Source organism: Balaenoptera musculus, chromosome 11 (assembly GCF_009873245.2).
Source record: "Balaenoptera musculus isolate JJ_BM4_2016_0621 chromosome 11, mBalMus1.pri.v3, whole genome shotgun sequence".
Classification (NCBI taxonomy): domain Eukaryota; kingdom Metazoa; phylum Chordata; class Mammalia; order Artiodactyla; family Balaenopteridae; genus Balaenoptera; species Balaenoptera musculus.
Window position 1 is genome coordinate 10948056 of NC_045795.1, and position 144179 is coordinate 11092234.

The window sequence follows — 144179 nt, forward strand, 5'->3', positions numbered from 1 at the left end:
GGTTCAACGGACATACAGATGAAGCCAAGAGATGTACATTAAACTTCATTGTATTAGTCTCTCTACTTTGAAGTGTTTTTTTTTAGTATTTTCACAATAAAATGTCTTTTAAAAGGAAATAAAACTGAAAAGGTGAAAAAGAATGCCTTAAACATAAAGTATAGATGAGGAGAAATAAAATGTCCAAATAAATCCATAAAATTAATTGCTGTGAAAATCAGAAGATATTACATAGAAAAAATAAATGAGTAAAGTGTCAGTGATATTTTTTTAACCAGAAAGCAATTGAGCAGGGGGGACAGAAAAAAATTGTTCTAATCTTAGAAGTCTTTTTTATGTCAGTCAGCAGAGCATGAGTAACAAAATGAATTGGGGATAATTTGAAAGAAATTCTTACAAGATAGGGCAATAAATATGAACTTGTTTCACCAAGCCTGGGAAAGAAGAGATACAGAATTGAAATATGCTGATGGAAGCATATGCTCTATTCAAGACAGACAGGCCTGTTAGAGGAAGAGACTGACTAGAGTCTATGCCAAGAAGCAGACATCTTTGTGGAAATCCATGGACCTGTGGATGGATGTGAGCTGAAGAGCCAAGAGATAAGGGTACGAAACTAAAAGGGATATTGTTGTGGTACAGGTAGGTCAGTGCTTCTTAAACCTGGCCAATCATCAGCATTGTTTAGGGGACCTTCAAAATGCAATTTCTTCTTATGATTTCTATTAAGTCATAAATTCGGGGGTTGGATCCTAAAATTTGTATTTTTACCACTCTCCAAGCAGTTCTGAGGATCAGTTAGGTTTGTGAATTTCTAATATACAGACTGGGCCAGTGGGCCAAATAAATAAAAAGTGTAATATGTTCCCAACACATTTTTTTTAAATGACTGCGAGCATGATTTGGTAATGAAGGGGGATTTCAACTCTGTAAACATCTGCTAAAAGCCTCATCTGGCCCAAAGCAGAGGAGCCTAAAACTTGCCTTGCTGTTTCCAAAAAGATCAAGCACACAAATGGAGAAATTACTGTCCTAGGTTGAATTCTGACCTACTAGGATAAAGTAGTGTTTATCAAGGAGGTTGAAAAAGGAGTCTTAGGGCAAAGGTCACTGAGTTCACAGACTGTGAACCAACAGACATGAAGACAGCATGATTCCCAGATAAGATTCATAGGTAAAGAAAAGCAAACTTCCGAGGCATGAGGGAGGAAGGTCCATTGCATTCAAAATGTTTCAGAAATTTCTCAAACATTCAAATCTCACAACACAGATACAGGTAAGGCCAATGATAAAGAGAAAAAGAAAATCTAAAACAAATAACAAAAACCAGCACACAAAACCAGAAACAAACAAAACTAATATGCCACTCCATTATACTTCCAACTTTGGCTGTCCACTGGGGGACTTCAAAAAAAAATACAAATGCTTCTATCACTCCCTGAGGTTTTGATTCCATTTGTGTAGGGTGAGAAATCCGCATAAGTCATTTTTTTAATCTCCCCAAGTGACCCCAATATTCACTTACAGTTGCAAAACACTGCTCTGGAAGCTCAGATTTTAAAGGACAGGATGGGAAGAAGGACACAAACTTAAGAAGCATGTGAGAAAGTGACACAGACAGCATTTTACCATAATGAACTCAGGCTGACAAACAAGCAAAAAGGCAAAAGCAAAAACGAAATACCTTTCAGCTCTATTTGGGACTAGTTGGAGATCAGGGACAGGATAGGCATGCTGTTTGGGAAGAAGTCAAAAGATCTTAGAAGGCTGGAAATGAGTAAATATCCTTCCAATTTTCTAAAATGGGTAGAAAATGGATTCTGTAAACTATGGATGATTGAGCTTGATATGGATCTCAGACAAGATTCCAGAATGTATTACTAAAGCGATGTTATAATAGGCACCCAAATGACAAAGAAGTGATTATAGGACCCAGCATGGGTTCACAAGAACACATCCTGTTAGTCCGGCCCATTTCCATCCCTCAGTAGGGGGGTTGCCAGATAAAGGCAATGTTCACACATTTCCATCCAGGCATCTGGACTATAGCAAAACACTTGGTGATGTCTCTAATGATATACTTGTGCTTAACACAGAGAAATGGGTCGGATGCTAGAACATTTTAGTGGGTTATTAACTGTTCAGAAATCGTATCCAAAGAATACTCATTAATGGATTGATGTCAAACCTAGTGAGGGCTTCCTAGTGTCCTGGTGATCTGTCAGAGAAATAGTTCACAGCCCTGTGTATGCCTCAATATTTTTGATGGGTCAGAGTAATAAGCAAAATCTAAAGATAATTAGATTTAATAAGGTTAATAGTCTGGGACTTGAGTCCTAAAATCTTACAGTCCATGTAGAGGAGAAATTCAATATAAAGTCAGCTGACATTTTTTAAGAGCCTTGAGAGCTTTAGTCAACAATTAATCCAATACCAGTTAAAGGCAATGTGGCTGCTATTATAGTGAAAGTGACCAACTCTGACTCTAATAAAAGTAAAGAATCCATAACAAAGGGCAGCACTTTCATCCTGTACTGCGTGCTGCTCAGATCATGCTTGGAATTTTGCATTCATTTCTGGGTTCCGCATTTTAAAAGTGAAGTATACAATCTGAAATATGTTTCAGGGAGAACCCCAGCAAGGTGAAGGAACGTAAAACCAAGCTATACAAAGAACAAATGACGGAACCGTCTTGCTTATTAAGAGAAGACATAAGGGGATAAGATGCCTGTCTTCAGATAATTCGAAGACTGTCTTAGGGAAAAGAAATTAAACTTATCTTGTGTGTTCCAAAGTGCTTAAACTAGAACCAAGTACCTGGAAGCTTTGAAAAGGCGGAAAGACTTTCCACGTGTAGAACCAAACATGAGCAATAAGCTATCTGAGAATAAAAACAGTGCCCTCAGGAAGCTGAGTTCTCCATCACTGATCATGTTAGGGCAGAAGCTGGGTGCTCACTACAAGGGATGTTGCACAGGAAAATCAGGCATCAGATAAAAGTGGATGACCTTGGAGGACATTTAGATCCTGGTATGTCACGGCACTAAGAATATAGAATAGACTTGTACAGCACATTAGCACACTCTGTCCCTGGGGGAAGATGGGAGGTGTTTCTAGCTACAGTGAGGGTGAGGGCAGAGTCTTACCATCTCCTTGGATAGGGAACTGATCATCCATTGATTGGTACCCTCTCTACCCAGCAATCCAAAATGGGACAGTCCATTGCCCACCAGGTGATTTTGGAGTAGGAGCAACCCCTTTCCCAATTCCACCATGCCAGTGTGGCCCAAACCAAATACATATTGAAAACCAATGGAGATTTAAGTTGATCTTTTACCAAAGGGTTCAAGTGAGTATCCCAGAGTTGGGGCAGGGCGGTGATGGGGACCTGCACCTTGACTGAGCTACTCTCGCTCTTACACCAAACGGTGGAACAAACGCTCACTCTCTCGGCCTTCTCAGAGAGCCTATGTGGACATCGTCTCCTTCCCAACATCTCCTGTCTCCTCTGGTCTTCCTCAGGTTCTCCCACTGTGTGCTCTTGAAGCCCTTCTCCCCAGATTAACTGCAGATTAAGCCACTGCACCCTCAGATTAACAGAGCCCTGTCTCTTCTTGCAGATTGAAGATTCTGCTGCCTCAGGCTTTGGGTGGGTGTCAGTAGAATCTTCCTTTGAGAGCTCAGGTGTCTGCTGGCTCACTGGGTGAAAAGAAGCATGAAAGAAGTGGAAGCAGGAGCTCTTAAGGGGACACATGGTAGGGGATGAAGAGTTGACTTTACCTATACCTTGATTTCTCTCCGCCAGCTGAACTCTGGCCATTATCCCTGGAAGGTCCATGAAGAAAATACATCTTCCACTGCAATAATCAAATTATCTCCTAAAGCCCACGAATTCCAATGTAGGAGTGCATACATCTACAGACATGCCTCTGACTCATTCCTTGATAAATAATGGCTCTCGCCGTATTATTTTTCGTTATTATTCATTTGCCTCTCTTCTGGCAGGGTCTTTAAAAACCATAATCTCCCACTGTATTCACCATGTCTTTTATTTTCTGTATTCTGAGGCTATAATATTGGGGGACTTGCTGACCATGGAGGCTCTGCTCCTTTCAGGATTAGCCAGTTCCTAGAGATAGTAAACAACTCAGGGCAAGCACACTTTTCAAATGCAAACCAACCAATCCAGAGTCCAGACCCCCGACCACATCCTTTATTGGGCTCTCACACTCTGGTCCACTATTCATCTACCTTAATTATCCCAGCGCCAGGTCCCAGACAACTAGGGACAGCCCTTATGCCCCAGAACCCATCTGCTTACCTACTTTGCTCACTCTTCCCTGAGAAAACCACTATAAAGTCTATGCCTACGTTTCTTCCCATTCCTTCGGCTTCCTGACTGACCCTGGTGGTTTCCCACATGGCCCTGCAGGCACACTGTGCCTCTCGTTTCTAAGGAACTGTGAATATAAACTTTTTCCTTCAAGACAGTTATTTCCATATCTCTGTGTCTTACTAAATCTGGTTAAAACGAATCCTGGATACCCTTAAAACAACCAACTTAGCTCCCTGATTCCTCTTTACCCTTCTCTAGTCTTAGTCTCTGTACAGCAGCCAGAGGGAATTTCCTAAAATATGTACCAGAGCTCATCACTCCCCAAACCCCTCAGTCACACCTGGAATAAAATCCAAACTCCTTCCATGCCCACCCACACTACAAGTTCTGGACCCTGCCTGCAGCTCCAGGTCCTCTGACTGAAGCCCCTCGTGGTCTCTGCTCACTCACTCAGCTCCAGCCATGCTGGCCTTCAGCATGCCATGCCCTCAGGGCCTTTGCACTTGCTAATCTCTCTCACCCAGATCATCGCGTGACTTGCTTCCTCACTCTCAACTGGATCTGTCCAGGTTTCAGACCTCCCACACCCACCGCATCTAAACAGTTTCCTGTATCTATTTTTCTCTACCAATTATTCTGCTTTCTTTTTCTTCATTGATCCAGCATCTGAAACCATATATTTATCTGTTACTTCTTTCTGGTCTTCCCCTCTAGAATGTAACCTCCATCAGGGCAGGCATCTTGTCTGTCTTGTTCATTCTCAGTGCCTGGAACTGTGTCTGGCTCTACAAACATTCTGTTGAACAAATGAGCCCAAGTTGAACCCTGATTGCAGGGCCTTTGAGGCAGAGCACGGAGGTTACTTTTCCTACCCACCCCACGCCAAGCTATCCCACCCCTCCCAGCTTGTGAAAATGTAAGAGATTGATTAGCTGTGTTTGGCGTCATCAAATCCAGGAAAACGGCACTTGCTTTTCCTGATATTCCCAGGCCTCTGGGTGTCATGGACAGAACACCTTGGCTAATTTAAACAGGGTCCAGCTGTAGGTTTTATTTGAGGGAGAGTGTTCTCCAGGTATCTTGGTAATGAAACTGGGCTTTCTTCAGAGGTAAGTTAACCTTTGACTGCCCACTGGTTCTTTGTTCCAGGTGGGGAATTCCTCTCCAGGCTGCCTGCTGCTTGTTAGAACAGCCCCAGAACACACAGCGGTGGGGTGAGTGGGGTGAGTCATTAAACCATCTGTCCGGAGTTCTAGATTAGGAAAAATCATAAAGCCTAGAAGGAGAATGATAGTGAAGTAATGGCCGGGTAAAGCCTGCGGATTCTTGGTATATTTAATTTATCCAGATTATCCCCTAGCCCCCTACTACCACAGAAGTGGGCATGGCTGCACATTTATTAAATGACGCTGAACTTCATGTTCTGTGCTAAAACATTACTCCCCCATTCGCCACCCAAACGTTCATATTGAATGGTTAGAGCATCCAGCCTATAATGGCCAAGTCTGAGCCCCAGGAAGGAGAAGTTATAGTTAAGAAATATTCATCCTGAGAAGTTATTATAAACCTGGGGTAATTCTTTAAGGCATGCAGACATGAAAATAAATTGTAACTGTGCATTATAATTATATTGCTAATTATAGCTTGTATTTGCATTGAAAGGAGAAAACCAGCAAATGAGAGTAATGATTACAGATGATGACAATGATGATGACAGACCCTCATCTGACACTCTCTGTGTTGCTGGCACTGTTCCAAGGGCTTTACATAGAACAGCTTAACCCTCACAACAGCCCTGTGAAGTAAGTACAGTACCCCCATTTTACAAATGAGGAAACTGAGGCAGAGAGTGGTTAAGTCACTTGCTTGTGGTCACACAGCTAATTAGTGGTAGACTTTGTACTTAGATCCAGGCAGTCTCTTGACCACTATGGTACACACTGCCTCTCCCAAGCTCCTGGGGACACATCCCTAACCTTGGGAAGGGAACACCAGACTTGGCTCAACTACACATTGCGGGAGAAGTTGATCCTCAGAGGCAGGGTCACTGGTTCATTCTTTCATTCATTTCAACTAGTATTTCTTGAGCAACGCGTGCAGGCTCTAGGAGAAGGGCCTTGGAGTAGTCCAGGGTGGGCAGATCTCTTACACCTTTGCTCTTTTCTGCAGTCTATATCTTCTCTCCTTTTATACCCCCAGCAAATCCTTCCACAAAAGAAAAGAGGCCCCGCCGGTCAGATAAGAAGATACCGGAGTGAAAAGCAATGCATTGGATTCCCCACTCTTCTGGCCTCTCCCCGCAGACCCAACTCCACTCCGATGACAAATCCCAGGGCTGTGCTGAGGCATGACCGCTCACTTCTCTTCCCAACTCTGTGTTCAGTGACATCACAGCAGTGCCTTGAAATCAGCCACTGGGGGAGTATTTGCACCGTGAAATCAGCAGATTCTACAAATCAAGGTGTGTGTGTGTGTGTGTGTGTGTGTGTGTGTGTGTGTGTGTGTGTGTGTGTGTGTGTGTGTGTGTGTAGCGGCTTACCAGCCCACCACTCCACACACCACCAGCTGCCTCTCCAAGAGACAGAATGACGAGCCTCAAGCCCTTCCCCTCTTTCCAGTAACTGCATTCAGGAGAAGGCACTTGTCTTCCCCCGTGATTCCCTCCAGAGCCATTATCATCTGTCCAGCAGAACTTTCATTATGAACATTTTCACTCCGAAGAGGCACCAAACCGCCAGAGTCATCCCACTCACAACTTCCTCTGGTCACGTCATGCACAGACCCAGCATTTCTTTACATCTGCTGGCTCCTTCCCCAAATTCCCAGCTCCCAGCTCCCAGGCCCTTTCATCCCTCTCAGCCCTGTTGGATTCTCTACTCCTGGTGTCAGAGTTAGAGTTAGACCTGCATTCGAATCTCAGCTTCATCACTGTAGATCCATTTTGGCCTCAGTTTCATCATCTGTAAAATGGGGATCATAGTAAGGCTCAAGCTCATAGACTTGGTTTGAGGAATAAACTTGTAAAGGTGCACAGAGCACCCAGCAGTCCCCAGCATGAAAGCAGAGGCAGCTATTGTTACACACTCTCTCACAGGCAACTCTGGACACTAACTCTCATGGGCTGCTGCCCCACCCAGGGGTCGTACAGACCGGGCACGTGTGCCACCCACTTCCCACTCCCTGGATGTGCTCACATCGCTCCCTTATTCTGGAAGGCCTTTCCCTATCTGTTGAAGTCCTACACGTCCTTCAAAACCCTACCCAATGCCTCTGCTGTAGGAAATCTTTGCTGCTCCTCCTACTTGCATTAAACTTTGACTTCTTGGCTCTACAGGAGGCCACTGGCTGACTCAGGTGGCAGCCTCACCTTTCCCCACCCAGTCTTCTTCACTTTGCCTGAAAGGCTGATGGAACTCCACTCCTTTGGGCTAAGGGGCACAAAAGCATTGTTCAAAATGTAACTGTGTTCTGGGAGGGAGCCGCATTTTCCCACGCTTGTGCATTGTCTGGTATTCCTCAGCACCGACTAATTTCCTAGCCTCAGGGGATCATAGTGCTGGAAGGGCTCCTAGAGGTCTCGGGCTGACCTGCATGTTTCACAGATGAAGAAACTTTGAGGCTTAGCAAGCCACTTAGCCCACGTCACACAGCTGGACTTAGAACCAGGATGCCGTGACTCCCCGCCTGATGTTCTGGCCATCCTGCCAGGCTCCTGGAAGATCAGGACAAAGCCCAACGGAGGTAGGTTGAGGGACAACGGTCTGAGCATGGAGGGTTTCCAAAGAAGGCTTGTGGGGCCTCCAGGAGGGCAGGACAGCCAGGGCAACATGAGGCCATGGGTCTAAGGGAGGGGAGAGAATCAGGCAAAGGGCTCGAAAGAGTTTCTGAAGCCAAAGTCCTGGAGAGCAATTATCTACCTGCCTCAAACTGTGGTCCATATTTTTGCAAGCTCCCTACCCACAACCTTGGCCAGGCCACAAATGGTCACGTGCAGAAGGCATCAGAGCCCGTCAACACTCTTATTATTTAGGATGTGGGCTTTTTCCATTTCTTAATGGCTGCATGGGTTCCTGTCCTTGGAAGAATCCTGAAGTCTAAAATAGCCACCACCAACTCGCCACCTCTCCTGGGTCTCTGTTCCTTTACTCTGCTGTATGTTCCTCAGCTTCAATGTGCTTCTCACTACTTGTAATTTTTATTCATTCATTCATTCATTTTCTTATGTACCAGCTGCTCCTCCATTAGAAGAAAAGCTTGAGGATTAGGACTTCATCTTTTCCTAGTATGTACTAGGTGCTCAGTAAACACTGGTTGAATGAATGAATAAGAGTCCTAGCCATACCATATTGTTAGATATTGCTTCTTCGTACTTGCTTGGGAGCTTCATTCTGCTGTTCTTTTTCTTTCTTCTTAAGATTGATGCTTGGCTCAATCATTTTGATCCTGCTTTTCTAATGCAAGCATTAACTTAAGTACTGGTTTAGCTGCATTCCCAAGTTTTGATTTATAATATGCTAATTATTCAGTCCCAAGTATTTTCAAATTTTCATTAGGATTTCTTTTTTGAACTGTAAGTTATTTGGAAGCCTGTGTACGTTATGTGTACGTGTTTACTATCCATATGAATGGGGTTTTTCTACATTTTATTTAACATATTATTTCTAACTTAATTTATTTGTGGCTTGAGACTGCAATATGGGTGAGCACAATCTTCTGAAATCCAGTTTTATGGCCCAGAACTTGAGCAATCTGCATTACTATTTCATATGTTTTGGAAAAAAATGAATTTTCTCCTGCAGTTGCCATGCTCTATGTAGGTCCATTTGATCAAGGTCGCTAATTGTGGTGATCAAATCTTCTGCATACATCCCTTCTTCTGGATGGGTTATTATTTATTTCCTTTTCTATTCTACTTTTAGTCTCTAGCTGTTTGAAAGCTAAAGGCTTTGGTCTATTCTTTAGTATTTACTTTTCCTTTTACATAAGATAAAGGACCTCATATCTCTTTAACTGTGGTCAAGGCTCTCCCATCTTACATGCTGTTGTTCTGTAAATATTAGCTTCCCTAGCCTAGATTTCCTCACAAACTAGACATTATTTTATAGTTTTAAACAGTCTTTATTTAAACGCACCTGCATCTTTGCTCATCATTCTTACTTGTATCTCAGAACTTTCACCTTGAATGATTTTCCTTCTTCCTAAAATAATCTTTCAGAATTTTCTTTGGTGGCAGTCTTTCCATGGTAAACTCCATCAGATATGGTTTGTCTGTAAATGTCTTTATTTTAGCCTCATTCTTAAACGGTAGTTTTGCGGTGAAGTATTATAAATTGACTAGTTTTCTCTAAGCACATTGAAGATACAGATCCTTTGTCCAGCAATTTCCACCAACGCTGATGAGAATCAGCTATCAGTCTAATGCCAATCCTTTGTAGACGATCTGGCTTTTCTCACTGGCTGCTTTGTAAAAACCTTCTTTTTTCCCTTTGGTATTCTGCAGTTTGCCTATGGGGGGTCATGGTATATATTTCTTTTGATTTATCTTGCTTAGATTTAGGGGCTTCCTAGAATAAATATTGGAGTCTTTCAATAATTCTGGAAAACTCTCAGCCATGATCTCTTTGGATATTGTCTCTTCCCCATTTTAATTATCTCCTCTGGAACACTGATTACGCAGAGGTTAAACCTATGATGTCCAAAATAATAGTCACTAATCACAGGTGGCTATTTAGGACATTTCCATCAACGGAGAAAATTCTACTGGACAGCATGGCAGAGATCATCATTCTATTCTTGTTTTCTCTTAACCTTCCCTTCATATTTTCCAAATCTTTGTCTCACAGGACCACAGACTGAATGATTTGTTTAGATTAATCTCCTGGTTCACAATTTCTCCATTTCTTGAGTCTGCTTTATCATTTTTTAAATTCCAACTATTATATACATATATTTGTATCTAGACTATAATATATATCATAAATACTATATAAATGCTAAAATAATAATAAACATACCTAGTGGTGATTCTAACACAAGATTTCTTCAAGTTACATTTGGGTGTGTGTAAAATTTTTTTCAGCCCACAAATGTAGTGTGAGCCCAGACTGAAAACTCACATGAGGGATGGCTTCTGGTTACAGGTTCTCATGGGGAACCTGGGACCTAGGTCCTCTACCCAGCGCCTAGGGTTGTGACAGACAAGTTTTCTAGCTGTCCATTTCTGTGTGGTAGAGTTTATTTCCCATTAATCTAACAGTGACTGTAAAATCTTGCTCTCAGCTTACCACGGAGGCGGAAGACTTGGCGGGTTGACAGTGTTTTTCTATGATATTCCTCACTTTGAGAAAGCCCTAGATTTTACTTCCTTCCCCCACCCTGTGAGGCCATCAAAGCTAACCCTCAGACCTCAGGGCATCAAGTTTGGCAGTTAGTCCTGGAGAGATTTGGTACTCATCTATTTTCTAATGTCATTTCTTTTACTTTGTTTAAAACTCTATAACCTGAGGAAAATCATCAGACAAACCCAAGTTGAAGGGCATTCTACAATATACCTGACCAGCACTCTTCAAAATGGTCAAGGTCATGATAGACAAGGGAAGACCAAGAAACTTTCCGGACCAGAGGAGACGAATATGATGTGACAACCCATGCACTGTGGTACCTGGGCTGGATTCTGGAATGGAAAAAAACTGGCGAACTTTGTATAAAGTCTGGAGTTTACTAACATACAAATGTTATTAACTTAGTTTTGACAAATGCAGCATAATGTAAGAGGATAACCTCAGGGAAAACTGACACTGCAACTCTGTATTATCTTTCCAACTTCTCTATAAATCTAAAATTATTCCAAAATAAAAAGTTTATTTAAAAAAAAAAAAAAAAAAAAGTTTATTTAAAAAGAAAACTGATGATTTCTTACCATCATTCCAGCTCAGTAGTGCCCTTTAAAAGTGTGTCTTTTTTAAATCAATGTTTTAGTCGTTTCATTTGGGAGCGAAGGGCATCTGCCATACCTACCACACTACGGGAAACAAAGCCCCTCGGGGAAGACTAGATCAGAATCACAATAACCAAATGAGGCTGTTTTAATAAATGCCATGTTATGGAAGTGGGGGCAGGGTGTGCTGAAGTAACCAGGACCCAGAGGGGAAGAGATATTTGAGAGAACACAAACGGTAGCAATTATAGAAAAGTAAGATCCGCTCACATTTATCCCTCAACAAAAACAGTTACTCACCAAACCTGCTCCATGTACATAAAAATGACATGAGGCAAAACATATCAATACTTTTCTTGAATAGAGTTTGTTAAGGATTGAATTGTGTCCCCCCCCAAAAAAATTTATATGCTGAATTCCTCACCCCCAGTACCTCAGAATGTGACTGTATTTGGAGACAAAGTCTTTACAGACCCTGTCAAGTTAAAGGTAAGGTCATTAGGCTGGGTCCTAATCCAATATGACTGGTATCCTTATAAAAGGGAAAATTTGGACACGAACACATGCACATCATGTAAAGATGATGGTAGAAATCAGGGCGATGCATTTACAAGCCAAGGAACGCCAACCCGCCGGACGCTAGAAGAGAGGCGTGGAGTGGATCCTTCCTCACAGTCCTCAGAAGGAACCAGCCCTTTCCACATCTTGACTTCAGACTTCCAGCCTATAGAAGTGCAAGACTGTAAGTTTCTGTTGTTTAAGCCACCCAACCTGCGGTTCTTTGTCATGTCAGCCCTAACAAACTAAAGCTCTGTGTAACGTCTTCTAGGAGAGACAGCCCACCGGGGTCTGCTCTGTGGAGCTAGCTCAGACCACATGTTCTTTAACAGTCTGGAGGGACCTCGAGGGGGTAAGAGGGTTCACTGGCATCTTCTGCAAAATTCCCAGAATTGGGCAATGTCCTCTTCTATTAATATTTCAGTTTCACAGAGGGGTCCTAGAATACCATCAATTCTTCTCCTTCAAAGTGCTCTCCTGAAAAAGCATGATGCTCTTATTGACACTGCGCTTAAAAAATGTTCTGAAGTAAATCTACAGAGCACTCTGGCTATTCACATCCGGAAACTGGTTAACCAATAAGGATATAAAGACACAGAGAGATGCTTTGGCAAGATGGCAGAACCATTTGTGCCAGAGATTAGAATAGAATCAATGCTCCATTGCAGAGCATGGTCAAGGGCCTGGATAACCTCCAACAACTGACTCTGTCAGTCCCTGGGGTAACGGGCCGGTGGGCGGGGTCTTCAGACCAGGAAGCCCCTATCGTCCCTTCCAGTCCAACAAAGCCCAGTTTGAGTCTGTCAAAGTCAAAAAGAAAAACAAGATATGGGTTACCCCAAAATTCACCTAGCAAGGACCCAAAATCATGCAGAGTAATAGAGACTTGCTAACAGAGAGCAAATGGAATATGTCCAGAACCAGACTCAACTTTCCTAAAGAAATAAGATAGATCTTTTCTCTATTGTCAGGTATGTGTGTTCCTTCCACTTCTTTTAGCAACTCTCCTCCCTCCTACCCCACCCCATCCATGCTATAATATTAGATGCAAAAGGGATGCAGATGCTCCAGAGAGCCCTGAACTAAAAAGCTTCAGGTGGGGGAAGGGTATAATTAAAGCATTATCACACACCGTTCACCAAGAATTCATGTCAACACCATATGTCATAGGGCTGCCCAGCACACACGCACCCTCCTCTGGACTCTGAGCTCTGGCACCACCTCTCCTCCAGCTGAGCTTTCCCCAGGCCACACATGAGACCCTTTCAGCACAGAATGAATGTAAAGGAAAGCACATTGGTTGTGGCCCTCCCAACACCCCTTGACCCCATTCCTTCTTCCTCTTCCACAGTGCTGATGTCAGAGCAGCCTCCAAACCAGCGCTGTCCAAGAGGGAGACAACACAAGCTACAAGGACAGACAGCAAAGAGAATTTTAAACTTAGTAGCCCCTTTAAAAAGGTGAAAAGAAATAGGTGAAGTCAATTTTAATGATGTGTTCTTTTTAATTCAATATATCAAAAATATCATTTCAACACGTAACCAATATAAAAAGTTATTAATGGGATATTTACCTTTTTTTGGTAAAGTCTTCAAATTTTGGTGTGTATTTTACACTTAGAGCACATTCAATTTGGACTACCCAGATTTCAAGAACGGAATGTGTTCTTGTGTCTAGTGGCTACCATATTGGACAGCACTGGTCTAAGAGTTTCAAGTGATCTGTTATAGCTTCAAGTCTTGAGAAGGTGTGTGATTTTAGAGGACAGATGTTTCCTCTTATATTTTTTCAGTGGGGTCCATGAAAGTGCCAATAAATTCTTTTTTCCAATAAATTCTTACTGAGCCCAATTCCCTGTCTCTATATAGCCAGTTGTCTGCCTGAAAGGACCACCTTCCCCTTTCCCTTTCCCTATATGCCTCAAGGACACCTATTTTTTTCTTCTTTGGTTCAAAAGTTTCTTCAGTGAACCAAAGTTGAAACAAATGTGGCCTATTTGAATGTTCATGGAAGGTTTGCTTTTCTCACTGTTATCGTATATAGTACAGTGCACTGCATCTGCTTGAGAACATTTATCTCCCTTAAGAGACAGAATTACTTTAAAAAGAGGGGACGTGCCTTATTTCTGTGTACCCCATACTTAACACAGGACCCCTCACAAGGTTGCTCTTAACATGGTAGCCTGCTACCCTGGGAGTGGATGGTCTGAGAAAGAAAGAAAATGAGGGCAAGCATCCAAGACAAGAGCCATGGTGTCTTTCAGAACCTGACCTTGGAAGTGACACACCATCATGTCTGCCATATTCTCTTGGTCACACAGATCAGCCCTGGCCCAGTGTGGGAGGAGACTACACAAGGTGTGAGCACCTGGAGGTGGGGATCCTTGAGGGCCATCGTGAAGGATGGCGAGCAATGCAAGGTACCACCGCTGGACAGCGGAAACCCTGAATTCAGGCCTCGATGGCACGGAAGTCGCTGACCTCAAGAACCGCTGCGACTCGCGAAGTCCAGCCCTTCCCATTCTCTCTACACGTGCTCTCCTGTCACGCTGACTCTGCAGCTCAGTGTCTGTGCTGTTCAATCATTTCTTGCCTGCTTCAGCATGACCTCACACGAGTCCATCTCAGTAAGCCAGCCCCAAAGTCTGGTGAGTCAGCAACCTCAACCAACGGTGTGTGAGTGGACCTTGCTATGGAGAAATACAGTTCCATGTACTGTGATGAATGGATTCCTTTGTCAGGGTTTTCTCAAATTTTTGAAGATTTGGAAGAAATTTTGAAAGTGGAACCTATAACATCAAGGCTTTCTGTAGTTGAAAGCAATTAACCACACAGCAGTTGTAAACAAACGTAAAGAAAACAGCTGTTTCACAAGTTGAAAAAATACTGTAATTTATCTCAATGAAGGCAACAAGATTAGGTAATAACAGTATTAATAACATAAGTTCAAATGTTATCTGTTTTAAATTTTAATATGTTTGTATGGACCTAACAGACTTGGTAGGCAAACGTTGTGTGAATTTCCTGAAAGTTGAAAGCAAAACAGTTTTGCCACCCTATTGATAAATAAAAAAGAGTAAACAGGCATAATATCCACACAAAAGTGTACCACAGTGAACCTTCAAATGTAAATGATTAAATACACTAAAATAATGAGGTGTCTGGGGCCTCTGGGTCCCACAGGTACATACTGTGGACACTACTGGTTTGCCCTCCCTATTTAAAAAAAATGTTTGACCATGGGTTGTAATATTTATGTATGTATGTGAAACATGCATGCCAAAAAAAAATGTTAAGCATGAGATTAAAGAATAGATAGAAAATCCATTTTTTAAATTTCCATATCACTGTGTGAAGCTCACATTGCCTTAGATAAAATTATCCTGCACACAGGCAAGTTGGACTTGCCCCCCATATCTAATCTAACCGTAGACATCTATGCAGGAACTCAGTGGAGGAAAAAGTGGATTGAACTCTAATATCCCCTGGGTTTCTAGAATATAGAAGCATGTCTGGTGAACAGTAGCAGTCCCGGATGGAGGCCAGGTGGAAAGAGAGAGCAGTGGGTCTTGGAGAGGGTACTCATACTAAAGGGCTAGAATGTTAGACAGGAGGCTGGGTGCTGGGGTAGAGGTGGAAGTGTGAGTTGATGGAGACAATTACATCAGCTCCAGGCAAATTTACTGTGAACCTCCTGCTGATACAATGTAGAGCTGGGGGAGGGAGGATTCTCTCTCTTACCATGGAGACATCGTCTGGCCGGATTGACAAAGGTCTCCTGAGAGCGGGTGGAGGTCTCTGCTTGATGGGCCCCCCATCCCCACAGGTCTGTGAGGGCTTGAGCGGGAAAGTCAAAGCTAAGCCACACCAAGTTAAGAGGTAAGTCGTAACACAGAAAGGTCTGAGACCCTTCAGTCCCAAGTGTCCCAACATTGGAACTTGTCTCTCACCTCCCAAGGGTGGTGATGTTGTGGCTAAGGGATGTGCCCAAGTTTCTCTGCCTTTGGGAGCAGGGGGGCCTGTTTTCACCACCAATGGTACCTCTAGCCGCACCAGCAGTGGGAGAAATATTCTAACTTCAGAGTGACCACCTAATGGAGACTTCCAGCTCAAGACTCTTGTGTGGGCCTGGTTTGGTCAGTAACGGATTCATAAATGACCAGAACTGATTTCTGGACACATGTGAACACCCCCTAGGGATTCTTAGAAAAACACTGAGAAAAGAATCCTGGAAGCAATTCATTTTTCTGCAGCCAGGAAGGGTACATTTATAACCCTGGTTTCACTTATATGAGCAGGCGAGTAAGACTGAGAGGTTCCTGTTAAGCACCAAGACTGTCCTGCTAGAGCCACCAGATGAAGTCTGCGGACAGTGCTGTGAAAATGAAGCAACCAATTCTGCCCACCTCACCAGATACACCCCGCCACCTGCTAGAATAAATAACGTAATGGCAGCTAGTACAGTAGCTTTCATTTTAGAACAGTACAAAAACATCTGTAGGGAAAATAAACAATCCCGTGCCTTTGGCGAAACAGTTGGACCAAGTAAGTATGGAAACCAAGTAATCAAGCTGCCTGCTTGGAGGCGCCGACACACCCATTCTTCCCCTCTCCCTGCCAGAACCTCACTGAAAGGCAGGCAAGAAATAAAAGTGGCTCACACCCACATGGCCAAAGAGACCTGGAGAGGAGATGACGGTGCAAAATTGATGTCAACAAAAACTGAGAGCTGAAAGGTAGATTGCAGCTGACTTTGAAGCCCAGGAAGAGCCGAAACTTAAACCTGCAGCAGAGAGAGCCACAAAAACTGTTTTCCCCTAAAGAATCTTGGAAAAACGCAGCTGTTTGAGTTACAGGCCCCTCAGAAGGCAAGGAAAATAGGAGGACTAGTTGGAAGACATTGTGAGTGGCGCCAAGATCCCCAGATTCTGTCCGTGACTTCATGCAGTCAGATGACTGTCCCCCTCCCCACCCTCCCACTGCCTCCAAAGACTGCAAGTTTAGAGAGGTTCAGAGAGACAGACTTTGGACTCTGAACAGGTGAGGGCAGACGGAGAGCCTTACTGCAAAAAGGAAATGTAGGTGAACGTTTACACCTTGAACAGTGAGGTCCCCAACTTTTTCTCCACCTTGGTGGGTAGAAGATTGGCAGCCAAGGCAGAAGATTAGAGTTGAGCTGTCCAATATGGTAGCCACTAGTCAAAATAAGTGGTAGCTACCTAAGTTTAAATGAAGTCAAATTAAACAAAATTAAAAATTCACTTTTTCAGCCATACTAGCCACACTGCTAGTACTGAATAGCCACATGTGACTAAAGGCTACCATATTGGACAGTGCTGATACTGAACGTTTCCACCACCACACAAGCTGGATGGCACTGGATTAGAAGATCCCTCTCTGTGGAAACTGACCAGGCTGAGAGAAAAGACCTACAGAGACTGACATTCGTTGATCACCCAGAGAGAAACACAACAGTTAACAAGCTCCACTCATGTAAACAGAGCTTTCTATCAGAAACTTGGTGACTCATCCTTAAACATAGATGGCAAATATGAATGACCAAAAATTTGAGGAAAGTCCTAACCATGAGAGACAAAAGGAGATTAATATAGTATGTTGCATCCATGAAAGAAAAATAGAAAAGTATAAAAATATGATAGGCAAATAAAAAATGAAATGGGTTTGATGGTAAAGTCTCTTAGAGTGCCAAACAAAAAAGAGTTAAAAAACAAGAGGGAAAACTTGGGATAATTAACATATCTGTCCATGAGATTCATCTTTCAATTGGAAGGATTTCCAGCAAAAGAGAACTGGGAAAAAAGGGGGAGGAAGAAAATTACCAAAGAAATAATAAAATGAAATTCTCAGAACTTTCCAGATTGAAAGGGGCCGCTGAGTGTCTAGCACTATGGATAAGACAAAATAAACATATACCAAAGCACATCATGACATTCTGAAAACTGGAGATAAAGAGAAGTCTTCCAAGTCTTCCCGAGAGCAAAAGCAAGTCCCATACAAAGGATCAGGTATCAGGATCACACTAGTGTCATCAAAAGTGATACTGAGAGCTGGAAGACAGAACGACACCTCTAAAGTGCTAAGAAAAAATGACTTTCAACCTCAAATTCTATACCCAAGGGTGAGAGTAGAATAAAGACATTTTCAAACTTGCAGTGCATCAAAAATTTACTTCTTATGTCGGTCAGTGCGGAAAACAGAGGGCTCACTCGGAATGGGGAGAATTCACTGTTTACAAATATACGGTCGGGGTTAAAGGAATCCAGCCAGGAACGGTGAGGTACCCTGAGGCCAGCCAGAGCAGGGAGCTGTTACAAACAGCTGACTGCCACCTGACTGAAGCCGTGGCCACCACCAACTCACAGCTCAAAAAGAAGTGAGCTGGAGAACAAACACCCCTACTTCCTTTTCCTCGCACTCAACTTCTGTATCTCCCATTGACCAAAATCAACTGGAAGCCGGAAGGCAAAGAGACTACTGAGGCAGTCTCCATACATGCCAGCCTCCCAGGGCACAGAGAAGTGGGAGAGTGCTCTGGAGTGACAATTGGAGAACTTCCCTCTATGTACTCTTGCTCAAGAGGCCACTGAAAGATGTGATTCAGTAACACAGGAGAGTAAATCAGAGAAGAAAAAGACACAGGATCCTAGAAACAGAGACTCTAAAACCAAAAAGGGGTGGAGGGGGGTCCCAGGACAATAGCGAAGAAAGTCTCAGAAAACATCTATGCAGCATCCCCAAAGAGCAAAATTCCAAACTGGAGAAGACAGAGTGCTCTTGAGGAGTGGTGCTAAGAAAAGAAAGATGAAGACTAGTTTGCACATTTAGGGCTTAGGAGAAGATCATCAGCTTTATCAGACAGTTAGGAATGAACTAATGACAGATACTTTTAAAAAAATAAGCGAGTGGGGAAAAAAGGCAATTATTAGCTCCAAAGAAAATTTAAAAGTTGTATAGAAAGGAAATGTAATTATGATTCACTACAACATACATTATAGTACAATGTAGTGAGCAATATTTACATAGCTGTGGTAGGCAGAGTAATGGCCACCAAAGATGTTCACATCCTAATCCTTAGAACCTGTGAATGAAAGGGACTTGCAGGCGTGATCCAGTTAACCTTGAGATGTGTAGATTATCTTGAAGGATCCAGCTGGGCCCAATGTAATCACACATGGGAGAGGGAGGCAGAAGGGTCAGAGTCAGAGGAGATATGATGATGAAAGTAGAGGTCAGAGTGATACAATATGAGAAAAACTCAATCTGCCATTGCTGGCTTTGAAGATGGAAAAGGGCTCCAAGCTGAGGACTGCGGGCAGCTTACAAAGCTGAAAGAGGTGAGAAACATATTCTTCCCTATAGCCTCCAGAAGGAATGCCACCCTGCCAGCACCTTCAATTTAGCCCAGGAGGACCCATTCCAGACTTCTGACCTCCTGAACTGCAAGATAATATATTTCTGCTGTGGTAAGCCACTAGGTGTGTGATAATTTGTTACAGCAGCAATACACAACTACTACAGTAGCCATAGAAATTTAATCAAATATTATTTAGTTAAAAAATTGTGAAGAATCTGTAGTAGTTTTAAAATATGTCCACAAATTCTTGGACAGCCCTCTTCTCAGAAAGGCCCAATTGTCTTCCTTTTGTGATTCACTTCTAATGAACAGAAGGTACTAGAAGCGATGGTATGTGACTTCTGAGGCGAGGTCACAAAAGACATTGGAGTTTCTGCTTACACTTTCTTGGATCACTCACGCTTGGGGAAGCCACTTGTGTCCTGAGGACCTTCAAAGAACCTGTAGAAAGGTCCAGATGGGGAAGAACTGAGGCCTCTGTCCAACAACCAACATTAACTGGCAATCCATGAGAGGGAACTTGAAATCAGATCCTTCAGCTCCAGTGAAACCTTCAGCTTACTACAACTTTATGAGGGACCTTGGGTCAGAACCCCCAAGTTCCGGACCCACAAAAACTGTGAGATAATAAATGTTTATCATATTATGGCACTAACTTCTACAGTAATTTGTCATACAGTAGTAGATATCAGATACATAATTCAATTAGGAGGATAAGAGGAGGAAAAGAGTGTGTGTGTGTGTGTCCGTGTGTGTGTGTGTTGATGTATGGTGAATGCAGAGCGAGAAGCTATACAATTAACTTTTAAAGAAGAGACTCACTAGTAGCATAGAAAACTGAAAATCAGAAAATAGAGGCATACACATATTACTTAAAATACAGAAGAAACATCTGAAAGAGTGGAATGTGTTTGCCTCAAGGCATCAGGAGTTGAGAGTGCAGGGTGGGGTTGAGTCTAATCACAACAGTAAGTGTTATATTTGAATTTTAACCTATATACATACCATACTTTTTATAAAATAAAAATTTTTTAAAGCAACTTCCACGGACCTCCCCGCAGGATCTGGTGTCACCTTGCTTGGAGAGAAGTATGCTCCCAGCTCTTTGATTCAGTAAGAAGAGTATTAAGAGGGAGTATTCTGAGATGAGGGTCCCAGGATCCTAGGTGGAAAGACTCCAGGAGAAGACAATCAGAGCTGGATGACCCAACCAAAACAGGTCATAAGGTTCATGAGATCCACAGCAGCATGGAGACTAATCTGGAGCTAGAAATAAAGACTAGGGCCCTCATGTGGAAAAGAAGGCCAGGAGATGTCAGATCAAGCATCAGAATCCTTCCAGGACCCTGGGGAAGATGTTGATACTAATGAAGCCAAACTAGACCAATTTAAAAGATGGGCTATCTTAAGGAGAAGGGCATTGGAGAAATGCTTAACTGGTTTTACATATGCTTATTGGACATCTTATGTAACTAGTGACAAATCCACAAAGTGGCTCTTGTAGTATTGCATTAATACATTATCATCTGTGCAGCAGAGGATGTTAATGCACTTCCTGCACTGAAGACTCTGTGCTGAGTGGATTACTTTAGGCAATTCACCTTCAAATTATAATAGTTGCCATCAACATCATCATCATCATTATTATTATTCCATTTACTATTGTCTTGATATCATTTTATAGGGGACATGTATTTTAAATTGTTGAAATAAGTCTTGGAATTCATTGCTAAAGGCCCAGAAGCACTGTCTTCTGAATCAATGCCAGATTCCCATAAAATGAATCACCAGCACCGTTAAGATTTTTAGTGTCTTATATGTGCGATCCTCCATGATTGCCAAAATGATGATCATCATTATCATAATCTGCTCTAAATCGTGTATCTTTCCAGAGCAGCTTCTGCCATGAGAAGTTCATGGTGGTCTGCTGGGAAGAGTTCCTATAACCCTCTGCCCCATATCATGAAGGAATTGCTTAGCTGGAAAAAGAGTGTAACAATACTGAGGTTTTGGAGACATTGCTTCCGTTGGGTGGCCTCATCATTCACAACTGCGTGAGGAAGTGCAGACAAGAGAACGGGGAAAAGGCCACCCATACTGAAGGGAAAGTGAATCTTGGGGTGGATATTCCTTATTTGCTTCACACGGCTCTTGGCTTTCACTTGACATGCTTTTAGTCTCTGGTCATACTTTAGTCATTTTCCCCTCTCTCTTGCCTCATTAAATGCTGCTTTTCCCAACCCATGTGTGATGCTTTGGCCTCTAACCTTGCCTCTCAGATCTGGTTGCCCCTTTCCCCACTCCCCTGACCCTACTTTCTCCTTTCTTGCCTCTTCCCAGCTGTGCCTCTCTGCTTTTCTGGCACCAAATCATCACAGTACATGGAACTATGTAAATACAATAGCATTTGGAGGTCCTCTTCCTGCACCTCCACCTCCATCTCCATGTCTCCTTCAACCCCAGGAATTCTTTATTTCATTACTCAAGCCAGCATAACCTAGTATGCCATTTCCAAGCAGACATTCCTCCCAGCCAGGCTGGCTCAACCCACTAGCCTACTCCTGTATCTGCTAACATCTACTAGATGATTTTTAAATACAAAAATACATCTCCCTAAAGGCCCTTGGTTCATAATAAGGATAAAAGTGTTAATTTATTACCAGAGAATTAGGCACCTTTCAACAGTAAAGCCCCAAGTCAAACCAGAAACTATTTCTACATTGCTGTGTAGGCAACAAGGTCTGGGCAATAAACCCATCAACAATCAGGGAGACAGAAGAGCAGGAGGACGGTTCTCACCCTTGACGGGGCCTTATGTGAGTTTAGGAAAAGACCCAGAGAGGCAACAGTCAGTTACACCAGGCATCGTAACTCACTCTAAAGGTCTTCAGAAAAGTCATACACCTACTGGAAACCAAGAGACAGGCTGCATATTCAGGATGGGAACGAATCATGGGAAGGAAATAATCCCTGTAATGTGGCTAAAGGAGGGATTAGAAGACAGAGGGAAGATTCGGTGAGTCCACCTTCAGAAGAGGACAAAACACCTCTGAGGCTTCCACCCGTGATCCCAGAGGGAGTTTAAAATTATATACAAGGGGGGCTTCCCTGGTGGCGCAGTCATTGAGAGTCTGCCTGCCAATGCAGGGGACATGGGTTCGAGCCCTGGTCTGGGAAGATCCCACATGCCGTGGAGCAACTAAGCCCGTGCGCCACAACTACTCAGTCTGCGCTCTAGAGCCTGTGCTCCGCAACAAGAGAGGCCGCGATAGTGAGAGGCCCGCGCACCGCGATGAAGAGTGGCCCCCACTTGCCGCAACTAGAGAAAGCCCTCGCACAGAAACGAAGACCCAACACAGCCAAAAATAAATAAATAAATAAATAATAATTTAAAAAAAATTATATACAAGGGATCAAGACAATAAGAACTTCGAAAGGTGCTGAACTATTTACTGCTTCTCCATCTTTGTCATTTTTCAGATGCTGTTTTCCCTTTGTAAAAAGCCTTAAAAACAAAAAGCCCTTTTGTGTTTGTCTTTGGAAGGTATTAAGGAAACAGACTCCAAAGGACAGTGGCAGCTTCTGAGGGAGAAGGAAGTGGCTTGATTTCCTGGAGCCTCAGCAGAGGGGGTAAAAGGAGACCATGGGGAGCTGGGTGGGATCTTAGGAGAAACCCCAGAGCTGCAGTAGAAAATACACTGTGGAGCTCCACCAAAACTGGTGACACAATGTGTGGTTCTACAACATACCTTACGCCACAGCACGAATGACACCACTTCCCGCTTGGGTCTTACTGCTCCTCTGATGAGCACTGCTTTTGGCTGGGAGATTGTCTGAAGCCAGCTGGTGGCATAAAAATGCTGCAAGGCCCACAGTCCCCCACGCCTCCCAGCTGTTGACTGTATTCCTCCAGGACTGTTATAAAACCATCAAAATGCACCTTGAACCTAAGGCTGGGAGTGGTCTGTCCAGGGCCAGGACGAAATCCTCATCTTCAGGGAAAACTCACTCAGCTCATTAAGTGTCTCGCTTCACAACAGGCTCTAAAACTACAAAGGGGCGTTAGAGATTTTTTTTAAAAATTTATTTATTATTTATTTTTGGCTGTGTTGGGTCTTCGTTTCTGTGCAAGGGCTTTCTCTAGTTGCGGCGAGTGGGGGCCACTCTTCATGGCGTGTGCGGGCCTCTCACTATCGCGGCCTCTCTTGTTGCGGAGCACAGGCTTCAGACGCGCAGGCTCAGTAGCTGTGGCTCACGGGCCCAGTTGCTCCGCGGCATGTGGGATTTTCCCAGACCAGGGCTCGAACCCGTGTCCCCTGCATCAGCAGGCAGATTCTCAACCACTGCGCCACCAGGGAAGCCCTAGAGATTTTTGTAATATAGAAGAGAGACTATTCTAATGGGACAGCTGCATGGTGTAAGCGTTAGGAGCACTGGTTTGGGAGCCAGTCGGCCAGTGTTCAAATCACAACTCTGTCACTTACTGACAATGATTTTTGATTAATCATCTACCTTCTCTGTGACCCAACTGCTCATCCATATAATGGAGACAGGATGAGTACCTCCCTCATGGGGTAGTTTTCTCAGGACGAGGTGCACCTTGATCTGAGCCTAAAGGAAACGCAGACCACGTATAAGTGAAGAGACATACAGGAGCACACCATGCAAAGGTTCGGGCAAAGGCACAGTCGAGTCTGAGGCAGGAGACTGACAGACCCCATGTGGCCTCTTGTGACTTTTGTGACCCTCCATGCTTCCACAGGAAGCACAGGTTGTGGAAATTATATACATGCCTCTAAGGCTGGGCTGGTCCTTCTCCCAGGACACAGTGTGGCTCACCAACAAAAGAGGGAAACTCTTATACAGAAGAATGATGAACAGGTGGCCATCTTTGTCCTTGGGTCCCATCTTCTTTCACAGAGTGCTCACTGAATACCCTTGGGAGATGGCAGAGCACAGGACCACTCAAGGAGACGGTCCTCGTTCAAAGCCTGCTGTGTCACAGATTTAACTTCACACCCTGAGTGTCAGTTTCCTGAGAGGCCAACATGATTTGGCTACAAAACCATGCAGACCCAAGCCAGCTGTTTGCAGCTCCTCAAACAAACTCCACCATCTCCCGCCACTTTGCCTTGGGGAATGCTGTAGTGGAGGTGGAATTTGGGGATCCAGGTCCAAGGATGTCACTGTGTGAGATTTACTACGTTACAGTGCTGAGCATGTCACAGATGGCCAACACATACATAACGACGCATCAGAGCTATGTCTCTGAAACCTGGGCGCGAGACTCATACATGCACAGAACTCAAATCTGCACCAGCAAACTGCTGGCCAGTTTTCCAAAGGACCAGAAACTGCTCCCAACATCTCAAGGAGAGGCTGATAATTGTACACAGAAGCTCCTGCTCTCACACGCACAATTACCCGGTTTTCACATGCAAATATCCATCTGCACATGGTTTCTTTGGTAAATGCCAACTTCAGAGGTGCAATCCAGGTGCCCAAATTTGAGAACTTGGCATAGAGAGGAGCACACAAGCTTCGAGTCAGTGATGGCCTGGGATCATCATTATAATTAGTTCCAACGGATGCGTCTGTCGTTCAGTAACAATGGTGGATGATTCGGTCTCGCTGCCTCATCTCGTTGCCTCCTTCCCCCCCTCACCCCTTTTATAAGAAAAGCCAGCCACGTCTTGCTTAACAGTCCTCCCACCCCCATCCACACTCCCGCCTTTTAAAATGAAAAGCCCAGATGTGGGTGACCCATCTGTAGTGTGTGTCACGTTTTTAGCATCTTCTTTATTTAGAGCTGGGAGAAAGAGACTCATTAGAGAGGAAGTCCACAATGAAATTAGGAAACATTTGATCAGACCATTGTCCCAACACAATACGTGCAATGAGGGAAATGCTGGAGTTGGCTGCGAACCCTAAATGTGTTTCAGTCTCAGTGGCTTTCTCATCCTGTGCTGACCAGAATGGGGAGCTCGACAGCTCCCTGGGCAGAATCCAAGCTTCTGGAAGTGGGGAGCACCATTAGGGCAGGCAAATTCTCTCTCTCCTTAAGAGACTTTGCATTTTTATTTATTTTTTTATTTTTGGCTGTGTTGGGTCTTCGTTTCTGTGTGAGGGCTCTCTCCAGTTGCAGCGAGCGGGGGCCACTCTTCATCGGGGTGCGCGGGCCTTTCACTGTTGCGGCCTCTCTTGTTGTGGAGCACAGGCTCCAGACGCGCAGGCTCAGTAGTTGTGGCTCACGGGCCTAGTTGCTCCGCGGCATGTGGGATCTTCCCAGACCAGGAATCGAACCCATGTCCCCTGCATTGGCAGGCGGATTCTTTAACCACTGCGCCACCAGGGAAGCCCCCAGACTTTGCATTTTTAGAAGAGCTTTAGATTCACAGGAAAAGGGAGAGGCAGGTACACAGGTTTCCCATCTATTCCCCGCCCCACACATGCATAGCTCCCTCCCCATTACCAACATTCCCCACCAGGGTGGGACATGTGTTACAGCTGATGAACCTGCACTGACACATCACTATCACCATGGTTTACACTACAGTTCACTCGTGGTGTTGTCCAGTCCCTGGATTTAGACAAAGTATGATGATGTGTATCCACCACTATAGTATGATACAAAGTATTTTCACTGCCCTAAAAATCCTCTGTGCTCTGCCTATTCATGTCTTCTTCCCCCAACCCCTGGCAACCACTGATCTTTTTACAGTCTCCATAGCTATGCCTTTTCCAGAATGTCATATAGTTGGAATCATACAGTATGGTACCTTCTCAGATTGGCTTCTTTCGCTCAGTAATGTGTATAAAGTTTCCTTCATGTCTTTTCGTGGCTTGATAGCTCATTTCTTTTTAGCACTGGATAATTCCATTGTCTGGATGGACTACAGTTTATTTAGCAAATTCTTTTTTCCCTGTGGCCTCACTCTGCCGTGGAAGTTGGGGCATCTACTGCTATGGCAGTTAGGACACCCTTGGCCTTCACCAGTCTCAGTCCTTCCCTGTGGCCTCAGCGGAGGCATCTACAGGGACCCAGTGGTGAGGACTAACTCATCCCAAAGCATCTAGCCTTTCCCTCAGCTTCTTGGCATTTAAAGGGCAGAGGTTTGCTGCTGGGGACCTTATGTCAAGGGCTCAATACATGAAAACCGCTCTCGAACTCCAATTCCATTTCTGGTATCTCAACTCACTTATTAAGCAAAGCAGAAGGTCAGAAATATACAGACTCCAAAACAGATGCATTGATGACACCTTTCAAGCTCTGGGTAAACCACTTTTCTACAAGGATGTCCAGTCACATCCCCAAATACTTAATCTGCACTGCGTCAAAATCAGACTAATTCTACATAAGGAGAAATTAAACCACAAAGAAATGGACCCTAGAGCCCTGAGTTAAGACTGAAAAGACTTGATTTCAAAAAATGAAAATGGGCTCTAGCCCTGACTCAGTCACTAGCTATCGATCATCAGGACCTTTAACCTCACGTCTGACAGAGTTCAGACTAGTTGTCTTAACTTAGAAGATTGTTGTGAAAGTACAATATAAAGACAGTTATTAAAGCAATCAGGAGGATTAAAACATCATATTCAAGTGTTTGGTTTTATACTAACAGACCACACAGTAAATTCTCTGCCATTTGTGGGATTAGAATTCATCTCCTACCTGCTAAATCCATTGCTTCTTCATCTAAGTGACATACGAGATTTGCCATTCTCAAAAGACATGGAAAATCCATTTCTTGGTCCAAGTTACAGAGCACAACATTTAGCACTGAATATAGGAACTTGAATAGAAACAATTGACTAAATAACTCAATCCATGCCAGCACTGAATGATACAAGCTTAGCATCTGGCACATAGTAGGCACTCAATATATACACTTGCTGAATCAATTAATTAATGAAAAATATGTAGAGAAAAATCCTACTGAAAACAAAGGCAAATTTATTCAACAAATACTTGTATCAGTGAATACCTAATGTGTACATGCCTTTGTTGTTTAGCTAATGTGTAAGTTGAATCAGAACTCCTTTATCCATAAGTCAGTTCTCCATCAACTTTCTCTGTGTAGAACTTTGGCGAGCACCACCAACCATCACTTGGAAGAGAAGGGATTAAACAGAGAAGCATATAGAAAACAGTGAGAAGTGACAATGGACAATATAGCAACCAAAATGAGGTGGCAGGAAATTTGGAAACAAACTTACAAAAATTATGAGTTTGGGGTAAATATTCCCATACATCTCCATAAACCTTGGAGGCATCGTCGTATTGATTTCTTTGAAGACATTGTAGTGTACAAGTCCAAGTTTCTTTCATTATTGCATTAATCAAGATAACGCTGAAACTAACTTCACCCTTTCTTAATAACTCACCATGTGTTATTTAAAAGGTGGAAATATCTGTGGTATATTTTAATGGAGCCTTATCTTAAACACAGAGGATGCATGAGGGGTGGTTAATCATAAAAGCTTCTTTATTTTTATTTTCCACTATTCCTTTAAACCGGTTCTATGGGATAATGATTTCACTGTTCCTGGATGAAACTTCAGGAAATCTCCATGACTTTTCTGGTTTTCTTAGGCAAAGTCTTATAGTCAGGAGACAGGTACCAGTTTCTTAGGGAAAGTCTTATGGTCAGGAGACAGGTACCAGTTTCTTAGGCAAAGTCTTATAGTCAGGAGATAGGTACCAGTTCCTTGTGCTTTCTGCCTGCAGAGGATGCTTATCAACCCTAAGCAGTCCCACGGAAGCTCTTCCATGGTTTGCGCACACAGGTTGCCTTATTCTAAAATCCCCCTTATAAGATCAGTAGGAACTTAACCACAGCCTGGGTGAGGGGGTTCTGGAAGACAGGCATAGAAGTTGTGAATAAGTTTCCAGACATTTTCTTTCCACATTTTTATCTCAGTGCTCTGTCACACACCTCGCTTTGCTATCCGATATCTATGATATCTTTTGCCTCAGTCCAAACTTCCAAATTAACATTGGATTACATTAGAAACTTTTCACATTGAATAATATACATTGGGGAAGGGAGTTAAATCTTTAATAAGATAGCCACTTGACACACAGAATTACTCATTCACCAAGGGGTGTAGGTAGTTTTTGTTTTTTTGGGTTTTTTTGCTATATTTGGAAACATCTGGATTTTTAATGAAATGTTTCCAATTTAAATCCAGATGTTTGAGATCATGTAAGTAGCCAAAAGTTGGAAAAGTAAATTACAGGATAGCAAAAGAGCCTTGTTTTTGCTATCATTATTTAGATGTGATCTGACCGCATATGGAATTATATATCTGAAAATCTGGATCCAAATCTAGATTTGGACACTGAATTTTTCTATACCTGGAAGAAGCTACTTATGCCTCTGAACTCAATTTCTCCATAACCAATAAAGAGATTTATGTACTGTGTTCTGAGAAGCCAATAATGTAAGTAGCTAACCCTATTGTGAAAAACTTATATTTTGTTTGGAATACGAACAATAAAAATGCAGTTTATGCCAAAGAATTTGTGTTGGTTTTACAACATGTCCACAAATTTCTTTCATATGCCTCACTTCAAAAAGTGGAGTGTAATTCTCCTTCCCTTAAGTGTAAGCTGTAATTAACAACTGACTTTTCATCAGTAGAATGTGGAAGAAGTGACAGTGTATGGCCTCCAAGATTAGGACATGAAAGGCAGTGTGGCTTTTTCCTTTCTCTCTGATCACTCCCCCTGGGAGAAACCAGCTGCCATGTCACGAGGACACGGAAGCAGTCCATGGAGAGGTCCACATGGTGAGAAACTGCAGCCTCCTGCTAACAGCCATTAGGAGAGTCAGTGGACCCTCCAGCCCCAGTCAAGCCTTCAGATGATAGAAACCCTGGCTGGCAGTGTGACAGCAACCCTATAAGAGACTCCAAGCCAGAACCACCAGCTTATCCACTCTCATATACCTGACCTGCAGAAACTGTAGCTTTAACCCACTAAGTTTTAGAGGAATTTATTGTGCAAAAATAGAGAAATAATACAAAATTGATCAGATTTTCTATTCTGTCTATTATGAGAATCAACAATACTCAAGAAACCAGTGATTTAAAAACAAACACAAATCTTACTTTGAATAGAAAAAAATATCATTTCCAGATTTTTATCATTGAAGTTCTACTTAAGAAACAGTTCTTGAATCTGGTCCATTTAAACCACTAGCTCACTGAAGGTACTGTGTATATGCAACAAATTCACATGATAACTAAAATTGTTTTTAAATTCATGGTAAAAGCACAGATATTCACTACTCTAAACTGTGCTATGTACAAGGCTGACACTAAAAAACTTCTTAACAATGCACCAAAGGCTACTTCTAGATGTTCTAGATGTTTCTTGTATTGGCTGCTTTTAAAAGGGCATCAATTTGCTTTTTATTTGTTTAGGAACTTGTTTTTTAAAAGGAAAGCATAAACATGTTTATTATAAAGATAAACCTTACCTTTTGTGAGAATAAGATCAAAGAAGTTACATTTAGGATACTAAATATGCTTATGCATCATAGATGATCAGGATGCCACATACCTGCAGGGAGTTTATAGTTGCATGTACTTATCTCATTTAATCTTCTCAACAACCCAGGAGAGCAGGCATTATTTTCTCATTTTGCACATGTGATGGTGCAAAAACTATTAATGTGAGAATCCTCTAGGACGTACCTCCTCTTCCAGACCACCAAAGGTAATCCTCTATGTCTAAGCCCAATTTCTCCTTTCCTTTCCCCTCCTAAAGATGTAGCATCCTTTCTGGAAAGAGGCAGATGTTGCAGTGCTGGGGATAGGCACGTGGGGGTGAAAGAAAGCCTCAGCAGCTACAATTAGGAGGATGGAAGAGAGGTTCCTGGAGAGGAAGATGTTAAGGAGAGAGAGAGAGAGAGACACTGGAGCAGCTGTGGGGTGTGAGGGGAGAGGGATATTTTAATGTATTTTATGGACAGTGTATTTGGAGCTCCTTTAACTTCATCTGAGAAATGTGAGAAATTAATAGAATTTGTTTTAATTGCGTTCGCCTGTTGAACTGTGCTTTTTCAATACATCACTTTAAAACTCCTGGGTTTTAAGGTGGCACACTGGAGAAAGTTCAGGTGCAGAGAGTATAAATGACCTTCTCAAGAATCCAGATCTTCTAATTAAATCAAGTGTTCTTCCCACTTTATCACTTGGCCTCCTCATTCATTCATTCATGCGACAAATAGCAACTGCTCACATAATAAACTCCAGGCGCTATCTTAGGCCTTCAGGAAATAACTTGGCTTGAAGCTGCAAAAACAGTCATTTTGAAAGTCAGCAAAAGAGTTAGAGACCTAAATTCAGTCACCTTTGGGTCTGATTGTTCCCATGTTTGGAATAAACAACCTGTGTGGACTCCTTAATTACCCAAATGCAAAGCAAACACCCATCCATTATTCAGCACTAAAGCTGTGAAATGACAGTAATACCATGTTTTAGAATGAGAACAAAAGCCTTCTCTAATTGTAAATTTTTACCTCTGGTTGAGCCAAAGCTTTTGTTGATTTTTTTCTTTTGTGGTCGTTCTTTTCATTTTTTCTTTTAGAGATTGAATGGCAAGAATATGCCTTTTCTCTATATGGAGCTGCTGTACCCTGTGCCAGTGAATCTTTGTTTCTCTTGAGGAGAGAAGGATGTTTAGGCATGATCCTAACTTTAGGATAAAAGAAGGAGGACTGTGAAAAGGGCTCTTTGTGGTTCAGGCTGTACTGGGATGTGAGTGTCCTGCACACTGTGTTATTTAAGACCAGATAAAACACCTTGGGAAATCCATCAGGGTTAGAATACAGTGTTCCAATGTGCCAGCCCTATTGGGTGTATTCCAACTGCCTTAGAATATATAACAGCAGCTTGGGAAGGAGCCCCAAGCCAGGCTGAAGAGGAAAACAATGTACAGTTCTCTGTCTTCTTATTCAAGTTCCCCACATTCCACTTGAGGACTTCCTCTCTCTTGACGCTCTCTCCTCTCTTGGCTTCTAAAATACCACTCTTTTTTGGTTCTCCTCCCACGTCACTGGACGGTCTTCTGCAAACTTCTTTTCTGGCCCTCATCCTCCACCCAAGTTCAAATACATCAGGACTTGGTTGCAGATCTTTCTTTTTTCCATAGCTGCACTCTCTCCCTCTGCAAACTCATCCAGTATTGGGGCTTTAACTACCGTCTATATTTTGATCTCTCCTAAATTTATATCTCTAACCCTTACCTTTTCCTTAGACTCAAAACTTACATATCCACTGCCTTCCCAACATGGTCACTTGGATACCTAATAGGCATCTCAAATTGGAGGTCTAAAAAAAACCCTTGATTTGGCCCCAAACCTATTCCTTCACCAATATCCCCCTTCTAAGGAAATGATGCCTTTACCCACTCATTAGCTCAATTAAAACTGGGAGTCAAATTGAATTCTTCTCTTTTCTCCTGCATCCATAACTGATCAGAAAGTTGCATCAGGTTTTATCTCCAGTACACACCTACCCCTCTCCATCTGTACTTCCACTGCCACGGTACCAGTCTATTGCAATAGTCCCCTACCAGTGTCTCCACTTGACACATTGCTGAACTATTCCACTAGTCTTTTCAGCAGTCAGAGTAATCTTTTAAATAAAATGTATCAGGTTATGACCCTCTTTTAGTAACATCTCCCTCTGCGTTTGCTCTAAAAAGCAAACTCCTTGCCATGTCTACAAGCCTCTCCATGATCTAGTCCCACCTGACTCTCCAAATTAATTTCCATTTCATACCACTCTCCCACTCATTTCTGCCATAATATCCTCCATTTAGGGGAAGGAAAGCCTCGCCGCCGCACTGCCCCCCAAGCTAGAATAGTGGTAACAGCACTGTCCCAAGGGGAATGAATGGTCCTGGCCTGTCGGGAGACGACAGCCAGAACTCAGTGAAGATCTTGATGAAGGGGAGACAGAGGCAGCACCACAGCCTCATCTCAACTGAGTGCCATGAGCGTGGGACACCATGAGATGCTCTGAAAACACTGGAGAGACCAGGAACATGAGAAGGTGGGGCAAGGCTGCCACCAATCAGACAGGACTCTGACTCACTGTAATCTACAGGATTAACAGAAAGGTGACCCCACCACTTGGTGACAAGCACTTAAGACATTCAGTTTTTGCACCAATGAATCAGATAGAGCCTCTGCCCTCCAGGACTCTTCAGCCTAGTAGGAAAGACAGACAGGTAAACAAATAATTGCAATACAGTGTGAGAAGTGCTCTCACAGGAAGAGATGCTAGTAAGAAGGATGGCACAAAGGCAGCAGTGGGTAATACTCGCTCCAGTGTGGCACTAAGCAGACATAGCGATCAGAGGATTATTCTCCTGTGGCTTGAGTTATGGCCCCTTTGGGCTTTTCCAGAGAAAATTTCCAAATGATCAGATTTTAGATTTCAATATTTTCAGGAAAAAAAAGATCAGTACTATGTTTACAGAAACAAAGGAGACCATCTTTATTAGATGATGCTCTTGATTTAAAAGTGCCACTGAAAAATAGGAGTTTGCAATTTTTACAGAGGAGAATAAAACCCATGTAAGTTGAGCTATGGTTTTTGTGTACATTTTTAGTGCCATGCCAACTTTATTAATATTATTTCCTTTTGGGAGAAGTATGTTTTTCATTACAATCCCTGAAAACTAGGGATCCAGCAAAGGGAGCAGTGGAGGTACCTTAATAACTGTAGTACAAACGCTGTCATTTCGAGAGTGGCGGGAAGGCAGGCACAGATCAACAGACAACTGTTCCACAAACCAAGAGATGCCCGCAAAGCCTTTGCTTTTCCTCCACCCCTCTGTGGTCCAAACGACACATTTGATTCTTATGCCAGTTTTCCCCTTTTGGAAAAGTTAAAAAGGAAATCTCATCCTGAGTATCTATGGCTTTTCCCCCTCTTGGGATCAAAACACTATCAGAGAGATAAACCATGATGTTTTTCCTAACACCATCGGACAGCAGTTTCTAGACTCGCCTCCATTTCCCCACCTGCCCCATCCCAAAGCTGTCATAGTGGAGTAGCCTTCCCAATATACAGTATCATTTCAATACACCAACCATTCACTAATGATAAGGAGCATGATTAGATTAGTTTTCTGGAGGCAGGAATCAATATCCTGGCATATGTGAACCCAATTAGCCATTGCTAATTAGAGCTCTCAGACATTAATCAAATACCACGTATGGGGCTAATCAACCAATGTGAGAAGCAAAAAAAAAAAAAAAAAAGAGAAAAAAATCTATCGTCTCCCCTTGAATTCTCCAACCTGTTCACCTTGAAATCAGACCCAGAGACAGAAAGCCTTGCAGAAGGTCTGCATGAACTAGGCTGGGAGGCTGTGCTATTTCACGGGTTCCTGAGTCTCCTGGAGAGTGAGGTGGATGTGACGTCATCAGGATCCTTCTCACACAGACACAGGCTCCATCCTGCAGCCTGGACACACTTCTCATTGACTCCACGGCAGTTAAGGATGTGTGCCAGGTGCAGGCTAGACCCAGAGAGGCAGACCAATACTCCTAGGCCTGAATGATAAATAAAACTAAATGCTTGCTAACTAATAGATTATTCATGAAATAGCCCAATTGCCATCATGCTACGTACTTGTACTCATACAATAATTCTTGTGTGTTTAAATAATGAATGTTAGGTTTGTGTTTAGTAACACAAATTGCTGATTAATCCGTATTCAAATCAAACTGCTTTATATGAACTCTTTGAAATACTGTACTAGATCAGCTTGTCTACCTCAATTTAGGAATAGTTTCTATAATGCTAATTCTAAGGCATGCAATTGAGCCCTTTAATTTGACAAAATCTTACTGGATACACCAGGCTTGAATAAAGATTCTGCTGACAATGCTGGGCAAATCCAGATGTGATTTAAGATTTGTGGAAAATATTAAAAATATTTCCAGCAACTATGCCCTTAATTCCTGACTCTTTAATGCTTCCAAATGTTACCTTGCAAAAAGCTACTTATTGCCCAACAAGCTCTTTCAATCTCATCACAATCTCCTTTAAAAAGACATTTTGCTAAAAAGCCACAACATGTGTGCATGCTATCATTATATTATTATTTTTTTTTTTTTAGAAATAGAAAGTCAGTTTTAAATAAACTCAAATCCCAAAAGGTTTACTTGAGATTTGAAATTCACAACCTATAAGAATTGAACAGTTTTTAGGCTCTAAGAAAGCATGTTTTTCCAACCATTCTTAACATTGTCAGTTTCAGACTTAAGTAGTGAGATGGAAATGGAATTCCTAGAACGTAATTATAGGGCAAACTGAACAGCACTGGAGGAAGAAACAGTATAAAATAGTAAAAATAAGCATGGAATCAAATCTTGCTTGAATCCTAATTCACAACACATTAGTTGTGTGGCCTGGACAATTATTTAATGTCCCTGAGCTTCCCGAGGACAGTAAGGTCCAAGGTTATAGTGTGGTTCTGAAGGTGATCTGAAGTGATACACGTGAGGGCTTGAGACAAGTCTTGCTGGAGTTAGACTCTCCATAAGTGCTAGTTCCCACGGCCTCTTCCCTTAATTCTGGTTCTATGGGACATAATGTTCTGGAAAGTAAGAACTGCATCTGTATCTTCAGTGCCTGGCACTATGGTGGCACATATTTGACTTAATAAATCATTATTGAGCCAAAATGAACTGCCAGAAAAGCCACCAAAAGATATTTGGGGGACAATGTAAATGTTTCTTTACCCTCCTTCCCAAAAGTCAATATTGGACAGAATCTCTAAGGCAGTAATTTCCAGAAATCAGGGGAAACCTTCCAGAAGAGCCAAAGCAAATCCCTCCTGCAATTTCCAGTAGTGAAAAGTGTGGTTATTAAAAAACAAAACAAAACCAAAAAACTCTCCCTTTTACTTCTCTGGCCCCTTTCTCTTGTAATTTTGGGGATATTCATGCATGGAAAATGTCAGGCAGGGCATGCAATGCAATTATGATAGGTATCCAAAATATTGATTTTATGAGCTATAAAATATGAGTCTAGGTAGATGGTTAGTGAAAACACAAAAATAGAGTATGGTGCATAGATATCGGAGAAAGGGCAAAGCTTAAACGAGGGACATTATTAATATCTGATGTGATTCTTAAGATAAATACATCAAGTGGGAAATACCACAATTCGATTCCTTGAGTTTGGATCGGGGATACACCATGGGCTTCCAATGAATTCAAGTGTTGAGAGGATAAATAAAATTTTGGGGTACCTACAATGTGCCTCAGCCACCAAGAGAAAGGCAGTGCACTCATAAGCAGGGCCAGCAGTAAAATGTCAGACACTTACTGAAGGGACCGGCCTTAGAACAGGGGCATGGAATATAACCAAGAGCATGTCTTTCTAATTAAAAATCATATTTTCATTTCTTAAAGTAAGCAAATTCAGTGTGATGTAATTTTTTAAGTTGACTCCTAACATTTATATTGTCCACATGTTGTGATGGTGGCGATTAAAATTTGAAAAACTTTACAGAAGTTAGGAATGTGTTACTTTATCACATGTTGACTATTTAACATATTATTTAGCATTTTCTCATATCCCACCAAATCTCACTGTGACACTTTTTTGCAGGAAAACTGGGAAAAAAGATGGCCCACCAAAGAGATCTCTCCTGCCAAGTTCTACATTACTGTTGGTCTCAGATGAACTGTCACTGTTTTTTTTAACAATGATTCTTAATTTAGTCAATCATAAGTCTTTATTTATAACCAAAGAATATCTAAATTGAAGAGTTGGCATCATCTCTTTCTCTGTGTTTAGGAATTAAATCTCTACCATTTGGAATCAAATTCTTAATTCCAAAAATATGGGGAGTCTCCAGATGAGCGAAGGCCTCGCCCAGGGACCGTAGAGGGGGATAGAAATTCAACCAAGTCACACGCAGAGCATCTGGCAGCTAAGCCTTTGCTGCAGTGGTTGTTCAGTCTTTATTCAAATGGATATGGGCTCTGCAAGCCACTTTGTGTTCTAGAAGAAAAACAGCAGATGCTGATGCACAAGGAGAAAGGGCTGAATTTTTCCTTAAAATTCTGAGCCTCTGAATTCATGGTTTCATCCCCAAACCCCTTCTCCAGGGCCACCCCTGCCAGAACTCTATTCATTAGACTCCATCACTCCAAGTCAGTTCAAATACACAACCCAAATTTCCTGTAATGAGGGGCTTCTGAGACACAAACACTGCACAGCTGCGCTGAGTCTCAGGTTATCATATTATGTTGGCATAACTTTAAATATTAAACAATCTTCCCAGCCTCTGGTTATTGTCACTCACTATGGTAGACGTACGTCATATTATCTGCCCCACATTGTTTCTCGTTTCTGACAAGAGCACCCCCTTTTCCTGTAGGTAATTATTCTTTCGCCACTCCATATAGTGCCGGGGTATCTGGGAGAGAATGGCTTCCCCAGCACAACCAGCAGAGACCTTCCCTAGATTTTATAAGTGGACCCTGAGAGAAGAAAATCTTGTTCTTTGAGTGCCATTCATTGTGGCTTCGAAAGCCCGGAGCTCTCTCTGCAGACTTACCCACCCCACAACCAACCCTTGGCCATTTGAAGGTCAACCCAAAAGATAAGTAGAGAGATAGGATGACAACATCTAAATCCTTGGAGCCAGGCGGGCCGGAGGCCAGCTCAACCTCTAAACTTCCAAGTTACACCAGCCGTTATAAGACCTTTGGTAACAGCGTCCTTTCTACAACACGTCCATTTTTTAGTCCACAGATCCCACTTTTAGGATCCTCAGTTGTTACTCAACACTTCTCCAACCCACCAGGCTGGGTTGAAAACTTTCTTCCCATGCACCTAAATACAGAACATTGGTCTTTTCTTCTTTTGGTTACATATCCAGCCCATTTTATTTCATGATGGAGTGTTTCTCACCAATTTAGCTGCTATCCTTGGGGATCTGTCCCCCTGGAAAGTTTTAGTGAAACTTTCTTCCCATTAAGGCATTGGGTTCTCGCTTCACTTCCCTGATATAACTGTCTCTAATTATACTCTCTAGATTCTCCCTTCCACTACTTACTCTGCTGTTCTTATTTTCTTTCTTCCTTTGCTGTCTTTTCTTTAATGTCTCCCTAAAGCAGGGGTTCTTAACAAGGTCCATACACTATCCATCAATGGGCTTCCAGGGATTTCTCAAAGTCTCTTGAAATTATATGCAAGTTTTACATGAATATGCACATATACACGTGTTATCGATTGCTGTGTAACAAATTACCCCATAATTTAACAGCTTAAAACAACAAGCACTTATTACCTCACAGTTTCTGTGGGTCAGAAATCCAGATGTAGCTTAGCTGGGTCCCTCTGCCCCTCGCAACGCAGCAGTCAAGGTGTCAGTCTGGGATCTGAAGACCCTGAAAAAGGAAAATACACTTCTAAGCTCACTCATGATTGCCGACAGGATTGAGTTCCTCATGGTTTGTAAGCTGGGGACCTACCAATTCCTTCCCACAGGGGCAGCTCACAACGTGGCAGCTGGCTTCCCTCAGAACCAGATGAAGAGAATAACAGAGGGCGAGCAAGACAGATGTCACAGTCTTTTGTGATCTAATCTCACTAGTGACATCCCATGTCTTGTGCTGTATTCTATTGATTAGAGGCAAGTTGCTAGGTAAAGCTCATCCTCAAGAGGAGGCGGTTACACAATGATGTGAAAGTCAGGAGGTGGGGATCACTGGAGGCCATCTTAGAGACTCCTGCCGTAATATACTGTGGCAAGGAAGATAATCCATATCTTTCATCATATTTTTTACTTCTGAATCAACATTTGTATTCTCTCTTTATTTCTGTCTCAACCATCAGTTTTACCCAAAGTCGTCTACATTTTCACAGAGTCACTAGAAATCATCTCTCTGAAACATGCTGGACTTAGCCCCCCTTTCACAACAGTCGTTATACCCCCTTTTCTTAAATTTTTATGATGCAAATAATCTATGTTGTCACCCATCCCCATCACACACACGCGCACACACATACACACTGTAGTCCAAGGTCACTTGCTGAGCAGTGGAGTGTTTTGATCACACAGGACAAGAACCCTATCTTGTAGAACACTGGTTCTTATACTCAGACTCTTTTACACTCTTAAAAATTACACTCTTAAAAATTATCAGGGCCCCAAAGAGCTTTTGTTTATTTAGGTTATATCTATTCATAATGTACTGTGTTAGAAATGAAAACTGAGAATTTTAAAATATATATGTTTGTTCTTTTAAAAATAATAAGCCCATTATATGCTAATAAATATTTTTATGAAAAGTAAAAATACTCTGTTTTTCTAAAACAAAAAAATATAAAGAAGAGTGACAATGTTTTACATTTTTAGAAATCTCTTTCATGTCTGGCTTAGTAGAAGACAGCTGGATTCTCTTATCTGCCTCTGTGCTCATACTTCACAAATATGTTGTTTTGGTGTAAGTATATGAAGAAAATCTGGCCTCATATAGTCATACAGACATGTCAGTGTGAAAAGGAGGCTTTATGTAATTGTAGATTTTTTTTTAATACTAAACCAAAACTTGTCAATGATAGTCTCTTAAAGATTATAGAATGTGAAATCTGAAACTCTATCAGTGACTTCTTTTCACGTTCTGCTACATTGATATCCATTAAAATCTTACACTTAAAATGGATTTTTTATCAATACATGATTTATCGTGCACTGGCCATTTGAAAAAAATAAATTGTATTCACCGAGCTACACAGATCTCCCAAGTGTTGGCACATTTTGTTACAAAATATCAAAAAATCACAATTGTAAATATCACGACCAATCTCATCATGAGTCTTCAGGTATCGGAAAGCAGACAAGTTGCTTCATGGTGAAGAATGTGAGTTTTCCAGAATTCTAAATTTCACCAAATTTTATAATTGGCTATAAACACTGTCAGATATTTTCCTTGAAGTAACAGGCCCATTTCATTCACTTTTGAGAAAATATCTGCCTAATACCTAAGTCTAAATAGTCATAGTTTGTCTGTCAGTTGTTCTTTCAAATCAAAATCGTGTTCCATGAAAAAAATGGGCTAGTTCAACTGAAAATGAGTGCTTTTCCTTGAGACAACCATTGTACTTGATACACAGCAGAATGCTTGATTCATACATTCTATTTTGTCACATAGAATAGTACAAAGATGTAAAGTGGTGAGACTTAATACAAGTAATAAGTTTTACTGCTTTATTAAGGTTACTTTTGAGCGACACTGGCTTTTCTTTCTTCAGCCAGTGTGGGGAAGTATACAACCACCACCAGTGCAGTCTGGCGCCACTGCCTGGAACTGTCTGAAGACACCAGCATTTTACCTACCATTGCTTTTGCATCAACAGTGCAAATGTCAATATATTGAAAAGAGCAAATAACATCTTAGTATTATTATGAAAATAGTTCTGACGTCATGAACACATTCAAAGCGACTTGGAAACCCCCAGGGATGCATGGACTATACCTTGAAAATCATCGTTACAGACTGTTTTATATTGTTTTTTAATCCTAACACTCATTATTACAGTGAAGGAGCCAGATTTGATATACTGTGTACTCACTTCTGCTTATCTAGATCTGATGGGAGAAGGGAGTCCTCTAATAAAATTACTCTTTTGATTTATTGAGCATGACCCATCCAATATTTCCCAAATGTCACTAATTCACAAGTTTTGTCAGAGAAACATAGTCATTTTTTAAACTTAAATATTTAAAAGGACCTTTTATCCAGCTGAAAACAAGTATGCTATCTTACCACAAATAGAAGAAATATATTAATACCCTTAAAGTAAATATATAAGGACTCAAATTTTTGAAGAACCTTTCATTGAGAGTATTACCTAAAATCATTCCAGGTACCAGCACTGAGAGCTCACTTTTGAAAAGATGGCAATAATCCCTTCCGACCTTTGAGCTCCTTCACTTTGCCAAATTCCATTATATGCAAATTTATTTCCATATTTCTTTTAGATTTTTATATCTACAGATTGCAAATTCCTCCTGTTGGGGATAAGTTTTAAAAAGGAAACTGGGGATTGGGAAAAAAGAAAAGCGAGGTAAAACAGATGGCAGCAAAGAAATAGAAGTTTGGGCACGAAGCTCTGGGTGAGATAAAGGGAGAGGAGGAGGAGGAGGAGGAGGAGGAGGAGGAGGAGGAGGAGGAGGAGGAGGAGCCTCTGCATTGCCCTCTCGGGTCTGGCGAGGCATGCAGATGAAGTGGATGTAAACGGGACTGCTAAAATGTTCTTCCGTGTGACGAGTGCTGGGCTCTGGCACTGGAAACCAAAAATGCCTACCCAGCTGTGTTAAATAAAACTTGCTGCAAAATTTTTCCATCTGAAAAATCCAAGTACTTTTTGTGTCTACGAGACTAAGGCAGGATTCGGGACATGGGAATAACCAAAGCTAAGTTATAAAATCAGAAGGGCATTGAGTATTTGGAAGAAAGGAAAGTGTAGGTACCCATGTGTGCACACACATACACATAACACGTTGTCTCTTGGTGTGCACATGTTCGGCAGTGAATCAAAATAAAATTGAAAGCATCTTGTAACTGTGGGGAGAAGAGACCATGCAAAGTCACCATTGAGCAAGAGAGTGTAAATGGAAATTAATAGTATAATGTCCATCATAACCCATTCAAGTTGTGAAAATGCCTTTCATATTCTTATTTCTCCTGCTATCTTTATCGTTTAGTGTCAACAAATATTTCATAAAGTATTTATGAGGACTTTTATTGGCTCACTTGTTATCTTGGTTCTTAAAAACTGTCTTTGCCATAAGGCAGTGTTTTCAGGTTCACTGTAATATATTAGGGGTGATGGTTGGGAAAGGTTCTGAGCTCCATTGCCTTTCTTCTATGAGAATGTCTCTGCTTTGACCTAGTTTGCATGTTAGTCCTCTCCCTAAGATTTCATCTAAAGAAAGAGCTCTGGTGCTATAAAAGACACATTTTTAAGCAAGAAAAGCCAATGTCATAATGTCTAAAGTCTCTTTAAAATGAAGAAACACTACATGCCAAAAATATATGTGAAATAACATACAGAGACATGAACAGGAACATAATAAAGAGGTCACCCAAAGAGCCAATAGGCATATAAAAAGTGTTCAACTCCATTAGACATCAGGAAAGTACAAATCAAAACCACAAAAACGATGCCATTGCACACCCACCTGCTAAATTAAAAAGATGACAATACTAAATTGTTGGCAAGAGAATGGGAAAATGGGAACTTTCACTGAATGCTGGTGGGTGTGCAAATAGGACAACAAATCAGAAAAGAGCAGTATCTACCAAAGCTGAGAATGCACATACCCAGCAATCCGGCATTTGTATTCCTACAAGTATATACCCAATACAAGGCACCAGAGGCCATTCAAGAAAGTGCGTAATAGCACTATTGTTAACTGGCAAAAAATGGAAAGAAACAATATGGCAGACAGTTAAATACTGGCATATTCATACAATGGAAAACTATACAGCAATGAAAAGGAATGAACTGCTGCCATATATAATAGCAGCAAAGAAAAGAAGGTAAGCATAAAAGAGAACATGTTGTATGATTCCATTTATATAATGTTCAAAAGCAGGCAAAACTATAGGAATAGACATCAGGATAAGAGTTATCCTTGTAGGGAAGGGTCTGGGGTGCACATGGGGGGGGTTGGTGTACTGGCAGTGTTGTTTCTTCATCTGGGGGTTGTCACCCAAGTTTGTTCCCTTTGTGAAAATACATCGAGATGTATATACTCTAGACACCTTTGTGGTTTGTGCCCTCGATTTGTTGTATTTTAATAAGAAATTTACTTGAGAGAAAAATATGAAATGCAATTTTCAATTATGTAGAATTTTAGCATCCTTTCCTGTCTCAGTGTTTCTGTGAACCCTCCCAACACCCACCTCCTCATCCCACACTTTTTTTTTTAGTTTTCTTTTCTAGATTCTGGACCAATTGAAAATTAGCTATTTTTCAACAAGGCATATTATAATGGATTGTTACTCTAAAAGCAGAAGAGCATACTCTCCTCATCTGTGTACACCTGCCCTGAAAAGGTGGATTAATACACTAATTCAGTACATGTGTTCTGAGCACCTACCTGGGCCAGGCACTGAGCTTGGCTCTGGAAAGGCACGGGTGAACGGGGCAGACACAGTACTGGCCTGGGGGACTTTACTGTCTAACAGGGGAAATCTGTGGTTAAAAGCAGTTGTCAGAGAGTGTGCTAAATGCTGTGGTGAGTGAAGGTCAGGTGCTAGGGGGCCACACAGCAGGGCGGATGTCTCTTCTCACGTCTCTGGGACCACATTTCTCTCCCCTAATTTGAAGGCCAGTTGCACTTACCGCTAGTACCCCAGAGTGTGGTGACTCATGATTGTTCTCTGCTTCCTGTTGTTAACCTGTCACCTTGAATTAAGCATGGGGAATTGGTTTGATTGGGTATCTCCTGTTGGATTTAATTCTGGGCAAGAATTAGGCCCTTTAAAATACCTGATGAGGGGAGGAAGGAGGAAGTTGGAAGGAACATCCATAAAGAAAGAGACTTTTCAGCAGAAAAGACGGGGGGCATTGCTGAGACACAAACAGAAGCAAGAAGCATCTCTGCTGCAGAAAGTCAGAGGGCAGCAGCCTGAGGATGGTGGCCAATGGTCGTCTCCCAGAGCTCGGGTCTGCAGGCACTCAGGACCTGTAGAAGGAAGGTTCTAGAACCACCTGCCTGACTAAATTCAAATGAGAAAAAAATTACTCTGACTTAACTTTTCTACTAGGGAAACCAGGATATGTTTGGGGAGAGAAGAGGATCACTCCAGAAACATGTCTACAGCATTAGAAACCTCCTGACACCTCATCGGCTGTAGCTAACGCCTTGACATCTTCCTACCATAGGGATTTAACAGACGGCGCAGGGCTCACCTGATAAGATACGTGTAAAGACCTTGCACAATGCCAGGATTCCCAGCAGCAAAACATTAACAGCTTAAGCTCCAGGAGAGACAAAAATGGGGATGTAGGAGGAGGGGGGAGAGGGAGGAAGGGGAGAGGGAGGAAGGGGAGAGGGAGATTGCTTGCCACAGCAAGAAGGCATCAGGATGCTGAGAAATAAAGGGAAGGGAAAGGTGATGGGAGGCGAAAAGTGATGCTGCCTTCATTTCTTAAATTACCAGGGAATGAGCCTAATTACAGTTCTCCATCTGGTAACCTAGCTAGAACATTCTCTAACCAGCAGGGGCCCCATCAAGCTGGGATTATTGTGGTTATTATTATTATTTATTGAGTGGTAATACTCAAATACCTAAATTACACAACTAATCCCCTTAACTGCCACATTCTAAATAAATGCTTTCCAGAATACCATCTCTCGTTATCAGAGCTTACAACTAATTATATAGTACCCCAGGTCCACCTACCTCTTTATCATAATATTCAAAGCAATTACATTTTTTAAAAAACCAAAACTCTAGGCATCACGTCTTCCCATGTAACAGAAATGTAAGTTCCTCCAAAGATTCTCTGAGTTGTGGCTCCTGCCTTTGCATTGATCCTCTGTCACGAGCAGCATGAATGCTGGTCCCCTAATGAGCAGCACCACGCCTCGGAATGCAGGTGCCTGTGTGGCACATTAACCCCACTTTGCAGTTCCGGAGGCTGCAGCCTCGAGACCCGTTCTCCAGGGCAGGCGCCCATGCTTCCATCAGCTTCCTATGGCAGGATCTGTATTTATAATTCATGCTTCTCCTTTGGTTTCCTTTCCAGGTCTCTCTGGGCTGGTGCTTAAGCAAAATCTCTACCCACACCAGGCACGTGCTAGTCCTTCCTCAGTTAATAATTAATAGCAATGAGGATAATCAGGAGCACATTTTTAAAGAGTGGTTATCTTCTGTCTTTCATCTAAGGGTCACTTCTTTCTTTGCTTCAAGGGGTACTACTGAGGCACAGACGCGACTCAGACATCCCCAGACATCACTGGCTGAATTTTATGTTGCAGTTAACAAAAAAACCCAGAGAGCCTATAGTGGAAATGTGTTATTTTGCCATCAGAATCTGATCTGTCCTTCATGCAGCAACAATGTTACATTTTGCTTTGAGGGAATGCTCTTCCCTATTCCCTACCGGACTCTCAGCTCTTGTCCTCAGTCTATCCTCAGGCTGCATGAATGGAAACCACCACCTAGATTACGCCAACAAGCCTAGTCTGTATCCTTGCTACTCCAAGTATGGTCCTTGGGTCAGCGGCTTCAGCGTCACCTGGGAGCTTATTAAACATGCAGAATCTCAGGGTCTCACCTGAGACCTTCTGAGTCAGCATCTGCCTTTTAACAGAATTCCCAGATGGTTCATATGCACATTAAAGTCTGAGGGGCTGGGGTCAATGCCCCCTTCACAGTAATTGTTTCAGGGATGACACATTAGGCCAATTAGGACCAAGGGGATCCAATTCCCAAACTTTTATGTTATTAGTCAGGAAAGTAGCTTCTCACGGTGACTGTATGTGAACCTACAAGTGTGTATCTTCCAGTTGCTGGCAGCGCTCTTGCAAGCAGTGAGGGAGAGAATGCATGAAAATCAAGCCCACCCAAAGGAAGAGAGAGTGACCAGCTAGACCCTCAATGACATGATGGAGCCTGTCTTGACCTGTGCTAAAGGGCACATCTGTAACAAGACTGTTTGGATACCTGAGACACACACCTTTTTTTTTTTTTGGTAATAAAGGAAATACAAATTTGGCTTTCTGTCACTTGCAACCAAAAGAATCCTAAATGATTCAGGGCCCAGCTCCCAAAAGAGTTTATCCTCTGCCCAACCACCAGGGCAGGCAGTTTCTGACATTCTAAAGGCAAGTCTAAGCTTGTTTTTTTTTAACCTGGCCTTTCAAAACATCTCCTAAGTTAGGCCTTTAAAATACGCACCACCTCAGTGGAGGGAAAAATCCACAGGCCAAAGGGTACCAAATTGCTTAAAGGTTTCCTTTCTGCTTTTAATATATTAGATGTGACCCTTGCTTCCCCTTCTTCTCTTAGAGATGAAAGACTTCTTGGAAATGCAGGCACGCAGCTGTCATTTGAAAATGACAGCCAGGCCGGAGAAGGTTAATGCTGTCATCAAAGATGTCCATCTTCTAAGTTGGTTAAATGGACTTTTCTGGCTCGCCTGACTGCTCGTTCTTTTCCCAGATTGCCCAGCAACTCAGTGAAGTGTTGTTGCAACTTAGGTGCCTTTGCCCAAGTACTTTGGGCGTCCAGGTTTCCCACGTGTCCCAGGTTTAGCAAAACCCAACCACAGATGCGCCCAGCACAAGCCAGAGGAGGCAGGTCAGGACAGGTACTTCCTCTGCAGGAACAAAGAGAAAGGGACACTAGAGTGTCTGTCACAGAAAACTTGTTCCAAAAACGAAGGTCCCAACTGCTTGCTTCCACTCACTCCATCAACTTCCCAATCCTGCCAACGCTTTGCCAACAGTAGCCCACATGCCGCGTGTCTCAGCGTGGCCTGGGGTGTGCATTACCGCTGTGGGCCCCTGGGCCTCATGACTCCTTCTCCAGACTGTTCGAGCCCTGAGTTAATTATTTCACTGGAGCTGGAATTGATGTGCTTAAATAAAGGTCCTTTCTGACTCTGAAATTCAACGACCCTGTCAAGACAAAAGGATAACACCGTCGCTGAGAGGCGGGTGTTAAAAGCGCACGGTCAACCTGATGAGAAAGACTCGCCGGGATGGGAAGAGGGAAAAGTAGTCTTGAGTCAAGTACACAGATTAGTTGATTCAGTCAGCTAATCACACAGCCTTGCAGTGAACGAAACACAGAACCAGGAGGTTTTATGGGATACTGAGGTGTGAGTGTGGAACTGGAGAAAAAGCAAAAAGTGACTGAAAGAAAAAAAAAAGAGAGGCTCCACACAACTCCCATGGCAGCTCCTTACCTCACCAAAGCTCAGACCCTCCCAGAAAAATCAAGTACCTCCCTAGACAAGTTAGCAGGGTTTATGAAACATCTTCGAATGCAGGAGACTCTAAAACCTACTGGCAGACTGTCCAAAACATTTTGGGGCATTTTGCTTTGTATTTTGGAAGAATTCCCAGATAATACTAGTTTTAAAACTAGATTTGTTTCTAAGATATGCTTAAACAACTTAACCTTTTACCTGGGCCAGCATGAGGAGATCAGAGCGCAGACACTCATTTATTCTGTTGGAAGAGCCATCCTCCGCTCAGTTATGCTGTTCCTCTCAACACAGCTCCGCTCTGAGAAATGGCCCGAATGTACACATTGGGAACACGTGGGTTTATCTCCCTAAGATCACGCTGCCAGTGTTCTACATGACGCAGGCAGCTCTTTGTGTGCCAAGAGCAGTCAGATGAGACCCAGAAAGCCGTGTTCCCTCACTCTTCAGCAAATGTGACAAGAACAGTATATTAGTGTCCTATTACTGCTGTAACAAACTACCACAAACTTAATGACTTAAAACAACAGAAATTCATTCTCTTATAGTTCTGGGGGCCAGAGCCTGAAAGGAATCTTGTGGGGCTAAAATCAAGGTATGGTCAGGGCTAGATCCTTCTGGAGGCTCCAGGGAAGACTCTGTTCCTGTCTCTTCCAGCTTCCATTGGCTGCCAGCATTCCTTTGCTTGTGGCCACATCACCCCAATCTCTGACACCATCTTCACATTGACTTCTCCTCTCCTGCAGTCAAACGTCTCTGCCTCCCTCTTATAAGGACACTTATGATTTCAGTTGACCCTTGAACAACACAGACTTGAACTGGGTGGGTCCACTTATACACACATTTTTTTCCCATAAATACTACAGTACTACACGATAAGAGGTTGGCTGAAGCCACGATGTGGAACCACAGATACAGAGGGCCAACTATGGGACTTGAGCACCTGTGGATTTGGGTATCCAAGATGGGTCCTAGAACCAGTCCCTTAGGGATACCGAAAGATGACTGTACTTTTGGGGCCAACTCAGACAATGCAGGGTAATCTCCCCATCTCAAGGTCCTAAATGGAATCACATCTTCAAAATTTCTTTTTCCACGTAAGATAATATTCACAGGTTCTGGGGGTTAGAATGTAGCTATCTTTGGGGGCCATTATTCAGTCTACCACAACCAGATTTGATAACTGAAGAATGAGCTTGCTGGGGCTGGGGAAAATACAGTGTTGGCACTTTGTGAGAGGCAACCAGAAATCCAAGAGTTTGCCCCTCTATGACCTAGAAGAGCACATTCAGGCAGCTACACTGGCTCCATCTCATCTCACAGAGTTGGAACGTTTTAACTCTCAGAGTCACATACATGAAGGTGACAATGGTTGTAACTTGGAAAGAATTCCCCCCTCCACCTCGCCATTCACTTGTACTGGCCATGTTACACTTTTAGTTTCTTCTGGACACACCTGATCTGGGTGAAAGAAGAAAAGAGTTTATGAGCTTACTTTACACATCAGTTGAAGACACTTCCAAATCAAAACAAGTTGACTCGAAATGTCTTCCACTGCTGCTTATTTTCTGAGATGGAGCCTGGTTTGACAGGAGTTCCAACAGGGGATAAAGGGGAAAAAAATCTACTTCACAAGTTTTCAGTGGATGCTGAGAGATGCGTCTTTTTATGTGCATGAAAGGGATGGCTTAAGACAGTCTGACTTTGTGGCCAGAGCAGGCATTTAATTATGGGGTTTTATGTCTTTTTATGTTTGCCTGGGAGAAGAATTCTTTGTAAATCAATGACATTAGCCATATGAAAAAATTACTGATTCTTTGAACTGAATTCCCACAAAGTAAAACAGAATCTAGTCTAAACACATTTTCTGACATCCTGACATCATTTTATGACTGCACCATGTTGAAAACTTCAGCTGGTATTCAGGCGGTCTATTCCTTGCTGCCTCGTGATCTCAAAACCACAGGTCAATGTAGGAGCTGAAACCATTTAAGTCTTATAGGATGAAGTTCCCTAAGCCCCAACATTTCCCATTTCTCACGTCATTGCTGCCGCTCCCTCTGGCTCTGGAATGCATTGGTTCCCAAATACTTTACCCCAGAGGATCTTCCTGCTAAATATCATAGATTACCCTGAGCACCGACAGCCAGTAGGTATCCATCCCTTCCTTCCCTCCTCCATCGAACCTAGACTTCCCTGCGGGCACTTTTTAAAGTCTCAATATATTCCCTGCTTCTTTTCCTCTGTCTCTCAGAAAGCTAGACCTTGCTTCAACCTCTCTTCTATTCTAGATCTTTCTCCCTCAGCAAAAACTTCTAGGCCCGGGATATTATTTACACAATCAAATAGCTTTACATCGTACCAGAATCCCACCCTGTAGAGTTGATTTTTTTTTTTTAACAGCAGCTTTTGGACATTCAAACATTTGGAGAAAGAAGAGAAAAAGCCCAGAGGTAGCATAATCCCTTTGAGGTATTGACAACTAAAAAGTGGATATATTTGGTTGAAGAGGAGCAATGGATTTCTAGCAAGACCAGTTTCAGCTAGAGGCTAATAAACAATCCTGCAATTTAACAATCTTGCAATTTATACTACTACATAGAAGGGCAATGTGAGGAGAGCAAATTGGAGAAACAAAATCCATCCCTCAAAATTCCATGACCTTAAGCACAAAGTTGCTCCAGAACGGCCCCAGCAGTCTGAAAGGCAAACAACATGGTTATTTTTTTTAAGTCTATAAATGTGCTTTACCTGCCAGCAGAGCTGTTAGAATTTAATAGGCTCATACTGACGCTCAAGTGTTTTGAAACACCTATTACAAGGGTTGTTTTCAAAACGGACTTTTGCCCAATCAAAGGCAAGGGAAATTAACCCTGTAAGAGAAACAGGAAATTGACTGCATGGATTTGACTTTAGTGACATAGGCTAGAAGGCTCTGAGTTGATGTACACATCCTTTAAGGGAACTCGATCTCTGTAGGTCTGTTGGCTGTGCACAGAGAAATACCTTGTTCAGACCTCCATACGACACCACTAAGTGGAGACCCAGATCATGAGGGACACCAGAGGAGACCCATCACCTGGTCCCCCTTTCATAGTCACACCTGGTCTGTGAGTGGAGTGGTCACTATATGGAGGCACATATGGTGGCCTTGAGGCCAACAATGAATGTTCACAACAACCCTGTGGGTTGGTACTATTATAGTTATTCCTATTTACAAACAAGGAAGTTGAGGCTTAGAGAATCCAACTTCTTGCCCAGTCACAGTCAGAAAGTAACAGAGTTGGGGTTTGAGCCCAGGGCTCTCTGCCTCGGGAGACATAACCTCCGACCACCATTCCCTGGAAAATGTCTGAGGATGGTTGGACCGTGGGATTGCTGAGGTACCTGCTGGCCATTTCTCCCTGATTCTTCTAATTTGTTAACAATTTCTCCCTCCAAAATGTTGCGTTTTCTGTGCCATTTCTGTACTGCAAAGCACAATCTCTCCCCCCGGCCCTGCTCTTCCTCACTGGATATTACCCTCTGACCTTAAGGTGAAGCATCGATGCAGAAATAAGCCCAGTGCTCAAAGCATGGAATATAATAAAGGCCCCAATGACTGTTGTGCTCTTTTTTGCCTTCTTATCTGATTTCTTTACATCCAATACCTCTTTTCAGCCTCCCAATAACCCATAAGGTAGGACTATTATTACCTCATTTTACAAATGAGGAAACTGAAGATGCAAGACGTGAAGTCATTTGTCCAAGGCTGCATGAAGAGTTCATGGCAGAGGCAGGATTTGAACCCCGTTCAGTGTGACTTCACCACCTACATTCTTTTGCCTCCACTGCTCTGCCTTTCTAGCTCCTAGAGCAGGAGAGCGAGGTGTGCACCCTACCGGACCCAGCAGCCCAGCTCCTCCCAGCCAGCTGCTGGGTGTCATGAGGTGTTAGCTCACTCGCCCATCTCCGAGGGGAGGTTCCAGCACACACGGGCAGCCTCCGTCTGGCAAGCTTGGTGGTTCAGAAACATAGCTCTCCCTGTCTGCAGTGACTCAGCCCTCCAGTTAATTTACAATAGACATCGTGAAGCTTTGGGTGCACATGCTGGTCAGGGACTCGGGTGTCCATTCGTGGCACATGTCCTGCCCTCCAGGGCTCAGGTGCCCCAGGACTAAGGAAGGACCCTTGCCCCACAGATGGATGAGCTTCCTAACGCAGGGCAGGCGAACTAAGATGCCAAATCCTTGCACAGAGGATACCTGGGTGCTTCTCCTCTCCAGTTCAAATGAAACCCAGAACATGTTACCCTGGACCAGAGGTCATGAGGGCCACGTGGCCAAGCCTCAGGGTCGCAAAGGCCTCCAAGGTTCACTTTTGGCCTTATGTCCAAACGAATATAATGAGGTTAACCAACATGACTGCAATAAGCAGCAGTGGTCCCACAACCTGGAATTTAGATCTCATGACAAGGCCACACTACTTTTAATGTACCATAAATGAATAGTTTTAATAAATCCTATGATTATCTTGTTTTTAAAGCACGTGCACATCATTGGCTTTTGGGGCTAAGAGCATTCTTTTTTTTTTTTTTTTTTTTTAAAGATAGCATTCCTTTTTTTTTTTTTTAATTTTATTTATTTATTTATTCATTTATTTATGGCTGTGTTGGGTCTTCGTTTCTGTGCAAGGGCTTTCTCTAGTTGCGGCAAGTAGGGGCCACTCTTCGTCGCAGTGCGCAGGCTTCTCACTGTCACGGCCTCTCTTGTTGCGGAGCATGGGCTCCAGACGCGCAGGCTCAGCAATTGTGGCTCACGGGCCTAGTTGCTCCGCGGCATGTGGGATCTTCCCAGACCAGGGTTCGAACCCGTGTCCCCTGCATTGGCAGGCAGATTCTCAACCACTGCACCACCAGGGAAGCCCGAGCATTCATTTTTTATCAGGAGGCAGCAAACTTTTTCTGTAGGGCCAGTTAATAAACATTTTAGGCTTTCTCGGCACATACAGTCTTTGTGGCATATTCTTTGTTTTGGTTTTTTTTTTTTTAATGACCCTTTTTTTATTATTATTAATTTATTTTTGGCTGTGTTGGGTCTTCGTTTCTGTGCGAGGGCTTTCTCTACTTGTGGCAAGCGGGGGCCACTCTTCATCGCGGTGCGCGGGCCTCTCACTATCGCGGCCTCTCTTGTTGCGGAGCACAGGCTCCAGACGCGCAGACTCAGTAGTTGTGGCTCACGGGCCTAGTTGCTCCGCGGCATGTGGGATCTTCCCAGACCAGGGTTCGAACCCGTGTTCCCTGCATTAGCAGGCAGATTCTCAACTACTGCACCACCAGGGAAGCCCTTAATGACCCTTTTAAAATGTAAAATCCATTCTTAGCTCACAGGCTGTTCAAAAACAGGCTACAGGCCAGACCTGGCCTGCAAGCCATAGTTTGCCATCCCCAAAATTCAAACATATGAACTATATTATGACCATTTTATTCTACCTTCATTTTTTTTTTTTTTTACTGGATGCCTCAAAAAGTTATATAAGTGGATGGAGTTGAGGCTCACCAGACCCCAGCTAAACCTCATGGAAAAACTCTATGGTCTATTCTTAACATCCTAGTCAATGCTTCTTGCACAGTCCATGGAAATATGAAGTAATCAGCAGGAGGAAGATTTAGGAATAAGCGTAACAAATATTAAACTGTGACTTTTATTATTGCCTTTGGATGAATCTTTGGAAGTCATCCATCTTTCCACTTAGGTTTCCCCATCTGTACAAGGAGTGTAATAACATTGGCATGGATCCTGGGCAGTAACCAATAGGTTACTTGTGTTCCTGTGGTCTGGCACATTTCTGCTCAGAAACTACAAGTTTTTAGGTCAGTTCCTACTCTGTGGCTTTTCAGTGGAAGCATTTACTATTTCCTTTGGCAAGAGTAGGAAATTGTTGATGGGAAGGTGAATAATCCTGGGTCAGCAAAATACTTCAGAGTCTGAGGAATGGCATCAGCTCTGTAACTCCCGTTCCAGGAGTGCTTTGCTCATTGTGCAGTGACCTGGGGTTACCCTAGATGACCCTTAACCACACCAGGCTTCCCTCTGCACTGACTCTGCTCCTCTAAACAGACCAAGGACATTGGAACCAACCTCATCACCCAATTGGTCAGGAATTCCAGAAGGTCTCGCCCAAGTCTGCCATAGCAACTCCATCCTCCCAGGTGGATGCAGAACAGCAATGCATCCTCAGGGATGCAGGCAGCATCCTGCAGAGCAGTGGTCCCTGACCTGGGAGCCAGCAGACCTGGATTCGAGTCTCAGCTCCATCCCTAATCAACATATTACCTTAGGAAATTTCTCAATCCTTCTGAACCTCATTGGATAAAATGAGGGCTTTGAACTAAATGGTCTCTAAGAAATGTCTGCCTCTAACTGTCTAAGTCCCATTAAGTTAACTACTCCCGCCCCACCCCAGTAGATGCCATTAATTCCTACTTCCCAAAAAAGTTCCTGAGATTTGAGATTTGTTCTCCTGTCTTCTCCTTGGCTGCCTTGTGAATAAGCCCGGTCTTTGCTGCAAACCTCGGATGTCTCAGTGTTTTGGCTTGCTGTGTTTCTGACAAAGGAAACCTGGCTCTGATAAATCGCCCAGCAAAGAAAAATCCAAGACACCAGTCAGATTTTTACCACAGTTGTTTACACCATGTGGCTGACAGGGTCTTGGTGCTCCGGCCAGGTGTCAGGCCTGAGCCTCTGAGGTGGGAGAGCTGAGTTCAGGACACTGGACCACCAGAGACCTCCTGGCTCCACATAATATCAATCGGGGAGAGCAATCCCAGAGATCTCCGTCTCAACGCTAAGACCCAGCTCCACTCAAAGACCAGCAAGCTCCAGTGCTGGAGAGCCCATGCCAAACAACTAGCAAGACAGGAACACAACCCCACCCATCAGCAGAGAGGCTGCCTAAATCATAGTAAGTTCACAGACACCCCAAAACACACCACCAGACATGGTCCTGCCCACCAAAAAGACAAGATCCAGCCTCATCCACCAGAACACAAGCACCAGTCCCCTCCACCAGGAAGCCTATACAAGCCACTGAACCACCCTACCCAATGGGGGCAGACACCAAAAACAAGGGGAACTATGAACCTGCAGCCAGAGGAAAGGAGACCCCAAACACAGTAAGTTAAGCAAAATGGGAAGACCAAGAAATGTGCAGCAGATGAAGGAGCGAGGTAAAAGCCCACCAGACCAAACAAATGAAGGGGAAATAGGCAGTCTACCTGAAAAAGAATTCAGAGTAATGATAGTAAAGATGATCCAAAATCTTGGAAACAGAATGGAGAAAATACAAGAAATGCTTAACAAGGACCTAGAAGAACTAAAGAGCAAACAAACAGTGATGAACAACACAACAAATGAAATTAAAAATTCTCTAGAAGGAATCAGTAGCAGAATAACTGAGGCAGAATAACGGGTAAGTGACGTGGAAGATAAAATAGTGGAAATAACTACTGCAGAACAGAATAAAGAAAAAAGAATGAAAAGAATTGAGGACAGTCTCAGAGACCTCTGGGACAACATTAAACGCACCAACATTCGAATTATAGGGGTCCCAGAAGAAGAAGAGAAAAAGAAAGGGACTGAGAAAATATTTGAAGAGATTATAGTTGAAAATTTCCCTAATATGGGAAAGGAAATAGTCAACCAAGTCCAGGAAGTGCAGAGAGTCCCATACAGGATAAATCCAAGGAGAAACATGCCAAGACACATATTAATCAAACTATCAAAAATTAAATACAAAGAAAAAATATTAAAAGCAGCAAGGGAAAAGCAACAAATAACATACAAGGGAATCCCCATAAGGTTAACAGCTGATCTTTCAGCAGAAGCTCTGCAAGCCAGAAGGGAGTAGCAAGGACATATTTAAAGTGATGAAAAGGAAAAACCTACAAGCAAGATTAGTCTACCCAGAAAGGATCTCATTCAGATTCAACGGAGAAACTAAAACCTTTACAGACAAGCAAAAGCTAAGAGAATTCAGCTCCACCAAACCAGCTTTACAACAAATGCTAAAGGAACTTCTCTAGACAGGAAACACAAGAGAAGGAACAGACCTACAATAACAAATCCAAAACAATCAAGAAAATAGTAATAGGAACATACATATCAATAACTACCTTAATGTAAATGGATTAAATGCTCCAACCAAAAGACACAGACTGGCTGAATGGATACAAAAACCAGACCCATATATATGCTGTCTACAAGAGACACACTTCAGACCTAGGGACACATACAGACTGAAAGTGAGGGGATGGAAAAAGATATTCCATGCAAATGGAAATCAAAAGAAAGCTGGAGTAGCAATTCTCATATCAGACAAACTAGACTTTAAAATAAAGACTATTACAAGAGACAAAGAAGGACACTACATAATGATCAAGGGATCAATCCAAGAAGAAGGTATAACAACTGGAAATATTTATGCACCCAACATAGGAGCACCTCAATACATAAGGCAAATACTAACAGCCATAAAAGGGGAAATTGACAGTAACACAATCATAGTAGGGGACTTTAACACCTCACTTTCACTAGTGGACAGATCAACCAAAATGAAAATAAATAAGGAAACACAAGCTTTAAGTGATACATTAAACAAGATGGACTTAATTGATATGTATAGGACATTCCATCCAAAAACAACAGAATACACTTACTCCTCAAGTGCTCATGGAACATTCTCCAAGATAGATCATATCTTGGGTCACAAATCAAGCCTTGGTAAATTTAAGAAAATTGAAATCATATCAAGTATCTTTTCTGACCACAACGCTATGAGACTAGATATGAATTACAGGGAAAAAAATGTAAAAAATACAAACACATGGAGGCTAAACAATATGCTACTAAATAACCAAGAGATCACTGAAGAAATCAAAGAGGAAATCAGAAAATACCTAGAAACAAATGACAATGAAAACACGACGACGCACAACCTATGGGATGTAGCAAAAGCAGTTCTAAGAGGGAAGTTTATAGCAATACAATCCTACCTCAAGAAACAAGAAAAATCTCAAATAAACAACCTAACCTTACACCTAAAGCGATTAAAGAAAGAAGAAGAAAAAACCCCCAAAGTTAGCAGAAGGAAAAAAATCATAAAGATCAGATCAGAAATAAATGAAAAAGAAATGAAGGAAATGATAGCAAAGATCAATAAAACTAAAAGCTTACTCTTTAAGAAGATAAACAAAATTGATAAACCTTTAGCCAGACTCATCAAGAAAAAAAGGGGGAAGACTCAAATCAACAGAATTAGAAATGAAAAAGGAGAAGTAACAACTGACAGTGCAGAAATACAAAGGATCATAAGAGATTACTATAAGCAACTATATGCCAATAAAATGGACAACCTGCAAGAAATGGACAAATTCTTAGAAAAGCACAACCTTCTGAGACTGAACCAGGAAGAAACAGAAAATATAAACAGACCAGTCACAAGCACTGAAATTGAAACTGTGATTAAAAATCTTCCAACAAACAAAAGCCCAGGACCAGATGGATTCACAGGCGAATTCTATCAAACATTTAGAGAAGAGCTAACACCTATCCTTCTCAAACTCTTCCAAAATATAGCAGAGGGAGGAACACTCCCAAACTCATTCTACGAGGCCACCATCGCCCTGATACCAAAACCAGACAAAGACGTCACAAAAAAAGAAAACTACAGGCCAATATCACTGATGAACACAGATGCAAAAATCTTCAACAAAGTACTAGCAAACAGAATCCATCAGCACATTAAAAGGATCATACACCATGATCAAGTGGGGTTTAACCCAGGAATGCAAGGATTCTTCAATATACACAAATCAATCAATGTAATAAACAATATTAACAAATTGAAGGATAAAAACCATATGATCATCTCAATAGATGCAGAAAAAGCTTTTGACAAAATTCAACACTCATTTATGATAAAAACTCTCCAGAGAGTAGGCACAGAGGGAACTTACCTCAACATAATAAAGGCCATATATGACAAACCCACAGCCAACATCGTTCTCAATGGTGAAAAACTGAAACCATTTCCACTAAGATCAGGAACAAGACAAGGTTGCCCACTCTCACCACTATTATTCAACATAGTTTTGGAAGTTTTAGCCACAGCAATCAGAGAAGAAAAAGAAATAAAAGGAATCCAAATCAGAAAAGAAGAAGTAAAACTGTCACTGCTTGCAGATGACATGACACTATACATAGAGAATCCTAAAGATACTACCAGAAAACTACTAGAACTAATCAATGAATTTGGTAAAGTAGCAGGATACAAAATTAATGCACAGAAATCCCTAGCATTCCTATATACTAACGATGAAAAATCTGAAAGAGAAATTAAGGAAACACTCTCATTTACCATTGCAACAAAAAGAATAAAATACCTAGGAATAAACCTACCTAAGGAGACAAAAGACCTGTATGCAGAAAACTATAAGACACTGATGAAAGAAATTAAAGATGATACAAACAGATGGAGAGATATACCATGTTCTTGGATTGGAAGAATCAACATTGTGAAAATGACTGTACTACCCAAAGCAATCTACAGATTCAGTGCAAGCCCTAACAAACTACCAATGGTATTTTTCACAGAACTAGAACAAAAAACTTCACAATTTGAATGGAAACACAAAAGACCCTGAATAGCCAAAGCAATCTTGAGAAAGAAAAACAGAGCTGGAGGATTCAGGCTCTCTGACTTCAGACTATACTACAAAGCTACAGTAATCAAGACAGTATAGTACTGGCACAAAAACAGAAATATAGATCAATGGAAGAGGATAGAAAGCCCAGAGGTAAACCCACGCACCTCTGGTCAGCTAATCTATGACAAAGGAGGCAAGAATATACGATGGAGAAAAGACAGCCTCTTCAATAAGTGGTGCTGGGAAAACAGGGTAACTGCATGTAAAAGTTATCACACCATACACTAAACCTAACACCATAACACCACACAAAAATAAACTCAAAATGGATTAAAGACCTAAATGTAAGGCCACTCTAAAACTCTTAGAGGAAAACATAGGCAGAACATTCTATGACATAAATCAGAGCAAGATCCTTTTTGACCCACCTCGTAGAGTGATACAAATAAAATAAAAAATAAACAAATGGGACCTAATGAAACTTAAAAGCTTTTGCACAGCAAAGGAAAACATAAACAAGACAAAAAGACAACCCTCAGAATGGGAGAAAATATTTGCAAATGAAGCAACTGACAAAGGATTAATCTCCACAATATACAAGCAGCTCATGCAGCTCAATATCAAAAAAACAAACAACCCAATTCAAAAATGGGCAGAAGATCTAAATAGATATTTCTCCAAAGAAGATATACAGATGGCCAACAGACACATGAAAGAATGCTCAGCATCACTAATCATTAGAGAAATGCAAATCAAAACTACAATGAGGTGTCACCTCACATGGGTCAGAATGGCCATCATCAAAACATCTACAAACAATAAATGCTGGAGAGGGTGTGGAAAAAAGGGAACCCTCTTGCACTGTTGGTGGGAATGTAAATTGACACAGCCACAATGGAGAACAGTATGGAGGTTCCTTAATAAACTAAAAATAGAACTACCATACGACCCAGCAATCCCACTACTGGGCATATACCCTGAGAAAACCATAATTCAAAAAGAGCCATGTACCATAATGTTCATTGCAGCACTATTTACAATAGCCAGGACGTGGAAGCAACCTAAGTGTCCACTGACAGATGAATGGATAAAGAAGGTGTGGCACATGTATACAATGGAATATTACTCAGCCATAAAAAGGAACGAAATTGAGTTATTTGTAGTGAGGTGGATGAACCCAGAGTCTGTCATACAGAGTGAAGTAAGTCAGAAAGAGAAAAACAAATACCGTATGCTAATACATATATATGGAATAAAAAAAAAAAAAAAGGTTCTGAAGAATGTGGGGCAGGACAGGAATAAAGACGCAGATGTAGAGAATGGACTTGAGGACACGGGGAGGGGGAAGGGTAAGCTGGGATGAAGTGAGAGAGTGGCATGGACATATATACACTACCAAATGTAAAACAGATAGCTAGTGGGAAGCAGCTGCATAGCACAGGAGAGCAGCTCCGTGCTTTGTGTCCACCTAGAGGGGTGGGATAGGGAGGGTGGGAGGGAGAGGCAAGAGGGAGGGGATATGGGGATATATGTATATGTATAGCTGATTCATTTTGTTATAAAGCAGAAACTAACACAACACCGTAAAGCAATTATACCTCAATAAAGATGTTAAAAAAAAAAAGTTCCTACTTCCCAACGAAATAAAGGGCAGCAAAGCTAAACTTGCCCACACCCTCTTCTCTCCCACCCTCTAAACGACTGACTCCTCTCTCATGTTTCCTCCCCAATTTCATTAAAAGGAAGTGAGTGTCTTTTCCTCTGTGGCTAAGTGCCCCCTTCGACCCCAGTTCCACTCTGTCCCCCCAATCTCAGTATGACATTCCTCCCGCCTGCATCTGCGCTCTCCCTCTCTACCTGTCTCCTTCGCTTGTGTGGAAACGCATCCCAGTAGCCCTATTCCTAAACCACCACCATGAACCCCCCATGGACCTGCCTCCCCTCAAGCTGATGGCTGAGAGCCACCTCCAGCAGCTCTGGCAGGGGCTCCTGAAGCAGGGCAACTTCCCCTCTATGGCACAGAGCCCTTTAAGGAAGGGTCCCTGAAAAGTCTGCTTCTCAACCCAGCTCACCCCAGCCCTGCTGAGAAACATGGCTGGGGGTATCCTATGTTCCTCGTTTCTGAATCTCAGAACCTGCCCCGGTGCTTGGCATAGACTCCTCGGCACATGTTTCAAGTTATAGAGAAATGACAGCACTGAGGAAGGAAGAAGGAATAACCACTTCTGGAAAACCACACCTCACCTCTGCTTGGGAAAGCTGGCCCCTGCAAAAAGGTCCTGCTTTATTTCCCCACAGCGAGCTGGGCTCCTTAGTTTTAATCTATTGGGAATCCTTATTACCAGCCTAGAATGCAGGGCTGGATAGAAAGGAAGGCTTACATGGTTCTTTTATTTTCTGGCCATTTTCCTCTTTTGCCTCCCTCTTAAAAAAAAAAAAAAATAATAATGGGAGGGAGGGGGCAATTAAGGAGCTGAGGTTTTAAACCTCCCCAGAGGTCAAACAAATTGCATTTTTGCTACAAAGAGGGGGAGGGGGAGGGGAGGGGCAGATGGTAAATCGGCCCTGGAGACCCTTCCGTGATGTCTTTCACTGGGCCCCCAGCTGGCGAGACTGCAGCAGCGCCAGGGGAAGCCCCTCCAGTGGGCAGATCCGATCGCAAATAGAGAAACAAGGCGTGCCAGCGGGAGCCTCACCGGCTGGGAAATTATTTCCTAATAAAACTACAAAGGGAAGGACGCGATAACCGGGCACTGCTGACAAGTATTGTTGTCTTGTATCAAAATCTCTTTATAAACCTGTTTGAAGAACAGAGCTGGCTTCTCTTTGAAGTCCCATTTCAAAGCCTCAAAGCCGTTGACTTGCAGGGTTCCCAGCTCCGGAGGGGGCGGCCAGGGAAAGAGAAGTCAGAGGAACTTGGCAAACTCTCGGCACAAATCGGTACTCGGTGCTCTGGGACGAGTTTTTAGTTAGACTTCCCGTTGAGCTCCTAATTATTAGTAACACCCGCCACAGCGACCAGGCGCGTTCTGGATATCTCATTTAACACCGACGGCCCTGGGAGGTCGGCACTGTCACCCCCAACCGACAGACGAGGAAACGGGGGCCGAGCCCCCAGCTCTCAGGCTGACTCCAAACCAGGCTCATCCTCCAGCCCATGAAAGCCCGGCCTTTCCTCACCATACGTGGGCCAAGTTGCCACCCGGACCCTGATGGCCGGGCGCGTTGTATCAGCAGCACCAAGCGAAGGTCAGGGTAGAAAGAAAAAGTAACAGCACAGGTTCTGTCTCCCAGCAAGCTCTCAAGTTTAGACGACACAGGCCTTCTACACAGGCCCTATGGACACAGAGAGAGGATCCCTGCCTCAGTGTTCCCACACCCAGGTGGGAATCAGGCCACTAAGGGGCCCAGACCAAAGCCCTTCCTGGAGGAAAGGAAAACCTCCTGTTGCCGGTTGAATTGTGTGCCCCCCCGCCCCAAGGGTTGAAGTCTAACCCCCGTCCCCCAACCCGTACCTATGAATGTGGCTTAATTTGGAAATAGGACCTCTGCAGACGATCAAGTTAAGATGAGGTCAGCAGGGTGGGCCCTAATCCAGTATGACTGCTGCTCTTATACAAAGGGGAAACTGGGACACAGAGACAGACAGGTACAGAGGGAAGATGAAGACACGAGCAGAAAGCCACCTACAAATGCCTGCCGCCACCAGAAGCCGGGAGAGAGGCCTGGACACACTGCCCCTCACAGCCACAGAAGGAAACAACCCTACCGACCCCTTGATTTCAGACTTCCAGCCTCCAGACCGGGAGACAGTAAATTCGTGTTGTTTAAGCCACCCTGGTTGTGGTACCTGGTGACGGCAGCCCTAGCAAACGCGTGCACCTGCCAACCTTGGACACACCTGCAAAGGTCAGCAGAAGAGAAAACCTGTGCTGTTCCTGGACTGGAGCCTGGGGAGAGGAGAGCATATCCCTGCAGGCAATGCTCCTTCCTAGAGGGTGGGAAACAGGGTAGTAGGGGAGACCTACCCACACCTGGAACGGGAGAAGAGGTATGTTCCCGGCCTGGGGTGACCGCCACTTACCCGCCTCCAGGCCTGCCTGTGTCCTCACCAGCCTGCTGTGTCCATCAAGTCCCTCTTCGTCCGGAGCCCCCTCTCATCACCTGCCCCCGATTTCTCTCTCCTTTTATCTTTCTGCACCACCTTCTCCCGCAGTACCTCTCTCCAAAAGCAGGTCCATTAGTTCTTCAAATCAGTGGTTTCAAAGGCTGGGCCCTCAACCAGCAGCATTGGCGACAGCTGCGTAGGAATGCAACTTCCTGGGTCCCACCTGGAACCTGCAGAATCTGCAACTCTGGGGATGGAACCCAGCAAGCTGCTGTCAGGACACCCCCACGACATCCTGATGTTTGAGAATCACTGTTTAGAAAAGCGGCCGGCAGCTAGATGCTGTTTTTCCTAAGATCACAGTCACGATACGCTGGAGTCAGGAATCAATTTCTTGTACAGACGTGGGCATTTCATCATAACCACAATATTCCAACAGTTCATCCAGCTGAGGTTTCAGGCAAAATGATGACATTTTCTTTGAGGAGGCAGGCCACCTTCCCCACCTCCCCTCTTTACGCGTCTCCTTGAGGAGGTACTAGGCCCGGTAAAAAGCTGTGCCCTTCTGATTTACCGGCAAGGTCATGGATCCTAAAACCCCCGCGCTGTCAACGCTTAGCTCAGGAATGAGCTCGGGGGTCTCTCACAAGGTATGTATGAGACAAACAAGGGGAGTCCTCTTGTCTCGAGGAGATAAAGGAAGTTTTCATTGTTAGTTCTTCTATTTGTCTAGTATAAATTGGTGTGAAATTCTGTCCAGACTCGCTAGCCGCTTTGGTGCTCCCTCCCATGCACATAACCCCAAGAACGCTCGCCCGGGGTTGGAACGCTGTTCCTCTCTCTTCCACTTCGGTAGGAAGGGGGATTTGTCGGCAAGACTATTTCCCTAACACAGGGCCATGGTTGCTAAGTACTTTGCAGTTCTTTTGCCTCGTCATTCAAGCCTGGGAGGGGGGTTGGGGGATCGGTAGAAGACAACTGTCTTCAAACATCTTTTCTCCCGGATTTATACCTCGGGGACCTCACGCCCATCATGCAGCCTTGCCCAGCATGGGTCTCCTATGGACCCTTTCACTCTCTGCCTGGCTCTACTACAATTTTCTTCTTTGCCTTTACTGCCACCAGACACATTCCATCTATAAATGGGGAGTTGTTTGTGGTTTCTGGCGTCTCCCTCACTTAGAAGGTCAGCTCCATGAGCTAGTGATGTGGATTGTTCGTGGCCGTTTCCCCCAAACCTGAGCAGACACGTGTAAGCGCCACATCTTCCCAGGAGGCCCTGTTCTCCCTCCCCTAAGAGTCCCTGCCCATCCCGCTCTTGAAGAGCAGACCCAAACCAACACCCTATTAGTAATCTCCCCTGAAACAAAACAACCGGCAAAATGGAAAGCTGCTGCGAGGACCGTCCCTCAGGCCTGCGCCACCAGCGGGCTCCCTGCCATAAAAGTAACCCAGCCATCAGTTTAGCACAGATGCCACGTTGAGACTCATAAACACATCACCTCAGCCAGCTTCTCGGGAATCCGCTGCCAAGGGAGCAGAGGCCAGGACCCCGGGCCGACAGAAAGACATGGAAGAAGGAGGCAGGGTGTTGGGACGGGCATCTGTCGTCTCGGCAGGTCTCGCCTTGGCAGAGAATCCTTGAATCCCTCGTGCCATGCAAATGCGGTGCCGAGGAGGGTCACTGCCTTCTGCCGGATTATTATCTCTGACATTTGATTCATAATAATTACAGAGCCTTTCCACCTTCAAAGTGCTTTGCAAACAATAATTAATTAATTAACACTCGTAACACCCTGGTGAGGTAGCTTGGTGTTATTAATTTATCTCTACAGTATATTATTATCCACTGTTTCCTCCCTCCCCACCAAAGCCGGTGAGCTCCTGTGCTGTGTTTCTCGGCCATTCCTCCCAGTTTCCTACTTCCGTCTTCCACTCTGCTCAGCAACAATACGCCTCGGAGTTTGCCAGCCGCGCACACCCCTCTTCAGATTGGAGACTCGGTTCCCTACAAAGCACCACCCCACTTGTCTGAGTCAGAGCTAAGGCCGTGGACTGTATTTGTTTCCCCCCACGCCCGGGACTCCCACTCCCAACACCTTTTATTAACTCAATTCTCACCTCTCTCTCCCCGACCCCCTTTCATTCTCTCCTGGTCCTGCCGCATTTTCCCCACCTCCAACTTTGTCTTCTTTTATGATTCCAGCACAAACAGAGCTCTAATCCCCATCCCAGCTTGTCTTCGCCTCTGTGCTTCCTTCCGTCTCTACAATGCTATCTACCATTTGGCTCACCATTCATTCTCCTAGTTATTTGGATTTTAATTATGTAAATTAGACTTCTCTGAGGGGTGCTTAAAGGAAGGCTAACATTCAACTCTCTCTCTCTGCTCCAACTCCTCATTTTTTAAATCTCATTTTCTTCCTGGTGCGTATTGCCCTCTCCCTGTCTAATCCTGTCACCCCACAGCCCATCCCTTTCTCCTGTGCTTATTCCACACCAGTCCTTGAGTGCCTACTACAGGCTAGGTTCTGTGCTAGAGTGCGGGCAGAGGGAGAAGGCAACAAAGATAAATTAGAACCCAGGCTTCATCCTCAAAGAGGATGAGATAAGCACTGCAATAGAAGGCTCTGAGAAGCTCTATGGGAATTCAGAGGTGGTGATTAATCGTAATTCTGCCTAGGAGTAGGAAGAGGGGAGGGGTCACAGAGATCTTCACAGAAGTGAGGACACTTGAAAGATGAGTGGGTTGGAACTTAACTGGCAGCAAAAGAGGGAAAGGGTGTCGCAGGCGTTGGGAACAGCGTGAACAGTGGGATGTAGGCACGGCCTTGGATTACTCAGCTTCTGAGTAATATGGCTTGGATAACCCAGCCTTTGATCTCACCTTGGGCCATCTGTAGGCAGGTCCTCCACTGCCACCCACTGAAAGAAGAAGAGGGGAGGGGAGGGGAAAAGATGAATGTCACAAGCATGGAGGGGGCAAGGATTTTACCAAAGATTTTATAGGGAGAGAGAGCAGGGACGATTCACATCACATAGCAGGCAGCGTTCCTCTCCAAAAATCTCCCCTCCACGTTTTGTCTTCCCCATCCAAAGTCCCTTGGAAACCAACCCAGATTATTCTTTCCCCGGATCACACAGCCTCCAGGGCCCAAATCGCCAGTCCTGCAAATTTTCCCAGGCCTGTCACACACTCCCTTTCACAACCAGAGATATTTTACTTTCTCACTCTTCGTCTCTTGCATCCTCTCACTCCCTCACCTCAACTGTCTTCTTGGGGATAGATACCCTACAAACAAAAAGGAGCTCTAGGTATTAGGATCTTGGCAGATTGGGAAGAATAATTATAAATACTAAATAATTTCTTTCTGTGACAAGTAATTTAGTCATTTTTATTTGTTGAATTACAAATAGTCTGGTAGCATAGTATGTGGCTAAAGCATTGTGTGTGTGTGTGTGTGTGTGTGTGTGTGTGTGTGTGTTTGGAAAGAACAGTGGACCTCAAACACCAGGCTGACAAGCTTGATTGGTTTCTGCAGGCACTGAGGATTGTATTCGTTTCCTACGGCTGCAATAACAAAGTACCACAAACAGTGTGGCTTAAAACAAAAATTTATTGTCTCTTAGTCCTGGAGGCTGGAAGTCCAAAATCAAGGTGTCAGCAGGATGGGTTCCTTCTGAGGGCTGCAAGGGAGAATCCGTTCCATGCCTCTCTCCTAGTTTCTGGTAACAGCTGGCAATCCTTGGTGCTCCTTGGCTTGTAGATACGTCACTCCAATCTCTGCCTCCCTGGGTCTCTGTCTTCATGCATCCGTCCTCTTATTAGGACACCAGTCATGTTGCAAACTCCAATATGACCTCATCTTAACTAGTTACATCTGCGATGACCCTATTTCCAAATAAGGTCACACTCTGAGGTTCTAGGAGCTAAGACTTCAGCACATCTTTTCGGGGGACACAATTCAACTTATAACAAGGCTCAATAGCAGGTTTTTAAGTAAATCAGGTAGTCACCTGAATAGATCCACAGGTAGTCACCTGAACAGATCCACATCTAGTCATAAAGGCAATGGGGCTGCAGCAATGTGGAGGACAGATAAGGTGTCAGAGGGACTGGAGGGGGAGGCCACCAGAGGATGGCGGGACCGTCAGGCCCACCGCTTCAGTGTTCCTCTCTGTGCACCCGCACACATACAACCCTCCAAGCAATCCCCAGTCTCATCCCCTCCATCCAGCTCTCAGCGAGTCTCCAGTGTTATGAACGGTACTATCGAGTACAGTCATCGTGGGGTGCATTGCTTCTCTACACTTATCCATCCTGCAGAACTGTCACTTTGCATCCTTTGACCACCATCCCCCCATTTCCCTCACCTCCCTGCTCCTGGTAACCACCGTTCTACTTTCTGCCTCTATGAGTTTGACTTTTTTAGATGCCACATATGAGATTGTGCAGTTTTCTCCTATGTCTAGTTTACTGCACTGAGCATAATGTCCTCCAGGATCATCCATGTTGCAAATGGTAGGACCTCCCCCTTTTAAGGCTGAATTATATATATAATATAATAATATTTATATGTATATAAAATCATATATCTCACATCTTCTCTATCCATTAGATCTGTTGATGGACACTTATGTTGTTTCCACGTCTTAGCTATTGTGAATAATGATGCAATGAACATGGGAACACAAGGTACTGATTTCACATCCTTTGGGGTATGTACCCAGAAGAGAGGTTGCTAGATCATATGGCAGTTCTAGTTTTAGTTTTTAAGGAAACGTCATGCTGTTTTCCATAATGGCTCTACCAATTTACATCCCACCAACACTGTATAAGGGTTCTCTTTTCTCCACATCCTCGTCAACACTTGTTATCTTTTTTCTTTTGATAACAGCCATCCTACCAGGTATGAGGTAGTATCTCCATCTTAACCATATTTAAGTGTACATTTCAACAGTGTTAAGTACATTCAGGCTGTTGTGCAACTTATCTCCGGAACTCTGCATCTTGCAAAACAGAAACTCTGTACCTGTTAACAACTACCCAATCCCCCCTATGACCCAATGTCTGGCAACCACCATTCTACTTTCTGTCTCTATGAATTTGACTGCTCTGTGTATCCCCAACCCCTGCCTTTTTTACTGTGTCATGATTGTGTCATGAGTTTAGTACCAGAGTCTACCCCTCCAGTGTGCAGAACATTTTTATTTTAAACCATCTTAGTCCCACTCTGAGCTCCCATCCTGGGGCAGTGGCAGAGTCATTACTACATTATAGTCATGACTACAATGACTATAGTCATTATAGTCAATGACTACATTATAGTCATTACTGGGCCCACCTGCTCAGGGCGGGTGTGCAGTGACCAGGCCTCCTCCATCACCAAAGCACTAGGGAGTCCCCTCCCCTCACTGGTCAGCTCTTCTTGGTCCCCAAATTCCCCCATTGCCCCAACCCACCTGGGCCTCCAGGGCTAGCGGCTCCCGTGCCTCAGGGTCTCATCTGGGGAGTTTGGGGTGAGGCTGGGATCCCCTGTGCCTTGCCAGCCCCTCTAGGTCTGCTACACCGCACCTCTGTGATCTTTCCACATTTCCTCACCTCTCTGCCTTCCTCCCTCTCCTTCATCACCCTCAAAGCCCTCTCTCATTCAGCCTCTTGCCCGCAGAATCATGTCCCTTTGCTCCCGATGCCCTCGAAGGCGTCCTCTCTCTCCCCTGTACCCCTGGGATCCCTAGCACCCTTTCTTCAAAGAGCCTGGGAATTTTACAAAAGCCTTTGACTTCAAGCAGCTTCTGTTTTCTGCCCTGAAAATATCCTGAGGCAAGGACAGCAAAGCACGCATCTACGTGTTGATCTGAGGGAACATAAAAATAGAGCAAAATACAAAACAATCACTCCAAGTCTCTTTTGCCATATTTTTATGTTTTCATACTTTTCTCCCTGCTAGACTGGACATACCTTTAGCACTGGGTGTCATCTCCTCTTTGTATCTCTAATATCTCTGCAACCAGAGTAGCTCTCAATAAACAGTGTGGATACAGAGGAACGAGGGTAACGCAGGATTTGTCAGCCCCAGCTTTCTCTCCCTTCAATAGGCACAGAGATGCACCAAAGACCCACTCGTGGGCTCAGGCAGGGGATATGTAAGTGTAATCCTACTACCTACAATACTTATTTTATCCTTGGGTTTCCTCAACTAAAAAAGTGTACACAATTCAAGATTTTTTAAAAATAGAAAAATATATTTTATTTTAAAATCTGGGTCATTGGGAGAGAGGGCGGGCAAAGAAACAATGATCTCCTCACCCTACAAGACAGCGTGAACGCCCTGCTCTCACAGTACAGCGTGGAATTCCTTGTCTCCACCCCCAACCCCCCGCCCCCATGCCCAGTACTAACCCCAGAATGGGAGAAGAACGCGCCATGTTCATTTTTCTTATGGGGTCCTGCTCTGGGAAAGAGTAACAAGAGGGAGAGGAGGGAATGGATTAACAGATAAAGGGTTTCATGTTAAAACCGGGAGCAAACGCTGGACGCACAAGGGCATTAGGTTACCCCTTAGCAATTGAAGACCTGCTCTTTGTCATGCCCAGCTGAGAGTCCGGGAAGCCACAGTCTTCTGCAAGCTTGGCCAGCTCAGATGGAAAGAAAGCTATGTGGTGCTCAGATCTCGTAGGAAATCTCGGCTCCTGCAGTGGGGCAGCGTCCAGACGGGGCTCTCTGGTCTGGCCATCTGGAATGGCCAGCTCTATTTACTGACCCCAATTCATCCTCTCCTATTCACTTCAGAGGATGCCCCATGAGGGAAAGAGACAAAAAGGCATCAGGGGGATCTGGGGGAAGGGAGGGAACTGGCTAAATAATTAGCCCTCCAACCTTCAAAGTACTCTATAATCATTAATTAATCCACCCAACTGGGATCTATGGGCAGATGGACGCTTACCGACTGCCCTGACACACCCATTGCTACATGCAGCCTGGGGGCTGAGCAAATGCCCACAGGAGCCAGTGGTGCACCTGACGGGGTGTGGGGATCGAGACCACAGTGCTTTGGCTCCAGATTGGCTGTTAATAATAATCTTTGGGTAACCTGAATGAGGCGACAAAAGGGGGCCCAGAAGGCTTTTGAGAAAGAATTCACCCTAAGGCTGGGGGAAATAGAATCAGTGGGTGGGCTTCCACTCCAAAGGCCAGGCGTCAAGGGTGTGATGGCTCTGAGTCTGCAAGGAGGCTGTCCCCACGAGAGTGTATCTGAGTCCTCGCTGGGCATCTCCCTGAGGAAGGAGACTTCTCCTGAAACCAAGAGGACCACTGATGGGTCCCACCAGCAGCCTTAACAGCAGCCGGCACCGCCTTGATCAGAACCAAGGAAGACACCCAGGGAAGATGTCCCAGACAGACACATGTGTTTGAACTGCAGGCGCCAACCCGCTCCGTCCCTCTACGGTGGAGCCTGCCACAGGGAAATCTGTCTCTCTGGGGGTGATTCTAGATTGTTCTGTCTACACCTTTTTACCAGGTCTCCCATCTACCACTGTGCAGTCCCCGCAATAAAATAAGGTTTCAGCCTAATATTTTTTCACCACATATGAGCTCACACTTCCAAATTCTCTATTTTCACCAATGCCTAGAAAGGACAATGAGTATGGAGACTGAAATGTTGACAAGGAGAGAAACTGCTAATTTCTCAAGATTCACGAGGAATTATTCATCCCAGCAAATTCACGGAAATGCCCGGCCCCCAGGCAGGCATACCCCCCAACTCAAGTTCAATGTCTTAAAGTTTTCTGGACTTAAGGAGAGTGAGTCATACTAACAAAACCTACAAGAAACTGAGATGTAGCATCAAAGTGAATTATATTGCGATCACTATTGTTACCGGACCCTTACTGTGGAGGAGGCATTCAGCAGAGCTCTCGTCTATATTACGTCTTATTCTCCTTATTCCTCACGCTCACCCTGTGACATGGGACTCTTCCCATCCCCATCTTTCTCAAGTGGATACTGAACTTCCCGGAGTACAAGACCCTGCTCCAGTCCTCACCTATTGTAAATGGAACAGCTGGTCTTCAAGCTCACGAATGACTCCTACGTCCAAGTTTTGACCACTCCTCTCTGTTGCCAAGACAAGTGTTAAGTGCCAAGCCCAAGAGATCCCCAGGCCACCGCGTCCCATGTCTTCCGCCTGCAGGCAGGCTCTGTGGAGAGTCAGATTTTCAGAAGGTTGCTCACCGTCGACGAAATATAAAAAGGGGAAGCACTGTGATTTGAGAATTTCAAGGCTTCCTCCATTTTTACAGCCCTCTTCACACTGGGGGTACCTGCCAGGCCATCGCTAACAGAGCAACCGCCCTCTTGCGCTCAGGGGGGTCCTGTCCAGGCTGCCTTGTGAGGCTCTCTTTTCTGCTTTTCCATTGAGGGTCACCACAAGCTTCTGAGGAACTGGCCGACAACATAGGCACATTCAGGCTTTACTCCTGTTGTTTGCTGCTCATCTGTCTCTTTAAGGAGTCTTTGCAAATCTATGTTTAAAATAATCTGTGCCAAGAATGGGGGAGATACTGCATGATTCCACTCATATGAGGTACCACAATGGGCAAATTCAGAGTGGTCACCAGGGGCGGGGAGCAGGGGGAGTTAGTATTAAATGGGCACAGAGATTAGGTTGAGGATGAGGAGAAGTTTGGGTACAGATAGTGGTGACGGTTACACAATGTTGGCAATGTATTTAATATCACTGAATTGTATGCTTGTGAATGGTTAAAATGATCAATATTATGTTATGTATATTTCACCACGATAAAAAAGAAATGAAATTCTAATACATGGTACACATGGATGAACCTTGAAGATATTATGTCAAGTGAAATAAGCCAGACACAAAAGAACAAATACTGTATGATTCCTTTGCATGAGGTACCTAGAGTGGTCAAACTTCACAGGGGCAGAAAGTAGAATGGTGGTTGCCAGGGGCTGGGAGGAGGGGGCAATGGGGAGTTATTGTTAATGGGGACCGAGTTCCAGATGGGGAAGATGAAGAAGGTTTGGAGATGGATGGTGATGACGGAAGCACAGCAACGTGCATGGACTTGATGCCACTGAACTGTACACTTTAAAATGGTTAAAATGGTAAACTTTATGTTACATATATTTTATCACAATAAAAATTTTTGTCTTAAATGAGGGGGAGGCTGCTTTGTCCAGCACATCCTCGAAAGGAGTCTCCCCAGAACTGAGAGACCCAGGAGTCCCCCCAGAACTGAGAGACCCAGGAGCCCCAGTGCTGCAACACAGGTGATCCCCCTCCACTCGCCTCCAACTTCTGGGAGGGGCTCCCGATTCCCGAGGAATGGAAGGGCGTAGCCAGGCAGGACCCAAGGCCGAGAGCGGCGCAGCTCTCATGGGCTCCAGGAGCCCCAGCATCACTGCAGGATTGGCTGTGCGTGGCGCCCCTCTTCCAGGGCCGCGAGCCCCCGTCTCCCTGGCTCAGTGTCTGGCTAAGGAGCTGTGTTCTTGGAGGTTGTCAGGGAACTGCTCTTGGCGACTTTACAGCTCCAGAAATCTTTGTAATCTTGTTTCCATTACCACTATCCCTGCTCTCAGAAAACTCAATATTCCCAGCTCTCAATTTACAAACAGATAAACCCTGATTGCAATTCTTCAGGGTTCTTTCCCTGAAAATGAGCCTATCTTCTATTTAAGCTACAACAATAAATGCTTTAGAATACCCAGACTCCATTCTCAAGAGCACGCACTTCTCGTAAAGTAAGACACGCTGACAACTCTCCCGGAGCTCCAAGGACGACGGTCACCATCACCTGTCCCAGCCCAGAGAAGGCGCAGCCACCTCCGCATCCCTCCCACTGCCGGGCGCCGACCCCAGCAAGCACCCAACTCGCAGCCTGCAGGCTCTAGCCCGCCGCAGAGACATGCAGAGCCGCTGAGCGTCCCCTTCTGGAAGAGCTCTGAAAGCCCTGGTGAGAAAGGCACCCCGCCCACACCCGGGGGCTCACAGTCGCCCAGCAGGGGAACGAGGGCCACAGCAGGTGGCATGTGACACCAGGAACCATCAGGGCCGGGAGGCCCGCGCAGAAATTTACCCAGTGATGCCAGGCCTCTTGGAAACCTCCCGGAGCTGGCAGGGAGGAGGAGCCATCCCAAGACACCGTGTTCAGACTCCGCCTGACCATGGCTTCCTGACAGCGGCGGCCCCGAACCGCCCCCCCTCCACCCCCGGCCGCTCCCCCCCGCTTGGGCTCTCCCGCATCAGGTGGAGAGCTTCAGAGTGTTGGTTTTATGACTGGAGCTGTCAGCTGGAGAGACACATTTTAAAATTCATGACCCTTCCCATCCCAGGGTTCGGAAATGGATCAGACTCCAAGACGAAAGCTGAGTTTATTCTTTTACTGGTCCTGGCGGTCCCCTCCCATCTCCCACTTCGCCCCCCTCTCTGCTTCTTCCTCCTGGAGTTTGCATTGTCCTCCAGGATCTTCTGCGCTGATCCCAGTTTTAATCCCACCTCCCCCCCTACCCCCAGAAGCCGAAGCAAAATGAAACTTCTCCTGTTTCCAAACAGAGCGTGTGCCGCCTGACTATAAAAGGTATCTCCCTTCGCCAGGTGGGTCACGGCCATGGAAGGTGCGGCTGTGCAGCCAAGATAGAGCAGGGCTTTGAACAGAATGAGAGTCGGCTGGGGCTATGGCGATTTCCTTTTCCCCGGAAAGGCATGGGATGGGGGCCCACCTGAGGCTGGCGGAGGTGGGGCACGCCTCGGGCCCAGCAGACGGCCTGGCAGCCACCGGGCGCCGCAGACCCTGCCAAGGAAAATCAAAGAGCAGCGTGTTTGCTTCTTGCCATGAGGATAAACAACAACAAAGATTCTCTGGGTGGAATTCGGGCCTTGCGATTTCAGTCAGCTGTCCTCAGCTGCCCCCTCGCGTGGTTGCTCCTCTTCTGGGGCCTCCACTGACGGCGCCCACACCCAGCATCCTAGTTTATCCCGGGGGTCAGGAAGGATCAACCTCCTCCCAGACTCGGCGGCCACAGAGAAGGCCCACGACGGACTTTACTGCAGCCCCAGGAGAAGTAAATGGAAGAGAAGCAAAAGCTGCAGCTGTAGGAGCCCTGGCCTAGGGACAGAAATGACATGTCCCAGCCAAAATGAGAGCGAGCATTTCCATTTCTGGGGAGGAACGACAGGTAATACTTTACCAGGGTGCACCTGTGCCGGGCAAGTTCTAAGCTCTGGATCTACATCAACTCATCGCTCCTCACGTCCACCTTACGAGGCAGATCTCAATAGCCACGTGTGATGGTTAATTTCAGGAGTCAACTCAGCTGGACCAGCGTCTCCAGGTATCTGGTCAGACAACCAGACTAGATATTGCTGGGAAGGTAATTTTTTTTAATAAATTTATTTATTTTTATTTATTTTTGGCAGTGTTGGGTCTTCGTTGCTGCGCACGGGCTTTCTCTGGTTGCAGTGAGTGGGGGCTACTCTTCGTTGCGGTGCGCAGGCTTCTCATTGCAGTGGCTTCTCTTGTTGCTGAGCATGGGCTCTAGGCACGCGGACTTCAGTAGCTGTGGCACGTGGGCTCAGTAGTTGTGGCTCGCAGGCTCTAGAGTGCAGGCTCAGTAGTTGTGGCGCACGGGCTTAGTTGCTCCACGGCATGTGGGATCTTCCCGGACCAGGGCTCGAACCCGTGTCCCCTGCATTGGCAGGCTGATTCTTAACCACTGCGCCACCAGGGGAGCCCTGGGAAGGTAATTTTTATACCGATGAGGTTAACATTTAAGTCAGTGGACTTTGAGTAAAGCAGGTTACACTCCATCACGTGGGTGGGCCTCGTTCAATTGGTGGAAGGTCGTAAGAGAGAAAAGACTGAGGACCTCCTGGGAAAAGAGAATTCTGCCTCCAGACGGCCTTAGGCCTCAAACTGCAACATCAGCTCTTCCCTGGGTCTCCAGCCTGGCTAGCCTGCTCTGCAGATTTCAGACGTGTCAGCCTCCACAAACACTTGAGCCAATTACGTAATTAATTCCCCTCTCTCTCTCTTTCTCTCTCCACACACACACACACACACACACACACACACACACACACATCCTATTGGTTCTGTTTCTCTGTAGAACGCTAATACACCCCACTTTACAGATGAGGAAACTGAGGCACAGAGAAGTTAGCTGCCTTGCCCAAGGTCTCAAGGCCAGTAAATGGTGGAGACAGGATAGGAATGCATCCTTCCTGGCTCCAGAACCTGCTCACTTCCCCCAAAACTGCTGCTTCTCTCAGCCACATCTCCAACAGCAAACTAAAGTGGGGAGGGAAATGCAGTGGAAAATGCATTCAAGTAAAATGGAGCTGGGTCAGTGGACATGGACAGGACAGACTTTGAAATCAATGAGATTTGTTTTTAATCTAGGCTTCATGTTGATGTCTGTGACTTTGAGCGTAGGATGGAAATCTCTCTGGGCCTCCATTTTACTAATCTGCAAAGTGCCATAAAAACTTTACAAGGTTACTGAGGGATTAAATGGGATAATTTTGTAGGCATACCGTATTTCTATTATGTGAGTGAAATCACATGGATTGTCTGATTAGACGGCTCCAGACTCAACTGTTTTAAGCCCTCCCTTGCTTGACTTATGCGAGATGCCATCTTCTATAACTAACTCTCTCCCAAGTATGTTTCAGTTCCTCAGGGGCCCTGACCTGAGTCCATCTCAGGGGCAGGGTTCCCACAGGTGGAGGTCACACCCACCTTGAGTTACTACCTCTGAGCTAAGCCGCTGCCACCCAGAGCACAGCTGCACCTACTGCAGGTCCGGGCTGTGTTCCAATGTGGGGTCATCAGTCCCAGACTCTCACTGGCCTTCCTCCTTGGGCTTCCCGCTGGGCCTGCTAAACATCTCAGACTCCTCTTGCTCGTGGGGACTGCTCACCCAGGGCCCTCCCCTCCTCGTCTCCTATCCTACCCACCAGTCTATACCGTCTGTTTCTGCATGCCCACAGCCTAAAGGTGAACAGGGCTCATGCATTTCTCTCTCAGGGGAAACACACATGCACAAAAGGATGTACAGGTAGAGGAAACTTCACCGGCAACATTTCTGTGACAGATCAAACCAGGCCAAAAGAACAAGGAGCCTAGTCTGGGCTGGGGTAGTTGTTTTGTTGTGTTTGTTTGCTTTTCAGCTTTGTTCCCCCTTGTTGCTTCCCTTATATGTTGGAGACGTTCCACGGCAAAATTCTTGACCTGCGTTTTCTCATTTAATCCTCCCAACACCTCTGTTGTACCATTATTGTTCCCGCTTTATGGATGAAAAAAATGAGGATCAAAGGAGAGAATCAACATGCCATTGCTTCACAAATAGTGCCAGAGCCTAGGCTTGTCTGGCTCCAGAGCCCTCGTCCTTAACCACTATGCTGCCCCTTTATAATGGGTATGTCTATCTATCACCGACAAATATTAGTTACTTTCTTGGGAGGCAAGAGACATTACTTCTATCCCAGCTCTGTCTCTTAGAAGTCAAATGACTTTGAACAAGTCACTCAGTCCTTCAGGCTCAGTTTCCTCATCAATAAATGGAGAGAAATGGCATAGAAGAAGCAAATGGTCTCTTGAAGCTCTCAACATTTACAATTCTAAGAATTAATGGCCAGAGAGCCTAAACTAATACATTTACACCATGTCCTCTTCAACTGGTACTCAGCATTAGGGAAAATTCTTAGAAACAGAAATAAACGAAAACATTAGGTCTAAGCCATCTATTAGATTTACAAATTATGTTGCAAAATTTATTGTGCTCTTTTTTCTTTGAATGGGAACATCTAGATCTAGGATATATAGTCATAATACTGCTGAGATAGGAGTTATTACTGACTGGCCAAACACATGCCCAATTCCAAGAATCTTCTCCGAAATCACATGCTTGATAACGCTAATATTTAAATCCCCCCTTCACCCAATAAGCAATATGGAAAAACATTTGTCTTTTTTATTTCAAAATAAACACTGAGAATCTCTCTTTTTAAAATGGTGAAAACAATCACGGAGATAAGTATAACAACAATAACAACAAAGTCTTGGAGACGAAATAAAAGAGAACGGGAGAAAAACTTGATGTGACATTGTCTCTTTGTACTCAACCTGTTCCTTTTGGCTTAATGCCACCTCCTACAGCACAGAATTGGAACCCAGGGCAGATGAAGTCTTAGCCCCCTGGATGGGTAAAGGCACTTCCCAACATTATCCGGGAGGAAACGTTGGGGATGCCTGTCAGCCCACTGAAATCAATTCACCTCAACACACACATTGCTCCTTTTTATTCCCTACACCTGGGCCTTGGACGCTTTCGCCCTAACTCAATAAGGAGTTTATAATTTTGATTAGGAACGCCAGTGCATCAATCAGAAGGCACTCCAAAACCCACTCCAGTGCACACACTCCAGAAATCTCTCTTCTCGTTAATTTTTCATTTTCAGCCATCTTTCATTCATTCATGTATTTATTTATGTATCGCAAATGCACAACAGAAGTGTTCCCATAGGGGCAGTCAAATTCCAAAAGAGAGTAAACCTTCATTTGTTCTCTCTACAAATATTTACCATGGGCCTACTATGTCAGGAGGTGTCTGTACAGAAACAAAAAAGACAGTCGCTGCCTTAAGGAACCACCTGAAGGGGTCAACCTGGCGATCACCTCCTCCAGGATGCCTTCCCCAGCATCCGGGTCAAGACAGAGGAGAAGCACCCCCTAGGGTCCCATGGCATTGGGTCCTTCACGTCCATGACCTGCATCCCCTGGAGCGTAAGGCAGGGTCTCCTTGCTTCAGATCCAGTGGGAGAGTTTTAAATAGGACGCATCTCACCGCATCCTTGGACAAAGCATTGCAATAATGATGATGACGATAATGAAAACGTTGATGATGACATAATGAAAAAAAAATGTAATCCCCTTTTCTAGAAGTACTGCTTGCCTATCTCCTTCTGCCCCAAATCCCGGGATGTGCCTACTTGCACACTGAGAGGGGCATCTGAGAGGATGCCAAGACAGCAGTGTGATGCCAGTTTCTCGTGGGACACTGCTCTCTGATGTGTACCATCCTGACTAATGTACTTCAGCTGTATCGGAATGAAAAATGAATAGGAAGTAGATCTTGCTGCTGAAACATATGTGTCAGAAAATCATTATGAGTATTAAATTACAGCAATAAAATGAACCAGAACTAATTTTGCAAATTAAGATCCAATAAATTTTTTTCATAGCCACACCTTTTCTTTAAAAAAAATATATAGGGCTTCCCTGGTGGCGCGATAGTTAAGAGTCCGCCTGCCAATGCAGGGGACATGGGTTCGAGCCCTGGTCTGGGAGGATCCCACATGCCACGGAGCAACTAAGCCCGTGTGCCACAACTACTGAGCCCACACGCTACAATTACTGAAGTCCACGTGCCTAGAGCCCGTGCTCTGCAACCAGAGAGGCCACCGCAATGAGAAGCCCGCGCATCGCAACGAAGAGTAGCCCCCGCTCGCCGCAACTAGAGAAAGCCCGCGCGCAGCAACAAAGACCCAACACAGCCAAAAATAAATACATTAATTAATTAAAAAAAAATATATATATATATAGCAAAGTAAGATTGAGCCTAACAGTATTAAACCTGAGTGTAAGGGGGGTGGGGTGGGGTGAGAATATGGATAGAACCGGAAATTTCAATATGCCAAACAGATTAGCATTTTGGAGGGTTGGGGGTGGAGGTTGTCTGGCACGTGTGCCGAACAGCGTAATGACCAGGCTTAGAATTGACATACCTGTGTATTTTACATGTAAAATTCATGTATACATATTCCCCTTCCTCTCTCCCGCTCCCCCCACTCACCTGCCCACTCCCAAGACCAGGTTCTGCTGACGCACGGAACTAGTAAATTTCCAAATTTCTGACAACCGCTTATTTTTAGAAGAGACTATCACTGCCGGTCAAATTAACTCTGAAGCTATAAACAAAACTTTAGAGCTGTGCCTGATCTGGAGAATAACAGGATATCTCCCTCCACCCTCCAGCCTGAGAAAGAGGCTGTAATTAGATCATTGTCCGGAATCGCCATGAAGGGGGCGGGGCAGCAGACATGTGCCCTTTCAACCTTTCCAGGGAGATCTCGGGGCAGATGTTAATTAATTCACTTCTACCATCTCCTGGGAACAGGGTTAAGCACAACACCTCGTTCCAAAAGGGACACTGAGGAAAAAGTTGAAATGCCCTGGCCAAGGACTCACAGACGGGGTCCACCAAGAAGAGGGAAAAACAGGATTCACCCCCTGCTGTCACATTCCTCCAGGCTCAGGCTCTGGCAGAACTGCGGGAAGCGGCTCTGCTCTGCTCCACCCGTGGAACCAAACTATTTATAGCCACACAATCATTATAAATTAAGCTGTTTATAACATCGAACCTTGGCCCTGCATTAATTAAAACTGTAAACTGGCGGCTATAAATAACTCTGTTATGTGCTCAAGTGTGGCTACTGACTGATACTTCCTCAAATTGTGACAAATAATGACAAGTTTGTTTAACAAACATCCCACTGACATTCATCTGATTTTGAGTAAGCGGTGCTGCTTTTTTAATTTGGTCCCTAAGGGCCGGGGTCTGGGGAACTTCCTTTATTCTTTCCCTCCCTCACCTCCTGCACCAGGAGACTGTCCTGTGTGTAGCTGTTTCCCCCCCTAATCACTGGAAGGGATTTGGGGCCATTTAAGTGGAAGCTTATTAAATCCACTGCTTCTCTCACGGGATGGCTCTGCTGTAGGGGCTTTGCAAGGGTCTGGGGAGTTTTGTTAATGACACAACAGCAACAGAGAAGGGGAGGGGAATGTGGGCCAGACCCGGTGTTGGATAAAGGTGGGGAGGGATTCGGAAGGGAAAGGCAGATGTGAACGTCGGATTGTTGGAATCTGCCTGCAAGGGGGACCTGAAAACCTAGAAATGCTGGAAGTGAATCGATAGAAGACAAGACTCTGGACAGAGGGATTTACCTCCCAAGGCCCTTGACCTGAGAGACCTTGAATAGTCCTAGACTGGGATCCCCAAGGCTTGGGTGCCCTCTCTAGGTGAACCGACAGGGATGTATGTCAGGAGTCACATGGGATTTCAGAGCTCTGGGGGACCTTTGGGATTGTCTGATGTAACCCAGTCATTTTACAGGTCGGAGGAGTTGAGCCAAAGAAGCTCCCACAACTAGTTAGTGCAGAACTAGACGAGAACTCAGCTCTCCGGGCTCCGGGCCGGGGGCTTCTCCCATCGTCATTAAATTAATTAATATATGTAAAGTGTCTGGAACAGTTCCCGGCCCTCCGTGAGCACTTCCTGAGTGCTAGCGATCGTGGCAGTGGTGAGCGTCAGCCAGTTCTCCTGACTGCCAGACTCCATGGATTAACTCTTTAACAGGAACTCTTCCAAGCCTCCCCACCTTCCGTGTTCCATGTCTTCTCTGTCTGATTTAACCCCTAATTATAACATGTACACAAGCTCACCTCCCCAGCCCCACTTCTCCCAGTCTATCCGAAACAGAGCTTTCAGGTCACTCTCTGGTCCCAAGCGCAGGGCCCACACCTGAGTGAGCAGCTCCATAAATGTCTAACCTCAGGTGCTTCACTTCCTTCACCCTAGCCTTGACCCGGCCTCTTCCTCCTCCAGAATAAACCCACCCCCCAACCTGTTCCGTTGGTTCGGTGTCTGCCAAGTGTGCTACCGACTTCTCAGGCTGGCTAACAACATTACAGGTCCCACCTACTTCTCCAGTCCAAATCTATGCTTTAGCCCAAAGTGGACTCCTTGCTCCTCCCAAAACATACACCCTGAGTTAATTTCCCTGTTGCCTTTGACAAGGGAGCCCTCCCTTTACATTTCAAAACCCTGACCTTCTTTCAAGACTTGTTGTAAATGCCTAAGGTAGTCTTTGCTGATGGATCAGGCAGCTGTGACATCCTTCCCTTGGAAGTCCCATTACCCTTATTTGTGTGTCTCTTTCAACACCAGCCTGTCTTAATCCTGCCTTACAATTACTGTGCACGTGCTTATGTTTACTCCTCTTTCCTACTGGTAAGGGGAACTCTTTCTTAATCATTTTGGTATCTAGCATAGTGTATATTTAGAAAAGGGTAAAACATTTAAAAACTCCACTTTCTAAAAGTGCAAGCAGAAACAAAAAAGACTTTGAAAGTGATAAATAACATATCAGCTAGTGAATATTTGCTGAGATGTGTAAATAAACAGCAAAACCTATAACGGGTCCAGGCGTTTCGCAGCAGCCCAGCCTCGTGCAGTTCCAGGAAAGCTACATAAGGGATGTCCACTTGCAAATGGGCACGTCCTCTGTGTTGATGACAGATGCAAATGCTTGCAAGGTACCAAGAGAACTGGAAATGAAAAAGGCCAAACAACTGGGCAACCCGGCAGTTAAACAAGCTGCGGGAGAAAAGGGGTAAGTATCTAATCAACCCATCAGTCAGCCGCCCTCAAACATTTATTTAGAGCCTGCCTGCAACGTACCTGACATAGAACTACCAGTAAAGAATAGATGTTTTCAAACAAACAGACTCAGAGAAAAGGAAATCAGATCTGTGGTCCCCAGAGGCTGGGGTGGAGAGAGGGGGAATTGGATGAAGGTGGTCAGAAGATAACAAATTTCCTGATGTATGTAAGTCAAATCATCATGCTGTACACCTTAAACTTATACAGTTCTGTATGTCAATTATACCTCAATAAAACAGGATTAAAAAAAGAACAGATGTTTTCCCCACTTTCTAGAATTGTCAGCTCCACTTGCTACATTTTTCCCCACTCCTTAAGCTTTATAACACTAAGATCCATGGAACCCCAAGTCTCTTGTCAGCCCCCCCCCAAATTCTTATCTTTACGATGAGAGAATTTGCCAAGCTTTGCCCGGCCTCCCAGCGGGTTCCACATCCACGTGCATGTCAGCCCTGGCCCATCGGCTCCCTGCAGCCTGCCAGGGCCCTGGGTTCTTTAAGGTCCCCTTAACACTCCACGGACACAGGACAGAACTCACCATGTCAGGACTAACCCATCCCCGGAGGAGAAGCAGATAAGAAAACTTTCAGCTGACAAGCTAACCACCAAAGAGGAAAAGCACAAACTGAACATTCCTACGAGTCTTCTTTCTTCCTCAGAAGTGACACAAGAAGGAAGGCGCCAGGCAGGACAGAGGCTTTGGGTCCCTTTGTGCGATTCTGTATTAACACAGTCACACTTTGCTATGCAGATGTCACTTCCAATAAACACCAGGGCTTTGCCGGGCTGGGACTCTAATTGAAGGGATTGTTACTGTTACTGAATGGCTGGGGGATTAATTAATGCCGAGCCAACCACTTCATAAATGCCTGCTTTGTGAGCGGTCCCAGCATCCTGGGGACCGCAACTCCTGTGGTCAGCGCAGCCCCAGGCCTCTGTGTCAGCAAATGATATTTATTATTGCCGTCAGCCGCTTTCTAAAACCACCAGGAGAAGGAGGCCTCACCTGGAGCCTGGTGGGCACAGCCAACCATCCTCCCATTTCTCTAGGGCTGAGCACGCAGTGTTGGAAAAAGTGCCCCCAGTCTTCCGGACTTTTCGTGCAAGACCTGACTTAGTTTTTGAAGAAAGGCTTCGTTTGCAAGTCGTAAAGACGGGAACAGGCATGCAATCAGATAAAAAGCTTTTCTCAATCCACTCTATTCCTCATTTGGTTACTCGAGGTCTACACAGATACAAAAACATAGGCACACACTCGAGCTGGAAACACACACACACACACACACACACACACACACACACGGAGAGTCTCTGATCTGCATTACTCCCAGTCTCCACCTAATTTAAAAATCAGCTCCAACTTGAATGCGGCAAATGGACTCTTCAGGTTAACTTACTTCCTAGGAATATAGAAGGGAAAAAGGAAGTGGTGAGTCAACATGCAAGCTCTCTGCCTGATACATACACACCTCACTGAATACACATGGGGCGGGCGGTTTTATTTTTCCCCCAGAAAATCAGTCCCCGCTTCTGCTGACATCGCATGTCCAAGCCCCACGTCTGTTTTTGCTGTGGTGGCTTTGTAGTCTCCTCAGTCTAAACTGCCGTGGACGCAGTCCTGAAAACTCCCTTTAAGATTTGAAAAAAAAAAAAAAAAAAAGTGCCACAATGCTAACAGTGGAGGAACTGAGGAAGTTTTTTTTCTTTGTACTTTTTTGTGATATCTAAATGATCTATGATCTATGGTGAGGGTATATGTTTCATACTCAAGAAAAAAATGCATGATGTAAAAGAATTATTTTAGGTTCATAAAATCTCTCAAGATCCTTAGGTTTTCTTTGGCGGCTTTATCCGATTTTTGTGGAAGTACTGTTCAGGTCTTAAAAATTAGCCTGGGTCATAAAACAAGGAGACTATGACAGTCTCCGAAACTGGATCCCTACACCACCGGTTTCTGTCTAAACTTAGTGGAAAAGAAGTAATGGAGAATTTATCTTTGGAAACTTCATTCTCCCTTTTCCACATTCTTATCCCTCTTCCCATGCCTTTACCACACCTGCAGTTCCCATCACTTTGCCTCTTTTCCTTTGGGCTTTTCCTTACTATTACCTTAAACACACTCTGCGGAGGATAGGGTCCAGTATCAGTTATTTATACCTTAATATGAATTAAAATAATCAGCATTTATTTAGTTCCCATGTTAAAAGTGCGCATTTGCATTTTAATTCTAACTTCAGTTGTATAATGAAAGGTGTCGGCTAGTAAATGAAAGAGCTCAGCACCACCCTGCATCTCTGAAATCAGACATCTAGGCTCCTGGCTCCCCTGTGAGAAAGGCAGTCCCTGGGACCAATCACAGAGCTGGCTGCAATTAATGCTTCCACTTTGGCTATAGAATATCACCATTTAATATCCCTATGCCTTTTGAAGTAGCACACACTCCAGGGATACTGCTAAATGTGGGAATGGCTGAAATAATGTGCAGTCCGGAAAATATTCACAGGCCCCAGGCTTTTGAAAAACTATACTCTTTATTCTTACTTAGAAAATTATATTTACCAAACTTATATGCTGAGTATGTATATTGAATGTCTGATCAAGGAAAATGAGCAATGTTTCTGAGTGCTAGATTTCAGAAACAGATGAGGAAACTGTATCCCAAAGAAGTTCAATAACTTGCTCAAGGTCATTCACTGGTCAAGGTTGGGCTAGAACAAGAAAAGAAGGTTTCTGATTCCTAGCCTGGGCTCCTCTTGTTTCAACACATCATCTTTCAACCCACCAAATTCAAGACCCAGACAAAGCTGACTACTTCATGCTGATGGATGACCCTCCTAATGTTCTCCCCCTCCCTTCTGGGGAATTCTTGGCAAGCAGGCTAAGAAATGAGGCTGAATGAGCAAACACCACGTTTCTGACCCTCCTGAGCCTTCTCTACTGATCAGATCATGCTCTGCAGATAAAAGGGCAATCCAGAAGAAAGGAAAACGTAGGAAGAAACAATCACTTGTCATTGCTGCCTTTTCCATCATTCTGATCCATATAACTGTGGTCGACGCCTGGTTGTCCACACACTGTCCAGGACCTAGAGAGAGAGAGACGTAGGGCCACCAAGGGACCACCCAAGGACCACCCTCGAGGCAGAGTTTCCCAGTGGAAGTCTACCTCCCAAGCCAGAAGGGTGAATTAGTGGTGGTCTTCTATTATCACAGGTGGTAATCAAGAGTTGACTCTGCACCTGTGGTTGGACCTGGGGTCACCTTCCACCAGGCCCCAGGTGGACAGCATCTTGGCCCCCCAGTCATCGTGTACCTGTATATTTGCCACGTTGCCCTGCCTGCCGTCACCTAAAACCAAAATAAGATCGTGACCTTGACTCGCCAATGTATGCCACATAAAGAATCTCAGTACCGGCCATTTATAGATTTGTTCATTTATTCAGCTAAAATATGGCAAGTGGTTATCATGCACCAGGCACTGCGCCAGGCTCTTGCTATGTAAAGAAAACAGGACACACAGCTCTTGCTCTCGACAAGCTGATGTGACAACCAGAGGGAAAGGGACAAATGACAGAGAGCCAAGTTAATTTATAACCAGATCAACAAAGGCCTCTTTCCTCTTTAAGACTCAGATCAGACATCGCCCTCTCCAGAAGGCTTCCTGTTCATCTGCAGGCAGCGATGTGCTGCTGCTTCTTCTGTGCCCTGATAATATTTGGATTGTTCCTTGACACCAACATTTCTCATATGGTTAAAATTATGTCTATGTACATCTATTTCATTCCTTGGATTGTGTGTGAAAGGGGGAGGGTGGAGGATGGAGGGAGGAGAGGCAGAAACTGTTATTTACCGTCTCCAAACACCACAGTAGCTGGGACTTTTCAGATGAATGAAAGAATGGGTAAATGGATGAATGAATGAATGCATTTCCAAGCTCTCTTGCCCTCTGGCTTTCCTTGACTCAAGTGTGTGCCCACTAATTCAAATAAGGAATAAATTTCCTCGTGGATCCTTAATATGTAGAGTGTGTTTATTTCCAGCTCATTACACAAACCTGCAAAATTTGGGGACGTGAAAGCCTCATCTTAGCCAACAGCACTATTTCGTTGTCTTTGTGCTTCTCCAGGCACATAACCACAGTATGTGTGAGCGAGTGTGAGTGTGGGTGTGCGTCGATCCTGCACATAATCTGGTGGCATCCTCAGTGACAGGTGTCCCTCCTGTAGGTCTCAGTGGTGATGGAGGGCAAGGAGGGGTGTGCCAGGAAGATGGGGAGATGCCGCCTGCCAAAGTCAGTCACATTAAATCTTAATGCTCATTCAGGGCCTGTCACAGGAGGAGAAATCCGATGAACACCCGAGTGTCGGGGTGGTTATAGCATCTGTTAAATGGCTTGTTAATGTGATTTTTGAGAATTTTACACAGAAATGACACTGGCTACAATCAAAGCAAGGCAGGCCTGGCTCCAAGACAGCTTCTACCAAGTACTGTCACCACTTCAGGCCAGGTGGATGGGGGTTTTGCTGATACCTGGCCTGGCCTCCTGGCTGTCATTTTGAGCTTTCTCTCTCTGTATTGTAATCTTTTATTTTATTTTTTTTTTAAGAAAAGGCGCCGTCCCCCCCCCCACCCCGCAAAAGATACATAGGGTCATAATATTTGCCTGTTCTTGCACTGAAATAAATATCTTTTACACCAGAAATAAAGAGAGTTTGGAAACAATCTGTCACTCTCATTTCTTTCCATGAAATAAAGAAACAAGACATGAGTAGTTAGGTCAGGTGGTACCAGAGTCCAAAGAAAGTGAAAAATCATTGAACAGCAGAGCACAGTGACATCCAAGTAGCTTCTAGCAGCTCTGTCCCTTTGGTTTTCTAGAGAGTCTGGAGCGCAGATGACGGAAATCAATACTCAATGAGTCACCAACACTAACTAACCATCTGCTTGGGCAATGGACTGCCTTAGCTGATTTGGGGGACAAAAACGGAAGTTACATGAGTCTCGTCTACAAGTAACTTCTGAATTAAAGAGAACAGATAAAGCTAAAAAAATGAAATTTTGTTATTGTACAGATAACTGACGGAAATGAGATTTGGGGTATTAGTAAAAATCCTTAAGATCCTTTTATAGCCCTCACTCATTCATTTCTTCAACTTTCATTCATTGATGTCCACATTGTGCCACACTATAATCATGTAGCCCTTCGGAATAAATCTTCCATGTGCATTTTATTTTATTTTATTCTATTCTATTCCATTCCGTTTGGGGCAGGAAGGGGTATATATCAGAAAACATTTCATATTGTTTTGAATATCTCAGTAAGAAAACCCTTCTTCAGGGTGAATGTGTTTCATTAATATTCGGACAGCAATTATAGACTCTTAGGGTTACAGACTCTGGAGGTGATCGAGCCAACCTCATAGTGATGACAACGAAGTTAAGTTCCTGAGCCACTGCACGGTGGGCTGGAGCAATAGCCCAGGTCTGCTGATGGTCAGTCCTGCACACCTTCCCCCTCCTCCACCTCCCCCAACTGCGTAAAATTCAACTGCCCCGCGTTTGTCTTCAGTAACAAGAAATACAGGCTGCTCTCTCTGGCCCGGCCCTGGTCCGAGCACGTCTCTGACATTTCCTTGCTGTGTGCCGCTCTGGTCTCTGGAGAAGGATGCTTGGCTCTCCAAAGTATGCAGCCCCCCCCACCCACCCACCGCAATGTGCAGAGTGACCCAGGCTGGGCAGCACAGGACATTCTGGGGAACAGACGGGCCAAACCGGCCAGTTATCCTTGCTTACTTGGGACGACTAAACCCTCCCTGCCTGGGTCCTTTTCTTTCAACCCCTGGTAGTGGCAAAAGATGGTTTCTCAAAGGTCTGGCTTGGAGAAATGGCAGTCCTCCCCCGGAGACCCACACTCTGCTTCTCACTGGGTCTCCTCTCTCCTCACGCGCGAAGCCTGGAAATATTTTTCTGGTCTATTTAAGTGCATAGCCCAGTGCGCGCTCCAGGTCTTAATGACACGACTGCAGCACATGATAAGCTCCGGCTGCTCCAAACTCTTTAGCCAAGGCTGAGATTTCTTTCAGTTCCTCACGGCCTCTGGAAATTAAGATCCGCCCTCCCAGCCTCTCATGACAATCCCGTCCCTGTACCCGAGGCTCTGCCACCAGGAATCCTTCAGCCAGCCTCTCCTCTGCCTCTTCTTTCCAGTATAAGCCCAGCTCTGTGTGCTGGTTTTAATGGCTTTTCTTGAAGGTCAGGTTACCCTCTGGATGAGTTTCCTAGAGCTGCCATAACAAAAAATTACCACAAACTGGGGGTTTAAAAATGACAGAAATGTCCTCTCTCACAGTTCCGGAAGCCAGAAGTCCAGAACCAAGATGTCAGCAGGGCCACGCTCCATCTGGAGGTTCCGGAGGGGACCCCTCCTCGCCTCTTCCAGCTCCTCGTGGTGCCAGGTGTCCTTGGCTGTGGCGGCATCGCTCCAATCTCGTCCTCCCTCTTGGCACAGCTATCTCCTCGTCTCCTCTTCTCTCTGTGTCTTCTCCTCTTCTGCCTCTTTAAGGACACTTGTCACTGGGTTTAGGACCCCCCTGGATAATCCAGGGTGATCTCGTCTTGAGATCTTTAAACATAATTACCTCTGAAAAGATCCTTTTCCCAAATACAGTCACATTCCCAGGTTGTTAGGGTTAAGATACGGACATATCTTTCTGGAGGCCACTGTTCGACGCACTACACCCTCCTCCAGTGATGCGGTTCACCCTAAATCAGAGTTGAAACATCGTACTTCGGGGTTATTGAATGATGCAGCCAGTACGTCCTGAGTGTTGCTTAGGCCCTGGATGCTGGATATTATTAGTTTGCCACTAGAGATACAAGATGAATGGCTCCTGCCCTCTAAAAGTTCTTAATCTTATAAATCAGATAGAAAAGCAAATAGATCATTATAATACAACATGAAAAAAAAAATGGACAAGTCCCATCACTCAAGGATTCCATGGCCCATTTTCCCTGATAATTCCCATATTCCAAGCAGCGTCACTCTCTTTTTTGTTCATATGCCACTGAATCTGCTTAACCAGAAAAATGAAAACTGATGGAGGAAGGGGAGTGTCAAGGAGGACAAGGGAGATGTCTTCCCTGGAGAAATTTCTCTCAGCCACAAATATGTCTGTCTGAATATTAAAAATAAGGGCAGACATCTGGTAAAACAGTGCACTGGGGGCGTAACGTTTCTGAAGTCTGAGCAGAGAGCATCTCAGAGTCAGAAATGGCTCACCCGTGGACAGAAGTGATGGCTCCCTGAAAAGGCTTCTACATATTTGTGCACAAATCAACAACTTGGATGGGTGCCAAGAAGCGAGCTCGCTCTTTCACTGTTGAGTTGTTTAAGCATTTTAATACTTTAGTTATGCGGGGCCATATCTGCGCTCCCATGTGGAGCCCCCCACGTTCAGCACTCCAGGCAGGAGACGGCCCGGCTTACAGACAGGGAAACAAGGCAAGCGCTTCCCTCCACTTCAGACCAGAGAACCCTGAAGCCTGCTGCTAAATTTCCTGAGGGGCAGGGGATGGTGGTGTGGAAGATTATTCAGGATGATGAGGAGGCCATGTGGAGAGAAATCAAACACACACCTTGTTAAGTGATTCTAGAAGACTCCTATTTCACAGCAGAGATTTCTTTCAGTAGCAAAGCTTCCCACAATTTAGGAGGCAAATGGTGGATAACATTTATCCTTGAAAACTGAAACATACAGATATAAAGGAGACAGGCAAGTAGGCAATGTGCAAATTGGCTGGAATATTGTGATTCAGAAGTAAAACTCAATTTTGTTTGCTAGAGTGACTGCTCTGTATTAAAAAAAAAAAAATGTAGTATCTTAGAGTAAAATGACTTTTCTTCTGATTTTTTTCAGAGCTGAGACTCAATGAATAAGACATAGATAATCATCCTAAGCCAGCCCTTATCTTTGGTTCCCTGCTATTATCTTTGAGAAAAGAATTATGTCCTGGAAGAGGGTTTCTAAGAAAATTGGCAAAGATCCACCGGCTGTCCAAAGAAAGTTGAAAGCACAACAGCAAAATTTTCTAGAAAGCTATGCTTTGGTGACTGTGCCCAGTAAAGAACTTTTTCAGCCTGAGGTAAGCAGCAGTTAGAAAACGCTCTGTTACAGATTCCAATCTCTGCTCTAAAAAACGACTCGTGTTAAGTCCTGAGGGTAATATTTTGACAAATAAAAATAATTGTTATAATATCCTCAGTACTACAAAGGAGAATACCTCCACACACCTGCTCATACAGCTGAGAAATATTATGAAGGGGATTGACCTGGCTGACTCCCAGTTTCTCCCAGCTTATACTTTAGCTAAAAGAAGATGATTTATGCTGACCTTCTTCAGCTCTTAAAGATCAGGGTGACCCCAGCCAGATACTGGGTTCCATCATGCAAGTGAGTTTGCCGCAAAAATTCGTTCTAATCCATTTCCCCTTCCTAATTCAGTCTACCTGAAAAAGCAAGAAATTCCATCCTTCAAAGAACAGAGAGAAATGCAGGTGGTGAATCATGTCTACAGATCTCATTTAGGAAAATGTCAGCTTGACGTACTGTTCATCAGCCTAGGGTGACCAGCCCACAGGGTCCTGCTGCCCCAGACTGTGTCCACTGTGTCCCTCCACCTCCCACTCCTGCCCCAGGACAGGGGTTCCGAATCTCAGGCTCACCAGTGCGGTTGCCACCTCTCGGACAGCACTGCCCTAAGCAAGATGTGGGCAAAATAAGACCAAAGTACAAGACGGTCTATTGGTCAGTCCATTTTTACCTTATGTAGCAGGTTAAATGGAGGCCTTCATAACGATAGGTCCACGCCCTGGACCCTGTGAATGGGACCTTATTTGGCGAAAGGGTCTTTGCAGATGTGACTAATTTAGGAATCTGGAGATAAGATCATCCTGGATTGTGCAAGTGGGTCCTAAATCCAAGGACAAGTGTCCTTCTAAGAGACACAAAGAAGAGAGACACATGGAGAAGAAAAGGCCATTGGAAGATGGAGGTAGAGATTGGAATGATGCAGCTACAGCCAAAGAATGCCTGGGGCCACCAGAAGCTGGAAGAGACAAGGAAGGATTCTCCCTTAGGACCTTCCAAGGGAGCACTATTCCCTGCCAACACCTTGATTTTGGCCTTTGGGCCTCCAGAGCTGTGAGAGAACACAGTTCTATTGTTGAAAGCCACCCAAGATTGTGGTGATTTGTTACAGCACTAGGAAACTCATACACCTTACTTCATTTTCAAGGACAAATGACATTCTCATGATCCAGAAGGCCAAGTCACACTATTATCAAACTCACAGGTTTGAAATTTGAAACCTCACAAATGTCTTTCATTTTATAATTGGTCATATCTCTCAGACTAATCGATTAGTCAATAAACATACTTCAAATCTACTAATTTGTTGTAGCAAGAAAAAGACAACTGAACTAGAAAATATTGCTAGACATATGCTTCAGACTTTCACTAATATACATTATAAACATACATGTGATACATCTTTGAGGTTGTCTGTCCTTGACAATTTAATCTTCTTTTTCTGAAAATCACACCCCACATCCACAGACTTGAGCTCCAAGACATGTCTGAATCACATGACTCCTCTCCACTCGCCATTAGGCTGGTTATAAGCGACTGGAGCAGAGATGGACCTTGACCCCAGCTGGACCAATCACACTGTCTCTCCTGGGAATCTGAAACTGAGATGAAGATCGCCAGGCTAACTGGGCTGGTTGGGTGCTAGAGGAGAGAGAGATAAACTCAACAGCTACAAAGAGGCCATCTTTCTGCATTTTTACAGATGGAGAAGGTCAGTCTGGAGAGGGAAAAATGGGAGAGATGCCAGAGAAAAACAAAGATCAGAGATACAAAGAGAGTCCTCTCTGGGTTCCTCCTGGCTCCCCAGGACCTCATGATACTCTCTCAAGGAGCCCCAGAGCCCTTGGATTCTGTGCAACATTCCAACTTCCTCCCTATACCTTCTTTTTTGCTTAAACCAGTTCAAGCTGATTTCTGTTGTTAGTTTCCAGGAGAAACTTGATTAAGATGGAAATGAGCAGCAGCAAACTAATGAATAAAGATCTACATTTCACAATGGATACATGTAGAGATCAATTTATCTACCTATCTATCTATAGATATCTATGTATCTTTATCTATATACAATACATACAACACTCCTTAAACAGGCACAAAGTACTTTGGGATATAGAAATTTAAGGAATCCTTAAGCATTGCATCCCTGTCTTAAAGAAACTATTAATTTTATTCCACCCATTACTCATTAAATTAGAATTTAATAAGTGTTTATTGCATGCATACTAAAGAGGATTCTGCAGCGTTTTCTGAAAGTCCTTTCTTCCCCTTGAAGAACTTATGATCTAATTAGGAAGATAAAATATACACTGTGACCTAGTGCCCATATTTCACCTTGTCATAGTTACTAGTAGTTTTCAACTTTCATAAATCGAAAACTCTCTTCCCCGTCCATTCACAGTTTACACTGACTTCTCTCCACCAGTTTTTGTATGCCAAATTCAGATCTTTATAAATCAGCTGAAAAATGAACATTTTGAGCTTAGTGCAGGCGGTGCTGTCAGCCGAGAGTTGAGTTCTGGCAGTGTTGCCATTTTTATCTGCACAGCACTGTTTCTGCGATTATTTGAAATTTTTATTGCATTTTGCCCCTATGGCTTTATAAAAATATGTGGAGATATGGAAAAATGAAAGCACTTAAACGTCACTCTCATAAACTTAACACAATCAAGACAAAGCTGGAAATAGCGCAGCCCAATGTGGCTAAACACTCACTGGATTTAAACTGGTGAAGGAAAATAACAAAACTAAGGCGCTTTTGTGAAATGCCGTAAACATGTCTTCAAAGAGTGGATCTGAAAGCAGAGGTATGACTAGAGACTTGATCCTTTCCACAGCCTGTTGAGGATGGAATCCCTCCTCTTCTATTGTTCGACTTTCACACATCCCTGTGAGATGGAAGTTTTCAGCAAGGCATCGGGGATAAAAATAGGAAAATGCCTGTGGACCAACATAGGTCAGTAGGGTCTTGAATTTGACTTCCACTCCTATCTGTTAGAAATTCTAAGAACCTCCATGGAAAGGTAAGGAAGGCACTTGTCTTAGGCTAACTCACTCTGCTCCTCTCCCCAGTTCATTTACTATGCCTTCTAGCTATAGCTTACAATTGGAGTCTTGATCTAGCCAGTGGTTCTCAACCAGGCAAGAGCCTTCTGCCCCCCAGGAGACATTTGGCAATGTCTGAAGATACTTTTGATTGTCTTAGGGGAGGGTGGGGCTGCAGCGTTACTGGCAGGTAGTGGGCAGAACTCAGGGACGCTGCTAAACATCCTACACGAGACAGCTCCCCATCACAATGATTATCTGGCCCCGAATTTCAAATAGGGCTGCCAAAGTTGAGAAAACCACTAGCTCCTCAACTCTGCTCTTAATTTAAGAATTAATGTTTCTATTTTAAAACTCCCTGAATCCAATTAACCACAGGCAGACCTTGGAGATATTGTGGATTCGGTTCCAGACCACCACAATAAAGCAAATATTGCAATAAAGCAAGGCACACGCACTTTTTGGTTTCCTGGTGCATATAAAAGCTATGTTTACACCATAGTGTAGTCTATTAAGTGTACAATCCCATCACATCTAACAAAAACGATGTACATACCTTAATTTTAAAATATTTTATTGCTAAAAAATACTAACCATCATCTGACGATGCGGGGTTGCCACAAACCTCCAATGTGTAAAAACCGCAGTATCTATGAAGCACAATAAAGTGGAGTGCAATAAAACGAGGTATGCCTGTAACCTCTCTGGATGATGGGTTTTTCTCTCTCATTTGCGTGTGAGAAGGGACTATGCACATGTGGATGGAGGCGGAGTCGGAACGGAACTGAATAACACCCATCACTTACTGAGCACGTACTATGCGCTGGCCACACACTGTTCTAGGAGCTTCGCATACACGACCACATTCAACCCTCGTAAGAGCCCTATGAGGTAGGTCCACTATGATCCTCATTTTACAGATGAGACAGCCAAGGCTAAGAAAGGTTAAGAGAGATGTTTGAAGTCACCGAGGTCTTAAGTGCCGAGCCAGGACTGGAATAGAGGGAGCCTGACTCACGAGCCAGACGAACAGGCTTGGTAGTTGAGTGAAAAGACAGAAAGGCAGGTGAGGCTCCAAGGCAGCGTGGATGGGAAAAAGGAGAGGGGGGGGGCTAGACAGAGACACACGTGGGGAGATGTGGTGGGGCAAAAATAGGTCCACAAGGGCCCTCCTGGTTCTTGGTGTTGACTCAGCTGCAGAAGTTGCAGTTCTGAGCTGTCAGACTTGAACTTGGGGTCACGCTGCAGGCCCACTGTTTAATGCTCTCGCACCGCGGCTCTCTCATGGCCTGTAGAGAAGAGGCGTTTTCCCCCTGTTCAGACTCATTACATTCTGTTAACCCAGAACCTGTTCTGTGCAAAAGCTGCAAACTGTGAAGAGGAGCAGAAAGCGTGGGATATGTTTCAATATGCAGGAGTAAGATGCTGACCAGCGAGGTCTGTTTATTAAAATCTTTATGTGGGGTGAAGCCCAACTGAGCTTATGTCAGCTGGTTTCTGGAGAGGCCCTGTTTTCAAGATCAGTCTGCTGTTTGTCTTCTTTACTGAGCTGACGGAGGACGTTCTGGAGCATACATTATGCCAAAAACATCTGTAGTACAGAAAATCAACAATGAAGGGTAACAGCTCCAAATGGGGTTAGTACTTTGAAAGGCTTTTATGTGTCAATAGATTAAACTATTTTTATCCAAGGAGGAAACGAGCAGAAGTAAACCAGTTTTAAAAGAGCAGAAACCAGCCTACTCTTTCTGCCAAGTTATTTTGCACACTCAGGAAGACATAGAGCAGGTTTTTGTTTTGTATTGTTTGTTTTTAATCAGGGCACTCGGGCCGACTTTTTTCTTTATTTTTGTCCCCCACTTGGATGCAGGCCTCTGGATGAGACACGATGCAAAGGGGTTTGCCTCTGATGAAGAACTGGGCACTTTATATGCCTTCCTATTTAAAAACCCTGGAGTGTCACAGGCATACCGAGATGTAACAGGAACTAAACTTGTCACCAACACTTTCATCGGGATAACAAGAATAGTAACAATAACCGATTGCTAAGCACTTACTATGGCTAGGTATTTTTCATTTGTTATTTCATTTAATCCTCACCTCTCTATGGGCTAGGTACTATTATAATCATCTGCCTTTTTAAATTAACTTTTTATTAAAGTATAACATATATACAGAAAATTACACACATTTTTAAGTATGAAACTCTGTACATTTCACAAACTGAACACACCCAAGTAATCACCACCCAGAACAAGAGACAAGACACCTCCAGCCCTCTCCTGCCCCTGCCCAATCACACCCCCTCAAGGGTAAGCCACTAGCGCAACTTCAAATAACATAAATTTGTTTCACCAGGCTTTGAACTTTATCTAAGTGGCATTATACAATATGTACCCTTTTCTTTCTGGCTTCTTCCCTTCAACATTTTGTTTGTGAGATTCATCCATATTGTTTTGTGTAGTTGTGTTACGTAATTGTATTGTGCATTGTGTGTAGTTGTAGATTTCCCATCCTCACAGCTGTAGAATATTCCATTATATGAATATGCCACAGTTGTTTTTTCACTTTGCTGTTGATGGGTTTTATGTCCATTTCAAGGTTGAGGTTAAAGCGGAAGGTTAAGATTGAAGATTAAGAACACTGAGACTCAAGAGTTTAAAAATAACTTGCCCAAGTTCACAAAGCTAGAAAATGGTGGATCTGAGATTCTAACTCAGGTTAGCCTAACTCCAAAAAGTTAGGTTTGTAGGGACCTCTCTCTGATGGGTGGAAAGGTCTTTTGTATGAACAGTTTGGGAGGACCACTGGAAGAGGACATTGAGTAACACAACCCGATGGAAAAACCACCCACCTCTACAGAGCTCCTTGCCTTTAGGCATGTCTCTTTACCTTTGGTTCCCATCTAACACTTTCTCCCTTTTTTATTACTTTGACTGACTGTTCCAATAGCTCTATTGAGATCTCAAGCATTGTGGGACCTCACTGAGTTGTAGAGACAGGAAACACACAACTGCACCTGAGACCTAGAAAAATTGTTGAGTGTAAGATACATCCTTAGAGAAGCAGCCACTGAAAAAGGTGAAGGCTTCAATGGATATGTCAACAAAAGAGGGAACGGGGCGTGCCCAAATTCAGTGTGGACATGCGCACATTTGTGGGTCTTCTCCAACCCATGTGCTGGCTCACTCTCCTCCCCTCGCTAACATATCTCCTACAAATAGTTTATTATGCTGTTACCAGGTCACTCCTACGATGAGCATCAATTTGGCACATCCAGTGAACTGATTCACTATTAGGATAATTGTATCCTAATTGGCATTCATACTTTCCACATGTTTTTTAGGAGGAAAGGAAAAGGAAAGAAAGAACAACAACACTTTCAAGGAATCACGTTAACAATAAAGGAAACATGAATGCTTGCTCTCTTCCTAATATTATGTCCTCTTCAAATGGAAGGGAATACAGTGAAGAGATGCCATTCAGCCCAGTAAAGAGAGAGAGCATCTTGGGCAATCTTTTTGGTCCCACCCTTTGGACCCTTCTCCAACCTCACAATCAGAAGTGACTAGAGACACAGGGAGACCAGCCATAGAACCTACAGGAAACTCAAGGAAGACTTCCTCACTCACTGCCTCTCAGCCCAGCTCATTGGTGTTTTTCTGCAAATAGGCACAGAACTGACATGTGTCTGCTAGATTATTGAGCCAGTTTACAACAAATCATGAGGCTAATGCACAATTATTGTGGGCCAACAAACATTGCTTGTTAAAATGACAGAAATCACTGAATCAGCTGAGATATGGGCCAGTTGTTTCATTGATAAAAACACCATTGAGGTTTCCAGGTATTATTCTAGAATAAAACCACCTTGCTTTGCAGAGTCTCAAGAATCCTTTTCTTCTCTTCTCTATGCTCCCCTGAAGGAAAGAAGAGACACTGGCACTGGCCAACTGTATTGGTTTGCTGTGGCTGATGCAACTAAGCACTACCGATGGGGTGGCTTGAACAACAGAAATGTATCATCCCACAGCTCTGGGGTCTAAAAGTCCGACATCCAGGTGTTGGCAGAGGTGCTTCCTTGAGGGCCGTGAGGAAAGGATGTGTTTCATGCCTCTGTCTTTGGTTTGCACATGGCCATCTTTATGCTCATACTGCATTCTCCCTGTGTATGTCTCCACATCCAAATGTTCCCTTCCTATAAAGACATCTATCGTTCTGGATTAGGGCCCACTTTAATGACCTCACTTTAATTTGATTGCCTCTGTAAAGACCCTACCTCCAAATAAGGTCACACTCTGAAATACTAGGGGTTAGGACTTCAACATATGAAATGTAGGGGGCACCCAGCTCAGCCTGTAACACTGACTCCTACAAAGGTGTCTTTGTCTCAGTGCACCATCGGTTCAGCTCTCCCCAGCATCTCTACGGTCCACACGCTGTGTGCTCTGGCCCCAAGCAAATAAGCTTACTGAAAAAAAGGGAGTGAACTTGACATGGCCCCAGCTCCAAATTCTTTGTGGTCTTCTAGTATCTTATCACCACAGGGAATGATGTTCTGTTTGTCAGGGTCTCCTGAGGTCAAAGGAGTCAGGGATGCCCATCTAACTTCTGGTTCGGTCTCCCCCATCCCCTTTCACACACCTGCTGGTCTCAGCACCAGACGTCTCTCATCACTTCATGCAGGCTCTTCCTTCCCTCCCTTTGCTGATGCCCCTCCAGCTCCTGTCTCCTCTTTCTCTGCCCTGTGAGCGATCTTTTCAGATCTCACTCAATTCACGTCTTCTGTGACAGGTGCTTTTCACCCACATCATCCGAAGAGGGAGCTTCTTGTTCCAATTTGTTTTACATGATTTGATGAAGGAAGAAGGAAGGACATTTTCTCCTTCCCTCTGCAATGTCTCAGTAGCTCGCAAGAGCTGTCACTGATATCCCGCTTCCAGATCTCAGTTTCCTGGGGCCACAGAGTCCTCTTCCAAGTATCTTACCTTTGAAGCTTCTGCCAGGCGAGCAGAGATTGGACAGCTTGGTCGCACGGATCTTAGACTGATGACTGCAAACATCCAGGAGATTTCACCCATGGTTAAATGAGAGGAGAGAGAGTCAGGACTTGATTTTCACTCTCCTGTATGAAAACATCACTTTTTAGAGATGCTGTTTTGTCTCTAGTGCTATTTCTAATGGAGTCTTTTCTTTCAAATTGACTTTTAATTTTGAGAGGCTAGTTCATCTCCTCAGAATCTCATAAAAATTCCTCCCATTCAATTTGAAAGCAGAATCAAGTTGCTGGAAGTCATCACATGGATAGAAAGGAAGAGGTATGCTGTTGGGAGTGACTTGTAAAGGGTTTAAAAATATAACATTTGACCTTATTTCTTTAAAAATGTAAAACTTGAGGATTTCTTCTGAGCATTTGGAAGCCCTCATGAACTTGGATGGGTGGATAGATGTGTATCAATTAGGAGACCTCAAAACCATTGGCAACACCTGGCTTAGTCTTTCCAGGGAAAGAATACCTTTCTAGTGAAAACCCAGGTGCTAAGGGAAGCACACTCTTTCAAGATGGAAATCCGTTTTTTACAGTACCACTTGCTAACAGACCCAATTATTATCCCCAACTAACTGATGAAAAACTGCGAGAAAGACAGATCAAGTATAGGCACGCACCTAGCCCCATGCCTGAGACATAACTCTCAGTACATGTTAGGTTAGGCAAATCCTAATCTGTGTTGAAAAGTCAAAGGCAAAGAAAGAAAGAAAAGACCTATTTCCTAAGCCAGTTAAGTTCAATTCACTAAATAGGCTGTTTTTTTATACCAAAATGCAAAAGTGCCTCACACCAATGAGTAGATATGATCAAAAAAGATATGCGTTCAAAATATTTTGACCCCTACCCTTGTATCAATAGTTCCTTTGTGTAATAACAATTTCCCACATACTTCTTACACGAGGACAATGAGAGTAACATGCAGTCTGACGGGCGAAACAGAAAAGTTAAGATGGTCACAGTATAATATAGAAGAGTATATAGGCAAGCCACTTAACCCGGTCTTGGAGGGGAGAGAAGTGTTGAAAGGAAGTGCTATCTCAGCTGAGGCCTGAAGTTAGAGGGATTACAATAATCTAGAAGCAAGATGAAAGTGGCCTGCGCAGCGCATCGGCAGGCAAGATGGAGAAAAGTAGTCAATTTAGTGAGATTTTAGGAGAAAGGATCTACCAGACTTGGTAGGACTGTTTCCTTTGTGTCTTCCAGGTCATGGTACTGAAGACGGAAGAGGAACAGATGGGAAGGTGATTTATTTTACAAAGCGACTAACAATACACTAATACATCTGCTTTGTCTATCTCTATTTTCACATGTAGCAGGCTTGTTTACAACCGAGTAAATAGCAGGTGCGCAGCAGATTTGACTCAGTTGAGTATTTTTATACCAATAAGTCCCTTCCACTGTCTCATTCACGCAGCCTAGCTGCTAGGCTGGATACCTGAGTTGAGAGTGAAATTCTTCTATCTCCTTTTAAGCAGGAATCAGAGGCTCCTTTAGTCTACATGCCATGATATGATGATGAGGCGTGCTCAAGTTGCGCAAACACTGATTTGTTCCGTGTGAATAAGACAGCATTTATGTAGCAACTTCTGCGTGTTAGCTACTGGAGATTTCCTAAAATGGATAATGCCCGTTCTTGAGCTTCTACAATGGAAGAGAAAAGACAGAGTGTGGTGAGTGACATAAGACAGGTGTGGACAAACTCTTGTGAGAACAAAGTGGAGGGCACGTGCTTTGAGCCTGGGCTTGGGGAACAGCAAGGAGAGTGTTCTCGGGGAGAAGGTAGCAAGGAGGCTCAACCTCCATGAATCAGTAGGAGCTGCCCAGATAGACAGAAGCACGTGTGCATTCCAAGAAATCAAAAAATCGTGAACAAAAGGATCAAAGTGGGAAAGGGCAGGGAAAGTTGAGGAACAGTAAACAGACCAGTAAACAGTGATACAGCCAGAGTGCCCAGGGTCACTGAGGAGAGTGAGAAGCAACCTGAAGGGAATACAATAGGAAGGGCTGTGAATGCCAAAGAAAGGGGAGCCATGGACACGATGGGGGGCCATGAGCAATTGTCAAGCAACAGAGTGAGGTGACCAGCCCTGCTCTCAGGAGCAGCGTGTCAGTGGCAGATTGGAAGTGAGAGAGATGAGTGTTGGGGATACCAGCTAATAGACTCTGAAGCAGCCCTACTAAGATTTGAGGAAGATCTGAACCAAGGCTTTTGACAGTGGCAATAGAGAAAAGGAGCAAGGCCAAGTGACATTTCTGCAATAGGATCTAGAAAAGTTGATGACCAACAGGATATCAGCTGGAAAAGGGAGAAGAGAATCTAGAGTTTCTGTCTTAGTTCATTCGGGCAGCTATAACAAAATATCATACAGGTGGCTTAAAAACAACAGAAATTCATTTCTCATAGTTCCAGAGGCCAAGAAGTCCAAGGTCAAGGCACCAGCAGATTAGGCGTCTGGTGAGAACCTGCTTCCTGGTTCATAGATGTCCCTCTTCTCACTATAACCTCATGTGGCAGAAGAGGGGAGGGAGCCCTCTGGGGTCTCTTTTCTAAGGGCACTAATCTCATTTGTGAGGGCTCTACCCTCATGACCTAATCACCTCCCAAAGGCCCCACCTCCAAATACCATCACAAAACCGTTGGGATTAGGTTTCCATGCACAAATTTTGGGGAGGACACAAATATTCAGAGTAAGGAATAAAGGGACGGGATGGAGAGTTTTCTAGAATTTGGAGAGTAAGAGTCTCTGAATAATTTGGGGGGAGGTTGGGACAGAGAGTCAAGTAGGAGAAGGACCAATTGCTGTTTACTCTGTGCTTAGATTCCTTTTTTGATGGTCTTTGAAAATGTGAATATAGGATTTGGGTTATTTTTATGTTCCTTTGGAGGCTAGACAGTTTCCCAAAATTCAGCATTCCCTTCGAGACTGGACCACATGAGCCTCTTGTTTCTCTGGGTTACACTGGGGCAGAGTTGCTTTTAGAATGAGGATGAGTCCTTCAGCTATTGGAAGTGTGTAGAGTACCTGACAACAGTCATCTGCATATATGAGGTAGGGGATGCTTTTGGAGGAAGAGGGTGAAAAATAGGAGGACTGATGGCAGAACGTTGGGCTGTGCCAGGTTAAAGAAAACACGAGGAAGGAGAAGCAAACAAAGGGGGCCTCAAAAGAGGAGTCATGAAGTGTAAGGGAAATGGAGTGGGCACAGGGTCACTGAGGTCAAGAGAGAAGGCATTTGGGAAGGAATACTAGAACCTCTGGTTGGGAACCGCAGAAGCCTGAAATCGTCACCTTCTATGGTGCCCAAAATGAGGTGTAGACGAGTGTAGTTTTGACCCTCTCTCCCCTGGGAACAGCGCTCTCCTCCTTTGGGCATCCCTCTTCACACCACCCATGTGCTTTCAGAGGAATGACCGTGTTATAACACGATCTCACCCCCTAATCCACAGCAGACAGGCATGGTTACCTATTCCAAGCTAGGCCAGCAAGCCCCTTTCTCTAGGATTATTCTGCAAGGACACCATCGTTTCAGTCTCTATCCAATGGCTAAAGCTGTCATTCAGAGGGTCTCAAGCTTTAGAGTAAATAAGAATGAACTACACAAGAAGTCTTCTTGACATTCAGATTCCCAGGCCACTTCCCCAGGGACCCTGACTCAGTGGGTGTAGGGTGGCTCACAGGCCTGATGCTGACCCAGCTGTTCTATATCCAACACGGGCGCTGCTGGGGGCCGGGCTACGTGCAGCGTGAAGAGAAGAGACGGCGCAGAGGAAGAGATGAGAGACAGTTCTGGGTGTCCTCCACGCCCTGCCCGCAGCTCCGAGCCTATCACTGGGTCCACATCCCAGATTTTAAAACAGAGGGATCCTCTTTGTGAGAACCAGCTCAGACAGTAGTCCCGTCACCTGCAACCACAGAGTTCCAACAAGCTCAGAATTTGTAGGCAATCTTTTCCCTGAGTGCTTAAGAGACAGAGGGCTTGTGGACAATCGTCCCTTGAAACACTTGCATGCGCACCCAAAAACATAATGTGCACCGCGAGAAAAAGCTTTGCATGTGTGTGTGTGTGTGTGTGTGTGTGTGTGTGTGTGTGTGTGTGTGTGTGTGTGATGCTGATGAGAAACAGCAGGGAAAAAGAAAGCAAGATGATCACGTACAACGCGCTACTGTTGCCACCTTCATCTGGGTGTGTTTGCTGTGGTGGGCTTGAACCTCAGCCCACGAGGGCCTACTGCAGCCCCCCACCCTGCCTAAGGGGAAGAAACTTGGCCTCTGTTCATTGTGGAGCTTCCTTTCCCCTGGGCAGAGCATTTTACGTGCAGCAAGATCTTGGAAGCGGGGCTGGTACGGGTCCGGATGCAGGTGCACCACAGGTCCACCAAGAGCCGGCGCCACTGTCCACCAGGTGTTTCCCCGTCCTCTGTGCACAGACAGGTGAAGGGCAGGGAGGTCATCCTGGTCCGGCCCGTGCCACACAGGGCCATGGAAGTCTCTGCAATGTGTGCTGAGGCCACCGGTCAGCCCCTGGAAGTAGGCAGGGTGCCTCTCCATCTGATCATCACTAACCCACTGTCTTTACTCCTTTCTTATCCCCGGGGAAAACCTCGCCTAGATTTGGGGGTAATGATGGGTGCAGGGACCCAGGCTCCTCTCCCGACATTTCTGCCTAAGGGCGTAGTCCTTTGAAACAGGTGTAAGACAGCAAAAAGCAGGCAGGCCATTTGCTCTCCATTCTACCCCATCCTTCCCCCCCGGAGGCAAGGAGCATTAGATGGCCTGACTGCTTCCGAGGAGGGAGGGGCTGGCAAAGGGAGAATGATGGGCTGGGGGAGGGAAGGGATGGAACAAAGGTTAACTTTTCCAAACCATTATCTTGGCAGCAGATCCCGGCAAGGCTCCCCGTGCCTGCGTGCAGGCAGGAAGTGCATATGCATTATTAATTCACCCGGACGTTTTTATCCTTTCCAGCCTGTGCCCCCGGATCTCTCTACCCTCTGCCACACCGGTTTCCTCAAGCCCAGAATTTGAGCGGCTGTCATCCCCTCGAAAGCCAAGCTCAGTAGTTTGGAGAAAAGGACATGCCAGTCCCACAAAAGAATGACATATGCCAAAAGGTAGTGCATTAGGCTCTTCATTAACTGGAGGGCGAATAAATTTATGAAAATCGTGAATCGGTTAATCCACTACTTAGAGCAATTAATGGCTAATTAGTACGAGGACGGGGCTGAGCCTTCCGTTCATCTCCACTCACTCCTGAGCACCCGCGTGCAGACACGGGCTCCAGGGCAGAAAACGGAACTCACGCTGCCTGTATACTGTGCGTTACCCTCAGGTCCCAGGCAGCGTCCCAAGATGGGATGGACTAAATGTAACCTTCTCTTAATGCTGGAATTTCCCCTGAGGGCTCATGCATTTTTTTTTAACTTCTTAAAAAAACTTTTTATTATGAAGACAGTCAAACATATGAAAAGCACAACATCAACATCAACCACCTTCAACAAGTATCAATACGTGGCCAATATTATTTCATCTATGCACCCCCCCCCTCTGGATTATTTTAAAGCAAATCCCAGGTTTCCTATTATTTCATCTATAACTATTCAGTACGTGTCACTAAAAGAGAGGGACTTTTTAAAACGTATTAGCAATACCATTATCAGACCTCAAAAAATAAATAAATAATGATAATTCCTCAGTGTCATTAAATTTTCTCATGAATCTTATAGTTTTTAAGTTTGTTTAAATTCAGACACAAATATGAGCTCGATGGTGTAACTGGCTGATAATACTCTTTTAAAATCTATAGGGTTCCTCCTCTACCACTGCTTATTCCTTACAATTTTTTGCTGAATAAACTATGTCGTGTGCTCTTAGCCTTTGACACAGTCTGGATTTTGCTGATTGCATCCTTGTAATGCTGGTTAGTGTGTGTGTGTGTGTGTGTGTGAGTGTCTCACATCTCCGTGGAAGTTAGATGTAGAGACTTAGTTCACACCAGTTTCGTTTTGTTCCGGTTCGGCAAGAATTTCAAAGGTGGTGGTGTGTGCTTCCACTGGGAGACACATGAAGTCTGGTTGTCGCTCTTTTTGTGATGTTATCACAGCCACTGGTGATTATTACCTACAGCAGTGTTTCTCGACCAGGGGGATTTTGTCCTCCCAGGGAACAATTTGGCCATGTCTCGGGACAGTTTTGGTCATCACAGCTGGGGGAAGAGATGCTACTGGAATGTAGTGGGTGCATGCCAGGGAGGCTGCTACAATGCACAGTCCCCCCGGCACAGAGAATTATCGGGCCCCAAATGTCAATAGTCCAACGTTGAGAAACCCTGGCCTAGATCCATTTATTCATTTGGGGTTGCAAAATGTTGTATTTCTAATTTCATCATTCATTTTTTTAATTTATTAGCACTAATATTGGTATAAAGAAAAACCTCCTAATCAACTATTTGATTTCCCCAAGATAGAATTCATGGAGTAAATGTAAGCTAATGTTTAATTCTTTCATTTACCAGTTTTCAAAATAATAAGGTAGTTTCCTAGACTCTTCCAAAGATGACCAATACGATTTTTTCTTATAAGAATCATGCATAAACTTGAGCGTATAAAGGGACTGGGTATGTTCCAACCACTACATGCCTAAATTATACCTTCTTTGGACATCTGGAGCTTATTCAGGGGGGTTTCTGAGTCTTTCTGACACACCCTTGTAGTCTTTAAAAGTTTGCTTGCATTTCAGGATGACAAGATCCTCTAGGGTCACCTTGTGTACGGTACTTACTTTCCTGGACTGGCACCGGCCACTTCTCCAAGGAGCCCTGGCTCCTTTCAGTGGTAGTTAGCAATCACCATCTAATTATGCATGTTAAGACATAAGTAGCCCTTGTAGTATTTTATTTTTCTCTAATGATGGAATTTTTTGAACCATATTTTACACATGGAAATATTTATACAGTTGACCCTTGAACAACACAGGAGTTAAGGGCGCCAACCCTCTGTGCAGTTGAAAATCCAAGTTTAACTTTACAATCGGCCTTCAGTATATGTGGTTTCACACGCATGGATTCAACCAACCCCAGATCATGTAGTACTGTAACAGGGAGTTAGTGAAAGAAATCCACGCATCAGTGACTCATGCAGTTCAAACTCACGTTGTCCAAGGGTCAACTGTACTCAAGAGAGTGGTTTCACCCCAACTCAAACTTAAAGCAAATGGAAATTTTTGAAAGTTGGCAATACACCCACCCCCATTTCCAGATGCTCTCTTTTGGTCAGCAGGCCCGGGAATGGGACAGACTGTCCTGAACGCCCAATAATGAGGATACAATGACAAAATAGGCTGGATCTAGGGCGCCAAGAAGGCCTGGAAATGCCAGAGTTGTTCTGAACTCCGGGCCTCTGGTCTCTCCAAGACTAGGAATCTCCCAGGCCCCTTCTCCTGGGCTGCAGATGGAAAAACAAGCCCTGCAGGCAGAGATGCAGGCGGGCCGGGGAGACCACAAGGAGGGTCAGCCCCGCCAAAAGTCTGGGGAGATGAGTGGAACCTCTTCAATATCACAGGCCAGGTACAGAACTTTATATGAACAGACAGGCTATGGAATAGCACGCCAGAGTACCATTCACACTTAGAATACGTGACCTTGAAGAAGTTTCTACTTGTTGCAGGTCCCTCTGAGCTACATTAAGACCCCAGGGTACAGAGACCTCTGGTCCTCTGGCATCAGGGTATTTTAGCAGAAAGAGTGAGAAACACTGTGAGGCAATTCCGAACACATTCTGCTGCAAGAAAGGGCTTCTTACTTTATTATAAATTTAGGTAGCCTAAATTATATTGAAAAATCAGAAAGTATGTCATTTGTTTAAAGTCAAGAATTCTTTTACAAAGGGAACTGCTATCTCCTAATTTCTCTTTTCTTAAAGAGTTTAATATCTCAGAGCTGCCTAGCTCAAGTTTAAGCTGAAGCATGTCAGGTTGAGACCAGCCTTAAATCCTTTCTGGAACAAGGTAGGAAATGATACAGAGACAGAGATAGAGATAGAGATAGACAGAGATAGAGATCTTGTGGACATATACATTGTAGAAACATACCTGCTGTCAGGAAAAAAAAAAAAAAAAAAAAAGCCTGAATTTTTTTTTTAGCCCTGCAGCCACCTCTGAGTGAGCCCAATAAAAAACTCCTCTGCCCAAGTGATGAGATCAGATTAGCGTGCTCCAGCTCTCATGTCCTGTGCTGAGAGAATTAGAAGGGGCTGATGGTGCTGGAACGGGGCTATTTTGCATTTCTCAGTGACATCCTCTAATGAGCTGACAACGCGGAACACCAGGCTGCTGTCTTGGAGAAATGGAAACAATCCAGTGGTCATTTCACATCCTATCGTCCTAATGACAACCCACGAGCTGCCTTCTTCTTGCCTTTGATTAAAATACACGGGACCTGCCCAAGGAATTGAGACTAAGATCCCCAAGAGGGAAAGAGACCAAAGGGTGCTGCGTGGAGGGAAGGAGGAGCCCTCCCAGGGAAAAACACATTTGGGAAAGTCAGAAAAGTCAAGGGTAAATGGGCTCGGTGTTGCTTGAAACTTGGCACTCTTGGAAACTGTCAGCTACGATGCCTGATTAACTTTCTCCAACAGAGCCAATGAGGGATTCCACCAAAGAGATCCAGTGCTATGCGGTGGCTCAAATGTGGTTCAATCCCCACAGCAGCACAAATTACAGGGGTGATGCTCCAAGGTGGGAATTCAGCTGGCGTGCACCGGGACAGCTGGACTCATTAAGATATTGAAATGCTGCATACTAGCGGATGAAAACCCCTCCCCAAGCCAATCTCCCACCCACTGCCTCAGCTGCCCCCCACCCTCTCCTAAAACCCCTGGTCTCACCCCCAAAACCCAGCGATTTCACTAAGCAGGCAAGGCTTGGCACAGAGGGTGCCTGCCCGCACCTGGATTCAGCGTGGTAGGCGACTTCCATTCTGACTGGTCAATATCCAGGCCAGACCCATGATTAAATCGTCATCTTCCATTAGACATGCCCATGATAGACTGCCCAGCACCGCTGAGCCTTCTCAAGCCCTGCCAACAAGCCACAGGGGTGGGCCAGCCGCTGCAGGACGGCTCTGCGCCGTCTGCCCCTGGGGCCTGCTGCCCACACGATGCACTCCCCTGACCCTGTGGAGGAACAAAGGAAATGAGAGGCCTGGGATTGTCCTGGCTCTCAGAGGACTGGACAACCTTCTCATGCCCGGCAGGCTTATTATCACTGGGACTTTTTTACTGCCCTTTTCTTGTCGCCAACCCTCTTTAAGCTTCCTAAATTAATAATGATGAAGCTCTTTCAGCTGTATCTCCAGTCTGGTTTTGATGGTTTCCATTCTCTGGGGCCTTTTTCTCCCGTTCTGGTAGCCCTTTACCCCTCTCTCCTTCATTTGTATCCATTCTCCGATAATCACTGATTAGGTCATGGAGGGAGGGGGGAGGAAAGACAATTAAGAAAAAGAAAGAAATAGCCATTTGGGTATTGCTGAGTCAAAGGTCCGGGTCAGAAACAATATGAAATGTCAAGGGCTGCTTCCCCAGTGAAAGGACGGAGGAGGAAGAGGAGGGAATATCCCTGAAGGGTCACGCATAACATCTAGCGCTCGGCAAAGAAGAGGGTGAGTGTGGAACACCCTCCAGGACCAGCACCTGAACCTGGGCTTGAGCTTGCCTGGTAGAAGGAGGGGAAAAGTTTCCCTCTAAAACAATCATAAACCAATAATCCTCTGCTGTGGGATAACCATCTATTCTTTCTCCTTAAGGAGAAAGAACTACCAGGTTCAGCAGAGTTGTTCCTCCATCCTACCTCCCTAGTATTTCTGCGTCATTAGATTTTTCTTATCCCATTGAAGAAACCCAGAGAGGAAGCATTCCAAAAGGCCCTGGGCTGCCCACCTGGCAAGCAAGAGTCTCTCTGTGCAGCATCAGCCTCGGGTGGCAGCCAGGGGTTCCACTGTCGACCTTCCAACAGAGGGGAAGCGCTGCCAGCTAAAGTAGAAAACCAGGATGTCACAGAGAAGTGGGGATGTATTTATGAATCACTCACCACTCTGCTGTAAGTTTTAGCTTCTCCAATTCCACCCAGCACGAGAGAAGTATGCTGGGTGGAAGTGTGCTGGGTGCAATTGTGTGTCAGAAGCTGTGCAAGGTTACAGGGAATCGCAGAACAGCAGAAGACACTTTCTCTCAGGGAAAAAGCTCATTGTTTGGCTATGAGATGGCTAAAATTAGCCAATCTGTAAAACACTGACAATAATAACTCTCTGTGACAGGCACAAGGCTGTGTGTTCACCCAATCTAGTTCATTGTCTCCCTGGGCACACGTCTAGACCTTTCCCAGCATTCTCTGCAGTGCCCACAGGAATGAGCTCTGGCTAGCGGGAGGTGGATAGGACGGGTGAACGTCACTTCCAGGACTGTCCTCTGAAACCTCTCCCACTGAAATCTTCCCTGGATTGTCTCTCGCTCTTTAGCCAGCAGGATGCAAAAAGCCAGCAGAGGACTCAGAGGCCCTATAGGAAGTGAAACCACTAGATGAAAGGTTCTGAGTCCCTCAGAGACTACAAAGCACAGAGCCCCCCAGCCCAACAGACACACAGACACACAGACACACACACACACACACACACAAACATGGACCACACTGGCTATGATATGAACAAAAAATGACCTTATTGTGTTAACCCACTGAAATTTTAGGGTCGTTTGTCACAGCAGCTAATGTTACTTACCCTATCTAACATACACATGGGTTTCATTAACAGATAGAATGAGAAAATATATTTACAGTGCCTCGTTCTATGTCTGACATAGAGCAGGTGTCTGGCACTGTGCCAGAAACACAGTAGGTACTAAATAATTGAGCTTCACTTTGCAGGACCAGAGCGAGGATTCCACTAGACCAAGAGGAGGGATCAACAAGCACCACGACCCAGAGGCATGAAGCCACATGACACAGCCAAGAGAATACAAATAGTTCCCATAGCTGCAGGTAAAGATACACCAGGGCAAGCAGATACTGGTCAGACATCAGACCAGAGAGGCCAGCAGAAGTCAATTCTGATAGACCCTTTATCCTTGGCAATCAGAAACTAACAAAGTGTTCTTTTTCATTTTTAACAACTTCATTGAGACAGAATTCAAATACCATACAACTCGTCCATTTAAAGTGTATGATTCGGACTTCCCTGGTGGCGCAGCGGTTAAGAATCCGCCTGCCAATGCAGGAGACACGGGTTCGAGCCCTGCTCCGGGAAGATCCCACATGCCGCGGAGCAACTAAGCCCGTGTGCCACAACTACTGAGCCTGCGCTCTAGAGCCCGTGAGCCACAACTACTGAGCCCGTGTGCCACAACTACTGAAGCCTGCGCGCCTAGAGCCGGTGCTCCAAAACAAGAGAAGCCGCCGCAATGAGATGCCCACGCACCGCAACGAAGAGTAGCCCCCGCTCACCACAACTAGAGAAAGCCCGCGCGCAGCAACGAAGACCCGACACAGCCAAAAATAAATAAATAAATTTATTAAAAAAAAATAAAAATAAAAAAAATAAAGTGTATGATTCGATGACTTGTATATTCACGGAGTTTTGCATCCATCATCACACTTGGTTTGGGAAACTCTTCATCACCCCAAAAAGAAACCCTGCGTCCCTTAGCTTTCACTCCCCAATCCTCCTCCTGGGTATGTGCCTAGAAGCAGTGAAGGGTTATTTAAAAGATCACTCCCTGACCTACCACTGCCCGAGGCCCGACACGGTGCACGCGCGTGCATACACACACTTCTTTCATCATCCTCACGATGTAAGTGTGAAGACCAGCCCCAGGGCCTTGACACTCCCCACCAGCTGAACCACTCAGGTGCCTGCCCCTGCACACCAGGCCCTGGTTTCCCGCCTCCGCAAGAAACACCTGAGGAAGCTTCGCTGAGCCGGCCTTGGCCTCAGGCAAATTCACACCTTCGGGTTCTGCTTCCCGGTGGCTGGACTTGGTGGATCCGTCCTCTGAGGCTGCTCCTCTTGGCCTGTCTGTTCCTTCTGAGTCAACTCCCTCCCCCTCCAAAGACTCCTTCCTTCCCTCCCTCCCTGTCCTGCCACACATCCCTTTCCCCTTCCCTCAGAGGGACAGAGCCTAGAGGCGATCGACAATAGCAGTCCACCGTGGTCACACTCACACAAGTCCCTGGAATTCTCTCAGAACCCACGTGCATGGAAGACGGTATTGTCCTCGTGTTACTGGGTTGGCCAGAAAGTTCGTTCGGGTTTTCCTCACGCTGTTAATGAAAAACCCAAATGAACTTTTCAGCCAACCCAACAGAAATGGGGAAACTGAGGTTCAGAGAGTTCAAGTACTGTTCCTAAGGCTGCACAGCAGGTGAATGTCAGAGCCAAGCTTCCACCCAAAGCGGGGAGACGCGGGCAGCATTTAGGACCGCTCTCAGCAGCGTGAACAAAACTTCCGAACGCCAGCTGAGTCCGACGGGGACGGTTTCTTGTCACCCAGCAAGGGGTCCAAGGGAGGGACTGGGACAGCACATCCTTAGCGACAGCCGAGCCCCCAGCTCCTTCTGTCCCTCTGCTTTGCCATCCTTAGTCTGGGGCTTTCATTTTCATGATCAAAATTCCTACTCTAGACACTGTGCTTTTTTTTTTTTTAACTTTGGGTTTATTTATTTATTTATTTTTGGCTGTGTTGGGTCTTCGTTTCTGTGCGAGGGCTTTCTCTAGTTGCGGCGAGCGGGGGCCACTCTTCATCACGGTGCGCGGGTCTCTCACTATCGCGGCCTCTCTTGTTGCGGAGCACAGGCTCCAGACGCGCAGGCTCAGTAGTTGTGGCTCACGGGCCCAGCTGCTCCGCGGCACGTGGGATCCTCCCAGACCAGGGCTCGAACCCGTGTCCCCTGCATTGGCAGGCACACCCTCAACCACTGCGCCACCAGGGAAGCCCCTGTGCTTTTTTTTTTTTAATCAGAAAAGCAAGAGCTCTCCCAGAATCTCCATTCAGTAGGCGTCTCTTCCATCTCATTGGCTCATTAGGAATTGGTAACACTCCTGCTACACACAAAATTAGCATTTGTCACCAAGGGAAAGAGGAGAATGGATGCTGGGTAGGGAAGCAGCCGTGCGGGCTCTCAGCAGCGTCCAGCCCCTTCGGCCTCTCTCATTCCATCTGCATCGGCTGAGGCCTGCTGCCCACCATCTCCTCCGCTCCTCAACATGCGCTGGGCTAAACCACAAGGCGGGGCTTAGAGCTTCGGGAGAGAGGAAAGCCTCTCTAGACCATCAACGTGATCAGCCGAGTGCACATTCCCACGGGCAAGGGAAGAGGTTGTTCGTTTCCCCTGGTTCCGCGGAGAAAAGTCCCCACTTTGGAAAGAGTTAGAAAGCCCTGGGCGTACACCCGCCCTCAACTTTCGAGCGTTCACAGCTGCTGCAGGCCTTAATGGAAGAGGATCTGATGCGCTCATTTCCAGGCCTGCCACAAAGCCCTTCTGCAGAAACTTCAGACTCTCAAAAGGGCTCAAGAATAAATTATGCATTAATCACCATCTGAAGATGAATGGAAAAGATCAGACACATATAATTTCTGGCAGCATTAACCTAGAAGTTGGGGGTTTGGGGGGTGGAGGGCAAGAGGTGATATGGTGAGATGGGAAGAAAAGCAGCCTCTCGGGGACACTGACTTCACCTAGATCCATCTATCTTGTCCTCCATTCCCTCTGGCTGAACGTGCCCATGTGACTGAGGAAGCTGGATCATGGGATATTTTCACCAAAGAAAAGAGCCTTTCTTGCAGGGCTGGATGCTGAGGCCTGGTCCCCTGGAGGTTATGACATGTTGAATCACTCCTCCCACATCTCACACTTCTGAACAACGTGGGATGTGAACCTCACCCACGGTGCCTTCTTCCCGGGCCCAGAACGCTCCCTGCTCTCTGAATATTAAACCTCTGAGAAGCCTTGCTAAGCGTCATCTTGGGTTTTTAGCAAACATGCTTTAAAACCGAGACCCTGGGGGGAAAATGTTCCATGCAAAGTACTATGTCATGGAAGGACTACAGGCTTCAGGGGCAGCAGCCCTGGATTCCAGACCCGGATTCTAGATTCACCATGAGCCTCCCTGGTCCCTGGCCATCAGTCAGTCTTCTCGTCCCTAAAATGAGGGTTGGAATTAATGGAGACTAAAGATCACTTCTGGCTCCCATTCTATGACTCTAGGGATGGACTAACGTGGTATTTCCTTTTTGTATGAATTTTCTCAGAAAATGTGAATTAATCAAGGATATTCACGACAATGACATTTGAGTGATTACTATGAGCTCTGGCAAAGTACTTCAACCTGGTAACTCTCAAGCCTCACAGCAATCCTCTGTGGAGTAGGCGGGTATTATTAACAGCTCCAATCTACTGATGAGGTGACCAGGCACAGGGAGATAAGTAATCAACCACTCCGTTTCCACTGGGATGTCTTAGAGGCATCTCCAATTTAGCAGGCTGGAAACTGAACTCCGGACTCCCCCACTCCACCCCAGCCAAACCTGCTTCTCTCTCCATCTGCCCCTGCTCAGCAGATGGCAACTCCTTCCTTTCTCCTACCCAGGCCAAAAGGCTTCAAGTTTCTCCCACCTCCAATTCGTCACAAATCACGTCAGCTTTGCTCTGAAAAAAATAACTGGAATCCACTGTTTCTTACCACTCCCAGTGCGACTACCCTAGCCTACGCCTTCATCATGTGTTGTCTGGACAACAAGAGTCTGGCAAGAGTCTTCTTACTGGTCTCCCATTTCTAGCCTCTGTTCCCCATCACGTGCACACACGTACATGCACATACACACATGCATATACCACAGCCAGCATGATCCTTTGCAAATGTAAGCTATGTCATTCCTCTGCTCAAAACTTTCAGTGATTTCCCATCTCACTGAGGGTACAATCCAAAGTCCTTACTCTGGACTCCAAGGTCCTCCAACACCTCCCCCACCCCACCCCCTCCCCTCCCCTACCCTGCCCTGCCCTCCCCTCCCCTGCCCTGCCCTCCCCTCCCCTCCCCTCCCCTCCCCTCCCTGCCCTGCCCTCCCCTCCCCTCCCCTCCCCTCCCCTCCCCTGCCCTGCCCTCCCCTCCCCTGCCCTGCCCTCCCCTCCCTTGCCCTGCCCTCCCCTCCCCTCCCCTCCCCTCCCCTCCCCTCCCCTCCCCTCCCCTCCCCTCCCCTCCCCTCTTCCTTCAGCACACCAGGCATCCTCCCAGCTCAGCCCTGGCCCGGCCGCCCTTCCCCAGATATCCCAATGGCTTGCTTCACCACCTCGCTTCTATCTCTCCACTGAACCGTTTCTCTGACTAAATAAAACAGCACCTCCCTCATCTGTCTGTGTCCCCCTAGCTTGGTTTATTTTCCTCTTTAACTCGCATCTCCACCTGCCATAGTTTATATTATTTGTTTATTTTCGTGTCCTTCTCCCCCTACCAAAGGTAAGCTCTGTAAGGACAAAGACTGCATGTTCACTGTTAAGCCCCCAGGGCTGAAACAGTGCCTGGCATTTTAAACAGTCACTCAGTGTGACCTATGGTGGTGATCGTTTTGCAATGCATAAGTGTATCAAATCAACATGCTGGACACCTTAAGCCTACACAGTGTTATGTGTCAATTATACCTCAATAAAGCTGGAAAAAAATAAACCATTCAATAGATACAGGTGGCCCTTGTTATCTGAGTCTAATCTGTACCTGAAATTCCACTGGATAGGGAATTTGTGGGTAGCAGAAGCCCATATTCTATTACATTAAAGGGAAAAATAATAATGTGTTCCCTATATCACCTATATTCCTAATCACCTATAAAACAACCCACTGTGGATCTCTGCATAAGTCATTTAATACACCAATTACCTAATTACTTGACTCTTAATGAACTCATTAGTGAATATGCTTGTGTGCAGTATGCTACAATACTGAAAGAATTACATTTTCCTTCTACACAGAAAGGAACTATATACCGTAATATAAATAAACAATAAAATGATTTGTTAAAGGTACATAATGAATGCCAATATAATTACCAAAACAAAATAAACAGGTTTTTTTACTTACCTTTTTTTATATAAATTTATTTGTGGCTGCATTGGGTCTTCGTTGTGGTGCGCAGGCTTCTCATTGTGGTGGCTTCTCTTGTTGCGGAGCACGGGCTCTAGGTGCACAGGCTTCAGTAGTTGTGGCTCGTGGGCTCTAGAGCACAGGCTCAGTAGTTGTGGCGCATGGACTTAGTTGCTCTGCGGCATGTGGGATCTTCCTGGACCAGGGCTCGAACCTGTGTCCCCTGTATTGGCAGGCGTATTCTTAACCACTGCGCCACCAGGATTTAAATGCTTACTGACTCAAGGCAGAGCTGGCCAAGTGAGAGGCAGAAGTTACTGAACGGCACGACTGTGGAGAGAGAAAAGTCAAAATGAGCTGGGGAAAGAGCAAGTGAGACCATCCAACGCCCAATGCACAAACACTTCTTAATCATGTTAAGTAGTAGGCAGTCTTCTCTTCTCGGCATTCAGGAATCTGGAAATGGATGGATAACTGTGGATCATCGCCCAAAGTCACAAATGAGGCAGCAGGATTTTTAGAAAAACACTAAAAACAGGCATCTGTTTTAACTACTATGTAACTATATAATTTATCATCCACACTGGGGACAATTTTGAAAGTGAAAGAGAAAAATATATTTTAAGAATTTTTAAAAATATATTTTTAAGCATGCATTCATAGATTGACAAGTCGGTTTTATTATAATGGTAGGCCTATAAAATAATTCCAGTGAAAAATTATTTTCAAAAATAAAATCATTTCTAAAAATAAAAAAATCAATCCGTATCCATTAAAGCAAAACATTTTAAATTATTTAGATTGAGTAGTCTAAACGGTTAAAAATAACATAAGCAGAATAGTATTCTTATTTCATAAACATTTATTGTAATAAGTTCTAGAGTCATATCTATATCTAATGCTATGCTACAGGTATTTTTCTAAAGAATGAATTTTTAATATATATTTCTATTTTTTCATAAAATTGCTTTCAATCTTTTTCAAAGTTGCATTTCATAGTTTATAAATTTAAAATTGTTGGGGCTTCCCTGGCGGACCAGTGGTTAAGACTCTGTGCTTCCACAGCAGGGTGGGGGGGTGCAGGTTCGATCCCTGGTTGGGGAACTAAGATCCCACATGCCTCGCAGAGAGGCCAAAAAAAAAAAAAAATTGTTGACACCATCAGTTTGAGATAGGCTGGGACCTGGGACCCTTTGCTGCAGTGCTTGCACCTGGACAAACATCTCCTTGAGCAACAAAATACAAAGAAACTATAAGGGACTAAAAATAACTGCATGCATGGGCAGTTGGGGGCAAATTATGGAAAACAAGATACAAAAAGACCAAAAAGACTAACTGCCACTTCTGAAGAGCCGGGAGCAAAAGCAGGGTGTCAGGAGCTAAAGCAGGGTACCGCGCATGCCCCCTGCACTCAACACCACCAAAGGGGTGGGCAAACCACCTAAGCCACGCCTCCAGCTTGACCCCTGGACCCATCCCTACCCTCACGCCATATAAGGAACCAGCTCAACAACCCCCATCCCCCTGCCCCCAGTGAGCAGGGGAGCAAGCAAGCAAGGGAATCTGTGGCTTGTTTTCGCCCCCCCTCTGCTGCAGCAGGGGCCCCAATAAAGCCTTCCATGAATTTCTCGTCTGGCCTTTTATCAATTTCTAATGATTGAGGAGGCCAAGAACCCTGGTTGGCAACAAATTGCCTCTTCTCAGTTGACTGCAGTATTTTTAATTAAGAAAATAGTCTTTCTACAGGTGCTGAGATATCTGGTAAGTGAAGAAGTAATTCTGATAAATGGAAAATATTCTCAATTCTAATTTTTTTCTTAGTGAAATGTGTTACTATTTCAGTTCAAATCTTTTCACAGGTACCATTCTTTTGTCATTCAGGGAAACTGTGACAAATATTCTATGAGACAAACTCATCAAGTAAGTTGTCTCTATTTATGATTTAAAAAAATGTTTTGCCAAATTTAGATGCTACAAAATCACAGAACTTCACAATTTCATTCCATTCCAGTACATAATATAAATCCATCCAGTTAAATATAGAAGCTCCATCAAAATGTTCTTCCTGTAAGATATTTCAAAGCATAAGTATTTACTCTCAAATTTAAAATTATTTAATTTCTTCAATTCCTTCTTTGGTTTTGTAGGTACAAATTTTGTTTTCAATAATTACAGTTTCCTAAAAGCTTCCAGAGCTGAAGTCTTTTGGCTCACCATTCCTTGAATACTTGATTAAAAATTACCAACTTATTTTAAACAAAATGCAAACAAAACTTAGAGTACTAGTTTGTTTAAAAAATATTTTTCTAAGTAAAAGGTCACTATGTATTGTATTACACTTGGGTTGATTTACAAAGTAGCACTTCAAAGGCTGAACATTTCTAAAATCTAAGAACATGCAGAAAAGGAAAAAAAGCACATACTGCCAGGCTGAAGCACTTTTTAATTCGACATCAGCTCTATCACAAATATTTTGTAGCTCAGTTTCTCTGTGTATAAATAAAAATATTTATAATGTCTGTCAACTATAGCTTCTATTTTGTTGGTAGACTATCACAGCTTGTTTGGATGCAGTTTTGAACTATGAACGCACTACATCTAATTCCAAATACATTTCTGCTCCACAGATTTCTTAATTTAGTAATAACACTATTTTTCCCATTATGCTGTGCTCCACCAAAAATCTGTATTTTTAGTACCACCACAATCTTCACTGTTGAATTATTTTTAAGTCAGATGCTATATCTTTGACAAAATGATCTTTCAAAAGCTTTGAGTCCACGAATTGGATTGAAAAAAATAATCAAACCATTCTTTAAATTAACTGGCTTTTTCTTGAAGAAACTGATATAGAACTGCATCATTTAACTGTTTGTGACATTCTTCTTCTGCTAGTGGAGCCATCCCACAAATATCCCTTTACTTTTCCTATGTGCACAAGAAAAGATGAAGGCAAAATTAAGCGAAATTAACTTGGAAGAATCATTTTACCTAATTGAAAAGTCATACTTCTCAGAGTGGTATAAAAACACAACCAGGCATAACTGTCTTAAAAAGTTATTAATTTTTTAAATAGATGGTGATGCTTTTTCACAAGATTTTGTCTTCTGGGTTTACCTGTGGTCAGTGATATCACCACAGCCCCCAGAGCATCTGGCAAATGTTAACAAGTTTCACATTCATCAATACTCTTAAGCAAAGGATATCCAGTACTGAATTTTTCATTAAACGTGCACTTTTTTCTAAAGCTCAGTGCTGCAGGAAGAGTTTGGTTTGGGGGGGTTTTCTCTCTTTTTTTTTTGGTTAAAAAAAAAAAAAAGTATTATCACAAGATAAAAACATAGATTTACACAATGCAATAGATGGCAAGCCACTGAGGTGGCAACCACGAGAGCATTCAGACCATTCTATCTACACTCCACAGTGACTCCACGGTGACACCGACCTCTCAAACTGTTTCCAGCAGGTGTTTCACACCCACCCAATCCCCCACGTCTCATGCGTCCTTCTGACTGCAGTGACTCAATGTTCTGGTGGCTCCAGGGTCACCCCAGGGCTGAGGCTCGTAGCCCAAGTTGCCAGCAGGGGCAACAGCAGTTGAATGCATTCAGACCGACGTATCCACCAACCATGGATCGAAAATATTTAGAAAAAAAATTCCAGAAAGTTCCAAAAAGCGAAATTTGAATTTGCCACACTCTGGTACATATTTACATAGCATTTGCATTGTATTTACAATCATTCACATAGTATTTACATTGTATTAGGTATTATAAGTAACCTAGAGATGATTTAAAGTATACGGGAGGATGTGAATAGGTTATGTACAAACATCTATCCCATTTTACGTAAGGGATTTGAGCATCTGTGGATTTTGGTATCCTTGGGGGTCCTGGAACCAATCCCCTGTGGATACTGTGATTCTCCCATCATTAAATACATAGATCAGAAGGAATTACTAGTCCCTGGCCACTCGTATCTGAGGGGAACAGGCTCTCTCTCAGGTCCCTCCAGAAGGAATCCATCTTGCTGACACCTTTCCTGGCCTCCAGAACTGTGAGAGAATAAACTTCTGTTGTTTGAAGCCACCAACTGTGGTACTTCTTACAGCAGCCCTGAGAAACCAGGATGCTGCTTTCACTCCTCAAAGTCCCAGTCTTGATTTGCATGTGGAGAACCACATCTCTCTGGCTTGGCAAACTGGCCCTTGCAATTTTTAAAGCTTCTGGACAGTTCTGGAACTGACCTGGCACAGGAATATTTTGCACATCTTCTCTCGTGACACATTCCGCTTTACTGTCCACTCATCCAAGGGGAGGTGAAGGGGATGTGGTGGGTCTGGGTGGTGAGGGTGACAGGATTACTTCTGATATGTCACATCTTCTGGGTGTGATAACATCAAGATAATTACACAAAGCTGTGTAGGCTTGTCCTTAAATCCTGCAGCGCCCACCCCTGCCCGAGAGCCTACTCTCCCTTAATACTTCAATAAAATAGCTTAGTCAGACATCCATGAATTTGTAAAATGTCCAGGGCTTACATTTTCCAGGTCATTTTTTAAAATTTTTATTTTATATTATAGCATAGTTGATTAACAATGTTGTGTTAGTTTCAGGTGTACAGCAAAGTGATTCAGTTATACACATAGGTGTAACTATTCTTTTTCAAATTCTTTTCCCGTTTAGGTTTAATCCAAATTCCCGTCTCCACTCTGGATACCACCCTTCATTATTTCCTCAAAGCAGACTTAATACCAAAGAGTAAAGTGAGGAAGAGTTTACTGAAGGTTCGGGAAGAATGGAGAAGGTGGCTGCATAGCATGGAATAGGGAACAACCTAAAACTGAATACCAGGCACCATTCTTAAGAGACCCTGGGCCATCTTCCTCTCCTGGCTCCTGGTCTGCTCTCTTCCTGTGCTCATTTTCCTCTGTGCTCCTTAGAGGCATTTCTCCTCAAGGACACACAGGCTATTCAGGTGTTCTTCCAGGTCCAATTCCTACCTCTGATGTCTCCTTCTTGTGTAATCCGGAAACATTAATTAACCTTTATGTGCCTCAGTTTCTTCATTTGAAAAACAAGTATAATATTACTCACCCATAAAAGGAAATAAGTATTGACACAGGATACAGCATTGATGGACCTCAAAAGCATTATATATGTGAAAAAGCCGGACACAAAAGGTCACATACTGTAGGATTTCATTCATAAGAAATGCCCAGAGTAGGTAAATCCATAGAAACAGGAAGCAGATTGGTGGTTGCCAGGGGCTGGAGGAGAGAGGAATGAGGAGTAACTGCTCAATAGGTATTACAGGTTGAATTGTGTCCCTCAAAAAGATATATTGAAGTCCTAACCCCAAGTACATCTCAGAATATGGCCTGATTTGGAAAGAGAGTTTTTACAGAGGAAATCAAGTTAAAACAATGTCATTAGGATGGCCCTAATCCAATATATGACTGGTGTCCTTATAAAAAGGGGAAATTTGGACACAGAGACAGACACATAGAAGACAGACAATGTGAAGACACACAGGAAGAATGCCGTTAGCAGATGGAGGCAGAGATTGGACTGATACAACCAGCAGCCAAGGACCACCAAGGGTTTCTGGCCACACTGGACGCTGTGAGAGCCAAGGAAGGATTCCATTCAAAGTCTTAGAGGGAGCACAGCCCTGCAGACACGTTGATTTAGGAGCACCAGCCTGCAGAGCAGTGAGACCATACATTTCTGTTGTTTTAAGCCATCCAGTTTGTGGTACTTTGTTACAGCAGCCCTAGGAAATGAATACAGTGGATACAGGGTTTCCTTTCCAGGTGGTGAAAGTGTTCTAGAACTAGACAGAGGAGGTGGTTGCCCAACACTGTGAATGTTACTGAATCGTTCACTTTCAAATGCTTAATTTTATGTTATGTGAATTTCACCTCAACACACACACATACACACAAGTATAATATCAATAACACCTATCAGTTGTGAACATTCAATGAGTCAGCACACAGGAAGCATTTACAACAGTCCCAGAGACACAGTAGTCGCTCAAGAAAAGTTAGATAGGGGCTTCCCTGGTGGCTCAGTGGTTAAGAATCTGCCTGCCAATGCAGGGGAGCCCTGGTCTGGGAAGATCCCACATGCCACGGAGCAACTAAGCCCATGTGCCACAACTACTGAGCCTGTGCTCTAGAGCCCGCGAGCCACAACTACTGAGCCCGCGCGCCACAACTACTGAGCCCGCGCGCCACAACTACTGAGCCTGTTCTCTAGAGCCCGCGAGCCACAACTACTGAGCCCGCATGCCACAACTACTGAGCCTGTTCTCTAGAGCCCACGAGCCACAACTACTGAGCCCGCGCGCCACAATTACTGAAGCTCGCGTGCCTAGAGCCCATGCTGTGCAACAAGAAAAGCCACCACAATGAGAAGCCTGCACACCGCAATGAAGAGTAGCACCCGCTCGCCGCAACTAGAGGAAGCCCGTGGGCAGCAACAAACACCCAATGCAGCCAAAAATTAAAAAATAAATAAATAAATTCATATAAAAAAAGAAAGTTTAGATAATATTACTATTTTCAAGTCTCTCTCCAAACTTCCCACCTCTAACCATCAAATAATGAGCAGCAACTAATCCCCCCAACCCTGTTTTCTCTTTATGCACAGCATTTATGCTCTCTTCTTCCAGACCAAGCTGTGTGAGTACTAAGTCTGAAATGCCTCTCTTTATACACAGCCTGACCCCTCAAGTCATTCTCCCCAGAGTTTCTCACCCACAAGATGAATGGTACCTCCCACCCACCCACCACCCCTACCACCAAGTATTCAAAAATTAGCAGCAGAGAAATTTATTAAAAAATGGCAATTATTTCCATCCCACTAAGAGGCTGCATATAAAAATGGACTCATTTTTCTACTATGTAAGGTCAGGCATTTTCAGTCCTCACTCTTGGGGGTGGGGGTGGCACATAGGGAGGGATGACTTATGGGACCCAATCACACTCTCTCCACCTGCTGCTAACCAGGCTTCCTGTAGGCTGTGATGGCAGAAGTCAGGAAGGTGGGTTACCTGCAGGAAAATCAGATACCTAAACCCAGGGCTCTGGGTTCCATAATCAAGTGAGTTTACTGTCCTGTACTCAGTTCATTCCAGGAGAAGAAAGTCCTAGTGGGTGGGTTGTCAATTTATTAAAATAGTGCAAGACCCAGAAGAACTAAGAACTAAGGTCTTGATTCAAGAGGATAAAGAAACCAACAGATGAACGGTAAGGAAGTCCAAAAGGGAGGGGATATATGTATATGTATGGCTGATTCATTTTGCTGTACAGTAGAAACTAACACAACAGTGTAAAGCAACTATACTCCAACAAAAATTAATTTAAAAAAGCCAACAGAAAATTACTTGCTGACTTTAAAGCTGTCTTGCTTTTCACCCCACCCCGCAGAATTACAGAATAGAAAGATAGAAAGCTTTGCTAAGTACTGAGAAACCAGCCTTTGAAAGATTTGATGCTTTGTGCAAGTGGGAAATTGATCATGGAAGAAAAGGAAAAGAAAAAATGGTGCAAGCCAACTCGAGCAATGAAAGAAAAAATTCAAGGAGACACGTAAGACCACAGCAGCCAATTTGAATCAAGCATGCCATAGATTTGGGGCAGGCTCTTTTGAAAATAGATGCCTCAAATTACATTCCGTAGAATTGCTGTTAATGCCCTACAACTTGTCATAACATGCCACATCTTCGGAAGGCCCTTTTTTATTACTAATATTTTATTGCTTTTATAGTATGCACCCTAGGAGAGAGTACGTAAGAGTGAAAATGTATCAGCCATGCATCCAGGTGGTAGCGCAAAGCACTGGTTTGAATGATTCTGTTACAAGGTAGATACATATTTATGTCTGCGATGCTTTCTTCTTCATAAATATTTTCTCTGGTGTCTCCATGGTCTCCCCTATCCGTTTAGGGATCAGTTAACCCCACAATCAAACACTATTGGGCGAGCCATGGAAACAGACAGCTGTTTCTCAAACAACTGCAAAAGGAGGAAATATGTGCAATTCTCATCACAGTAGTAACAGGTTGCTGGGAAAGGATACCCCTTCCCTTTCATCTGTTGAGGTTATCAGAAGAATCGAGGCTACGTTCAGGAAGAAAAAAGAGTCCTTACTACAGGACAGAGCAAGGGAGAAGTTTTATGAGTCAAACAAATAATGATGGTATAACTATCAAAATAATTGCAGTCACCATTTACGGAGCACACAGGCCAGGCCTTGTGCTGAATGGTCTACATGATTTATCTCATTTAAACCTTCCAGCCACCCTATGGGGGTAAATGTCACGATACCCCTTTCAAAGACGAAGCAACTGAGACTCAGAAACCATTGTCAAATTCATAAGCTATTAAGTGGAGCCAGCCCTCTGATTTAGGTTTATCTGATTTTGAAGCCCATGGTGTTATTTACAATGCCCCTTGCCAAACTGAAAGTTCTCACATGCCCAAGGACAATGCTACCAGTTCTCTCCAGACAATTCTTATTCTTTTTGTCAAAAGATGCAATTTTTTGGCATAAATAATCTGTAGTTTCCATGGCTGGCGTTCCCATTGTGGCCAGGTCTGCTTTTCTGAAACTGAGAGATCATTTCCTTCTTGCTACCCAAGGTAAGCAAAGCACACTTGGTCTTTGGGATTAAAAAAAAAAGTCAACAGATATAAACAGGTGAATATAGTTACTGCGAAGACAAACAATAAAAATGGAGCCCCTGGATGGAAACATGATTGCCCTGCGGTCAAGACATAATTGCTAGAGAGTTAAAGAGAAAGAGGACGGAGGAGAAAGATGGGGAAAGCCAAGAGACCCACTCAGAGCATAAGATAAAGGCAGAGAAAAATAAATGCTTTTCTTGGATAATTAAAACTGGGATCTTACAAGATACGAAGTTAGACACTGAGTAAATTATATATTTCTAATTTCTCTACTGAAGCGCCATGGGCTAGAGACAGCCTCCCAGGTATTAATGAAAAAGTCTCAGTATGGTGCTCTAAATTTGCCGCAGTGTGCCAAAATTAACAAAATAAGCTCGGAAAACCCGCAAAAATGGCAAAGTCGACTCCTTTGATCAGTTATTTCTCTTAATGGCAACTGTTCTCAAGCTGATCACCACCACCACCAACCCCCCCGCCACCAATGCACCACCATCTCACATACACACATGTTCAAGCGTGCACGTGTGCATCACACATACAGAACGAGAGGCAATTCTAAGAATATTTTCTGGATGGCTTGCTTTGCCTTTGAAATGTGTTTCATTATTCTTCAGGAAAACTTAAGACGTGTCATCATCCTGCTGACAAACTAAGGCCTAATGACCTGCCACACTTAGCAAGAACGAGAGCCATTCAAATCCTTAGACAATGGAGATGCAGCCTAAGGCAATGGAATTCCACTTCCTCTTTGGGCAGCTTTTGTTTCATTCCATTTCTTCTAACTGGGGGAAGAGCAGGAGTGTTAAAGGCCAGCCAGGCTTAACGCTCTGAAATAGGCAACTCACTGGTTCCTGGGCCATCTCCTCCTTACTCAGAATCTCCAAGTCTCCGCACTTCTCCCTTTCAAAACCTCTCCAACGTCCAAGACCTGCTCAGATCCTCCTGGTGGGGTGTAAATTCATACCATCTTTGTAGCAAGCCATTTGGCAGCGTGTATCAAAAATCCTTTTCTGTGAATCACACAAAAATATAATCCACACCAAAAATGTATGCACAAAAAATGTTACAGAATCACCTAAAACAGGGAGGAAAAATACAGTGCCCAATTACGGGAGAAAGCGTAGCTAAATAATGATCCACCCATTTATGCAAGGATATTCTTATCATTAAAAGTGATTATGATATGAAAAAAGTTAAAAAATAGCTACACATTTATTTATAGTATAATAAACTCAACTATATGAAATACCACCCACAAAATGAGAAATGCCAAGTGTAGTTACCTCTAGTCTAGATGGTGGAATTATGATTATACATGAAATAATAAAGGAAATAATATCTTTTCTCATAGTTATCTTTTCCTTTACTGTCCAGATTTCTGCAATGAGTGTTAATGTCTTCAAGGCGGGAAAGCGTAGTGGTTAAGGGCAGTCTCGAGTCAGAAGACCTGGGTTCACAGCCTGAGTCCACCACCTATATGCTGCATGACTTTAAGCAGGTTACTTAACTCCCTGGAATTCAGTTCCCTCACCGATAAAATGAAGAGGATTTTATTGTTGGAAGGATTAAATGAATTAATATACAGACATAACCTCATATTACTGTACTTTGCTTTACGATGCTTCATAGATATTGCACTTTTTTTACAAATTGAAAGTTTGCGGCAACCCTGTGTTGAGAAGTTGATTGGTGCCATTTTTCCAACAGCGTTCACTCACTCCCTGTCTCTGTGTCACATTTTGGTAATTCTAGCAATATTTCAAACTCTTTCACTATTATTATATTTGTGATGGTGATCTGTGATCAGTGATCTTTGATGCAACTATTGCAAAAAGATAACTTGCTGAAGGCTCAGACAATAGTCAGCATTTTTTAGCAAAGTATTTTTTTAATTAAGGTGTGTACATTGTCTTTTCAGACATAATGCAATTGCACACTTAAGAGACTATAGTATAGTATAAACATAACTTTTACATGCAATGGGAAACCAGAAAGAATTTGTGTGATTCGCCTTATTGTGGTGGTCTGGAACTGAACCTGCAAATTTCTCCCAGGTACGCCTGTATGTAAGGTGCTTAAAACAGTGGCCTAGAGTAAATGCTCAGTAAACATTACCCATATTATTAAACATTTATTGAGTGCTTGTTGTGTGCCATGTTGAATGTTAAGCGCTGTGGATAAAAAGATGACTATGATTGATTCCTTGTTCTCGAGTAGGGAAAGCAGACATGTAAACAGATACCCACAATTCAGTGAATAAGTTCTGTAAGGAAGGGGAGATACAAGATACTGTGGGAGCAAAGAAGAGAGTCCCTACCCTGCCAGGGCAAGAATTTTTACTACCACTGGAATTAGAATTCCTCAAATAGTTTCAGATTCTTCTGTTACTTCATCTTTATATATTTTAGGCAACTCAGTAGGGAGTGAGTATCTGTAGGGTAATTGGTATCCTAAGTCTATAGAGCATTTTATAGTTTCCAGACTGCTGTCATCTACACCATCCAAATTCACTCTCACATGACACCTACAAGGCTGGCTATTTTTCAGCAAGGCTTAGAGAGGTGAAGTGGGCAAAGGCTCCTCAGCTAATAAGGGACAGAGATGAGACACAGACTCAGGTGCTATGGGAGAAATTGGATGTCATACCAGAGACGTTGCAGAAAGGACTTCTCTGTCAGTAGAGACTCAAGCTTTCATTCATTATGTTCACAGTTTCTAATACTACATGAGAACAGAGTCATAGGAGAAAGAAGTAGGAAGCTAAAGATCTAAAAAGGAGACTTTGAGCCAGCCAACCATATGGTTGTCTACAGAACAAAGTTAGGACCTGAAAGATGCACCCTGTAAAGATCTCTATTTGACAAGGGAATCTCCCACACCACAAGGGCAGCAAAGGGGTTTGGTGCACCAGTGAGCTGGTAGAAGATGGGGAAGGCCAAACATGAACCCCTAGAGAGAGAAGGTCTGGACAAACTACCACCAAGAGCTCAGACTTTTTATAGGAATGCTAGATTGAGATACAGACTACTTGTTGATCCAAGGACTATTGACCTTATACTCCCTCATGCCTACTAATTTAATTTAGGCTTTCATCTGCTGGCTGCCTTTGAGCCTATCATTCATCCATAAAATTTTCTTTTATGTACCCAGCTACTGAGAAGCAGGGTAATCTAAAGGAGATAACAATGAACTTGGAAGCCAGTGACCTGAGATCAAACTTAGTTGAGCTACTCATTAGTTGTATGACTTTAGCACGAGACCTTCACCTCTGTAAGCCTTAGCTTCTTCCCTTATAATATTAACATAAAAATGTCCATCTCTTAAAGTCGTTGGCAGATTAAATGAAATATACGTTTCTGAAGCATTTAGCAAAATGGCTTGGCTCATAAATATTACTTATTCTTCTGAATAAGGGAATGGATACTTGGTGCTAGTCAACGACGTCATCAGCATCATAGGGTAGTCATGTGTCAAGAACCACAGGGTCCTGACTGCTCAGCATGCATGCCCGTCAGCTGGACTACAGCTAAGTCACCAACAGAGACATTTTCCACTGGAACTAGAGCCTCCATACTGAAGAGTTTCCTTTTTATCCAATTCCCATGGCCTTCACCCAACTGAATGGATTAATCCACTGTTTTGAACATCTAGGTCAATAGTCTTCATTGTTGTCATAGAAAATTGAGAGCTGCTCTAGGATAAAAATAAATCTCTCCCAAGACCTACATTTCTGTATGGAGTCTGAGATGTGCTGAATTGCTCTTGATCAACACATTTTTCCATTGCCAAAATGGGCCTTCATACAATAACAGCCGCGCAGACTCTCAGGGATTTCACCAACCATAACTCTATGCACGATTGTCGTGAATGATGAAATATGATTAGATTACAGTTCTGGTGTTTTATTTTAAGGGAACTTAAGGAAAATGAATGAACTGAGCTATTTTGCATTTTACAGTAGAATCATTTAAAAGGAGTGGGTAATGGAGAACTCGAGACTGGTGGCAAAAAAAAAAAAAGGCACAAGTAATGTTGCCACTTCACAGCCTATCAGCATAGCTCATCTGTGCCTCCTGTCCTGAACAGTTGTGCAACGTTGCTGTACATGGTTAAACAGCTGCTATTTGTTTCTGGCATCTTTATTTCAGTACTGGATAAACTGCCCTGACATTTTTTAAAAATTACTTTATATCTAAAGGTGTAAAAAAGATAAGATCTTTATCATAACATTTCACATTGTGCTTTCTTTATAAGTTAGGTCACTTACAACAATATCTCTGGGACTTGAGTAATGGACTAAACTCCTCTGGCAGGTACAGGATGTTTCTTGTTTTATATCACATCTACTTTACAATGAACTGTACTGTGGCAAAGTTCAAGGTTCTTAAGAAACCTTGTTAAAAATAAAGGTGCTTTCCTACTTTCAAATATCTTTTATTGTAACAACAGTGCTTTGGCATTGCTAACTTTTTTTCTGTCTTCAAGTCCTAGGCTTATAATTCTGACATCTCTCCCATAGAGTTGGCAGTAAAGCAAAATTCCATACAGCCTCTTTTATTTTCCCACTGATACTATTATAAAATTAGAGGTGCATTTCTATGAAAATAATTTGGCCCTGAAACGTAATCAGAAGCACATTTAAGAATGCAACACATATTTTAAGCACATGTTTTAAAAAATAAAGATAACTTGTGTTAAACAATATTCAAAATAGCCATACAATAAGGGAAAAAGCGCTGGACTTAGGTTTGAATCTAAGCCCCAACAGTTACCAGCCATGCGATTTTGGACCTGTTATTTACCTTCACAGAGTTTTGTTTCGTTTTGTTTTATTGGACTAAATACTTATTGGACTTAATACTGGGGTCATTATAAGGATTAAGAGGCACAGAATTATATCTGATATATAATACAGGTTTAATAAGTATTATTCAAATTGGATGAATGACTAAAAATAAGCTACAAAAGTAGCTACGTGAAGTGGTAGCACTGATAAAAAAACAAAATTGATTTAGTTTCTGAATATTTTTAAAGTACAAGCCTCACATTGCCCATATTTTTTAAATCTTGATTGACTTTTTCACAAATTACACATGTAATACAATACTGGACAAAATGAAACATTTCAGAAAAACATGATAACAAGTAATGAAAGTTTCTCCTAATTAATGAATCCATAATTTTTGAGCCTGGATTCAAACCCAGGTCCAATTAAGGTGGCTATCTACTCCGCCTTGCCTGAAACTCTGTCAGTTTACGCCTCACATCCTGGCATAATTAATAGTGCCTCTTTCACAGTTAAACTGTCTCGGTATATGGACAGTACGTTTCCCCTCAACGCATAACTTACCTCCCCAGAAGAACCACCCCCTACAGCTGGGTGCCGTGCTCTCCATCTCTCTGCTCCTCTTCATTATTAGTTACCCTTAAAAAGCATTATTTGCTTGTTTTCCACATTTTATTTTTTTTAATTAATTTATTTCATTTATTTATTCTTTTTTACTGTGTTGGGTCTTTGCTGCTGCACGCGGGCTTTCTCTAGTTGCGGTGAGTGGGGGCTACTCTTCGTTGCGGTGCGCGGGCTTCTCATTGCAGTGGCTTCTCTTGTTGTGGAGCACGAGCTCTAGGCGTGCGGGCTTCAGTAGTTGTGGCTTGCGTGCTCTAGAGCACAGGCTCAGCAGTTGTGGCTCACGGGGTTAGTTGCTCCGCGGCATGTGGGATCTTCCCGGACCAGGGCTCGAACCCGTGTCCCCTGCACTGGCAGGTGGATCCTTAACCACTGCGCCACCAGGGAAGCCCCACAATTTATTTTAACTTTTCCTCTTATTACACAGATTGAATTTTTGTAGAAACGTAACTCCCATATGTGTTAATTTTCCTATTTGAAATAAGACTGCATAATTTTGTTTTAAATGCATTTTAAAGAAGACATGCTAGTGAGTAAAAATGAAACATAATACTAGTTAATGCTGACTTTTTTAAAGTTCCATGAAAAAGGTAATTTTACTTGAGTTTTGCTCTGTAAATCTCATCCAAGTGAGCATAGATGCAGAAATAAACATTATTCAAATAAGTGAAGTGTAGTAAAATCTCACTAGTTTGGAATCAAACAATCTGGAATTTGAGATCATTTGGAGAAGAACTGAATTGAGGTTTACTCTTGCTTAAGAAGTCATTTCTTCATGACAATGAAAATGAACATTTTAAATAAGATTTTAGGGCCAAATGTTTAAGAGATCAAGCTGCATGTTAGAAAAGGGTTATAAAAGAAAAATACATGATTTAGTCTCATTTGACTTAAAGCCTGAGCTTGAAATTTTTTTGATTATCTATTGCACGATTCTGTAATTCAGGCTCTTCCTTAAATTAGAAGGTCTACTGAGGTGCGAGGGCAACCTCCATTGATTAGCTACTCAACACCCACATCCACTTCCTTCTCCCTTGCAGCACAGATACATTCCCAGCCTGCTTTGCAGCCAGTGGTGACCCGGTCCCAGCCAAGTCCCTGGAGGTGGAGATGGAAGGGAAGGGCACAAGGTCTTCTAAGAAGATTTGCTTTCCTGAAGCAAATGTCTGGTGCTGCCTGCTCCCCACGTTGCCTGCCTTGGATGTTTGGAGTTGCAACTGCATCTCACAAACATGAAGGAAAGGCCAAGAGCACAGCAGAGACGCCAACTCTAATAACGCTGAGCAACTAAACCAATACAGGCAGCTGCCTCACTCCAGACTTTTTGCTACATGAGAAAAATAAACCCATATTTGTTTAAGCTACTGTGAGCTGGATGTCCTGTTACTCGGGGACAAGTGCATGCCTAACCAACACAAGGGTTTGGGAGCCCAGGTTCCTACGAGATGTCGGGGCCCACACAGGCAAAGTAAAAGCAAAACTATGGACGGACCAAAGTCATGAGATGCCTTCCAACTGTCAGTGCACAGATGGAAGTAATAAGGTTGACTCCAAAGTAGACTCCAGAACTCCACAGACACACACACACACACACACACACACACACACACACACACAGTGCAGGGGGCTGAGCATTAGCTAATTCTTCATCAAGAATTCAACAGAATCTTGCTGAAACAACCCTACTTTACTTTAAAGTGATGTTTTGCATCCTTCTAAAAAGTGATGTGGTTTCCTTCCAGCCATAAAAAAAAAAAAAAAGAGTAGTTCCTCTCGAATCGATTTATTAGCCTTTTAACTTCAATTTGGACTCCACTATTTTATTTTGAAGTAAATATTCTCAGAACAGCTGGCAAAGCTATGTTCAAATATAAATGTTAAACCTATTCCAGATGTAATTCTTTTTATTGTTAACTGCCATTCCACGAAGTCGTGGTAACAAACACGGGTTCTAGAATTGGAACGCCTGGTTCCCAACCCTAGCTCGACCACGTACAGACCCTATGAACTTGGATTTGAGCTTCCAAGTGCCTTAGTTTTCTCATCTGGAAAACAGAGAGTTCCTCTTTAATAGAGTAATTGTTATAAATTACTGAGATGTACCATGTTTTAAAAAGTGCATGGAGTGGTAAGCACTCAATAAATATTAGGAATTATTATGAGCGTTTCAAAGTTGATTCTATTTCTTATATACAAATACACTGACTATGCATGTATGTGTATGTACATTTGTAAGTATGTGTATGTACAGTCGTTTTTGTTTACTTTGGATTCTCAAATAAAACATGGAATAATTTAAAAATTGGATTATCCAGTCCTTGTAAACCTAGACAAACCCTAATGAAAGAATTGTCCTTAATCTCTTTTGCCTCTATTTTTTAAAATTCTGTGCCTAAGCTCATTTGGTAAAAATTTGTGTAATGGAACTCTAAAAACCATTTACTCTTATTTCCATGAAAAACCTGAAAGAATATGGGTACTTCCTGAAAATTCTTGGGCTAGTCCTCTTGAGCATCAACTATTACTATCTCTCCACACCACCCATTAGCAAACATATGTTTTGGGTTGTGTTTCGTTGGATTTTGTCTTTTTATCTTTTCCCTTCTTGCAAAATTGTTGTAACCTCTGTCTGCTTCTCACTGTCTTCATCTGTGCCCTGGGAACCCTTTCCATTTCTAAGTTTAAATGCGTGACCTGTTCCTTTGTACTTCTTAGCCACATGCTCTTCTTAATATTTTAACTATGGTTGCTTGAACTTTAGCTCATCTGAGAATACAGGTATTAACCAAGTGGGTTGCCTCTAAGGTTCCCAGTCTTTCTTCTCCTTAGTGAAAGAGGTTTGCTTTTGCCCCCTGCATACCAGCTTGTTCCAAGCCACCAGCACCCCTCCATCTCCTCTGCTGAACATGTGTCTCCGGGACTTGCTCCTCTCGTGGGGCAGGCTTACTGCAGCCTGTTCTCTCCACCCAGCTTCTTCTTCCCATCCCAGCATCTGTCATCCTGAATGCTCCCACTGCAAGATTGCTATCTTCCAAATTGCCTTCCTGAGCTGCAGCTGCCACCACTCCTCAGCCGTGGTCAGTGTCAGGTCTGAGAGAACTGTCCCCTGGCTGGCTTCCCTATCTCCCACATTAAAAAGTTGTCATCATGACATTTCACTTGTCAGCAACATGATGTATGAATCGGATATTTCCTTTTACGCTTTCATCTTTGCCACATGTAAGAATTAGTGTCTAATGACACAGAGGCGAAAAGTTAATGGAAATTTAATTGAAAAAACTACCATCCCGGCAGGAATTGAACCTGGTGGCCTCAACACAGAAGGGAGATATTTCATCCACTAGGCTCTGGAGTTTGGCTTAGCATGCTTGGGTATAGATGGTATCACTATGGTAAACAGATAATTCCCTTATTTTCCTAGTATTACTTTGGTCAACAGAATAAAGAAGGGAGTGGGTTCCGATTTAAATGTCAGGGCTATCCACTTTCAAGATTCCAAACAGGGGAGTTTTAATGAAAATAGGATTTAATTTCCCGTAAATGTTTGAGTTCTTCAACCCTAATATATAGAAATAATGAATATTTATGCATACCTTCCTCTTAGTTAGAGCAGCATTTAGTCACTCCTGCCCAGAAAAACTCCAGGAGAATTTTTCAGGGATTTTGAGTCACACCTGAGATTTTTCTAGAGGAAATAATATTATCTGAATACTTTTGTCCCTCCTTCTTTCATATTTTTCTCCAGAAGCCTAAATCACAAGGTACACAATTTTGATGATTCAACAGTGATGGAATCCTGTAGGAATTTAGACCATCGGGCTATCATAACATATTTTTTTAAGAATAAATTAATTAAGCTTAATAAGTACGTATGATCCAGATTAACCTAGAGCTTTCACCCAATCCGCAACACTCAAGATTGAGTGAGGTTTCCTGAAAGGTTGAGAGAGGTATCTATCTTCAGCCCTTGGTTTGCGTTCAGCATTTTAGAACATTTTGCTATTTCCTTGTGCCTGGTTCAGTGGCCGTATGCATCACAATGTGTAATTTTAACTAACTTAACCTTCAAATCATTGAAAAAACTGCAAAAGATTCACAGAAAGAAACCGCAGATTGAAAGTACTGCCAGTAACACCAGCCCCAACAAGCCACGAGAAAATGGCAGAGCCCACAGTTTTCACTGTTTGACAAGCTCTTCACCAGTCACACCACAAGTGAACAACATGGACGCCTTCATTTCCAGAAGGTCAACCAATAAAAGACCTCAAAGTTATTTTTTTTAAACTTATTTAAGATAAGGACTGACACCCGCAATCATTAATGATGAACCTTGCATTAAGCGTCTATTATGACTTGAGACATTAGCCAGTGATGGTATGAAATCTTGATGATTAGCAAGACATTAAAAACAAAGCATGCAGAACTAGAAAGCAAATGTCTGCAAGTGTTTTAACTAGGCTTAAAGTTATGTGAAACCCAACCAGGATTTATAAAACTTGATTAAACTTAATGATAAATATTTAAAAGCCTCTCTTTTGTGAAGGCAAAAATGGTTTTTTGAGTTGCTAACAAATAAAAAATTTTTTTGAATTTTATTTTTTTTTTTATACAGCAGGTTCTTATTAGTTATCTCTTTTACACATATTAGCATATGTATGTCAATCCCAATCTCCCAATTCATCCCACCACCACCACCTCCACCACACTCCGCTTTCCCCCCTTGATGTCCATACGTTTGTTCTCTACATCTGTGTCTCTATTTCTGCCTTGCAAACCAGTTCACCTGTACCATTTTTCTAGATTCCACATGTATGCATTAATATACGATATTTGTTTTTCTCTTTCGGACTTACTTCGCTCTGTATGACAGTCTCTAGGTCCATCCACATCTCTACAAATGACCCACTTTCGTTCCTTTTTATGGCTGAGTAATATTCCATTGTATATATGTACCACGTCTTTATCCATTCGTCTGTCGGTGGGCATTTAGGTTGCTTCCATGACCTGGCTATTGTAAATAGTGCTGCAATGAACATTGGGGTGCATGTGTCTTTTTGAATTATGGTTTTCTCTGGGTCTATGCCCAGTAGTGGGATTGCTGGGTCGTATGGTAGTTCTATTTTTAGTTTTTTTAAGGAACCTCCATACTGTTCTCCATAGTGGCTGTATCAATTTACATTCCCACCAACAGTGCAAGAGGGTTCCCTTTTCTCCACACCCTCTCCAGCATTGCTAACAAATAAAAATTATGTTGCTGAAGTATTTTTACCTTTACTTCATCCATGTTAAATTGATTTTTATGTATGTTTTATAAAATACATACTCTATTAGGACCAAAGCACATATATGTGTGCACAAACATACACAAACATGTTAGAATAGGCATACTTCTATTGAGAGAATATGGTCAAAAATGTAATAATGGTCATGTTGAATCAAGAAAGTTGATAGATCTCTGCTCCAGTGAGAATGCAGTAGCAAGATTTTTTTTTCCCCAGGGATCTAGGTCTTTTCGTTTTTCCTAATGACAGCTCTGAGAACTCAGTACTAAATTTACTATTCATGCCTTTTCATCTAAATGTAAATCCCTTACTTTTCCTTATAGCCTACCCATTTGGCTTAGGGGTTAACACTTATCTAGAATCAGGCAGACCTATGTGGAATCCCAGCTCCATCATTTACTAACTGGGTTATTAATCTCTCTGAACCGCAGTTTCCCCATGTGCAAGACAGAAATTACAGTACCCATCTCATAGGTTGAGACAAACATGTCAAATACTTCGCACAGTGGATGGGTACACGGTAGGAGTCTATTAAATGTTAGCTGCGGTGGTGGTGGTGGTGGTGGTGGTGGTGGTGGTGGCGGTGGTCATCATCAACATCATCATCACCATCATCACTGTCATCAGCCCCCTCAAAGGCCATCAACTTTCCAGCTACATTGAACCACTCACCGTCTCCTCCTGAACGGCTTTCCCTCCAGCTCTCTGTGGTCAAATATTACCCATGCTTTTCAGTCCATTTTAAATACTCCCTGCTCCATGAAGTTTTTAGTAACACTGCCCAGCCAGTGAAAGAAAGAGCAACTTTGTTTCTCCTCCACATCACTTAATACTTTGTTTGCATCCCACTCATGGAACTTATAGCTTTCTATCTTGCATATAGCATATATGACGTGCATCTAGATCATTTGTATATATGTCCTACTGCTTCATAGCGAGTGAGTTTCTTGAGGATGGGGGTCATTTTCTATTCATACGTGTCCTTCCCAAAGCACTCAGCATTGAGCCTTGCCCTTAGTGACAATCAATTAGTATGAATTGAATTAATTAATTAATATTTCTGTCCACTCAGTGCAAAACATCTGCTTGAAGGCAAAGGCCGAGCAATGAGGAGGATCATCAGGTAGTAAATATTTCAATCTTCATGCCTCCAATCCCTGTCACATACTACAGTCAATAAGGTGATACAAAGTTTATCTAGACATGAATGTGAAACTTCCCTTCCCTCCCATTCCCCACCATGAACGTGGTGACCTTGGAGGAGTCATTAACTATTCTAGGCATCAGCGCCCTCATTGGTGAAAATAGGGAGTTAGATTAAATACCTAAAGACCCCTCTGGCTGCAAATCCAGTATCTTATATTTCAGACGATGTCTTGGCGCCAGCGGAAACAGAGGTATGAGAGGAGGGAACTAAAGCATAAAAGCCACTGAGTATTACCCGAGCATCAAGACTGAGGCCAGCAAACAATAGAAAGATGACTGTTGAGGAGCAACGTTCTGGTTAAATTTAAGGTTAGACCTAAGGACAAGCCCATCAGGCCAAGAGCAAGATTCATGATAGAGGCTACAGCATGGATAGGCGTTACTCAGGGCCTATGAAAACAAACAAACAAACAACAGCAAAACATAGTCCAAATCAGGCAGCTCCAGATAGAAATTTTTAATATAGGGATCTTGCCACAAAGGTGTTGGAAGAGCTAAAAAGAGAAAAGGGATGGTGAGGCAACCCAGAGATTAGCAATGGCAGGAAGCCACTACCCTTTCTAGGGCTGCGGAAATAACGAGAGGAGGTGATGTCACCAGTGCTCAGGGCTGGGGAGGTCCAGCATGAGAGACTGTCCTATAAGAGCCACAACTGCAGATAAGACCCAACTACCCCCAAATACACCATCCCAAGCAGAAAACAAGAGGGAGAAATACCTTGGCTTCTCCCTTTCTCTTATTTTCCAATGACTCTTATTGGCCAAATTGAGCTGTAAGACACTTGGCAAGAGAGTCTGGGGATGTAGTTTATACGGGTCAGCCCCATGCAATACAAAACAGAGCAGGAGAAAATGAGAAAGGGATCTGAGAGCAAATAGACAACTAAGCAACCCAGATGGTCTTGGAGCTAGCTTCAGAGATGATTTTTCCAGAATACGCTCTCTCTTCATCTGTGACTTTGAAGTTCCCAACCCTAGGTGCTGCCATCACACCTTGCTGTGAAGCATTGATGCTTTGGAGTAACTAAGAAAAAAGCTGCTGACAAATGGTCTGATAAAAATGATGTTTTGATGTAAAGACCCTGATACATAACACTCAGTTGTATAAGTTCCAGAATTCTTCCCTAGATGCTTTCTGACATGTGCTGTACTTGTTTATAACTGGAGCTTTCCCAGTGCAGTGCACGCCAGAAGAGAACACAAGTGGTGTTTTTCCAAGAGGACATTGAGCTCATCGGCTTAGACAATATTACATCCCCATGTAAACTACTGATTTAACATTAACAGTAAACCCATATTCCAATGATAGGCTGATCCTTCCAACAAAATCATAAAATCCATCAGTGTGTTTTCCTGCTAATGGGAATTAGGAAGATACAAGCTTTCCTTTTTTCTTTTTCTTATATTTCAAAATGACATTCGTTGATTTACAGCTGGCATTTGTGAAACCTACAGTAAAATGATATCACATGCATATTTAACTTGTACATATTCAACTATATCCATTCAGAGGGGAAAAGCAGTGTGAGAAGTGGGGGGCACACAGGGCAGCGGTAAGGAGAGAGAGGAGGAGAGGGGAAATTTTCCAATAACATGAGCAGTTCTACCTACCTTTCTCTCAGTGAGCAAATGCCTGGAGAGCACGGGAGAGGAGAGATGTGAATCTACTCTGCCCTAAATCAATCTTTCCTCCTGCTTATCTCTCAGAGCCTCTTGCTAATGTTTAAGGATTTGGCACTGAAAAATTAAATGTTGCGTACGTAGTCTTTAACTGTATACGTGCTTTGTATATACTATACACACCAATGCTATAAACTACGTATACTGCATGAAAATGGGCAAATTATGGGTGAATTTTTAAAAATATAATAGCTTCTCACCCTCCATACTGACTTTAGAACCTAACCCTCCCATATGGTGTGATTCCAGTGCCTATACACTGGGATTGAAAATTCATTTGAGAGGTTGGCAATGGTGCAGGAACAGGGAAAAGGAGTTTTACAGTCTACGAAACAAGAGTACTATCCTTAGCTTCAAAAGGAGAGGGGGGAGGAGAGAAGCACTGCTGAAAATGAGAATAGCTTCAGGATTTATCCTCATAGGGTGTCCCCAGGATGTACAGATACTGTTTTGAGTTTCCTCATATGACTAACCGAGTTACTTCCTTCTCTCTGCCTCAGCTACCTGTCTCAGGAAATGGGGCAAAATATCTGCTTCTTGCTTACTGTCACAAAAGAATATATAGTGATTAGTGATTAGACCTAACTACTAGGTAATCCATCCACCAATGCTGAAGTGTTTAGCACTCTGGAGAATCTAAGAAGATAGCCAAATTTTCATTGGAATAACCCATCCTGGTTCTGTTCACCCCAAAGAGGGCTGAACTTTGAGGTGCAGGGACAATTATGACAGCGTGAATGTCACTCTGCCTGATAAACATCACAGTGATACTCTTACTTAATCCAGTGCATCAGGAGAAGGTTTTTCCCAACGTTAATCCAAATCTAAAAGGCTTCATCTGAACTGCTTCAGCTTCCTAATCTCAACTGAGTAATATCCAAAATACATACACAAACAACCAACCAAACTGGAAAAACCTTACGAGCTCCTGCAGTCTGAAAAGCTGCCATTAGTAATAAGCCCTCCTGCACTCACCCTGCCCTGAACTCTGGGCCCCCTGCTGCGTTCCACAGTACAGCTCTCTCTAACATGCCAGGTTAATGCTGAGAAGGAACTTAAACCACAAAGGACCAAAAAGCAAATATTTCTGCCCAAAGCTAATGTAGCAAATTACATGCAAGATCTAAACTCCAAGAACCTTTTAAATGGTGCAAGTCTACACAAACACATAGCATCCAGTTTGCCAAGACTTAAAAACTAAATTAAATCTAAGTCAAGTCCCACCGGGGGATTTATAGAACCAGTTAAAAGACCAGGGTTCTGGTCTTGGCAGGACCGCTGGCTTACATCGTCCCCCAGGTGGCTAATTTCTCTCACTGGGCTTCTGTTTGCCTGCCTACGAAGCCCACATTCTGCTCTGAGAGCACAGGAACGAACAGTAAGGTGAGTAGGTAGGCAGGGCACTCAGAGCTCCATGCAAGAAAGACGTCTACGCATGCTCAGAAATTCATCCACACGCTCTGTTGCCCTAACTGGGCTGCCGTGGACGACTGTGTAATCTGTGAAGTGCTAGAGGGCACAGTAGGAGCTAAAGTTAGGCCTTTTTTCCACCTTGAGCAGGGCTTCATCCAACTGGAGGAAAGGGTCTGATCTTCACACATGGTGCTCTCTGCCTCCAGGCCCAGTCAAAGGTGTTGACTTTTTAAAATTCCCTTAAAGATACCAAATAGATAGTGGCCCAAGCCCTAACCAGGAATGGAGCAACTATCAAAGTTGATGTCATTTTGCAGAAAGCCAGATGAAGGAATCATTTACAAATAAAGCTGCTCTGGTGGAGTCACATTCACCATGAGCATTTGTGGTCAGAAGGCCGGAAACAAGCAGAGACGTTGGACTGAGAGCCCCCTTTGCACCAAGGCTACGTTACCGAGCATTTGGCCAGATTCTCCATGTCCTGCTCCTTCACCTGCAGCTGCCTCCCCAAGAAGCAACGCAGGTGAAACTGAGGAAGCTCGTGTAGAGAAAACAAGTGCAGCAGGAAAGCTGGCCATGGCGGCGCGGCATAAGAAAGCCTGGAAGTTAACTGGCTGTGTCTGGCTTTGTTTTGCTCACACACTCAGTTGGACACCAGGCAACAGTAGTGGTTATTTTTTGAGCACTTGGGGGGAAATGTATTGTTTTACGTCAGTGTGCGCCATCAGTTCTGCATCATTTTCATTCCTGACTCTCTTTATGTGTAGATTTCAAACTGTATTTCAACGAGGCATTTTCATCTTTGTCTATTAGTAGGGAAATGAGTTACTGTCAAGGATGATTCACATATTTCTACGGATCCTGTGGCTACAAATGTGACCCTGAAAAACCAGGATAGGAGACTATCCTCCAGTGCCCGGGCAAGAGCTCCAGTGCCGAGAGCGACAAGCAGCTGGTCACCAACAGAAGGCCCAGTGGCCTAACCTAGATTCAAGTGCAGAAGTCTAGCAACGAGGAAAATCTCACACACGCTACATGCTGGCCAGATACAAACAGTCGTCCAGGCCAACATGCAGATCTATCAACAAACTTTTTTTTTTTTAAATTCTCAGGGATTCTGAATGTTTCTGAGCTGGGGAGAATGAGGAGGAAATGTAAGAGACAAAAGAAGGATATTCCTCACTCCCTGACATAAGCCACTCTCAGGAAATTAGCATTCACGATTATACCTCTGACAGTGAGTCTTTTTTGTTATCTCTATTCTTTCCTGTAGTTCCCTAATTTTCTACCACAAATGAGCAGTTTCTAATAAGCAAGAAGTGGGGAAAGTACCCTTCATTATCTAAATTTATTTGATTCCTAAGTTCTGACAGTGAGTATCTGGACACTGATTTTGGAGAGGAAGAAATCTATTTGGTTCTGAGTTTCAGAAAACAAGAATTGAGATTTCAGAGAGGGATGGATTTATCTGAATCGACTTGCTTCCTAAGTTCTGAGAGGGAAAATCTTGATGGCCACGGGTCAAATAGCAACAGACACCTACACTGAACTTTGAATAAATAACCCTTTCCCACCCCTTTCCACACATAAGCACCAAAAGTCCACCCCGATGGGCAATTTTGCAATGTCTATCTCTGAAAAAGTTTTATCCCACAGTACTTTCTTATAACAAAATTTCATGCACATTTTGGTTGCTTTTTAAGGTAAGGAAGTTTCTGAGGTGAGTCACAGAAACAAAGAAATCGGGGACAACACAAGTAAGGTAGGTTCTCTGTCAAATTCACATAACGGAAATACCTGAGTAAGGATTCTGGTTTAAAGTAAATATGTGTTCTCTCAACTACTATGTCAATGATCTGAGATCCACAGGCAAAATGTGTTAGGCAAATATGAAGTATGATTTCTTGGCCTCAGCCCACAAAGTCTTCACTTGTGACTTGGACAAATTAAATAAGAGAAAATCCTGGCCAAACCCGTGACTATTACAGACTTTCTATGCCAAGGAAGTAGAACTCATCAAGACACTTGGAATTAGGAACTAGGACTTCACCCCACACACAGTACCAAAAAGGAGAGCTCACAGGTGTCGAATGAACACAGTATTGCTAATATCCCTCAAGAAAAGATGCAACCAGAGAACCAAAATGTTTTATACAAAAAGTGAAAGGAAATCAGACCCCTTGGAGAATTTTTTCCCTTTCTTTAATACCTTCCAAATATATTTGAACTTTGTTCCCTGCTTGGACTCATTTAAGTTAGGCTGATCTACTTCACGGATGTGAGTTACACTTGGAAACACAACTCAGGTTGTGGTTGTGACCCACGTGGGTTGTGACCCACGCACTGGGCTCATGAGCACCTCCAATGATTCCCACAGCACCAACGTCATTCACTCTCCGTGCTGCCCACCTCCCTGCCAGCGAAGGGCCACATTACTCAGCACACAGTGACCCCTGATTCAGTCACTGTGGGAGGAGACTATCATCCAAGCCTGTGTGAGTCTAGGAGAGAAAGATCCCAAATGGCTTATGAAGACTGCTGGGACTTGCCAGTAGCTCCACTCACAGGTTAATTCTCTCTTCTTCCCTTCTTGTGCTTAAAAGTGGCATAATTTGTAACTTGTCAAACAATACTGGCTTACTTCCAGTTACCTGGGCTCAGCACTCCATATTCCAAATCACAAGTCTAAGTAGATGTGTTTACTAAGTGAGTGAGGAGTGAGAAAGGACAGATGCAGGAGTAACTGCCAGGGCTGACCAACAACTTGTACTGAAACACACAAACTTCTCTGAAATTCGAATTTTAAAATAAAAACAGTCCCCACTTGTTGGAACCTAATGTTTAGCTTCATAACAGCCCCAAGGAAACATATTGTCATTCCCATTTTACAGATGAGAAAATCATGAGTGGAAAGTTGGGTAAGTTGCCCAAGATCTCACAATTAGGCAATGATGGAGCTAAGTTGAATCTCTGCTCTTCCAATCTCTAAAATTTAACAGAAATAATTAAGTTAAGTGTGTTTAATAAAATAAGTTTGGATAGAAAAAAAATCTATAGAAATTTGGAGAATGGTTTGGTCCAAGATCTTCTAAGTCAGTTATCTTATCTTCATGTTATTCATGCTACTGTTGACAACCTAATTCAACCTAACTTCCTTTATGTAGAGAAATATCAAAGAAAACATTCAGTACTCTGCTTTCTTCTTAAATAACCTCCTTCCAGCTTCCCTTATTCTTCTTCCTCTCAGCTCATTGCCATGTTGGCCAACAAGGTCTCCCCAGGACCTCATCAGCACAAGACTGCCTCCCCTCCTAATCTCCTAACCCAGAAGGCTCTCCTCCCATTCCTCAGAATCCACCCACCCAAGTCCGTGGAACCTTGTGCTTAGCTGTATAAATGCTGCCTTCACCAGCAACTAAGACTTCATCCTCTGAGACCCTCCCTTCAGGTCGGCCCCACCAACTCCCAATCCTTACCTCTTGAATCACAAAACACACCTGGAGAAGGGCCCACAACTCCCAGACCTGGCCCACCACAGGCTCAAAACGGGCTCAATACAGCTTGGCCCTGGCACATGCTTAGTAATCCTGGTATTTGTCCCTCATCCATGCTCTGGCTCCTTTTCCCAATATAACTATTACAGACCTTCTCATCTTATCTTAATACCCACATCCTGGCCAAATACCCATCTCCTTTTTCACCAAGAGTCAGACAACTTTGAGAGTCAGCTTTGCCTTTGAGTTCCCCTTCACCTACCATAATTCCTTTCTTCTGCCTGTTCCCCTTCCTCTTCCCTTTCCTAAGGCCTATTGCCCTTCAACACTCCTCTATCAACCCTCCCCTGAAGTCCTGAAGCACGTCTTGTTTGTACCTCTTATTTGACTTTTAAGGTACAGTTGCCAAGTATTTATCTTTTTTGCCTTTGAATCATCTTTTAATACTTTAAATTGCACAAACAACAGTCTGACTTATCTTTTTTTGTGCACATATCCTGTCTACCCCACCGGATTGGGTGCCTTCCAACGTTCCGTCCTTTCCCATCTGCTCACCTCCCTCTCTAATGACTCCCTTGGAGAGAACTCATCCACTTGTGAAACACCATGTGTGCTACACATGTTTGTGCCACCAAGCCCCTGCTCGGACTGCCCCGGCCTGAGGGTCCTTTCCTCTTCTCCTCTTCGCTCTAAACCCACACACTCTTTTCTCAAGGCCACTTCAAATTCCAATGAAGCCTTCTCCAGCAAACATGGGTCCACAATTATCTATTCTTTCTCTGAGTTTCTATAGCACTCCTGACTACACAAATTTTAATGCTTACGTGTATTCTTGTTTTATTGTGTCTGTGAGTGTGTAGCTTCTATTTCCCTAAATAGATTGGGAGCTTCCTGAGAACAGTCACCAAGTCTTTGATTGTAGATTCCCCAGAGGGGACCCAGCACAGTGCTACGTACTCCGAGGGTACGTATCAATCACCTCCTACCTACATACATCCTCCATTTCAAAGTTAAAATATAGCTCAGATTTCGTGTTTCAAATATGGCACAGTAAAATAAGGCTGTAGTAGCTCTAAACTGAGCAAAATCTGAACCAAAACTGAGCAAAATCTAAGCCCTTGGAGTGAGGGGCTTTATGTGCTTAAGGCTCTCCTTTCACAGGACACCAAGTTCAGTGACACTGTAGACTGACTGCACCCAACTTCACAGGGTTATCTTGTTTACTTATTTGAGCCCAGAAATACAACACCTTGGAAGAGTCTGTCTGAATCAAGAATCCAGCCCTCATTTGCCCAAGTGGAAAGCTGCATGTAGCCAAGCAAAGCTGACCCGATGAAAGCCAGTGTGTTCAACTTCCTTTCAAATCAGCAACCGTAATTGCAACTAGCATTTAACATGGCACCAATCACACCTGTGTTCCGGGGCCAAGAACAGGGCCCAGCTCACCACCTTCTGAAACCCGGGTGGCTGAAATCCAAGGCAAACAAGACTGAACAGATGAATCGCAGCAGTGAGAACTGTGATGTCCCACTGTAATCCAGGGAGCTTCCCCACTCCAGCAGGGCAGGGTGTAACGTGTAACATGCTGGATTTAGGGTCGATTCAACCATCAACCCTGGAAAGTTGGGTCTTCACTTACCACTAATGTGAAGAAATTCTCTTGCCTCTTCCTGGTCTGAAAATGTTGTTAGTCCTCCTGGATTGAGGAGCTAGGCCTCATCACAGAAGTGAAGTGTGGCAATCCCCTCAGCAGACCACCTTGCAGAGACAGTCTATACACAGATGACAACAAGCCAACAACCAACATTCCCAGGCTCTTTTGTTACGAATTAAGGTCCACAGCAGCTGGTGACCACTTAGAATGTTCCATAAAATTCTCAGGATAGTATTCTAGGAAGGCAGCCCCTCAACATCCATCAGTCCAAACCCCAGTCCGAGTGGAGAGCAAGGGGAAAGCTGAGACACCACAGACTCAGCAGCTTCTAAATTTTGTTAGTTTTTTTTTTTTTTTCCCCAGGTCCAGCAATAGCAATTGGGAGAAAAGAAAGAAAAAATATAGCTCACTGTTCAAAAGTACAGCCAAGCCCATGAACAACACGGATGCAGGCACTGCCAATTCTGCTGCCCCTCACAGAGCAGTGGAGAAAGCACCTGTATTCATTTTCCTATGATGCCAGCACCCTCTATAGGATCTTCCCTGAGGCATGAGGACAGAGTCACCTGGGCCTGGGGCACCTTAGTCTTAGTCCTGAGAGTCTAGAACTTCAATTCATTCATTCACTCAACCAACATTTATCAAGCATTTACTATGTGTAAGACAAGTGCTCTGAAGCCTGGGATATGCAATCACTAAAGTAGGAAAAGTCTGTGCCCTCCTGGATCCTATATTCTAGTCAGGAGGAGACAGGCAACTGACAAACAAGTAAATACATAAACTATCAGCTGGTGATAGGTGCTACGGGGAAAACAAGGCAGGTTAAGGAGGATAGGGATCCCCCAGGGGGTAGGGGAATGTGGCCTATGTGGGGTAGTCAGGGAAGGTCTCACTGAAGAAGTGACATTTCACAGGGACCCTGGGTGGGCGAGGGCGGGAGGGTGTGTGTGGCAATGAAGGAGAGGCCATGCAGAATCGCAGGGAGAGTTTTCCAGGCAGAGGGATCCTGAGGCTGGAGAAGAGTCGGTGCGTTTGCAGAAGAGCACGGGCCAGAGGGGCTAGAGGAGAATGAGCAAGGCGGGCAGTGAAAGGAACAGAGACAGGAGCGGGGCGGAAGCCAGCCCACCTGCGACCTCAGCGGCCGCGTTCAGGACTTGAGCCTTGACCCAGCATATCAGTCAGGGCCCAGTTGGGAGACAGAAGCCACACCAGCTGTTTTAGCAAATATTAATTAGAAAAAAAGTCAATAACCAGGAAACCGAACGGGTGAAAGATAGCAACTGCGGAAGCCGTCTCCACTCCTAGGGCTGGGCGAACAAAGGGTGAATTATTAAAACTCGGAAGCTCAGAAGAGGGTCCCGTGGGGCTGGAGTCCAGACCCCTGCAGAGGGGGAAATGGCAACTGGCCCTGATGTCCCTGAGCAAGCACAGTGAGGTTGGTTCCTGAGTGTGAGACAAGTTGCAAAGTGGATTTAACCGCTGCTACAGGAAGGAGCGGCCTCTGCCAGGGTGAAGCGGCAGGGCTGGGGTACCACTCGCAGGAGATGCGAGCTGACGGGAAACGCGCAGAAAACAAAACAGGAGGGAGCAAGTCCCTGCTCCCTTCTCCAGGGCGCGGTCTCCCTCGAGCACCTTCTACTGGCCCAGCCCAACAGGCAGCCAGCTGGCCAAGGAGAAAGGTGGGTTCCAGAGGCCCACCCTCAGCAACATAAAAGCAAGTGTGGAAGGCAATAACTTAATAACTGACACCCCTGAATGGGACAGGAAGGTAGCAGAGGATTTTGAGCAAAGGGGTGGCAGAAGCTGACTCAGATGACGGTGGTGTTGAGGACAGACAGTGCGAGGGCAATGACGGGCGGTGGGAAGAGGCGCTTGGATTCTGGAGCGTGTTAGTCCCGTTGGATTTGCCGATGACGTGCACGTGGGCTGTGACAGAAGGAGAGGAGTCAAGGGTGACGCCCACGTTTGGCCTGAGTCACTGAATGGAGACAAATCTACGGAGCGAGGCGAGACCAAGCAGGAGCACGCTTAGGAAAAGGGAGGGCAATCCGGAGCTCTGCTTGCGGCAGCTTAGCTTTGAGGTGCCTGTCAGAAATCCAAGTGATGGTGTTGGGAGGCAAGTGGATAACCAGGCCTGGAGTTCAGGGGAGGCTCTAGGTTAGAGGTGTAAAAGTGAGAGTCACCCCCCGTACAGATGGATTTTCAAACCGTGTGGCTGGATGAGATCACCAGCAATGTGTCAGCGCGGCTCGGAAGGCACAATGGCTAGAAATAGGATCTGGAGTCAGGATGACATAGATCTGAATACACCTCTAGCACCACTGCATACCCCTGGGCAGTTCTCCGCTCTCAGCCTTGATTCCCTCATCCTCAACGTGGGGATGATAATCGCACAGACGGCATTGGTCCTATGTGAGGAGCCAACACAGCAAAGTGAGGGAAGCCCTTGTCCCAGCGCCTGACATGCATTCTAAGCTGGAGAATGAGGTAGCAGTTGACTTTGTCCTCCTCGGTGAGAAAACTAAGGACAAAGGTCCGGAGGGGACTTGAGTGCCTCCTGATGTACATGGGCATGAAGGCGGAGGAACAGCTCCTATTACTTGTAAATGACTGGCCGGGGACAACCATCAAATATGCACAAAAAGGAAAGACAGATTCACAAAAGGATTCTTTAAAAAAAAAAAAAAAAAAAGCAATCCTTTAAAAAATGCCAAAACTGAGTTTGCAGGGCAAGAGCAACATAGAAACAGAACCTTTGCTGCAGGATGTACTACTGAGACGTCAGTGTGTGCCCGTCGTGAGCCGGGTGAGCTGCAGATGAGTCAGGCTGAGCACTGCATCACGACACGCAGCCCCCATAGAAGTCACCACTCACTCCAGATCTGCCTGGGAACGGAGCCCCGGCCTCCCATTAATTGCTCACCTCTCATTAGGCATTCGCACACGAGGCAGGCGTTTCTTTCCAAGTGCTCAACTGCAGGGTTATGTAAGGTTCTACTGTATTCCTGGCCCAAAAACTGAGACCAGCTGCTTACACAGGGCACTCCCGTCCTAGGGGGTAGGTCAATTCAGGAAACCAAAGAGCAGATCACAAAGCTCAGAAAATCCAGCAGTGGAGTGAAAGAGGCTGTCTGTCCTCAGGGGCCGCTTTCCTCAAGTGCAGTGAGCACCCTGCCTGCTGGACCCCCGGTGTGAAATCAGAGCTGCCCCCCCTCTACCCCCAACCCCCGGTGTGATGGGCCTTTTTAACAAAGTCTCTCCACCGTCCCCTCGTTTGGTATCAAAGCTCTTTACATTGTTCTGCTTACAGCAGCCTTTCCCACCCAAGTTCCCAACACTTTCACAATGTAAAAAACTCAACTGTCCAGGGATTATATTCCAAACAGCTGTTCCTGGATGCTAGGACAGATCCATCTGGAACAGTGATTCTCAACCCAAGCTGCAACTGGAGTCTCCAGGGGAGACA